General features: G+C 57.1%; 6 protein-coding genes across 8 annotated transcripts in view; 3 read left to right on the top strand and 3 right to left on the bottom strand.

The window, feature by feature from the left end:
* Positions 1-358: 358 nt before the first annotated feature.
* SEMA7A (semaphorin 7A (John Milton Hagen blood group)) lies at positions 359-28,369 on the top strand. Of its 2 annotated transcripts, none has more exons than XM_054214265.1 (15): positions 359-483; positions 590-798; positions 16,600-16,733; positions 17,643-17,693; positions 17,995-18,090; positions 19,004-19,088; positions 19,623-19,733; positions 21,109-21,248; positions 21,622-21,800; positions 21,991-22,099; positions 22,870-23,068; positions 24,696-24,811; positions 25,209-25,360; positions 25,880-25,947; positions 26,352-28,369. In XM_054214265.1, exons 2-15 carry the CDS (start codon positions 687-689, stop codon positions 26,696-26,698), a joined length of 1,899 nt encoding a protein of 632 aa, XP_054070240.1. In that variant the 5' UTR covers positions 359-483; positions 590-686; the 3' UTR covers positions 26,699-28,369. The 2 variants fall into 2 exon arrangements, with proteins under 2 accessions (XP_054070240.1, XP_054070239.1); XM_054214264.1 differs by having other exon boundaries at positions 26,349-28,369.
* A 6,048-nt stretch (positions 28,370-34,417) lies between these two features.
* On the top strand, positions 34,418-39,184 carry LOC128915228 (cholesterol side-chain cleavage enzyme, mitochondrial). Its single transcript, XM_054215317.1, has 10 exons — positions 34,418-34,552; positions 35,099-35,307; positions 35,783-35,938; positions 36,150-36,349; positions 36,801-37,004; positions 37,498-37,658; positions 37,751-37,917; positions 38,070-38,148; positions 38,333-38,524; positions 38,641-39,184. Exons 1-10 carry the CDS (start codon positions 34,478-34,480, stop codon positions 38,761-38,763), a joined length of 1,566 nt encoding a protein of 521 aa, XP_054071292.1. The 5' UTR covers positions 34,418-34,477; the 3' UTR covers positions 38,764-39,184.
* CCDC33 (coiled-coil domain containing 33) lies at positions 39,149-86,357 on the bottom strand. The gene is made up of 24 exons (XM_054215316.1): positions 86,048-86,357; positions 84,498-84,958; positions 83,131-83,313; positions 71,612-71,775; positions 66,704-66,834; positions 64,907-65,016; positions 64,038-64,139; positions 63,798-63,889; positions 63,526-63,646; positions 59,162-59,291; positions 58,938-59,059; positions 58,590-58,661; positions 53,263-53,388; positions 43,328-43,434; positions 42,913-43,005; positions 42,847-42,874; positions 41,429-41,624; positions 41,224-41,312; positions 40,868-40,999; positions 40,597-40,669; positions 40,229-40,350; positions 39,912-39,995; positions 39,692-39,787; positions 39,149-39,290 (listed from the first exon to the last, which is right to left on the bottom strand). Exons 1-24 carry the CDS (start codon positions 86,355-86,357, stop codon positions 39,228-39,230), a joined length of 3,207 nt encoding a protein of 1,068 aa, XP_054071291.1. The 3' UTR covers positions 39,149-39,227.
* A 10,475-nt stretch (positions 86,358-96,832) lies between these two features.
* Positions 96,833-108,104, top strand: STRA6 (signaling receptor and transporter of retinol STRA6). Its single transcript, XM_054214696.1, has 17 exons — positions 96,833-96,963; positions 99,390-99,468; positions 99,902-99,987; positions 100,137-100,276; positions 100,447-100,613; positions 100,764-100,889; positions 101,737-101,804; positions 101,927-102,003; positions 102,710-102,771; positions 103,048-103,228; positions 104,036-104,111; positions 104,188-104,321; positions 105,543-105,660; positions 105,857-105,958; positions 106,762-106,925; positions 107,457-107,594; positions 107,926-108,104. Exons 1-17 carry the CDS (start codon positions 96,833-96,835, stop codon positions 108,102-108,104), a joined length of 2,028 nt encoding a protein of 675 aa, XP_054070671.1.
* Positions 108,105-112,170: 4,066 nt separating this feature from the next.
* On the bottom strand, positions 112,171-116,415 carry ISLR (immunoglobulin superfamily containing leucine rich repeat). Of its 2 annotated transcripts, none has more exons than XM_054214523.1 (2): positions 116,273-116,415; positions 112,171-114,743 (listed from the first exon to the last, which is right to left on the bottom strand). In XM_054214523.1, exons 1-2 carry the CDS (start codon positions 116,403-116,405, stop codon positions 113,485-113,487), a joined length of 1,392 nt encoding a protein of 463 aa, XP_054070498.1. In that variant the 5' UTR covers positions 116,406-116,415; the 3' UTR covers positions 112,171-113,484. The 2 variants fall into 2 exon arrangements, with proteins under 2 accessions (XP_054070498.1, XP_054070499.1); XM_054214524.1 differs by lacking the exon at positions 116,273-116,415 and adding an exon at positions 116,048-116,138.
* A 5,166-nt stretch (positions 116,416-121,581) lies between these two features.
* Positions 121,582-121,896, bottom strand: part of ISLR2 (immunoglobulin superfamily containing leucine rich repeat 2) — a 2,097-nt gene continuing 1,782 nt past the window's right edge. Inside the window, exon 1 of the mRNA XM_054215009.1 lies at positions 121,582-121,896. This exon is cut by the window's right edge and continues 1,782 nt beyond it. Within this exon, the coding sequence (XP_054070984.1) occupies positions 121,582-121,896 (315 nt within the window).

The raw sequence follows: 121,896 nt of genomic DNA, 5'->3' as shown, positions 1-121,896 counted from the left end.
GAATTTTTGGGCAGCCTTCTATTTTTTTTTATTTTTTTTATTTTTTTTAGAAGCGGCCCTTTTATTATGCAATTGTAGCACTGGTAGGAAGAGGGCTGGCACATGAGAGATGCTGCAGCCTTGCTGCATCCTCCTGATGGTAGAGCCGGGGTCTTCTGCCCTGCTGCCGCGATATCCCAGCATGGCTTTCTGGCCTCCACGCATCCCTCTATTTACACAACTGGGAGCAGCATCCTTTGTTACCGGTCTCTGCGCCCTTGGTCTGCTGTTGCTTCATGTGTGTCCTTACACAGACGTAGTTTCATTCTTATTTTATTCCTGTCAACCTTAATATTCCTCGTACGAGCCTCTGTGATAAGTTGATTGCCAGGCTCGGGTCGGCTGCAGCATTGAAGGTGAACAAAGCCGTCAGACTCCCACCTTCCAGAAAGAGGAGGGGTGAAAAAAGAAAGAAGGACCAAAAACGCCCGGCAAAGCCTGCAGGTACCAAATGAAGCGCTAAATAGAGTCGATTTTGACTTTTTTTTTTTTTTTTTAAATAAGGTTTGCTTCGCAGGGAGTTAAAACATTGTCCCACCCTCCGTTTCAGTCATTGGCTGCCCTGGGTGCGCCCTCTTTTGTATAAGGCAAGCGATGCAGCTGTCGCCCGCACAGGCTCCCGATCCCCGCTCCATAAAGAAGTCGAAATGGGCAGGAGGTCACCCGTTGCCCTCTTCATGGCCCTGTGGGCCAGCCAGCTGGGCGTGTGGGCAGCGGGGCGCTCCAAGGTGAACCCCAGGATCATCACGGCTCCGCAAGGTAAGTCCCGGGGCTGTGGGGGGGCTGCAGCCTTGCGATGCAGCAGTGCCTGCAGCTGACAGCTGCTCCCCGCACCGGGTATTTTCTACTTATGTCTTGTCTTTTGAGAAGAGTTGCTTTTTTTTTAGTTTTTTTTCTTTCTTTCTTTTGTCTCTTTGGGCAGACTTTTGGCTCTCATTAAAACGAGCTAAAATGCCTGTGATCTCAGGAAAGGGCTCCTGGCTTCCTTGATTGCTTTTAATTGAATTTTTAGATCCGTGTTCTTGCCAAGTCCTTTCTGCTATGTATTCTAAAAACATTTTCCTCCAAGCTGGGTATATTAAAGCCTGTCAAAAAGCCCTGAAACAGACACAGTAACCATTTCTGTAACTTGCAGGGGGAAATGGAGAAGTGTGTTTGCATAATACAGTTAATTTTCTTATTCAGCTGATGTACTTGCCCTGTTAGCTGCAAATGAGGTCTGTGAGTAAATATTTGCGGAGGATCTCTGAGAAAATAGATACATCTGAAATGACACACAAGGACTTATAATCAGACCCAATCTTAGCAGAAACTGAACAAAGAAATGTTTTCAAGGAGCAAGCTTAGAGCACAGCCCAAGCTTCATGTGGTGAAAAGAGCAGACTAACGTTTACTGGTTTTTATCATGTGTCTTCCAAGCTTTTTTGATTAATACCCTCCAGGGAGGCTTTAACAAAAGACCCCGTCTTGTCCCCGGTGGTTCTGGTGTTTGGCTGAGCCGGCGGGTTCAGCCGAGCTGCGGATCTCATGCTGCTCTGCAGTACAACAGCTCCTCTGTCTTCCCTGTTCGCTGACAACTTCAGAGGACATGAATTTCCCCTGGTTTATTCTGCGCCATCTGTTATTCTTCTGCCGTTAATTTATGATGCCCTTCTCCTGCCTGTGGATGAAGGGCCCAGGAACGGAGGGAAGGGGGCGGTGGGTGGGTGGCTCGGGGGTGGCCTCTGCCTGCTGCCTCCATCGCACAAAGGGGAGAGACACCGGCAGGGAGGGCAGCCAAAGGTTGTTCCTAGCATTGCGTCATTTATTTTATTCCCTGAGAAATGAAGTGGCTGGGAAAAACGGGATGCAAGAGGGGTGGGCGGAAGAGCCTGAGAATGAGCAGAGGACGGGAGTCACGTATTCTTCATCGATGTTTCCCCTGTGCCGCTTGAGGGGGCTGGAAGTTGAGTTACAGGGGTCTGGTGTGTTTGGAAATGCCTGTTCTGGAGTAAAACTGTGCTGAGAGGGAGAAAGAACAAGCCTGGGTGGTTGGTTTCCACCTGTCTCCGTGGGCTGTGCTTGGTGTGCACACGCGGTACGGTCACCTGGCCTTTGCCTGCATCTGTGTCAGACGGTGGCTTTCCTGGCATTGAGCACAGCAAGGATCTGTCACCGAGAAACACCAAAGCCAATTAGTGTTGGGACACTTCCCTGTAAGGGGATCAGCTTATACTTACCTGTTTCTCTCTTTCTCTCTTTTTTTTTTTTTTTTTTTTTGTTGAGCGAGAGCTTAGCTGGGACGCAGGCCGAGAGGGATTTTAATCAGGGAGGTACCAGAGGTGTGGAACGCTCATTAAGAGTCACTCGTGTGTCCTATTTAACAAATTGCATTCTGTCACCTCTCCCCTTTAGGAAGTGGGTCTGTGGGCGAGGAGGAAGGTGGAGAGGAGGCTCTGGAGGCGGATGAAGAAATGGGACAGGGGCAAAAGGGACGTGCGGTGGGGTGGCAGGGAGCTCGTGAACTTCCCCAACGCCCCGGGCGCAGTGAAAGGCGAGCGCAGCATCTTCAGTAAAACCTGCAGCTCAGCACGCTGCTGCTGTTCTGCATCCACACGCAGAGACATCTCCCTCGCCAGGGGGGGTGACGGTGCCGCAGGGCTCAGTTCTGTGGCTCGAGCCCTGGTCCTGGAGGCTGGGAGCGGGATGAGGAGCAGCGAAGTGGGACATTTTCATGGGTATTTGTGCCGGGGCCGGGCCTGGTGTGCTGCCTTTGCCACGGCGCAGCGCTGGCCTCAGCCCTGGGCTCTGCGGGAGCTGGCAGCTCTTCACATAATTAAATTTCTTACACGCCACAGCCCATCACTAGCACCAGGTACGGCAGCCTCAGCAAAAATACGTAGAGACATTGCAGCCCTGCGGGTGAAGGGAGATATTCCTGGCAGTGGCCAGAGCCCAGGTGTCTCCAGGAGGTAAGGGTATGTGTGTGGGATCCCTCCATGGGCTGCGGCGCTGGGGGAGAGGAAGAAACTGGTGTTGGGCAAAGCTGCAGCTGCCCTTCCAGCTCTCAGTCTTGCTCCCCTCACCAGCACCATGCCGGACCCATGGAGAGAGAGCCCTGGCCTCGTGGAACTACGCTGCTGTTGCGCCCCATGGTCCCTCGCGGTCCGGTTTCATATCAAGAAATAGGCGAGGGGACATTGTGAGCTGGGGAAAAAAAAAAAAAACCACGTAGCTGGGCTTGGGTGGCACGATCCCGAGCTCAGACCTGAAGACAAAGAAACCAAGTTGGCCTGTCTTGGTGTTTGGAGCTGCTTGGGTTGAAGTCATTTCGCAGTCCTGGGGACTTGCGGTGGTGGGTGGCTGGAGCACCAGGCTCTGCAGATCTGCCTTTTTCTGTGCGCCGTGTGTATAAAGCCAGCCCCGGGGCATCGGCCACGGATCCTTGTTCTGCCTGTTATTTTGCCTCCCTGATGCCACAGCGCAGGAGCGGGTAAGGAAAGGGGATGGTTTTTCCCAACATCAACGCGGGCTTGGGAACGTTTGCCCCCGGAGGCATGGTGAGGGACCCCTTGGAGCTCTCCCAGCGGCTGGCACAGGTGGCCGGTCTCGGGTCCGGCTGGGTAAGCAGTTATTTGAAAGCATGTCTGACTCTGCAGGATTTCTTCCTCTTAGGGGAGAGACAGACGGAGCAAAGGGCTGAGGTCAGCTCCGGACCACTGGTCATAGCTAAAGTGCTTAAGATCCTTTTTACTGATGAGGACTTTGCCCCCCTTCCCTTTTGCAGCTGACCCAGCACACAGATGAATCAGGGTCTCTTTTGACCGTTACCCTTCCTGGTGTTCTAACGAAGGAAGATTTGTATAAATGGCAAGTTCCCTATCTGTTGAGATTTGCAGAGTGGGAGTGAGTTCAGCCTTAGCAGCCTGGGCTGGCGCAGAAGCAAGCGCTTCAACCTTGCACGCTGCGTTCTCGCTTATCTTCCCTTTTATTTCCATCCTCCCCCTGCCTCCATGTATTTTTCTAACTAAACGCTGACCAGCTGGGCTTTCCTTTGAAAAAGGTGAGTTCCCATCCCACGCTGAGCTTTTTGCTTGTCAGCACAGATATTGTGTTTACTCTTCTGACCCGTCTGCGGAGACAGAACCCGCTGCGTCCCGGGGCTGGGCAGAGCTGTCCGGGTGACAGAGCGGGCAGATACAGCCCCTCTCCATGGAGCGGGAAGGGTGGCATCCCAGGCTGACTGTCTCATGACCGGAAAGTCACCGAGCATCGGGAGAGCAGAGTGCAGCGAGGACAACAAGGAGCCCCAAGGGCTGGCTCCGGCTCCTATAGCCTGGGGCCTTTGGTGCAGGATTGGAATAATTTTTAGCTGCTGCCATGCTTAAAATGGTCTTATCCCTGCATAGGTCTGAGACAAACGTGCATTCACACCTTGGGGTGGAATATGAGGTCTGACGGTTTAATTATTCCCCTCTTTCTCATTAACAGAGGAGGCTGGAAGCTGGAGGGGGCTGGTTCTGAGTTGGCGTGTAGTTTTCTGCAGGGGAAAGGAAAGACGATACGCTTGACCCTTGTCTGCCTGGACTGGATGATCTGGCTGTCGCCTGCCCTGGATCATGGGGGGAAAATTGAAATGGCAGTTCCTGGAAATTGCCCGTGCTGCCCGTAGCAGCTCCGGGGCTTTTCCAAGCTTAGCTGCCTCTCCTTGCCATGGGAAAACTGTACCAGCAAGCACAGACAGCGCTGTAAGAGCCCTTCTAGGAGCTCTTCATGCAACAGGGCTGCATTCAGCTATAGCGAAGGAAGAGGAGAGCTGACCAGAGGCGAGGCCAAACTTGTACTGGTGGGGAGCGGTGGCAAAACGAGAGATTGTGCTGCTGATACCAGTTTTTACTCCTCAGTGACAGTGGCACTGTTTTCTTAGGAGCCACGGCCCCCTGAGCGTGAAACATCTTTGTAGGACGGTTTCAGATGAAGCTCTGGGAGCATCAACGTTTCCAGGAGAAAGCTTCTCGCTTTCCCAGCAAGTCTATTTTCTGCAGACGGCTCACTTTCACAGGGTGGGTGATGCTGGTATCATAAAACGTTGGTTGAAAATATTTTTTTGCTTGGCACAGATTGAAAAAGAAAAACAAACCAAACAAACCAAAGGAGTGAATCACAACCACCTCCTGTAGCAAGAGCGTGACACAAAAACAACAGGCATGGGCGAACTAATAAAAGTTGTGGCTGCTTCATTGAAATGCTCGGGGCTGGGAAAGGGAGCCAGATGCAAATTGCTGACCCGCTGCCCAGCTCTGTGCCAGCCCTCGGGCTGAATCGGGGTCAGAATTGCAGAAAATTGGCCTGAGAAGGTTTTCTGTAGTTGCTGTAGTCCGGCTCAGTGCCTTAAAGCAGAATAAACTACATCTAAGCCTGAGTACTTGAGTACAAACTAAATCTGAGTGCAAGATGCTTTTTAAAGACGCTCGTATCCAGAAAAAGAGCTGGAAGGTGAGTTGGAGGGAGGAAATTGCTTGTTTTGAAGCCAGCTCTCTCCTGTTGAGCTACATCCTATGGTGTATGGCTATTCCTGGTTGCTCCAAGAATAGGACTTGTTCCTCCTGTTGGGCGCTGTTTTCGTTTCAATCCCAGCTCCACCCGGTGTTAGTAGGCTGTGTCTCGCTGCGTCCGGTGCCTGGTATGACAGAGAAATGCTGTAAGAGTGCCACAGGATCTGGATGCGGAAGCATTTCCTACTATCTCTACTAATTTCAGAGCAGCTTAAGTCTGGAGCAACAGGCTTTGCGTAATAAACCCAATCTTGCCCTTAATGACAGCTCTGGTTCTGGAGTGCTATAAATATCCAGTCCCCAGTTTGAACCCTGTTTATTGGTGTCAGCACCCTCCTGCAGCAGTGACTCCACATCCAAACATGCACGTGGGTTCAATCATTCTCCTTTGTTGGGCACGTGTGCACTGGGAGGGACAGGGCAGCGCATGTTTGAGGAGCTGTTGGAGTTGCCTTGGGGAACGCATGGGCAGTCCTGGCCAGACGCTCGGGCCGCTCACAACAACCGTGGCCATGGGTTCGCTTGTATCTTGGATAACGGGAGTTTTGGAAAGTCTTGGTCGGAGTGTCTGGTTTCAAATGACTGACTGGAATGTGGCGGTTTGGCTTTCCAAGTCTGAGTAATGCGGCACTGCAGCCAAAGATGGACATGAGAAGGATGGATATTGCATGTTCCTTGCTGGTGGGGGCCAAGCAGGCAGAAAGGGGACGCTCTGCACAGCCTTCCCCGGCACAAACCCAGGAGGCTGCAGGGCTGAGACCTAGCTGATACTCATTACAGGGGTGGGAAGCCTATAGGAACAGGTAGGAGGGCTGCAAAGGGCATGATGGGGCCCTTCCCAATTTAGCGAGAAAGTCCCTTTGCTACGTGCATTATCTCATCTGTTTGCTGTAGGGAACTGAAACTTCATCCTCGCTCCAGAACCACGCATCTTTCTTCCCACCTTTAAACTTCTGCAAAGGCCGGCGGCTCCACAGGGGACTGTGCAGGTCCCCTTACCCCTTGTCCTAGCTCTTCCCCCCTGGCCTGGGAGAAGAGGACATGTGCCCGGGAAGGGTTTCTCGGCTGCCCTGCCCTCACCAGCAGCAGGGAGGTAGGAGATGGTTGCCAATTAAAGCTAAAAGGTAAAGCGGCTGTTTTGCCGGTGGATGCTTATAGAGGATGCTGGGGGCAATTTTTATTCTGGAAGGCTTTTTAAGATAAGTCAGTCTCTGGAAAGCGATCTTCCATAGTGGGAGGGGTAGCCATGCTCTCCAGATAGCAGCTCTCCTGCTAAAAGCATCCTTTTGTTGTTCTGCCGTTGTTCCAGTGACCGTACAATAAAATACCATAATCACAGGCCAAAGTTCCCCAGCTTCTAGCAGGAACACGGCACAGCTCGGGACTGTCATTAAAGAGAACTTTTTTCCTTCTTTTTTTTTTTTTTTTTTTTTTGGAAAGTAACAAAACCTGGCTCTAAATTTAGCACCTGCAAATCCGTAGGGTGCAGCCAGCAGCTCGGCTTCGGGGCTGGTGGGGGGAAAATGTAGCTGCTGGATGACAAGCTTTGCTGCTAGCTGCACGTGAAATCAAAGCTCCGGACTCATCTTGCAGCGGTACAGGCTTCAGTGCTGCATAATTTTGGGCGGGGGGCGGGGGGGAGCATGCAGAGGTGGGCAGGGGATAGCAGCAATGCAGCAGCATGCGTAGAAAACACTGCCGTGCCTATCTAATAGTCATTCCGCGTTTAAAAAGGACAAACCCGTCTTTCCTGGAGCGCGAAGCACTTCGGGTTCAAGCCTTCAGAGGGTGAAGCGGAGCCCTGCAGCGCTGCCCGTATTCGTGAAGCCCTGCTTGATGGCAGAGGCTTTGAATTCAAGGCTTGTTCCTTCCCGGCTGCAGGTTAGGGGGGCTCTTTTGTTGCTTGCTGAGTGGGTGTTTGGGATGGCTGCCGGTTCTGGCTCCGGCTTGGAGGCCCCTTGCGAAGGGGCACGGGCCGCATAGCTCTCAGAAGAGCTTTTGAGCAGGCGTGCCCGTGCCCAGCAGCCAGGTTACTAAGCCCAGAGGGTTGGTTTTCCCCCCACCTCCCCTCTTTCTTCCTGCTCTTGCTCACCCCTGCACTGAATACTGCTGCCAAGACACTCCAGAGCCTACCAGAAATAGAGTGGAAATCATTAACGCGCCAGAATATTTGCCTTCTGTAGTGTAAGTCTAAAAAAACCATATTTATCTAGTTAGAGTGTACTCTGCAAGCTCGAGCCTTTCCTCTGCACTAGCGCAGCCCTTCCAGGCATTTGGATTGCATGCAGGCTGAGAGCTTTTGTAGGATACATCCCTGATAACGCAGGCTGAATTGTTTCCTCTGCTCTGGAGCATTTTGCTGTTGATGGCAGGGATGTCTCGAGGGCAGGGTCTTTGGAAGCAATTGGGGAAGAAGCCAAAGAAAAGGCAAGCAGCATCGTATGGTGTCAGCAGGGAATGAAGCTTGGCCAAGGGTGGAAAAGTCCGGCTGCGGGGAAGATGTAGGTGTTACTAATACATCCCTGGCCTTGCTCTTTCCTTTGGAGGGGTGCTCCGAGGGAGTGGAAAGCAGTCAGGGAGGGGTGTGAGAAGAGATAGCGGGAGGTTTCTTGGCAGATGATCAAACACTGCTCGTCTCCCAACTGTCTTGGGGGAGAGGCAGGATGAGAAATACCAAGCAAATTAAAGCCGTCGCTCTGACTTGCTGCAAACTTAAAATAAGAAAGAGGAGTGAAATGCGTGAGGTGATCAGGTCTGGGTTTGAGTAACGTGGGCTTCCCAGTCGCATGTCACCCCTCTGTGCTTTCACACCTCTTTCTTCTGGGTTTCCCGCAAGTGCACAGCCACCTTTGCAAGAGTTCAGGGTTGCACGTCCCCCTGATGCTCTCCAGCCTCCTGTGGGTGGCCTGTGCTGCTCAGTACTGGGCTTACTGGTTCTCTTCATGAAGGATGATGGTCACAGATAGAAAAGGAAAATGAAAGCAGCGCGCAGCCCAAGCCCTCGCTCTCAGCTGCGTTGCTTTCGGGAGTTGAACTGCAATGTTTAGGGCATGGAAAGATTGCGGTCAGGGCTTTCACCTGCCCTGGGCTGATGGAAAAGCACTTTGCCTTCTCTTGGGAAACCATTTTACTTGCTCTCTCCTTTCTGGGCACGCACCTGCTCTTGGGATCCCATGGGTGGGATTGCCTGGCTAAAGCAAAGGCGGCTGCTCTGACCTCAGTGTTGCTGCGCTACCTGGCCGGTGCCCTTCCCTGCCCCGGCAGGAGAGGCCTGTGTGTCGGTTATGAAATACGTTGGAAGTGACTGATGCCTGCAATAGGGCTTGTTTGGTCTGTTTTACGGACCCTGCCTTTCCGGAGCTGCTGCTCACAGCCGGTGACTGCTCTTGGATTCTGGCAGTCGATACTGGAAATGAGCGTACCTGTGTTTCGTGGGTGGTTTTCCTGCTCAGGACAGGGAGAGGACACATTTAAACAACGTGGCTGCGGTGTAAGGCTCTCGGGGTGGGCACGGGCATGAGCTGGGGGTCTCTGCGTGGGCCCTAGGAGAGCACGGAGGGCTTTAAAGAGCAGGAAACGCGTGTGTCTGTGTCTGGTCCCGCTTCAGCCAGAGACATTTTTAGCACTCTTTCTTGTTGTCTGGTTTCCGCTGCCACTCCCTGGTGGCTTTTTGGCCCGTGGCAGACTAAATACTGCAGAGGGGTTTTGGGGGGGTCCCTGCAAGCACCCTGAAAAGAAGGCAGGGTAGCAGGGAGACCAGGAGGGGGAAGGCACAGACCCCTTCTGAGATGTGCCGGGCACTGGGCTCATGGTCACGCTCTGCTACATCGTGCCAAACTGGATATGTAGGGGATGGGGAGGAAGCGAAAGGGGGACAAGGATGATATTTGGCCCTGGGAGGGCTCTGGAGGGAGCTCTTAGGGATCCGGGATAGAAATCTATAGGGGATGGGGCTGTATTGGTTCTGCTCTCTTTCATTTTGCTTTCTTTGAGAAATGACTGATGTTGGAGCGTAGATTGAACCGAAACGGTGCAGAGCTGCCCCACGCACGGAGTGATGTTCCCTGAGGGCCTGTGCCTCTTGCTTCCCCAGTGCCCAGAGAATCCCAGCTCCCAGGATCCTCCCGGAGGATCCCAGCTAAATCCCTGGGCAGTGTGCTGGTGGCATAAGCTGGGGAGAGGGGGGCATGACGGGCCAGGTTTTTTCGTGAGCCATGAGAAGGAAGTGGTTTCCCACATTGTATTGCCTCTTCACCCTTCTCAGAAACCCTCCCGCCAAAGCGTATCATTTTCGCCGAGGCATGTTGGAGACCTTGCAACTCCCAGCCCTTCGATTACTCCGAGGCAGGTCAGAGCAAACCTTCTCAGAGTGTCCCTCTTGGGTCCTCTCATTTAGAGGGCAAATTGTTCCTTAAAAAAAACCAACTCTGTTTCTGCAGGATCTGCTGGGTCCCAGGAGCCCATCAGACTGCTCGAGGCGTCCATCCCCTGGGAAGGGGGTGGCTGGTGGGTGAACGGGGCTCTGGCAAACGCCTCCCCGGCCTGACTGTGGTTTCCTTGTGTCACATTGCTGCCTTGGGGCAAAGTCACGGGGGAAGGAAAACCTAGCCGCTCGGTGAGCGCAGCAGCTCCCCGGAGGCATACTTCCTCCTTCTGAAATGTCTCAGCTTGGGAATTTATAGATCATCTAAAATAAAACGCAACTTGGCTTCTTGCCGGCACCCGTGGTGGAGCCGGGGAGACAGACGGCATGTGGCTCTTGGGTGGGAGCAGTGTGGTTTGGTCCACTCCTTCTCCCAGGGATGGAGGGGATGTGGCGCAGCCCCGTGGGGTGTCTCCATCCCTCTGGAGTGGGTGCTGTGACTTCCCATGGTCCCCTTAGAGGGGACCATCTGCTGGTGGGGCTCCCAAGGCTGGTATGTGGGCAAGCAGGTAGGAAACCCAAGGGCTGTTCTCCTTGTCTCACTGGGGAGGGGAATAGTGAAACTGGAACCGCACTGCGAAGTGATGACTAAGCTGGGACCGGGAGTTCTGACCCGAAAGTTGTCCCTTAAGGCAGTGGACCTGAATCACGTTCCCAGCCCTAATAGGAAAGCAGTCCCTCTGCCCGTGCTGGGCTGCTCGTGATGCATCCCGCGTGTGCTGGGGAAGCAGGAGTGGAAGAGGGATTGACGTAATGGAGCCTTCACGTTCCCAAAAGCGGGGTGTTGATGTGCAGGAGCCTGGAGCACATTAATCAGCCCTGACTCATGACCGGGCCCGCATTGCTGCGAGGTGAGGGTACATCACTAGCACAGGTGTAGAGGACAAGACCGGGGGGGGACCACCCTGCGTGTCTGTGAGTCAGCATTGGGTAAGGCAGCTTTTCCTTTTGCTGTCGGAGCCAATCCCAGTCGGATTGCAGCAGAGATGCGCCGCTATCAAGGTCGTAATCTGTTCAGTCTGTTAAAAAAGGAAGGAAGAAATAATAAACCTGGGAAATGACAAATTGTTTGGAAAAGGAGGGAACCAGGAAAGGATCCGAAAAGTGCTGTGATTCAGGCAGGAGTGTGCTCACTGTCAGACCTACAGGCAGCAGAGCAGGTGGCAGTGTCATCGGCGTCATGCTGGGGAGGGTAGGGACGTGTTGACGGTGCCGACTGCCAACGTTATAATGTGTTACAGCGAGAAGAGTTCCCAGGGCTGCCGGGTGGATTTGCCTGGGTGTCGGGGAGCGTGGCGGTTCCGGAGACTTGGCTGCGTTCGTGGTGAGCTTCGGCACCGTACCAGCCTAAATCCCGTTTTGTCACTTTGCGATCCTGGCAGGTGGCCCAGCCCCATGTCCCTGTCCCACGGCAGCAGCAGGAGAGGTTGTGAGGATGTAGGCAGCTTAGCAAAAGCTGAGCTTCCCCAGCTCAGGGCAGCACAGCGTGAAAGGGGGTAACGCCAGGGAGCAGGTAAACCCCATACCCTGCCTGGTTTCCCTTCGTATTCCAAGGGGTGTCTCACTTCACACGGGTTATATGAGCAGCGAGTAAAGGACTTGCATCAGCACCGCTCCCAAGACCCAGCAGGTTCTTATCTCATCCTCCTTCCCTTATTTTTTTCCAAGCTTTATTTCAGTTCCTTACTTTAAAATCCTGGCACCAGAGCGGATTCGAACCATCACCCTCCATTTTTTGGGAGACGCAGTCCTCCCCCAGCGCCAGTAAATTGTAGACCTGCAAAGACTCGCCCGCTGCCGGTGCTGGGAGTCGTGCAAGCCAGTGACTAAGCCGAGCGTCTGGGATGGCGGCGCTGGCTGCCAGATCGGGGGAGCGATGGAGTGCGGAGGGGAGAAGGACTGCCGTAGCTGAGACGGCCTTCCAGACAGGATGAGAAACCGGGTGGCTGAGTTTGCCTGCAAGGCGGCGGCATGCCCACGCCACTTCTCTATAGTTGGGCATCTGTTCTGGAGGTGGGGGGGAACGCTTCCCCTCTGCGCAAAGCTCTGGGATGTTCTGGGAATCCGACCTTGCCGTGACGCTGGGGAGGGCCAGGCTCTGCCCAGGCTCTTGTTGCCTTTCTGAAGGGAGTTCCTGGACCCAAAGGGAGCCAGAAAGCCCTTCGGCATGTCGTTAAAGCCAGATTTGCCTAGGGATGTGGCCCATTTCATCCTCTGCCCAGATCAGATGGGGAGCAGGATTGCTGCTTCTGTTGTCCGTGTTGCTCTGGTGTTTAGGATGGGCCTCCCTGCCCTCATCTCATCCGGAGCATCTCCCTCTTCCTTTCCCTTCTCCTCCTCCTCCTCCATTACCTCACCCTACAGGCATCCTTCCGAGATGCACCGGACTCCCTCCTTCTCCCGCATTTAATATGGTTCTTCTTCAATCTGGTGTGCATCTCGCCCACAAAGCACAAAGCCGCTCTTTCTCCCATTCATTCCTCCGAACCCAGGGTTAGCATTTCAATTGACAATTGCGCCATTGATTTGCACGCTGTCGGTGGGGTTTGCAGTAAATGCCAGGCAAAGGGACTCGGCGGGGTTAGCCAGGCGCTGGAAGTGAGCCCAGTGTTTTCTGAAGCTCCGGACTCGATTTCAGAGGTAGGGTCGTGGCAGAGTCATGCCTTCCCCCTTCCAAGGGGGTGAGCCTTTCTTTGCAGTGTCAAAAGCAGCCTCGGGCTTGCTAGGGGAGGCATGTCCCCTCCTTCGAGGACATCGTGTGGGCCGTTAGGTGCCCTCTGCCCCATCATCCCTGGCTCTTTATAAGCCGGTTATAAGCGATTTATAAGCCAGGCTCCCAGTCTGGGGGTGCAGGGCTGCTCCCCCCTGTTCCTGCCAGGTGAGAAGCAGAAGCGAAGGGGATCAAACAGCTTGCCTAAGCCGAGCTGTTTGAGGGAGAGCTTCAGGGGCTGAAGGCCAGCTTTGCGGGTCAGCCAGAGGGTCCCCAGCACCTGCTCACAGAAACACCTTTAAAAGGCTCCCTTCCGGATCGAGTTAAATCAGTGCTGGAGCCATAAACACGCTTCTGGGCCCTGGCTAGCAGAGCTGTTTACTCTCAGCTTAGTGATTCAGTGCGGTCCCCGGGGAGCAGTAGGATAAATAATACGTTGGCGCCAACCAAATTATTGTTTTGGGCTTGTTTGTTTGTGGCTGTTGGGAGAGAAGTGCGTCCTTGCAGGTTGGCACAGCTCTCGCAGCTGAGCTGAAGAAAGAGGTGGCGTTGGGTGAAAGCCTCAAAATGAAACCAAAGGTAACGGGAGCTCCAGGGCTGAGGTGTGCAAAAGGGTGAGGGCGGAGGAAGAGGAATGGGGGAATCATAGAATCATCATAGAATGGTTTTGGTATGAAGGGACCTTAAAGCCCACCCAGTGCCACCTCCTGCCCTGGGCAGGGACACCTCCCACCAGACCAGGTTGCTCCAAGCCCCGTCCAACCTGGCCTTGAACCCCTCCAGGGATGGGGCAGACACAGCTTCTCTGGGCAACCTGGGCCAGGGGCTCACCACCCTCACCGCAAAGGATTTCTTCCTCAGATCTCATCTCAATCTTCCTTCTTCCAGTTTACAACTGTTCCCCCTTGTCCCATGGCTCCCCTCCCTGCTCCAGAGTCCCTCCCCAGCTTTCTGGGAGCCCCTTTAGGGACTGGAAGGGGCTGGAAGGTCTCCCCGGAGCCTTCCCTTCTCCAGGCTGAACCCCCCCAGCTCTCTCCTCGCAGCAGAGGGGCTCCAGCCCTCCCAACATCTCCGGGGTCTCCTCTGGCCCCACTCCAACAGCTCCATGTCCTTCTGCTGTTGGTGCCCCAGGGCTGGAGGCAGCACTGCAGGGGCGTCTCACAGAGCAGAGTAGAGGGGCAGAATCCCCCCTCCTCACCCTGCTGCCCACGCTGCTGGGGATGCAGCCCCAGGTGCTTTCCAGGCTGCCAGCGCACGTTGCTGGCTCCTGTTGAGCTTCTCATCCACCGACACCCCCAAGTTCTCACACCGACACTCCTCAGGGCTGCTCTCCGGCCGTTCTCTCCGAATGGCTGCAAGGTGTATGTTTTCCTGGACCAGCAGCAGATTTAGAGGCTGGGCTGGCGGTTTGAAAACAAGAGGCAAAGTTTGCTGAAGTCTGGCCAGACCTGCTTGCGGGGGGTTGGCGATGATGGGTGTGCTGGCAGTGGTAGCCGGAGCCGGGAGAAGGGCTTTCAGGGCTCCAGTGTGCATGGGCTGTTGCCTGCCGGCTCTGCAGGTTGGGACGAGAGGGGGATTTTGGGGACCGCTGGGAAGAGGGGTGGCGAAAAGGGGGTTAGTCCTCTCCTCCTCGGCAAGCATAGACTGAGTCTGTGGCATCTGAGATTCCTCGGGCTAGTTGGCATGACCGGCTGGCTTCCCGCTTGTCGGGCTACTTAGGCAAATGAATTGCACAGTCACTTCGAAAAGACTCGATGCCAGATTCTCCAGCAGGCAAAGCACATGCTCGGGAGTTTCTCCAAGTCCTTGGACAGAGGAGAAAGACTGTAGGGCTGGGGAGAGGACAGGGAGTGAGCAGGGACCGTCATCCAGCTGGTCTTCCCTTAGCTGCAGGGTCCCAACTGAGCCCGGTGACCTCTGTCCCACGGTGCAGGGGAAGGGCAGCCCCGGAGCTGTTGGCGTTAGCGAGAAGCTGTGATGGTTTCTGCGCCGCGACACACCTCCACCCTCTCTCTTTGCGGCTGAAGTGCCCTTGTGAAACAGCAGCCTGCGGGTCTGGCAGGGTTTCCCATCATGAGGTGGTAGCTGGCGGCATCCCCGTTGGCCAAACTGGCGATGGGAAAGCCTTGCTGGCTGGGTGCCGCAGGGATTAGAGACCCCGAGAAGGTGCGACCAGCGGAGCGAAGTGGAGAAAAAAAAAAGCCACCAATCAAGCAGATCTCTATTAAGTCCTTTTTACTTTTGGCTCTGCGGAGCCTTGGCAAGACCCCTGCGCGGTGTGCTCCGGGCAGAGGGGGAGTGCTGGACTGTGCAAAGATTGTCCTTTGTCTGTCCTGCCAAGTGCCCCTATAAATAGAGAGGGCCACGTGCCACTGATTAATTGCCTGTCTGTGCAGGCAGCCAGCTCCTGAGGCAGACGCAGCCTTTGTCTGCTGGGAGCAGCAGCACTTGCCAGGAGAGAAGTCCCCTCTTCTTTGGAATAGGGAAAAATAGGGAGAGATGAAAATGGAATGCCCTGTCGTGCTAAGCCGAGGTCAGTCCTGATTGGAGATTTTTTTTTTTTTCCCCCCCTTGGAGGGGGGAGGAGCAATGTCTCTCGTGTTATTGCCGCAAGCTATGGTAGGGGACAGGGTGGTCTATGGTAGTGCACGTGGCACGTGCATTGCACCATGCCGTGGAGCTGGGACCTGGCACGGCTGCTCAAAGCTGCCCAGATGTGGCTGCACCGTCCCAGCGAGGGATGCAGGACCTGCGGACCCCATGGAGGGCCAGCAAAAGCCCCAGGGGAGGGCCAGCCTCCTACACCTGAGCTGGAAACACAGAGAGGAAGGGAGGATGCTTTTAGAAAAGAGGAGCTGGAAAAGCTAGAAGGTGAAAGAGGAAGGAAAGAGGGGAGGATGGGCGGTTCTTCCTCCCAGCTGGGCCTCGAAAACTTCCCGTCTGCAGCAACTGCTTCTGACGTGGGTCCTGGGTCTGGCAAGCTCACTTCTTGTTCACGTCTGGGGCGTGGAGCCCATGGGTTGCGGCCTTACCTGCACCCTTCCCCTGTCATGTGTGGGGAAGCCCCAGAGCTCCAGGCTCTGGCCTGGAAGTGGCGGGGGTCCAAACCCAGTCCATCCCTCCTGGCCCTTGGAGGGAGGATGCGGATGGTGCACCTGGAGGCTGGTGAGGAGAGGTGTGATGCTGGGCTGTGCCTGGTAGGAGATGATCCACCCCATGGGCACGGGGGCGGGGGGGAGGCTGACCCCCCAGCTGCAAGGCAGTGCAGCAGCTCCTCTCCCATTCAGCTGGATGAGAACTCCCAGCTCCGACTGAGCATGTAAGAGGTCCCGAGGCACAAAAAGCTGCAGGCACGTCAAGGGCAAGAGGGTGCAGGAGCCAAATCTACGAGGCAGTTGCCTGGAGTGGTTGTCGGAGGATGGTCAGAGGGGAAAAGGAGCCCTTCATCTGAAACCTGGGAGGCACTCGGCCATTACAGCAGGCGGGCAGCGCTCACCTGGCTGCTGCAGAGCCACTTCTAAGTCACTTTGAGCTCCTGCTCTCCTACAAAAGCTCCTGCGACAAAGTTTCCCTTCCTCCTCCTCCTCCTCCTCCTCCTCCTCCATCACCAGCCCTGCAGGGGCCAGGCGGGGGCTGCTCCATTGTGCGTCTCTCCCATCCCCTGGGGCCAAGGGGACAATAGCTCGGCTCTGAGCCTGGGAGCTGCCTTTCCCTGCCTGCCTGGCGCTGGGCCAGCCGTCCCGGGGGGGCCCCCAAGCCCCCCTGTCTTTGTTTTTCTCATCGCTGGAACCAAGGACATGTGAAAGGGAGTTGTTCGGCCTGAGCCGGCTGCAGGTGCTCTCCGCAGTCAGCTGCGGTTCCCCCGACGAGCGTCCCCTCTTTGCTGTTCCTAGGTGTGAAAGAGTATGTGTTTCCCAGGAGCGAGAAGTACCCGGTCTTCTATCATAAAGAGAACAGCTCGGCTATCTACGTCGGGGGAGAGGGAAAGCTTTATTACTACGACTTCGCAACCTATGAGAACTACACGGTAAGGATGCTCTGCTAACAAGTTCGGCCCCGGAGCCTTACAAGAAGGTGACCAGCATCTGTCTCACAGCCCAAACGCTAGGTACCTTGCTCAGTGTCTTTGCCAGCAGTGAAGTCAGGCCTGGAAGGGTTTGGTCTCTGCCCAGCCTGCCCCCATCCATCTGGGAAGCTGGAACATCAGTATGGAGAATGGCTGCAGCAAGGGGGGAAGTCTCCTACGCTAGTTGTGGGTGGGTTCTTCCCAGGCCGTGGTCCCCTGGGACCTCCTTGCTGCCCCAGAGGAAGGAATTTTCCAGTGGAGGACCCTTTTTTTAGCGTGAGAAGGGACACTCAGAAGATATGTTCCCATCCCTTTCCATTGTCGGAGCCCAGGCTGCTTTTCCTCAAAGTTCTGGATCAGCTGGGCACTGAGTTAATACAGCAGGAAAACCTCCAGGACACTTGACTTTCTTGTGACCCCTTCTTGTCCTTCTCAGACAAGTCGGTTGCTGAAATTTGGGCCCAGAAACTTCCCTTCTTGTTGCCAGGAATAGCATGGTTCACGCGTTCCAATCCTTGAACACCACCACCCACTATTGAACATCCATTCCCCACAATGACGGGTCCTTTCCCGAAATCCTTTGGAGAGCAGCCCAAGCTGGCTGCCAGTCATGCCTGCTGCTTTGGCCCTGCGTCCCTGCTTCCCCTCATCATCTCGAGGGCCTGAGAGATCCAGCCCAGCTTCCCCAAAGGTTTTCAAATGCTGAGGTGGGGAAAAGGGCTGCGTTGCAGCGTGGAATGACCTTCTCGACCACGTTCTTGCTTTGCTCCTTGTGAAGAGTGACTAGCATGTAGTGCATGGGGCCGAGCCCATATCAGTTGGATTTTAGAGGGAAGGAATTAAAGCATATCTCTCTCTCTTTTATCCTAGGAAGAATTCCCGGTGAAAAGTGAAGGACAGTGCATGACGCCTGGGAGTTTGGTAGGTCCTAGCTATGGTGGAAAAGCTGGATGGTTGAGGGTTGGAGGAGGAGTTGGGTTGGAGGGCTGCTGGGGATGGAACTGTGTATGCTCCTCACGTGCCCTCTCTGGGTGAAGACTTCCAGTGCCTATGGAGCAGGAGATTGTATGAGATATGATCCTGGTTTCCTCCTCTGGCTTTAAGACGCACAAAACAGTCTGGGAGCCGTATAGCAATGTGCTTGGTAGCCCTGTGGGCTTGGAAGTGCGGGGCTGTGCTCGGCCGGTCATGGCCGCTCACACTCCTCTTCTTTCTCTTGCAGGAGGACAACAAAAATTACCTCACGTTAGTGGAGAAGTATGGAGACGGGATGTTAGTGTGCGGGACCGGTGCCTGTGCTCCCACCTGCTGGAACTTGGTATGTTATGGCCACCGGAGCAAAGCACTTTGCTGTTTTGTTTTGTGCTATCTCCATCTGTAAAATGGTACCCTGATTTGTACCTCACTTTTTCTCAGAGTGCACTGAAATGCCCAAATTGGGCTGCTTATTGTGACAGCATGGGGCAGCCCTCATGAGCAGGGGTCCATACATGCCACCTAGAATCATAGAATCATAGGGTTGGAAGGGACCTCTGGAGATCATCTAGTCCAACCCCCCTGCCAGAGCAGGGTCACCCAGAGCAGGTGGCACAGCAACGCGTCCAGGTGGGTTTGGAATGTCTCCAGAGACGGAGACTCCACCACCTCTCTGGGCAGCCTGTGCCAGGGCTCTGCCACCCTCAAAGGAAAGAAGTTCCTCCTTCTCATGTTTAGGTGGAACTTCCAATGTTCAAGTTTGTGCCCGTTACCTCTTGTCCTGTCCCCGGGCACCACTGAAAAGAGCCTGGCCCCATCCTCCCAACACCCACCCTTTAAGTATTTATAAGTGTTGATAAGATCCTCCCTCAGCCGTCTTTTTTCCAGACTGAAGAGACCCAAATCCCTCAGCTTTTCTCATAAGAGAGGTGTTCCAGTCCCCTCAGCATCTTGGTAGCCCTTTGCTGCACCCTCTCCAGCATTTGCCTGTCCCTCTTGAACCGGGGAGCCCAGAACTGTTTCAAGAGGGACAGGGAACTGCTGGAGAACCTCTGTGCTCAGTTCTCATAGCCCGGCTTTCCTCACCTTTTATCTCCAGGAGTGGCTCTGGAGGTAGAAGGTGGGCTGTGTCCTTCCCTCCTTTGGGCTATGCCAGCCAAGGAGAGCTGCTTCCCTCCTACCCCGGGGGTGGATGTGGGCACCTGGCTCCCCTGCACTTACTGCATTTCTACGGGGCCCCTTCTGTCCTTCCCCAGACGCAGAGGAAGGAGAGCACTTCGTGGGACGGGAGAGGCATTGCTCCTTTCACCCCTGACTCGAATGCCCTCGTCGTCGTTGACGGTAAGTCCGACTGCCTTGCGTATTTTCAGTCGTAGTGCCATGCGAGAAGGCTGGGCTCTCTCTCTCACAAAAAGAGTCACCTTGAGGCAGCTCCAAGGGCTTCGTCTGCTCTAGCTGGCGATTTGCCTTAGCGCTTCTTGCTTTTGCCTCATTGAAATGCTCATTGTTCTGGGACAGAGCATGGCACAAGTTTGTTTATTCCTGTCCAGGGCATGGGGCTTGAGTCTTTGTGTGGGAGGATGGAGTGCAGTGGAAACAGAGGGGGAAGGTGGGTCCTGCAGTAACTCCGCTGCTCTGGGCCTGGCAGAGGGACAGATGAGGATCCTTCCCAGAGGCAGAGCAAGAATCTGCCCCTGCCACTCTTTAAGGAAAAGGACTGGGGGAGTCCTGCCAGGCCTGCTCGGTCCTAGGCAGTGAGGACTGGATTTCTTGACCTACAGCCACCATCTCTGTGAGTTCATGCGCCCAGAGGTTCTTTGTTTTCTTCTCCCCTCCGGAAGCAGCCTTTTGCAAATGAGCCTTCCTGTCCCACAGGTCATGACATCTACTCCACCATCAAGAAGAGCCAGCAGAATGGCAAGATACCCCGTTTCCGACGAGTGAGAGGTGGTGGAGAGCTCTACACAAGCGACACAGTGATGCAGAGTGAGTACGGGGCTGATCCTGAAGGCGTGGAACGCATCAGGTAGATAAAATGGACTCTTTGTCAGTCCACAACCGTGAGCCATAAGTACACAGGACAGTGTGGACGGCTACATCCTCTCTGCCCAGCTGGGGTGCAGCTCCAGAGCTTCTTGCTTGGATTTGGTCACCCCTAGAGCTTTAGAGAGGACTGATCCGGTCCCCATCTGCAATCACAGAATCAGAGAATGGTTTGGATTGGAAGGGGCCTTAAAGATCATGTAGTTCCAACCCACCTTCCACTAGACCTCACCAATGCTGGTGAGGAGGGACTCAGCAGCTCCCTGCAGCTCTCTTGCCGCCAGCTGGGGGAATTTCACCTCTTTGCTTCTGGGACAAACCAACTGAAGAAGTGAGTTCCTCTTGCTTGGGAGGAGGAGATGGGGAAACGGAGAGAAATGGGTGGCAAGTCCTCTGTCAGATGCTGGAAGGAAATATGGTTGTGTAAAGGTGCCCATTAGCTGCCATGTGGTAGAAACAGGAAGAACAACTTCCACTCCAGGCAGTGACTCTTTCCAAATCCCCAGCTAGGGTGAGACCCTGGGGCAGGAAAACGTTGGGCTGGGCGTGGGACTGGGTGGGGAATAGAAAGGACCCTCCTCAATTTCCGTGAGCTTATTATGTTGCCTTCCCCCGAGCCTCCCCAGTGACACTGGGGAACGGGAGGTTATTGAAACCCTGGCCAACGAAAAAATCAAATCAAAATGACACCCGGAAAAACCAGGACTTGTTCATGCAGGGCAATGGATGGGGGCAGCCAGGGCACCGGCAAAGAAACCTGATAGAGCTAGAGCCACGAGGCCAATCCCCCACTTAGACAGAACTCCCTGCTTCGGGGACACCAACTAGCGATGCTCAGAGGAACCCTGCTGCTGCTGGGGATGCCCTTTGTGGCAGCGGTGTATTAATAGGAAGAGCATCATTGGGTTTTCCACAGCAAACACAAACAACAGTGCAGCTTGTTTCCACGGAGGGAGCCTTCCAGTATGATTATAGCTCCGCCGCATGAGAAGGGAGAATGGGTTTCCTTTGCTGCTAAGCAACCGAGGCTTCACCGGGCTCTGGGGACTTGGCCTTCAAGGGGACGGGCGCGTGGAATTGGGCAGGAGGGAGAGGAAGGGGAACCCCCTGGGAAGGTGGCACGTGAAGAGCGGTTGTTAGTGCGATGCACCGGTCAGGTGTGGAGGATGGGCTCAGACCTGTCCTTTGCGTGGAGCACAGACGGTGTTTGCATTCCCTCTTGTCGGAGAATGAGTGGTTTTGTCCCCACCGGTGGCTTTTCAGATGAAATGTGTGTGTTCAGGCCAAGGTTTTCTGATGGCTCACTTCCCCTTTTCAGACCCTCAGTTTGTCAAAGCCACCGCATTAAGGCATGAAGAGCCTCACCAGGACAAGATTTACTACTTCTTTCGTGAAGACAACCCAGACAAGAGTCCCGAGGCCCCCAGAAACATCTCCCGAGTGGCCCAGCTGTGTAAGGTAACATGGGAACAGTGTATGGTGGGGAGGCAAGAGTGTTACAGGGGTGGCAAATGGACGCGCTAGCTGACCTGGTGTAATCAGCATGTGATTTGCCCCCTCTGGGTCAGTTGTTTCCTCTGCCACAGAGTTCGTGTGGACTAAGGCCCTGTCCTTTGGCCTTCCCAACCTCTGGCTCCCAACTTACCTGCAGGGCAGAGAAAGCCCTGTTCTGTCTTGCTGGGATGTTAGAGAGGGTACATCATTGTTGCAGTGACCAGCATCAAATATATCTCCAAAGCATCCCCCAGTTATCCATCCAAGATGCTGAACAGGGTGGGACTGTGTGTTCTTCTCTGCCAAACCCTGACTCCCTGCTTTCCCTCTCCCCCAGGAAGATAAAGGGGGAACCGGTTCACTCTCTGCTTCCAAGTGGACCACCTTCCTGAAGGCCAGCTTGATTTGTGTCGACCCGGTCACCAAGGGCAACTTCAACTGGTTGCAAGATGTCTTCTTTGTCCCTGCGAGTAACTGGCGGCACTCCAAAGTCTACGGGCTCTTCACAAACACCTGGTGAGGATCTTCGCAAAACAGGGGGTTGTCCTGTCCCATGGGCCAAATCCTTTCTTTCAGCCCTTTAGTCTCTCTGCCAGGCCCGTGGGTGGAAAACAGCCAGAGTGGAGATGGTCAGCAAAGGCACGATGCACACAGGTCTAGAGGTGGTGGCTGATGTCTCCCTGACCCTCTCTTTTCTTGTCTGCAGGGGAAGCTCTGCCGTTTGCGTCTATTCCTTTGGAGACATTGACAATGTGTTTCGGACATCCAAACTCAAAGGCTATAATGGTCCCAACCCAGAGATCAAGCCTGGGCAGGTGAGTGAGTGATAAAAGACGCCCACATGAAGTAGAGAGGCCTCCTGAGGCCAGGAGAGCTGGTCCCTGCTCTGCCACTGCCGTTCTCAGAGTAGCTGGGTGAGGTGAGGGGACAGTCCCACCACTGAGCAGCCAGGTGAGGGCTTGGGGCAGTGAGGAAGGTTGTAGGCACTGCAGGAAGGATCTGAGCTTTGTCGCTGGAAGCAAAAGGAGGCTGGATAAGGTCCAACACCTTCATAGAAAGCAAGGGGAGACAGGCTTTTACGTGCCTGGGCAAATGGATCTGTGAGCTCTCGTATGTGAAGCTGGAGGAACAATGTCTTGCCTTGTGTTTGCTCATCCCGCGGGTTTCACCGAGCCAACCTGCAGCCCAGCCCTGCGGTTAGGGGTGCACCGCTGACCTGGCAGCAAACAGTGGGGTGGGGAGAGAGCATCCCCTAAGCCTCTGTGGGGGTGACAGGGCGGGAGTCTCCTTGACTGCGGCTTCTGCAGGGGACATTGCTGGTAGGAGCTGGCTTCAGCGCAATCACAGCAGCCCCAGGGCTTGTGTGTTTACCCCCAAGGGCTTGTGTGTTTACCCCTAAGGGCTTGTGTTCTTACCTCCAGGGCTTGTGTTTACCCCCAGGGCAGGCTTGTGCACCATGCCTGGTGGGCATCCTCCTCCGGGATAGGGTATCTGAGCTGAGGCCTGTCTTGTTCTCCCGCCCTCGAGCCTCATCCTTGGGGACCTGTCTGACTCTGACGGTGGCTTTTGTCCCTTCTTGCTGCAGTGCGTTTCCTCCGGACAGCACACCCCGAGTGAGACCTTCAAGATAGCCGACAGCCACCCGGAGGTGGAGGACCGGGTGGAGCCCCTCTCCCCCACCAAGAGCCCCTTATTCCACAACAAGCACCGCTACCAGAAGATCGGGGTGCATGAGGTCTCTGTGGGTGACGGGCGCCACTACAACGTGCTTTATCTGGCAACAGGTACTGGGAACCATTCCCTTGGGAGCTCCCCAGAGTTTGCTGTTCCCCTCAAGGGCAGGGAACCCGGGGGAAGCAGACGAGACACCCCCAGTGCAGAGTGAAGTGTTCCCAGTTTGGCGTATGTCTGTCAAGCAGAAAAGAGCTGCCAAGTCCCAGTACAGCTAAATACACCCAGTTTGGCTGCATAGGCAAAGACAGGCTGAAAGCAGAATCCCAGCACCTGGAATTTGCCCGGTTGGGCAGCTTCAGCCTGTGGTAGGTCTCAGGTTTTTAGGGCAGGGGAGGGGGTAGTATGGCTCTCCCCAGGTGCAGCTTCACCGCTGTCAAGCAGAAATCCTTTGCAAAGGGACCCGCTCTGTCATCTCCTGTCCCTGCTTGCTCTAGTGCAAGCAGCGCAGGCTTCCTGCGAGGCCGGCGCCTCTGGCTGGAGATGCAACCGCCTGATCGCATCCCGGAGATGTTGCAGCGCTGGGCCAGCGCTGGTGGAGAAGACGGCAGAGCAAAAAGTTGGCGTGCTCAGTCAGGCAGCCGCCCAGAAGGTGCAAAGGTCCCTAGCCCCAGCGCTTCCCTCCCTTGCCTGCCTACCTCCCCGCACTTGCTCCCTACAGCCGGGCTCAACCCTTTTCCTGCGCTGCGATGGGATTTATTCACTGGCTTTTCATTCTGGAGGGACTTCCTGGGGCTTTTGTCTCCTCATCCGTGATTAAAAAGATGCACACGGCTCTCGGTAGGTGGCCTGGGTTGGATTAAGGCCCACGCACGCCGAAAATCTTAGCTTAAATGCAGCTGACGCCTTGCAGAGTCCCGCCAGGGAGCTTGCTCCAAGATGCAGGGCTTGGCAAGGCAGCTGCCCACCCTCGCTGAGGCGGGCACGGAGGCAAGAGCCAGCACCTGGTGGGTCCTAATCCCTGCCTGACCCGGCGTCACATCTTTCACCTCCCCCTGGGTGATAGTGGAGAAGGGTGCGACTATTTGGGAAGGGGAAACCGTGCGAGTACTAAAAAAAAAGGTTAACGATGAGCATTCCTGAGCCCTGTTCCCTCGGGATCTGTCTTTCCACCCCTCCACCGAACTGACTCATTTTCTTAAATCACCAGTTTGGAGTCATTTAAGTGGGAGGGAGTCGGTTTAATTAGAAAAACGGAAAGGCAAAAACCCCCAAGTTTCAGCCTCGGGCGAGCGGTGAGATGAGGCTCGCGCAAGGTCGGGCCAGTGATCAAAGCAGAGCGGAGCTCGAGAGACGTTGGTTTTTCTTGCTGGGGCCGCTACGGTGCAGCTGATCAAAGCGGGCACAGCCAGGTCCCAAAGGGTGATGGGGAAACGGGTTCCTCGGGGCTCTTGGCCGGGAGGATGATGAGGCTCTGCTGTGGGAAACGCTGCTGTCTGGGGGACGATTTCCTAACAGAGCAAGCAGGCTGCTTCTGGGAAAGATCCTGTCTGCTCCGGATGGCTGGTTTCAGGAATCCAGTCCAGCCTGGCTCTGCAGAGCGGGTACTGTCTGCCGCAGCAAGGGCTGGAGGCAGAGCTGGCTCTCTGCCTGGCTTTCCCACCCCTGCCCACAGCCCCTCTGCCCGGCCTTGCCGCTCTCAGTGTTGCTTCATCGGGACTCTCCCCTCTTTCTTTCCAGACAAGGGATCCATCCACAAGATCGTGGAGCTGCCGGATGGGGTGCAGAACATCATGGAGCTCCAGGTCTTCCCAAAGAAGGACCCCATCCAGTCCATGATCGTGGACCACAAGAGGGTGAGTCTCTGCCTCCTTCGTCAGGCAGCAGCATTAAAACCAGACAGCAGGGGAGGCAGGGGCCGATGAGTTAACGACAGCCCCTGGATATGGAAGTAGCCTCTTGGGTGGGCTTGTGGGTGGTCCTGCGGCGTCCTTTGCTTAAATCCTAACAGCTGGGCTGATGTCCCCGGTCCTGGGTAGCTCTGTGGCTGTTCAGGCCAGTGGACAAAGCAGCTTTTCCGACACCACCGCTCCTGGCGGCGGGGGAAGAACGTGGCTGGCTGCTCCCTGGGTGAAATCTACCCCAGGATCACAGTGACGCTGCAGAAGTGGCAGACAGTGAAGCTGCAGGAGAAGTGCTGGATGCTCCTAAGGTGGCGCTGGGACGATCAACGCCTCTGCTTTCCTCCTGCAGGCCGTGCTGTACGTTGGCTCAACAGACAAGGTCATGGAGATACCCATGGACATGTGCAGGCTGTATCGCAACAACTGTGACAGCTGCTTGCTGGCAAGGGACCCATACTGTGGGTGGTTCAACGGGAGTTGTCAGTCAGTTTATCTAAACCGGTACGTGGCACTGACAACTTGCTGTTTCTCCATCACCTTCAGCTGGTTGCTTTGTTGTCAGAAATACCCAGAGCCTTGGTATTCCCCTTCCGGCCAGGGCCTCATGTGGTTTTGAGGCCATCTGCCCATCACAGATGAGATGAGCCCGTTGTGTCCAGGCGGTAACGGCGTAGATGTCTGCGCTATCCTCAAAAATTGTGCCCCTGCAGGGAATTATCCCTCCCACAGCACCCCTGCTCCGGGGAGGGTGAGATCAGTGGGTTTTGAGCACCCAGCCCCTCTTTTGCTGTTAGAAACGGGTGTAACTCCGCTGTTTGGATGCTGTTTAAAGCAGTTGATTGTGGAGAGCTGCGGCGTGAGACAGATGTTTGTCATCCACCGGCCTCCTAAGTGGGGGGGCGTGCGGTGTGCTTTTTCCCTACCCACATAATAGCAGGTGTTTAAACTTTCTTCCTTACCCGATCCGCTGAAGCGCTGCTTCCCTCCCTAACTTTGTTAATGCTTGTTCCCACCTGCTAGGGAGGTACATCAGAACCTGAACCTGGACCCGTGGCGAGGAAGGTGCCAGAAGGGGGACATTAAAGAAGGTATGTAAAGGTTTTGAGCTGTAGGCTGTTCATCCCGGGGGTGTTTTGGGGCAGGGTGATGGATTCTCAGGTCTTTGTACGGGCCGTGCCAGGTGTTGCAACTCATTGCTGGGGAACTGGGAATGATCGCGCCGAAGCCAAGACACCACGCAAGTCTCAGCTTGGAGTTAATCGCTAGATAAATGTATTTGGGCTGGGTGAGAGGGCATTAACTCGGTATTTGCAGACGTCCTGGGAGAAGAGTCCCATGGACTTCGCCAGGCGTGGGTCAGGCCCTGCCATTAAATGGCGGCGTAACATGTCCCCATCGACCTGACTGTTCTTCCCTCCAGACTTGGCGGGGGGAAATCCGTAGTTCCTGGGCAGTCCTGTCTCATCCCTGCCTTCTCAATCTCTTCCAGTAGATGACTATCAGAACATCACAGTTGTCCCTTTCTCCCGCTACTACCTCAACTGTCCCATCGAGTCCCACTACGCCACCTACAACTGGTACCACAACAACAGCCTCATCAAGACCTGCAACACCACCCACCCGCAGCAGGACTGCTTGCACTTCATCCAGAACGTGAGCCACATTCACTACGGCCACTACGTTTGCATCTCAGAGGAGGACGGCTTCAAGCAAGCTCTGGTGAAGGAGCGCCTGGTCAATCAGCTCAGGTTCATGTCCCAGAAGGGCCAGGCCACCATGACGTTTGGCTCTTGGCTGCAGCTGCTCCTGATGGTGGTGTTGGTGGAGCTCTTCCACTGAACACGACAAGACTGTGTTCCCACCATCCTGGCTGCTGCAACTCTTCCTGCACTTGCTCCTGAGGCGAGATCCCCGTTCTCTTAATCGCTCCTTGGACATTAATCTTTGACTGTCCCAAAAGGGATCCTGGGCGGTGGCCCCTTTGTCTTTGGCCTTGGTGGAAGAGTCATGGCGAGGAAGATGCCACAGCAGGGCCAGATGGAGCAGGGTCTGGGGACAGGGAGGAAGGAGGTGGTTTGCTGTACCCAGCAGCGTGTCACCTTCTCTCCGAGCCTGCGCTGGTAGCTCTGTACTGGTTGTCATCCTCAGCCTCCCCTGGGTGGGGACATTCAGGGGACTTCTGCTGACGTGCATGCACTGATCCTCAGGGCACGGTGGCTCCTCTCTTTGGGAACGTGCATGTGATGAAGAGGAGCAGCCAGCCCTTGGCCTTTCTAACTGGTTGATCTGTGCTTCGCTCCAAGCGGGGACCGATGCCTCCCAAGTATTTTAGTGGCTAGTGTCTGTCTGGGTTGGCAAGCAGCTGGAACACTCCCGGTGTCACATGTGAGTCCCCTTCAGGTCAGGAGAACTGGGCTCTGGAAGGGTTTTAGCGTTTGGTTTATTTATTATTTTATTTTTACAGCTGGCTTTGACATGGGAGGGAGATTGGGAACGAGCGCTGGAAAACCTGCAAGGCAAGGGCAGGTAAAAAGGTAGCGTTTTGCATGGAAAAGCCTCGGAAGGTGACTAGATTTGGGGTGTGGGGAAGGACAGACCGAAGGGGACAAGGAGAGAAAGTGGAAGCAGAGCTCAAACCCAACCCAGGAGGCCCCCTAGAAGGAAGTTTTTAAACGCACAAATCCTCTGCAGGCAGCTAAGGGCATTTATTTGTGGGGAGCAGGCAGCTCCTGCTTCCCAGCACCTCTCCTCCGGGAGAGGGACCGGGCTTCCTCAGGGAAAGAGGCTGCCAATCTCAGGGCGATGCCCGTGGGCTCGGGGGGGGGGTGCTGTGGCTGTCACCCCACCGCGCGGAGCAGATCTGCCCCTCTCCCTCGCAGTGAGGGGACAGGGGAGGACCAGGGTTTGCTTCCCTTGGGCTTTGAGGTCCCTGCGCAAGACTAAACTGTGAAAAAAACCGGGATGCTCTCCCTGCGCTTGTGTGCCAGGAGCGATCCCGCACCTTCTCCAAGCCTTCCCCAGCCCTCTTGACAGCCGGAACGCTTCAGCCTCGGGCTGTGGAACGCAGCGGGCGTTGTTATTTCATGCTTCCAATACCCTGGCGCAGCTCCCGCTTGGTGCCCGCTCGGAGATGCTCGGGAGTGCCTGAGGGGTCCTTTTCGGCAAGGGGGAGAGGTGCCACGTGCCTCTTGTGACCACAGACTAGGGACAACAGGCCAGAGCTTCCTACTGCACTACATTTCCAAGAACATCCCCCCCCTCCAAATCTAGGATAGAGCTTCTTACATCCCTTCTTCGAAGCACTTTAACTTTGTGAACTAACAAATACCTATTTATTATTGACTGGCGATTACTGTACTTGTATAATTTTATAATATTATAGAAAGTGGGTTCAAATTAGAAAAGAGAGAAAACAACAGCTACCAAAAAAAAAAAAAACCAACCCCCAAACCTTTCAGAGGTTGTGACCAAAGTGAGAATGTGGAATAAAGAATGGAAAAAGAGCAGGCGAGTGCTGTGTTTCTCACCAGGAGCTGAGGGATGCCGCTGCCACACTGGCTGGGGTCTCGTCTGTCCCTTGTCACCCGTGACCGTGGGCTCCCCTCACCCTCTTCCACGTCCTCCCTGCCTCCGGCAGCAGCCCCAGCCCAATGCCGGGGGTGGGGAGAGGGGGAAGGGAAGGGCTGGGCTTGGGATGGAGGGAAGCAGGGAATAGGAAAAGCTTTTAAAACGTGCCAACAAAAGCGGGAGAGAACAATATCTTCTCCCCCTTCTCTCCCTCTCTCAAACCCTCCATCAAAGCACCTTGGCACAAAGGCAGAGCCCAGTGGACCCAGAGCAGCGCTCGGCCCCCTTTTTGCAGGGTTTTCAAAGGGTGGCAGCTTCATCTAAACCCCTGCCCAGCTGCCTTTTTTCTGCGTTATTTTTAGTCGTCGCTGCTGGGCCCGTTGCCTGCAGGTGTAACGCTGGAAAATAATTCATTATTGGCCGTTGGGTAGGAGCCCCCCTGAGCTCCAGCCCCGATTTGCAGCAGCCACGCGCTGGCGAGCTCCTTTTATTTTAAAGCGTCAGAGGTGATGGGGGACCGGGGCTGGTGACGATGGGCATCTTTGTCCCCTGGGACCCTGTGCTAGAGGTCCCGACCCAGGATTTGCAGGTCCCAGATCTGCAAGGGGGAATTGGCAGGGGAAAGCGAAAGCCGTCCCCTGCCTCATTCCTTTCTTAGCACCGGCTTTGGCAGAAAACTTCCCGCCGGCAGCATATGCGGTAGCGGCATCTTGACGTAAAGAGGGAGAAACGAGCCTGAAAGGCAGGCGGGTTTCAGCAGAGCTAAAACAAGAAGTGTGATTTCTGGCAGTCGTCCTTCCACCCCCCCAACCCCAAACTCAGCCGTGGGAGGAGGCGAGGAGCTCGCCCAAGGACGGGAAGGGAGAGAAACCCGGCACCCAGGCGTTATCGCCCGCCTGCCGCGCGCGGAGGCCGAGATCTTCGCATTTCCCACCTCCGTCGCTGCCAAGCTTTACCCCAAAGCTCTTAAAAACCCCAAACCCTAAGTTTTTGGCGGTGCCCCAGGGCAGAGGTGAGTGAGAGGGCTGGGAAAGGCGATGCTGAACCCCCGCCCCCCCCACCCCAGAGGGGGTTGGATGCCGTGAGCTGGGGCACAGGGCTGCGATCACACCGTTTCGGCCGCCTGGGTTGGTTTTCTTGCCTCAGCACCAGGCTGAGAGCATCAGAGCGAGCACCACGGGGACAGCCCTGGGTAGCACAGAGACCCCCCACCCCGAGCAGCGTCCCCCCTCTCCCTGGGGACATCCAGGACGAAAAACCACGGAGCTTCTTGCTAAATTTCCTGAGAAAAGCAGCAAGGACTGAATGTTTCGGGCTGTGTTTTATTCTGAGCCGTGTTCCCCCCCCACCCCCACCCACCACTGGCCACTGGCCGTTTCCGATGGATACAATGAACCGAAAACCACGGGGTCGCTGAGCAAATAACACGGCGCTGAGGGTTTTTATCGCGGTCTTTGCAGGAAAAGCCGACACCTCGCCGCCCTCGCCCGCGCTACGGCCACATTGTTCGAGCGAGTTATTTTGGGGACCCTTCATTCGATGGGAGCGGGCACACACAGGAAGGCCAAGTACCGGCTTCTCCAGGCTTTCTCCAGCCCAGGCGGAGCGGGGAGACGGCCACATGTCTGAAACAAAAGCCTTGAGAGCATTTGAGCTTTTTCCCAGCACTGTTTTTGGGGGCTATTTCTGCCTCCGACCTCACCGGCAGCCTTGGAGGCTGCTGTGGGAGGAGGGTTTGCTGGGCAGGACAATAGACCCAGGAAATCCTGTATCCGCCTGCATCAGAGGCAAGAGCTGGTGAGAAACCCCGCAGTGGCTGCCTGCTTAGAATCATAGAACGGTTTGAGTTCGGAGGGACCTTGAAGACCATCCAGTGCCACCCCCCTGCCCTGGGCAGGGACACCTCCCACCAGACCAGGCTGCTCCAAGCCCCGTCCAACCTGGCCTTGAACCCCTCCAGGGATGGGGCAGCCATAGCTTCTCTGGGCAACCTGGGCTACAGTCTCACCACCCTCACTGCAAAGAATTTCTTCCTAATATCCAATCTAAATCTCCCCTCTTTCAGTTTAAAATTGTTTCCCCTTGTTCTATCACTCCCTTCCCTGCTCCAGAGTCCCTCCCCAGCTTTCCTGGAGCCCCTTTAGGGACTGGAAGGGGCTGGAAGGTCTCCCCAGAGCCTCCTCCAGGCTGAACCCCCCCAGCTCTCTCCTCGCAGCAGAGGGGCTCCAGCCCTCCCAGCATCTTTGTGGGCTCCTCTGGCCCCGCTCCAACAGCTCCGTGTCCTTCTGCTGTTGGTGGCCCCAGGGCTGGAGGCAGCACTGCAGGGGGGTCTCACAGAGCGGAGCAGAGGGGCAGAATCCCCCCCTCGCCCTGCTGCCCACGCTGCTGGGGATGCAGCCCCGGGTGTGGGGGGGCTTTCTGGGCTGCTCCTTGCTCCACACAAGCGTCTGGGGCACGCACCACCTGTAGGCTCATCCGAGATGCTGTCTCTAAGCCACAGCATCCCCCTGGGCAGCCTTTCCTGGCAGGGTGGGGGTACAGAGCAGCTCCCAAAGGAGCCGGCTGGAGCCTGGAATCGCCACCCGATGGCGACCCCTGGTTTCACAGGAGCTGGGATCCCAGATGGAGAGATGCTGCCACACCAAGGTAACGTCTTCCATCCTCCCTGTCGACCAGCCTTAGTCCTCTCTTGGCATTTTTCTTAGCTTGGGCTCAGCCCGTCTGGCACACGCTGCCCTTCCTGGTCACATCCGAACCGCTGTTAGAGCTGGAGCTGGCCCAGTGGCATTCTCATGTGCTGTCACACGTGTGCCACCCCCCTGTGTCCTGCCCATCCTGCCTGATGCAGCTGGTGTCACCGCCTGCTTCCCCTGGGACACGAGCTCATGCGTCTGCCGCCCGTCCCTCTCTCTCCCGGCTGCCTTCACCCCCCCTTTCCTCTTTGTCCAACCTGTTTTTCCCGTCCCTGATGCTGCAGCTGAGTTTGCAGGGGTTGTTTGCTGCCCTGCAGCTTTTTTCCCTCTCCTCTTCCCTGAGGATCTGGGGATTTAACCAGACCTGGGCAGGTGTCTGTCTATCCGCGCATGGCGCTGGCCTCCTCTTCCCCGTGGGCCATGCTGGGGCACAGGGAACGTGACGTGGGGGATGCTACACCACGAGGCAGGCGGGGGCCAGCCAGGGTGAGAGATGGGAGTGGGAAATCCATCCACTTACTGGAAACCAGATGACCCAGGAGACGCCGGAGGAAGTTAAACCCGGGATAAACCAGCGTGCCTTCCTCCCACGTGGCCACGCTCCTCCTCCTCCTCGCAGCTACACCCGCGAATGCTCTTCCCCTCCAGCCCTCAGCTTCCACCCTGAGATCCCCGAGGGGATGTTGTGGCCAAAGGATATGTCCCATCAGGGTGAGACACCCCATACCAGCTCCATAGAGACCCCGAAATCCGGGCATCAGACCGGCAATTTTTAAGTTGAGGCGATTCAGTTTAACAGCGCAGGATAATAAAAATGAGCTGGAATCGCCCCGATTTCAGACTAAAGCTTGTCCTGGTTGTGTCCATCCTCTCCTTGAGCTGCTCCAGGTGTCCCCAGCATCCTCAGGGATGCTGCCTAACACACACCGGCTCGTCCCCTTCTCTCTGCTCCCAGGGGGAAAACCCTCCAGCAAAAGCTGTCTGATCACGGCTAGGGTCTGTTTCCAACTGCAAGTTTTCTCCTTTTCAACATAATATTATGAAAATGAGTTTTTCCCCCCTCCCCTCCGGCCCTGAACTGAATCACAGGGGGTTTCTGGGCAGGAGTTTTACTACTGAAATTTTTCCTACTGAAATTTCCCCAACCACCTGCTCGTGGGCAGGAGCTGAAAGCTCGCAATGAATGGATTCACTTGCGGGGAGAGCGGGAAAGACCCCAGGATGAAATCACTGCCAAAAAGAGGAGGGCTTGGCAAAAAAATACCTGAAAACCACTGTTTTCCCCAAAGGACGAGTGCGATGGGCGGGGGAAGCCAAGCAGCGTGTGCCTGCACATGGATGTGGGCTGTATTTTTAAGGCATGAAAGTGATGCCGTCAGCTCCCTGCCCTTTATTCCAGCCACGGATTTCGTGCGAGAGCATCCCAGCGATGTGATGCCGTCCCTTTATTCTCCCCTTGCCCCCAAACCAGATCTGCTTCCAGCATCACCCTGGCTGAAGTCAGCCCCGTCCCGGACGGTTCCCAGCTCCGCCAAAACACTTTTCCTCTGCTAAATCACTGTGGTCTTGGCATTCCCAGCCCCAGGTGCCCAAGGGATGCCGTGGAAGAGGGGGATTTTACAGGGATGTTGGTGTTTCGCTGGGGCTGGGGGTGTCCCCAGAGTAGAAAGCCGGGGGGTATCTCAGCAGCTTCTGGAAGATGTGATTTACTGGGGCGGGGTGGGGGCGGGAAGGTGTGAAGGGGCCGCACCATTAGTCACCCCGCTCGCTCGGGAGGTGACAGGCGCCAGGAAAGTCCTGCAGGTAGGAAAGTGAGAGTGTGACACCCGCGGATGCCACCTCTCAGTCGGAGGAAACCCCGCTGGAGGGACTCCTCGTCCCCAGCGCAGGTGACGTGGGGGAAAAGGCCCCCAGGGAGGGGAGAAACTCTCCGTTTCGGCTCTCAAAATAGGAGGGGATCTGCCCGAGTCAGGCGGGCTCCGTGGGTGAGCTGCTGCCTGCAGAGGCAGTGGGGTAAAACGCCTCCTCCCATCCCCCTGCCACCACGGGTGGGCCCATCAGCATCAGAACCCCCGTCTCCGCCGCGATTTCGGCTGGCTGGGGAAAGAGTGACGCTGAGAGTTTCTGAGCAACCCTCCCCCCCCGAGCTATTTCCTGCCCCCCCAGTTTCCATGGGAGCCCCCCAACCGCCCCGGTTCCTCCTCCGCAGCAGCCGGCGGCTTCCTCCGCGAGCATCGTCCTTGGGGGCTGTCGGAGTGGGGACAAACCGTCGTGTTTCCTTCACGGTGGCAATGCCGTTGGGGAGGTGCCCCCGAAAATGTGGAGACCTGCTGGGGTGGTGGGGGGTGTGGAGGGGGGGCGTGGAGGGAGGAGACACAGAGCCCCCACGGAGGGTGTGCGTGGGTCCCCTTGGAGGTGCGGGGAAGAGGCCTGGGGTGATGGAGCCCATGAGCTGGCTCCCTGCACTTTGGGGAGAGGGTGGGAAGAGGTGGTGCAGGGGTGACACGGCGTGTGACGGGTGGCTGTCCCCTCTTGGGAACAGAGATCAGCCACAGGGCCATGTGTCCCTCTGTGTCCCCTGGGCTGCCACCTTTGGTTTTATGAGCACCGAAGTGGCCAAACTGCTCCCAACTGCCCCCATTCCCACGGTCAGAGGGGAGGCAGCAGGTCCCACCCGGGACAGTGACAGTGCAGGGGTGAGGGACAGTGGGGTGGCACTGTGCCACCATGTCCCCAGGGTGTGGGGCTGCACCTGGGTGGGCATCTTCGTGATGATGATGATGGCAGCTGGGACAAACGACGAGTGGCTGGGGCAGGAGAGGACAGAGCCCCTGCCCCGGGAGGGGACAGGGACTTCAGGACGGGAGGAGACAGACCAGGTGCCCCGGGAGGGGACAGACCCTGTGCCCTGGGAGGGGACAGTGACCGTGGGGCAGGAGGGGACAGACAAGGTGCCCTGGGAGGGGACGGAGACCCTGGCTCAAGAGGGGACAAGGACCATGGGACAGGAGGGGACAGACTCCTTGCCTGGGAGGGAACAGTGACCACGGGGGCAGGAGGGGACAGACAAGGTGCCCTGGGGGGGGGGGGGGGGGGGGGAGACCCTGGCTCAGGAGGGGACAGTGCCCACGGGGACAGGAGGGGACAGCGCGGGTGCCAGGAGGGGACCGGCTGCGCGTGGCGGGCCGGGAGGGGGCCGGGCGGGTGGCAGCAGGCGGGGCAAGGTCGCCCCCCAGTGGCCATTGTGGCAACCGCCGCGGAGCCCGGCTCGGCAGCCGGCCACGACACCCCAAAAAGCCTCTCCCTCCTGGCCGGGGGCGGGGGGGGTGTTTGGGGATCCCGTACTACAGGGCAGCGGATGCTCTGGGGCAGAAGACCCCAGGAAGGGGGGAACGCGCGACCCCCAGCACCCCCTGCTCTGGGGAGGGTGGAGGTGAGACACCCCCGGCGATGGCCAGGCAAGTCCCCAAGGCTGTCCCCTCCTGCGGCGACCCATCAGGCCTGAGCTTTATTAAACCTAAGCCACGCTATTTTGTCCCCTAGGTCATTTTTACCATTTATTCTGCGGACCGAGCAGCCAGGTTTTCGTTTTCCGCGCTCGCAAGAGCACCCGCTTCTACTGGGGCAGCACGGGCAACCCGCCAGTGTCACCCCTTGTCACCCCACGCCACTTGAGACCCCGTGCGTCATCCGTAACCCCCTCTTCGGTGAGGCTGGGAGAGGGGGATGCTCCTCAAACCCCTTTTGCCTGCCCCATGCCCCGATGTCTGCCGCCTTTACCAGGGTGAAAGCGCCTTGTCCCTGTCCCTGGGGTGGCCGTGACTCATCGGGAGGCGGGTGAGACAATCTCGCCTTGAGCAAGGCCGACGGCAGGCGGGGGGGGGGGGGGGGGGAAATAAGAGCGAGGCCACCCTCACCTCCGTCCCCGCCACCCGCTCCCATGCTCGCCCGGGCTGCGTCCAAGCCGGGTGCTTTGCAGGGATGTCCCCTTGCCCGAGCCGGGGGCTGCCGTCGGGCTGGGGGGGTCATCACCTCCATCCCTCTGGCAACTCCTCAACCCTTCAACCAGTTGCCCGGTGACTGGCGAGCCGGCTGGCTCAACCTCTACCGATTCTGGCAAGAGGGCGGCTTCCATAACGTCCATCACATCATGGCTCGCAAGTTCCAGAAATTTGGGCCCATTTACAGGTGAGGCGGCGTCTGACCCCGGTTCCCCCCCTCTCCCCCGCTGCTCCCCAGCTCCAGCAGCCTTTCCATTCTGGGATGCTGCTATTCCCAACCCTGATCCAGGTGCGGAGAGAGGGGTTGGAAATAAGGGGGGTTGAGCTGCCGGAGCACCTCATCTCGCCGTGATGCCACTGTGAGGGGCGAGAGGGGAGACCTGCTTGTACCTTGCAGATGTTGGGAGGAGGGGGTGGCAGGGGGCTGGAGAGGGGCTATTCTCCCCCCCACCCCCTCGCCAGCACCCCCCTGTTGTACCTGCCTGAGCCCTGGGGGACTGATCCTGCCTGGTGCTGAGCCGCTGCATCCCCTGGGATGGGACGAGATTTTGGGGTGGTTGAATTTAAGGGTTGTGGTTGATCTGGGGAGGTGGAGGGGTCCGGGGTGGGGGAGGGTGGGAGGGTCAGGGTGCTGGTCTGAGCCCCCCTCCGCACCATGGCAGGGAGAAGCTGGGTGTCTACGAGAGCGTGAACATCATCAGCCCCCGGGATGCTGCCACCCTCTTCCAGGCGGAAGGGACACTGCCGGAGCGCTTCAGCGTGCCCCCCTGGGTGGCTTACCGCGACTACCGCAACAAGCCCTACGGCGTGCTCCTCAAGTGAGTCAGGGGGGCGGGGGGGTCCCCTAAAACCGGGGCCCCCCAGGTCCTATCACAGTAGCCTTCAGCACATTGGGAAGTTGGGGCATCAAGAGGTTGACGGGGACTTGTGCTCTGGGGGGTGGCATCCCCCGGGGTGTGTGTGTGTGTGTGCGGTGGATGGGGAGGGACACCGCTGACACCTCCCTCCACCGACTTTGGTGCCCCACAGGACAGGGGAGGCCTGGCGCTCGGACCGCCTGATGCTGAACAAGGAGGTGCTGTCGCCGGAGGTGGTGGAGGGTTTTGTGCCCCTGCTGAGCGAGGTGGGTGAGGACTTCATCCGGCGGGCACGAGCCCAGGTGTGGAAGAGCGGCCGGGAGCGCTGGACGGCCGACTTCACCCACGAGCTCTTCCGCTTTGCCCTGGAGTGTGAGTGTCAGGGGACTGGGCAACCCCCCCCACCCCACCGAAACCTGGGCTGAGTCCCTCTGAGACGTGTCCCTCCCGCAAAAAAAACACCTCTTTGCAGGATGCCCGAGATGGGCCACACGCTGCGTTTCCCCCAGCTTCATCCTCAGAGATGGGCAAAGCAGCTTCTCCCCCAAAGGCGTAGGGTCTAGAGGGATGTCCTCTCTCCAGACAAGTAGAAAGCAACTCAATGCTTCTGATAAAACAGCTTTTTATCATCAACTGGTCATCAAATGGTAGACAACTCTACCCAACAAGGGGTGCCTCCATGGCCCCATGATGCTCAGAGCCAGCAGGAGGCCAATCCAGGTCCCCACAGCCATGGAAAGGCTGGAGTTGGCCACGGGAGGGTGGAGGGGATGGGGACACGGAACGTCCTGGCCCAGTACCCTAATGAGTGCTGTGCTTGCAGCCGTGTGCCATGTGCTGTACGGGGAGCGGTTAGGGCTCCTCCAGGACTTTGTGGACCCCGAGGCGCAGCGCTTCATCGACGCTGTCACCCTGATGTTTCACACCACCTCACCCATGCTCTACCTGCCGCCCGCCCTCCTCCGCCACCTCAATGCCAAGACGTGGCGGGACCACGTTTGGGCCTGGGATGCCATCTTCACCCAGGGTGAGTGCTCCTCCTGCCCACACCTCCCTGTGTCACCCAAGGTCCCTTCGAGGACTTGGCTTCATGGTGCAGCCTCATCTCACCGGTGTGGAGACCTTCTCCTGGGTCCAGTCACCCAGTGCAGGGCCACCAAGGCCAGGAAGGCTTTCCACATCTGGATCTTGTGAGATGGAGCGGTGGGGAGCCATCCAGGAGCAATGAAGGGCAACTGGTGGGCATCACGTTGAGGGGAGTGGCTCTCCCAGAGGGGCTGTGGGCTTGGAGAGCTTTTGGCACCTGGGACAACCCTCCTGCAGGCACCCTGACCCCCCCACCCTCTGTGCCCGCCCAACCATTCCTGGGTCCCGCAGCAGGGACCGCAGTCCCAGGCTGCTGCAGGGACAACTGTGATGGAAAAGCCACCGACGTGGGGCAGCGACGTCCTAAGGTGCCACCTCTGGTGCCTCCCTCCTCCACCTGGGGGAGGAAGGCCATGCCCACCGTGTCTCCTTAGCGGACAAATGCATACAAAACGTCTACCGGGACCTGCGGCTGCAACGCAAGAGCACCAAGGAATACATGGGCATCCTCTGCAGCCTCATCATGCAGGACAAGCTGCCCTTGGATGACATCAAGGCCAGTGTCACCGAGATGATGGCGGGGGGGGTGGACACGGTAAGGAGCAGACAGGGTTGTTGGGCAGGGAGAAGGTCCTGGAGAAGGTCCTGGCTGGTGTTGAGCCTTTGCTCCTGCGCCCCCTGCTCCAGACGTCCATGACACTGCAGTGGGCCATGTTTGAGCTGGCGCGGTCCCCGGGCGTCCAGGAGCAGCTGCGGGCAGAGGTCCTGGCCGCCAAGCGAGAAGCAGCGGGGGACAGGGTGAAGATGCTGAAAACCGTCCGGCTGCTCAAAGCTGCCATCAAGGAGACGCTCAGGTGAGGAGGAGCCCCCCTGTGCCCTGAAAAACACCCCCAGCCCCTTCCCTCCCCAAATCGCCGGAGCTGCTGGGATGTCGTGCATCGAGGTGGGACGTGGGTGGGCCATGCTGTCCCCAAAATCAGGTGCGAGGGACCTGTCCTCCCCCCAGGCTGCACCCGGTGGCAGTGACCCTGCAGAGGTACACCACACAAGAGGTCATCCTCCAGGACTACTGCATCCCCCCCAAGGTGAGCACGGCCCCCGGGTCCGTCCTCACCCTGACCCGCTACACACGGGGCTCTGGGTAGAGGTGGGACCTGGAGGTGGGGGGTGACAAGGAGGGAGCATCCGGGGGGCTCATCCGGGGCTGGACCTGCACCGTGAGCCGCTGGCAGGGAGCCCAGCCCCATGGGACTGATCCTTCCCCCGCAGACGCTGGTGCAGGTCGGTCTGTACGCCATGGGCCGGGATGCTGAGGTCTTCCCCAAGCCGGAGCAGTTCAGCCCCCAGCGCTGGCTGGCAGCTGGCCCCAAGCACTTCAAGGGGTTGGGGTTCGGTTTTGGCCCCCGCCAGTGCCTGGGACGCCGGATCGCTGAGCTGGAGATGCAGCTCTTCCTCATGCACGTGAGCATCCCGCTGCTGGGGACACTGGGGACTGGAAGGGACCAGGGAGGTCGTGGCAAGTGGGTGTTGGTACCTCCGGCGTTTTCCAGACGCTTTTTTTTCCTCCTCCATCCCAGATCCTGGAGAACTTCAAGATCGAAACCATGAGAGTGGTGGAAGTCGGGACCAAGTTCGATCTCATCCTTATCCCGGACAAACCCATCTACCTGACCTTACGGCCGCTTGAGTCCCAGGCGTGAAAAGCCCCCTCTTGGGTGACACCCAGCCAGTCCCAGTTTTGGGGGGACATTCCCGACAGCCCGGCAGGCCGCTTGCTGCTCCTCACAGCCAGATTCCGTCCCGGAGGATGGGATGTGGGGGACGGCTGGGAAGTTTTCATGGCCACAGCCTTGCCTTGGCACATCTCTGCCTTCGCTCCAGCCCGCTCAAGGCTGCGCTTACGCCACGGGGGAGATAAACCAGAGCAACCCCATATCTCTGACCCCCCCCGTGGGGCGGGTGGGTGCTGCTGCACCCCTCCGGCTTCTCGGGGGTCCCCAGGTCACCCCCAAAAGGGGAATGCCGGGGACGGCGGCCGCACTCCCCCGACACCCTCCAACGTTTTGCTTCGCCTCCAATTTACTCCTGTCGTTTCGTCACGCGAAAAAGCACCAGCTCCTTTTTGGCAGCGTTCGGTTTCTTCGTCTCTCTCGCTGGGGAGGGGTTAGGGCAGGGGGGCCAGGGGCTGGGGTCTTCTCGAGGGAGCCATGGAGATGGCCGGCGGGCGCTGGTGGGGAATGGGAAAAGGTCTCGGGGAGCTACAAATCCACCTCCCGCCCCCCCGCCCCTTCCCCTTGGGGACATCCCCTGTGGATGAGAGCACTGCGATAAGGGGGTCTGGTGTCAGTGGGGGGGGGGGGGTATTGTGTCATCCTGGGGATGCTTGGGGAGGGGGGGTCCTGCCCACCTAGGTACCACCCTCCCGCCTTGCCCGTTGTCCTGTGGGGAAACTGAGGCAAATCCCCCTTGATGGGGCATGGAGATCCCACCACCACCCTCTCCACCAGCTGCCTGGCTGCAGTGGGACGGCCCTGAGCACCCCCTCCATCCCCCTGGCAGCGAACACCGGCTACTAACCCCCGTGTGGGGTGGCCCTGGTCCCTGCCCCCCCCTCCCCTGGGTGCTTACCGAGGTGGGGGCATGGGGGAATCCGTGCTCCCGCTCCAGCAGACGAGTGCCGAGATCCTGCTTCTCCCGTCCCCACCTCCTTGCCGCCTCCTCCAGCTGGGACAGACCCAAACCAGGCTGGTTTCTCTCCACGACATGGGGGCCGGAGGTGTCCCCCACTCTGGCCTGAAACCCCAGGCCCCCCCCCCACCAAGCGGGGTGCTGGAAGGTTGATGCCCACCTGCCTCTCCAGCACCCTCCCACGGGCTTGTGCCTCCTCCAGCTTGGCCAGCAGAGACAGTTTCTCCGCGTCCCCCAAAACACCCTGTGGGCCACGAGACGAGCAGGAGAGGGGAAAAGCACCACCAAATAACCCCCCCCTTCCCACCCCCAGCTCATGGGGGGAACAAGCCACGGGACTGGCTGTCACCCCACAGTGCTGGAGATGCCACCTAGGTGATGCCCCCAGCATGCCTGTTCACCCCCAAAGCATTGCTTTCTGGGGGTTCCACGGCTCTGCCCCCCATCCCGGCCCCATGTTCCCTTCCCCAGTCTCACCGGCAAAGCTGGGGGCTGTGGGGTGATGGGGGGCAAGGGGTGGTGGGGCCTCGCCAGCTCGTCCCGCAGCCTGTGGTTCTCCTCCAGCAGTGCAGCATACACCTTCCCAGAGAGGGCTTTGCCTGTGGGATGGGGTGGGGTGGCCACTGGGATGTGTCCTACACCCACTCCGCGCAGAGATGGGGGCTAGGAGCAAGCTCCCACCTCCCTCATGTCCAGGGATGGGTAATGGGGGGCTCTGGACCTCCTCTGATCCCCCAGCGCAAACCATCCAATGGTGCAAACCATCAGAAGGGGATGGCCACCAGCAGAGCCCAGCAGCTGTGTATGGCTCCACCCTGAGGGTCCCTGTCACCACTTGCACCCACCTGCCGGCTTCTCAGGGCTCCTGCCTGTCCCGGAGAGCTTCTCCTGCAGCACCCGCTCCATTGCCTCGATCACCTGTGGGAGAGAGCAAAACCATCCCCACGTCACCAGCTCAATGCAAGGCTGCGGTGACCATCACATCTCGCCAGTCACTGTGGTCCTGGGACCTGGTGATGCTCATGGAGGGGTGAGATGGGCCAGAGGGTCCCATCTGCTCCACAGATATGCCCCCAACCTGCCTTTCTTACCCCAGCCGCATGCCCCCCAAGTCACCTTCTCTTGCTGCCGCACTGTCTCCTCCAAGCCCTTCGTCTTGGCCACCTTCTCCTGGCACCTCCTCAGCGTGGCTTGCTGCTGCTGGTGGGCTCGCTGGAGCAGCACCAGGTCCTTCTCCTGGTCATTTTTCTGGGGGGGTGGAAGGGGAAAAACCCCCAGGGACCTCTGTGCTGACCCTCAAGCCTTGGGGCATTGTTTGTAGGGCTGGGACAGCCTCATGGTGGAGGTTTTGGGGCTCTCAGGCACTTTCTTGGCTATGGGGATGTCGTGATGCTCTCCCTGCTCCCCCACTGCTCCTCCACTCCCACCCCATCCCTTGGGCAGCCCCTGCCCGCTTCTGCCGGTATCCGCACCCGGATCAGCTCGTTCTGCAGCTGTTGGACGCGGTCCTTCAGCCTCCTCATCTCCGCCGTGCTGGCTGCAAGCTTGCGCTTGAGGGTGTCTGCAACAGCCGGTGCCACATGCTCGTCACCTGGCCAGGGGATGGCGCGGTCGCCCCCGCTGCACCAGGGAGAGGGGTGTCCCCCAATTTCCACCTCCCCCTTCCCCATCACGCACTGAGCCTATCCAGCAGCTCCTCCCGTGTCATGACATCCAGGTCCACGTCGGCGAGCAGAGTGTGGCCCAGCTCCTCCTGCAAGGCCAGGCTGTGCCGCAGGTGCCCGTTCTCCACCTCTAGGCTGGTGACACGCTGGCGCAGGGACAGGAGGTCCCCCGCCATCCGCTTCAGTGCCAGGTGGTAGCTGCCTATCTCCTGCCAGCCCAAAGCAGAGCTGCTGGCACCCCGCTGCCGGCACCCCGCTGCCAGCCAGGGCTCCCTCCAGCACCAAGAGCTCAGCTGAGGATATTTGTCTTAAGAGTCAGAACCACCATGGAGGAGCCAAGAAGCACCCAGGTTTTCCCCTCCTCTTGCAACCTCCATCCTTCTCTTCCCCATCCATCCATCCATCCATCCATCCATCCATCCATCCATCCATCCATCCTTCTCTTCCCCATCCATCCTTCTCCAACTATTCTTCTCCAGCCATCTATCCTTCTCTTCTCTAGCCATCCATCCTTCCATTCTCCAACCATCCATCCATCCATCCATCCATCCATCCATCCATCCATCCAATCCATCCATTTATCCTTCTCTTCTCCAACCATCCATCCATCCATCCATCCATCCATCCATCCATCCATCCATCCTTCTCTTCTCCATCCATCCATCCATCCATCCATCCATTTATCCTTCTCTTCTCCAACCATCCATCCTTCTGCTCTCCAAGCATCCATCCATCCATCCATCCATCCATCCATCCATCCATCCTTCTCCAATCATCCATCCTTCTCTCCTGTCCCTCCAAACCTTCTTTCCACCTGCCCACCTCTCCCTCCAACCGGCATTTCTCCCTCTCTCCCTATCGCCCCCTTGATGGAAAAACAACTCTCCCAAGGACGTGGTGTGGAGCAGGGTCGGAGTGGGCGGTCACCCTCAAGCTCTGAGCCTTACGGGGCTTTGCAGGTCTTTAGAAGAAGGGAGGTGGTGAAGAATAATGGAGGGATGAATGTTTTATACAGATGAGCCGGGGGTTATTTTAGCACCCGTGTGGCTGGGGTGACGCTGGGGGGAAATAATTCCCCAAGGATTTGCATCTTCTCAGGCTGAGCCTCCTGAATCCTTCCCTGCCATGCTGAGCTGCAGAAAGGATCCTGGCAGCGGGGACCTTGGATGGGGAAAGCCACGTGCCTCGAGCTCCCCCGGCCCCCCGCTCCCAGCCTTGGGGATGGCCTTGGCGGCGGGCAGGGGGGAGGGCAGGGCACGGGGAGGGGGTGCAGCAGCATCACGCAGCCTTGGGGAAGGGGGGGAAGGGGAGGGGGCAGGTGCAGCTAGAGGCTCAGCTCCTTCCTCCCCATGTGCTGTTTCGGTTTCTGCCCAAGATAAAGCCCCCTCCAACCAAAGTCGAGGGCTGACCCTGCCCAAGACCTTCACTCACTGGCAGCGTAGAGCTGACGGCAGCCTGGCTTCCATCCCCAAGGGAGCCAGGACCCGCCTCAGGGACACTGCTGTCCCCCCGGTGTCCCCAGTGTCCCCCGCGCCTCCTGTCTCCCCAGAACTCACTGGCTCCTGCTGGCGCCCGATGAACTCCTGGGACCTGCGGAGCAGAGAGTGGGGGACACCCTTGGCCAGCTGCTCCTGACAGAGTGAAACACCGGCAAAGCCTTGGCCAGGCGACCCTCCGTAGGAGACGGGAGCCTGCTTGGGGTGCTGGGGGGCAAGGCACGTGCTGGCGGAGATGGGGGTGCAGGGAGGGCGGGAGCCTGGTGGAGATGAGAAGGAAAATTGGCAGCGATGGGGGCAGGAGGAGAAGCTGCTGGGGAAAACGTGGGGAGAATGGAGAAAGGAGGAAACCACCCCGAGGGGGATGAGAAGAAGGAGCAAAGAGGAGGGCTGCAAAACTGGCATGGCCCCTGTACCTCCGCTCCTCTGACAGTGTTCCCGTCCCACGTGGGAATGGCTGTTTTCCGGGCAGGATGCGGGCCACAGCGTCAGCTGCTGGGAGGGACACATCCTCTCGATGAAGCTAGCAGGAGACATCAGAGCAGAGGGTGAGGATGAGGACCAGGCTGGGGAAAGCCCTCAGAGAGGAGCAGCAAGCTCCTTCAGCCCCTTCCTCATGGCCAGGAGCAGCTCTCCTGGCTTTCACCTGGGGCAAAACACCGTGCTTTGGGGTCAGGATCCAGCCTTGCCCCCAAAACCTCTGGCATTGCTGGCTGTGATGCTTCAGGCAACACCCTTTGGGGATCAGATGCAACATCATGTGGCCACAGGGATTGGGAGACCTTCTGTTGAGGATGGGGACACTTGGAAACACCTGGCTTTGGTTGCCCAGGGAAGTTGTGGGTGTCCCTTCCCTGAAGGTGTCAAGGCCAGGTTGGACAGGGCTTTGAGTGACCTGGTCCGGTGGGAGGTGTCCCTGCCCAGGGCAGGGGGGTTGGAACGAGATGATCTTTAAGGTCCCTTCCAACGCAAACCATTCCATGAGTCTATAATTCTTTGATCATCTCATGACTGGACTATGAGAGGGATGGGGGGAAATCTAGCTACGATCAAAAGCAACCCCAATCACGCGCTGTCCCTGTAACGGGGACCACTGGGTCCTCAGCTCCCGTTGGTGACACCAGCAAGGCGGTGACGTCCCCCTCCCCCCCTGCCGCCCCCCCAGCACTCACAGTGGAGGAGAAGGGTCTGTAGTACAGCATCATCCCCACGCCTGGTGCCCCCGGCACCCCCTCCCGGCAGCCAGCCCTGCCCGCCGGCAGGTTGCCAGGCTCTGGTGCCCCAAACAAACTCGGTCACCCCCGGGCAAACATCCTGTCCCCACGTCTCCGCCCGGCCAGTGGACTTACAGCGATGCTGGGGGGTTGTAGCATGAGGAAAAGCTGTTTTTTTTCCCAGGCCTTTTCTGCTGGCAAAGGGATTTAGGTGGCGTGGGGGCTCCCGGCAGCCTGGCCCGCCGGCGGTTGTTGCTACAACACAACCTCCTCTTAGCAACTCCTCCCCGCAGCGGCTCAGCACCTAAAATCACCCGGCTGCACCCAAAACAGCTGCATTCCTGGGGCAGGTGGCTGGCTCTGCTGCTCCCCACCCCGGGGCGTCCGCATCTCTTCCCCTTCGGCATCCCCCTGACCACGGCGCATCCCATTGCCGCTTCCAAAGCCCATCGGGGACAACAGCAGTGCCGCCTGCCCGCGCTCCCCTTGGAGACACCAGCCCCTCGCTGTCCCCAGCCCTCCCTCCCCAGCCCCACTTTCAGCCACCGTGGCTTTATCTCCTGCTCTCCACAACGCAGACACCAAGGAGGGGACTCGGTGGCAGCCGCCGCCGGGTCCCAGCGGGGCTAGGTTGCTCTGGCGGTGACAGCACCTCATTTCCATGCCTTGGATGAGGGCACGGAAACGCTCTCCCTTCCCAGCACGCTCCTCTGAATGTCTCAAATGCTCAATTAACTTCTGAGGACCCAACACCTTGGAGAAGCCGGGCGGCATCGGGCTTCAGCTCTGCCTTGGGGTTTGGCCTGATCCTGAGTGGAGAACAATCCACCGATCAAACCCTGCTTTCATCCCAAGATTGAATTTGTAGTTTTAAGGGCAAAGGGTGCTCAGCTCCAACCGGTCCTGTCCCCTTTTTGGGGTACCCACACCCAAGACACCCAAGAGGCTCCTGTGCCTCCCACCCGCTGCGGCATCCCGCGTCCGCCTCTCCATCGACATTTGTTAAGAAACAAAGGGGCCGGTGTCGGTCGATGGAGCCCCTCGATTCCTCGTCCTGTGCCATCAATTTTTCATCAAAGAGCCGGTGGGAAGCACGCAATTATCTACTCCATCAATAATGCACGGGACCGCACTCGGCTCGCCCAGGCTGGGCAGCTGCTTTCCCTGCCTGCCCTGGAAGACACTGGGTTCAACCGGGGCTTTTCTAAGCTCAGACACCACCTGCAGAGGCTGGAAAAGCATTCCCAGCCTTTAGTCCCAACCCAAGGCTGCTCGGATTGTCCCATGTTTCTGCCTGCACGTGTCCCAGCTCCCGCTCCCTGTGGGCAGCATCACCCCGGTGCTGCCTCTGGGGACGGGGGCAGAGTTAAGGGTATTTGAAAACATTTTCCCCTGCACCTCCTTTCTCAAATCCACTGGGAGATAGCTGCGGCTCTCCTTCCTGCAGGGGTCCGGGATGAAAGGCTGGGAATCCATGTCTGAAACAATGGAAGCTTTGAAACTCCTGGCACTCGCTATTTATTTTTTAATTTATTTTTTTTTCCCTCCCCATCATTTCCAAGCCTCTGAAGCTTTCCCTGCCTTTAGAGCTTTTCATCCGCCCCGACAAGTCGCCCCTCTCCTTCCCGTATTTGCTTAGGCCAAGATTTGTTTTGTTTTGTTTTTTTTATTTACTTAACAAATTGCTCGAGATGCTTTGATGTCTCCGATTAGCTTGAATCGATTCATCTCCAGATGGGCGACGGAGCAATGCGAGGAGGGGGAAGCTGGCAATAAACCTCTGCGGGAGGCAGGTGGGCAGCCCATGGGGCCAAAAATGGCTCAAATAGGGTACGCCAGAGGATGCTGCACCCACACGGCACGGCCTGACCCCGGTCCTGGCCAGGGAGGGGACGGCAACGCAGCCCGGAGAGAAGCTGAGGACGGGACTACTCGTTTCACTTGTGAGCACGGAAGCATTGGAGTCCCTGGCAGCGCAACCGCCTCTTCTGCAGCACAGTCTCCCTCCAGCCCGACAAATGACACGGCCCTGGTTGAGTATTAAGCCCGATTCCTTAATTGTTACGAAGATGGGATAAGCTCAGATTTACATATCTGAGAAAAAAAAAATAAATTGCTGCAGCAGTTTAGGAAGATCAGAGGGAAAAAAAAAAAATCCCATTTCCCCCTCTTTTCTGTAACAAAAGCTCATGAAACCATCAGGAGATAATGACGCCTTCATTTGCTTTGCCCAATTCCCCTCATCGATCTTACCCGCCCCCTTGGGACATGGGTAGCGGGATTCGGGGGGGCGGGGGGATGTCAGGTCATGTACGCGGGACCCAAACCCACCCTCAGCCCAGCACCTGGGTGGGCAGATCAGAGGGTCAACTGTTTGGTTTGTTTTTTTTTTCCCCTCACCTTCCAAAATCAAAGCGTTTCCCTGGAGAAACCCAACCCCCGGGGGATTTACAGGTTTCCCCCCGCCCCCACCAAGGGAAATATGGAGATTTTCAGCCCGGCCCCTCTCCACGCACACCTTGGCCGGCGCAAGGCAGCAAATAAACGGGGTTTTATCTGATTAAACCCAGGCTGAACTCCCTTCCCGTGCAGTGGGGCTTGGGGAAGGGGTAGGGGGGAAGCCGTGCTGGGGAGGGGGTGTATATTAGCCAAAGCATTACAATTCAATTTAAGAGTTAATTGGATTGCATTGAAAAGCGCTTCATCTGAGCCGAGTTCGATTTAATAGACACACCGCATCTTCCGCTCCCTTCCCAGCTGGGATGATGATTTTTAGGGCGGGCGATTACCATCGCTATCCGGCTCCAGGCCCAGCTGCCAGCTGCTGATATCGTGTCGGACAAGGAAATAAAAGCCTCTGGATTACACTGGATAACTCGGGGAGGCAAGAGGCTGGGTGGAGAGACGGCTGCTCCTCGGGCTCCCACCCGCCTGCCTGCTTCTTCAAGATAAGGCTCAAGAAAGCAGGCGTGCCACCAGCAGCAGGGACTGCGAGTCCTCTGTGAGTCGCTGCTGGTTTATTTTGCTCAAAGGAAAAGGAAAAAAAAAAAAAAAGAAGAAAAAAAATAGGGGAAAAAAGAGAAGGAAAAAAGAAAAAGAAACAAAAGAAAGAAAAAAGAAAAAGAAAATAAAAATAAAAAAGAAACAAAAGAAAGAAAAAAGAAACAAAAGAAAGAAAAAAGAAGAAAGAAGAGAAAAGAGGAAAAAGAAAAGAAAGGAAGAAAAAGGAAAAACAAAAAAGAAACGAAAGAAAAAAGAGAAAAGAAAAAGGAAAAAGAAGTAAGAAGAAAAAAGACAAACCAGAAAAAAGAAAGAAAAAGGCAAAGAGAAAAAAGGAAAAAGAAAGAAAAAAGAAAAAAGGAAAAAGAAAAATAAAAGAAAGGAAAAAAAAAAGAAAATCAGCATCTAGGAAGAGGTGGGATGACTTTTGAGAGCAAACTCCTGCTGAGTCAGCACCTGGCTCCTGCGAAAACAATTTTTCTCCCATCTCACGGCACGGGGCTGCTTTTGGGAGGGATGGGGACAGCTGGAGAGATGTCCCCAAGTGATGTCCTGCTACTCGTAGTGAGCAGGGGGAAGGGGGGCTCAGCAGAGCCTCCCAGGATGGGTCTCTCCTCCCAGCATGGGGCAGAGCACCCCCCAGAGCCGCTGCCCTCCCCTGACCACAAACTGGGGCCAGATCTAAAAAAAAAACCCCTCCTGAGATCAAAAAATGAGGGAAACAGGTTACGATCGTTACCCCCCGGGTTCCCCGCTGGGTCTTTGCAGGTTTGTTTGTTTTTTTTTTCCCTCCTAGGAAAACATCCTCATCTGTGTTTTAAGATAAACACATTTCCAGCAGCTGGAGATGTGAAGAAGTGGAGAAATACCACCAAAAAAACCCCAGTACCAGCAGGAGACATGGCAGCGCTTGGCAGCTCCCCAAAGGGTCTGTTTTCCAAGCGTATCTTTTGAAAAAGTTAAATACCAAGTTAAATACCTTAGCCCTACACTCTCGAAGAGTTTTCATCCCCTGGCTTGGAAAAATCATCGGCTGCAGAGGGATAAAACCCCAGTGTTCCCATCACCTCTGGTGACCGGCGCTGCCGTGACTTGCCCTTGGCCTGGCAGGCGGTTTATTGCCGGCGCTGGGGCCGTCCATTTTAGTGTTTGCTTATGTATTGACTCGCTTTGCTTATAAAAAAGCCCCTCGCGTTTCAGCAGCGAGCATAAATCCATCGACACCCCCAAGCCCAGCGCCGCGCGGCACCCACCGCCCTCAGCATCTTCCTCCCCCCGGCCATCAGGCCCCATCCTTCATTAATTAGCGCCGGGAAAGGCTGTGAAGTCACCAAACGAGGACGGATGAGCTACGTTCACTGAGGGTTTAGTAACGCTGCCGGGGCTGGGTTGGAGTAAGACACACAAGGGCACACACATGCCGGAGCACACACCCCCAAATACACAAAAAACGGTATTTTGGAGTTTTCTCTTTTTTTTTTTTTCCTGACCTGGCTCACTGCCCCAGTCCATACTCCCCGCAGCCACCCAATCCTGAGCAGGAGAACCACGTGTGAAACCCACCAAACCCAAACCCTTTCCCACCCCTGCCTGGAGCCTGGACTCCCAAAAAAAAACCAAAAAAACCCCTCATGCAAAGTAACCGTGACCCTCAGGCCATTTGCAACCCCCCCAAATCCAGCCTCCCCCAACCCTCCGCCATCGGGTCCCTGCCCCTCCAGCACCCTCCGCTGCCCTGCAAAAACCATGCCCCTCTGTCCCCCCTCCTCGCCATCCCACCTCACCCCATCTTGCCCCTAAGAAAACAGCGTTTTCAGCTGGTTTTACTCTTCCAGTCAGGATGGAAACAGGGACCGGGGGATTGCAAGCAGATTTGGGGTGGCTGGGAGGCTTCTGCTATGCCATAAATAAATCTCATCAAGAACCTCTCCCCGCCTTGTGCCTGCAGGTGCCCCCAGCTGTGCCCCGGTGTCACGCAGAAGGGGGACGGGGACCCACCCTCGGCATCTTTGCGCCCCAGGGTCATCATCACGGAGGGGGAAAAGCTAATTAAATAACGGGGGAAGCAAATTGCTGGATCCTTAATCTCCTTGGGAAGTAAGACAGGCGTAAATATCGTCTGGGATCACATTAGCTGATTTATGGGCCACTTCTATTAATTGGCTTAATCCTGTGTAACGAGCATGCTGGGGACACCCACCCAGCCCTGAGCCTGGTGCCTGTGGGTGCTCGGGCACCCATGGGTGTCCGGCCTACCGGCAAACCTAACCGAGCCTCACCCGGGGCCAGGGCATCGAGCATCCCCATCCCAGCCTTGCCACCGCTCCTGCCTTCATCCCTCCCGGCCCTGGGGAAGAGGAGCAGCCACCCTGGGTACCAAACTGAAGCCCGGCTGGACCCGCTGCTGGATTTCGGCTGGCGTTTAAGCTTCCAGTTTAAAAATAAACTCTAGAATAAATCCCTTCCCGTGGGAAGGGTGTTTCGGGAGCCGTGTGGAGCTGCTCCTGCGGAGGCCGGGCGCCGGCAGGGCGGTGGGGCCGGCGCTAGATGGGGCTGCAGCCGCGTTCGGGGCCGGCCGGCAGCCGCGGGGAGCCGGGGAGCGGGGCCGCAGCCTCCCCGGCCCTTGCGGCAGCCTTCTGCCCTGCAGCACCCTCGGTCCCTGCAGCTTCTTCACCCCGTGCTGCAGCACCTTCATCCTCTTGCAGCGCCTTCACCCCCTGCAGCATCCTTTTCCCTCGCAGCATCCTCACCCTTCGTATCCCCCTCTCCCCTCGCAGCACCCTCAGCCCTTGTAGCACCTTCACCTTTCTCAGCACCTTCTCCTTTTGCCCCACACTTGTTCCTTGCAGCACCTTTACCCCTTGCAGCACCTTCACCCCTTGCAGCATCGTCACCTCTTGCAGCAGCCTCTCCCCTTGCTGCACCCTTGTTCCTTGCAGCACCCTCTCCCTTTGCAGCACCATTGTTCCTTGCAGCATCGTCACCTCTTGCAGCACCCTTGACCCTTGTAGCACCTTCTCCCCATGCACCATCCTTTTTCCTTGCAGCATCCTCATCCTTCGCATCCCCCTTTCCCCTCGCAGCACCCTCTCCCCTCGCAGCACCCTCGGCCCTTGTCGCATCTTCACCCCTTGCAGCACCCTCTCCCCTTGCAACACCTTTGTTCCTTGCAGCACCCTTGTTCCTTGCAGCGTCACCTCTTGCAGCACCCTCTCCCTTTGCAGCACCCTTGTTCCTTGCAGCACCTTCACCCTTTGCAACATCGTCACCTCTTGCAGCACCTTCGGCCCTTGTAGCACCTTCTCCCCATGCACCATCCTTTTTCCTTGCAGCATCCTCATCTTTGCATCCTGCTCTCCCCTCACAGCACCCTTTTCCCTTGCAGCACCCTCAGCCCTTGTGGCATCTTCACCCCTTGCAGCACCTTCACCTCTTGCAGCACCTTTTCCCCATGCACCATCCTTTTCCCTTGCAGCACCCTCATACTCCACATTCCCGTCTCCCCTCCCAGCACCCTCTCCCCTTGCAGAATCTTCTCCCTTCACAGCACCCTCTCTCCTTACAGCACCCTCATCCTTTGCATCCCCCTCACATTCCCCTCGCCCCTTGCCAGGCACAAGTCCAGAGGAGCTGCGAGGGGGCCGTGCTGTGCTGGGGGTCCCCTCCCAGCTAGCCGAGGCAGAAGGCCTCACTCAGAGGGTGCAGAACCCCCCATCTTCCTCAGAGCTCACCCAGCAGCTGGAAATGGGTCCAGCAAGGGGGTCCCAATGCTGCTGGCAAGCAAAACTTCCTGTCTCCCCCCCCCCCCACCAACTGCTCTACCACCCCACAGTGCATTTTGGGGGGACAATCTGCACATCTGGGCTCTCATCTTACATGGTGGAGCTGATGGCGCCCGTGCAGCATGGGAACAAAATGCCAGCAAGGGAACCAAAAACGACATTTACTTCTCCCAGCCCCACGAGAGGCCCTTTGGCTTGTAACCACCCCCCCACCCCCGGCGCCGACAAGGTCAGGGAAATATGGGTGATGGGAGAGGGCAGAGAAAGGCTTGAAGAAGAAGCAAATGTTTGAAGAGGTTGGAGAAAATGCCCCCCCCCCCAATCGTTAAGTGCTGCTTGTAAATTATTCATCGACTGGTAAGAGAGGCGCAAATCTATTCAGCGAGAGGGCAGAAGGGTAGGAAAACACGGTTGGGCTCAGCCCGGCGTAAACCCCAGCCTAAGGACAGAGCAAAAACCAGCCCCAAACCTCTGTAAACACAAGGTGGGGGTCTAACATCCCAGCACCAACCTTCACGGAGGCTTTTCTGCCTCCGTGGGGCCGGGGCAGGGAAGGGTTACCCCGTCTCTGGTAATATTCCTCATTGCTTTGTTTTCCTCGCTACCCCCCCCCCCCAACTTTTTAATGAAGTCGTTAACGAGCAGATCCTGAGTGGGACCTCCAAAGCCGCAGGGTGAGGATGGGGATCCGGGTTTGATCAGCCAGAGCGGAGTGGGAAGAAGTGACAGGGCTGTGATCAGCCCAGTGTTTCCGCCCCCATCCCTGTAAGAACCTCCCCCCCCTAGCCCCAGACCCCGCTGTCATGTCCCGGCTCCCTCCCGCACACACGCTCCATTAGTAGGGTGTCAGCCCTGATTCCCAGGGTTGTCAGGAGATGGGCTTTCCAGGACTTTCCGAGCAAATCCCCCCCTCTGCGTTGCAATGCAAGCAGAGTGAAAATAATTTGTGCTTTAGGGGGAAGGAGAAAAAAAAAAAAAAAAAAAAAAAAGCAAAAGAAAGAAAACGGCTGTCAAAGGTTGGGGAGTAAAAAAAAATAAAATAATCCTACCAGCAATGCTTTCTAGCGTTTTTAGCCAGAAAAAGATAAGCTGCCTGAGCAGGGCAGAGGTGCCCAAGGCTTGTGCAAACCCTTTCTGGCCTCCCGTTGCTTCGCTCAGGCTTTAAAATTGGATGCTGGAAGCATCTTTGGGACCACTTCCTACCCTGTCTGGCTTTATCGACATAGGGATGCTCTTGTGAGGATACTGCAAGCTGGATTCGAGGCTGCTGGGGGCACCGGAACAAGCGAAAGGCAAAGCCGGGGGTGAAAAAGCATTGCACGGACCACGCGGAGACGGCAGGGCCAGATCCTGCGCAGCTCTGAAGGGTGTTGGGGCTTCTCTAGAGCCCCCCAGGGCAATTCGGTCCATCAATTTTGAACCTTGCGTCCTCATCGCATTGAAGCTGTGCCGTGGTACCCGCCTCCACACGCCCCATTACAGGTTTCTATTAGGCTGGGCATAAAGCAGCCGCCGTGGCCGCGGAAAAGGAAGCAATAAAGCTCAGTGGATTGGAGGAATTAAAACAGCTGGAGGAAAAAAAAAATAAAATAGCTCTTCTGTATTTTTATGGTGTTTTTTTTTTCTTTTTATTGCTAATTTTCTTCCCTGCTTTTGCAGCCTGAACGACAGGGAAGAGGGATTGGGTGGAAGGTGGGGGTTTGGGCAGCTCAGGGCCCCTCCGCCTCCTCCCTCCCATCCATTTAATAAGCAGAATTTAGGTTTAACGACCTGTTATTTTTAAAGCCAGATGGCTTAAAGTACAGGAAGATATTAGGACCGCAAGGGCCAGGTTTGAATTCATCCAAGGGCTCCATTTATAAATACAAAGGGCTGGAGGAGGAGACCAGCTGCCGTATTTATTTTTTTTTCCTGGAGCCGAAAGGTATGAGCTGGAGGTGCCAGGGGTCTCCGGCGTAACGCAGCGGTAATAGGAGAGAATTTGCTAAATGGATTTGGGACGGAGCAGGCAAATGGAAGCTGGTGCACCCAGGCTGCTCCGGCGAGCGCCGCCCCCAGCCGGATGACGGGATGCCGTCCCCTCTCCAGCCCTGAAACAGCCGGGGACCAGGGATGCGACCACCCATGGAAAGTCTCCTCCGTGGGCACGACACGAGAAATTATTGGTACAACCAGGCTACAGAAAAAACCCACAGCTTCCAGCAAGGCGTACATTGGAAGAGAGGTTACAATTTGGGATTTATGCCAGTTTTTTGCCATTACCAAGCAGGGCGCACGCCTTCACGGCGGCTGGCAGGGTGATGCCGTGGGTAGGGTGTTGGTACGGCATCACCAGCTGCTCTCATGGGTTCTTACCTGGTGATAAAATGGGCGCAGGGGGGCTGCCCGCTGCTCTTCTTCCCTCTCGGTCATGCCGGTGGTGGTGACATCCAGGCTGGGAAGGGCATCGCTGCCTGACGGGGTCAGGAAGGCCGCCGGTCTCTGGGAAGGGAGATGCAACGGTCTGTGGGATGGATGGATGTAGGAACAGGGGCAAGGAGGGGCCTTGCCACTGAGCTGCCCACCCGCATGTCCCCTGGCCCACCATCCACGTCCCCAGTATGCCACCAGGACTGCAGCGAGCGTGGGTTGGCCACACTCATCTTTGCAAGGGGAGCTTTGGGCTGAGAGGGAATCCCCGGACCCACAAGGCGAGGAGGGAGAGGAGGAGGAGGAGGAGGCAGTCCTTCACCCTCAAGCCTGTGTCGGTGGAAATAGAAGGTCTGTGCCCAGCTCGGCCAATCTCTCCCTTCCCCAGGTGGGCAGGAGGTGGGTACCCAGGTCCTTCGGGGGCAAAGGGATGCTAAAAGCCACTTTGCCGCCTGGTGCCTGGGGGATGAGGCATCTCCGGCACCCCGGCACCCCCCGCCAGACCCCCTGCCAGACGCTGCCGGCAGCAGTAATGTGATTTCCCTGCCCCTCATTTCCCGCGCCCGGTTCTGCGCTCCCCGCTCTCCTCCCGCCAGCCTGGCTTTTATAGACTCCCCTCTAATCCGGTTAGAAGGGGAAGTCAGAGATAATGGAATAAACGATGGAGTCCGCGCGCTCCTCGCTGCCGCTTGCGATGGCGAGGTCGCGGACGGGGACCCTCGCCCTGGCCTGGCCATCCCGGCTCCCAGTATCCGGGTGGATTTGGGTGATGGGGACCTGCCGTGCCGCTGGGATCCTTGCATCCAGGCATGGCACTCTGACACCCACCTATTTCACCTCCTGAGGGCCGGGGACCGTGACCCAGTAAATATTTGGTTCCCCCCCTACCCTCCCCAACCTCGCAGATGCTCACTTCGCCTTGCCAGCCGAGCGATCAGGCCAGGGGCCCTCGCCAAATTAGCTGTGGGCATGGGCAGCGGCAAAATGGCCCTCGTCGGGTATTACTCCGTGCCTGAGCCCGGCCTCGCCTCGTTAGTGTGGCTAACGAGGGCGGTGATCATCCCCCCTCTCTCCTGCAGCAGGGAGGATGAGGAGGTGTCCGGAGGCGTCCCCGTGCCCTTCCCCGTCGCTGCCTCATTAACACCATCAGCATCACTGTCCCTTGTGCCGCCGCTTTTCATTACGCTGCCGGCCCCGACCTCAACCGAGCTCCTCCAGCATCAAAGCCGGGGTGAAGATGCCCCCCCCCGGCCCTTCCCTGGCCCCACCACTCTGTCCCCCCTCCACCTCCACCTCCCCGGGGACCGCCATCATGCAAAATGCAACAGTTTAGGATCTGCTTGCAATTACCGGGGGCCGGCGTACAGCTGCTGCCCGCCGCCCCACAGCCGTGGCCAGGCCGGCCCCGTCGCCATTGCCCACCGGAGAGCTGCTCGCCGGAGCGCACGTGCTCTTAATTCAATTAGCGCTGCCCTGAACACTCCCCTGGGACACCGGCGGGTGGAAACCAACAAATTCTCTTAACGAAGACATTCCCTGCCTTTTTTTTTTTTTTCGTTCCTCCCTGGTTTGACTCTTCCCGGCTAACGATGCTCCTGGCCAGCAGCGATGCCATAAAGCCTCTTGCAATGTTGCCATGCAAGAAGAGGGGTAAGAGGGTGATGTGGTTGATTGACGGGTGTCAATCAAGAGCTGGCAAGAAGGAGCTGTGCCTAAAGCCTCCGGAGGGTTTGCCGACTCACCAGGACAAGATGCTCAGCAGGGAAGGGCGATCCTCCCCCATAATAAGCCTTTCACCCCCCGCGATGTGTTTTGGGGATAAAAATCCCCCATTTTGATGCTCACGGAGGACAAACCTGGCCAGACAGGCTGAGATAACCGACGCGGCGATTGCCCCCTTCCCAACCAATTGTAAACCCTTTTTTTTTTTTTTTTATTTTTTTTTTTTCACCAGCCCAAAAAGGGTTTGATGGCCGGGCTGGCACGGTGACAATTTACACCCCGGCGCTGTGACAATTTCTGCCAGGCGCCGATCTGCTTCTGCTTTTAAATGGCAGCAATTACATAAATTAAGGCTGTTTAAGCAACGATATAGCCAGCCTGTTGATTTTTATTTTTATTTTTTTTTTCCCTTGCCTGGAAAAAACCAGCACTAGCTTTTCCCTTTTTTGTCAGAGGCTGTCACCGACGTGCCGGCACATCCCCAGCCCCCATCTCGGGTGACACGACCAAGGGCCCTCAGCAAAGCGGGTGACAGAGGCGTGAGGTGACTCCGAAGGTCCCAAGTGCCGAGTTAATGGGCCGAGCAAGCTGGGGTCATGCCAAAACGAAGCGTAAACCAGGGCTGGTTAATAAACAGGGCATGGTGAATAAATCCCTTAGGAATAAGGATGCCTCCAGTGCGTATTTCCCGGCCCCTGGATGGGGCTCAGCATCCCCTGGGCACATTGGGGACCGCATCCTGCTGACCCTGCACACAGCTGGCTGCTGCGTGATCAAACTGAGCTTTTCCAGGCCAGACACCGAATTTTGGGGTGGGAAAAGAAGAGGAAAGGGAAGACGGGAGCCTTGCTTTGAGCCGAAAGCCTGTACCGAGGAGGATGAAGCCGGCTGCAGGTTTTCCTCCTGCAACAGTTTTTTCAGCAACAGCCGCTAATTTGCTAAAACGCCAGCGTTTTGCTGAAGTCTTTGATTTCTTTGTCTCCCTGAGATGATCAAAGTCTTTTGTTCTCCTTTGGGCTCCAAAGAGGGAGCGAAGGGAGATGGAGGCAGGGGGGAAATCAGCTGGGTGGGGGCAAACCCAGGGGGTCTTGGTGCCTTTGCTGGGAGGAGGGGGGTGTGTGTGTGGGTGCTGCATCCCAGCGCTGCCCTTTCAGACCTTTCCCTGGGATAACACCGCTCCTGTTTGCTCATCCCTGGCATCAGGGCTCTTGGCTTTTAGTAAAGCAGCCCCTCCAAACCCTTTCCCTGCACCTATTACAAACGTCGCAGGGTTTTGAGACCCTGCAGAAATACTGGGGGATGAATCCCATTTAACGGGGAGCCCCTTCATCCCGAGAAAAACCCTGCTGTCGAGGACATTTTCCCAGCACGGGGGGTGGGTGTGAGCATCCGAAGCCAAACTGGGCAGCATCCAGACCCCAGGTAGGAACCGATGAAATCCCCGCAGAGGCCCTGGAGCAGCCGGAATTTACACCCGGCTCCAAGTGTGCCGGGGAGTACAGATGGCCCAGGGTTTATTTAGCTGTTGTTTGTTATAAAAAGCCCAGCCAATCTAGGTTATGCATTTTCAGCTCCCTACATTAAAAGAAATAAAAAAGAAGAAAAGAAACGAGACGAGCTCGGTGGTTCTGTTCTCCTTTGCCATCTGGCTGGGGAGAGCTGTGGGGTGAGGGAGCATGGGACAGGATGGGCAGGGATGGATGGGCAGGGATGCTGGGGCTCCTCGCAGCCCAGGGATGGGCAGGGATGCTGGGGCTCCTCGCACACTGAAGATGGGCTGGGATGCCGGGATTCCTTGCACCCCAGGGATGGGCAGGGATGCTAGGGCTCCTTGCACCCCAGGGACGGGCAGGGATGCTGGAGCTCCTCGCATTCCAGGGATGGGCAGGGGTGCTGGAGCTCCTAGCACACTGAGGATGGGCAGGGATGCTGGGGCTCCTCGCATTCCAGGGACGGGCAGGGATGCTGGGGCTCCTCACACCCCAGGGATGGGCAGGGATGCTGGGGCTCCTCGCACCCCAGGGACGGGCAGGGAAGCTGGGTCTCCTCGCACACTGAGTATGGGCAGGGATGCTGAGGTTCCTTGCCCCCCAAGGACAACCCTGGTACAAAGGCTGCCCCAATGTCTTGCCATTCAGGTCCCGTATTGACTGCCTTTGCCTTTTGACCCCCATTTGGCCACTTCTTGCTGTCTCAAAGCCGAGCTCAGGACTAATCCATGAGCTGAGGACTTGGAAATCCAGCCTTCAAGCATTCTTTGGAGCCTGTGGCTGCCCAGAGCAGGAGAGGCTCTGCCCCTGCAACAGGAGCAGCATCTCCCTTGCCCACCGGGCTGTGGTTTCGGGATGCTGGGGATCACAGCCACCTGGCTGGGGCATCTTCCTCAGAAAATCCTGACCTCCAGCAAAAAAAAAAAAAGAGCCTCAGCAAAAACCGGGAGGAGCCGAACCTGCCCTCACCATGCTCAGTAGCGGCTTGCTCCTTGATTTGCATCGCTCCGGGTCCGTCTGCCCGGGCTGCCGCCGGATGAATTAACCAGACGCAGAGCCCAAGGCCGGCTCTGGCTCTTCTGGTTTTTGTTTCCACTCCCAGCTCTTATATACATTAAGGAAGGCAGGGCTGGAGCAGGGGGGAAAGGGAGAGGTTGGGGAAGAGGAGAAAAAAAAATATTACAGCTCCCAGATCAAAACAATAATCAGCTAAATGAATTCCGCAGCATTTTCCCGCATGACTGCGAGTGATAATTTAGTGCAGCAGCCAGCTGGAAGCAAAAGGATTAATTCTGCACTTAGTGACACCCATGTGAATAATTCATCACATGCAGACCCCTTTTCGCTGACCCCCCTGGGCAATCACTCCAAAGCCCCCCGCCAGCCGGCCCCCGGCCCGCTGCAGCTCCTTGGGGAAGGGGGGGAACGCAGTCGCCAGCGCAGCATCCAGACCTGTCCCAAATTCGTTTTATGGATAGGGTTATTTTTTTACAGATGGGAGTGGAGGCTGGTGGCTGCAGTATTTAGACCGACCAGGCTCACGGCCGCATCCTGACCTGCCCAAGGGCCGGTCCTGGAGCCAAGGGCAAGTGGGCTTTCCCCTCCCCGGGATAAAAAGCAGCCAAATTCCCTCCCTGCTGTGATGTCCCCAGGGACCACGAAGGCTGAAGGATGAAGACAGCTGGACATTTGTCACTGTGGTTAACCAGCCTGGCCCTTCTCCATACGGAGATGGTGAACAACCTCTCCCGAATACCCTGTCCGTGCCCTGCCTGCCCCACTGCCTTCAGCTGGGATTTCCCGGGAATACGAGCACATGCCAAAAGCCCTGGGAAAACGATGGATGTGTGAGGGCATGAACAACGCTGTTCTTTCCAGCTGCTCGGTGGCGTGATTCAGAGCCCTGAGACAACAGGTACAAGGGATAAAACCTGGATCCAGCCCAGCTGATCCCCACCTGAGAAGTTTGGAGAGAGGATGGCAGCTCTAAGCAGCCATCTCCTGCCCTGTCCCCGTCCCTGTCCCTCTGTGCCTTGGGGTTCGCCATCCCCAGCATCTCACCTCCGATCGAAGGAGCTGCAGGCAGAGCCCCACGGTTGGGATGGCCCCAGACGTGGTTCTGAGGTCCGTGCCCTGGGGAGGCAGAGGAAGGGTCACAGCCCGCGCTGGCCTCGGGGTTTCTACCAGGGCTCTGGTGGCTTTGCCATCACCCAAGATGCCATCCAGGGATGCGGGGCTGCAGTTTGGAGCAGAGACCTTGGCTTCCTGCAGGATGCTCTGCACCGGGCTGCCCACCCAGACATGGACATCCCTCCCACCGTGGCAGCGGCTATGTCCATCACCTATAGGTACCATCACCTATAGGTACCACCACCTACAAGTAGCATCACTCTGCAGCCCCCAGCTCACCTGCACAGCGAGGCCATCCACACACATCCCATCGCTCCGTGCTGCCAGCTCCCGGAAAACACTGCTGGTGACGGGCAGCACCGAGTATCCCATGGGAATGAGGGTGCCTGGAGCATCCCACACTGGGAAAGGAGGGAAAGGCTGGGGGCATAGCAGCCCAGGATCTGCCCCCAGCCAAACCCGGGGGTGAGGGAGAGGATCCTTGGTGGGGTCCCCAGACTCACTGGCTTTGTATGGATAATATTCGATCACCAGGGCGGTGTCTTCGGAGAAGATGGTGGCCACGTCTTGGCCTTGGAATAGGAAGGAGGTGTCCCAGGTTGGCTGCTCTGGGGGCCCGGCTGGTCGGGACATCTGAGGAGACAACAGGAAAGCTATCATCCAGATATTTTCTCTCCATAGAGATAATTAAGCAGACAGATAGGAGGGAGAGGAGAGGTGGAGGTAAAGAAAAAGCACAACCTGTGCAGCTGCATGGCATCCCCGGCTCAAAAGCAACCCCAAATCCCAGTTGCTTGAACTGGTTTTCACTGGGCTTTCAAGCTTGGCCGCTTCTCTCCACCTAATCCCTGCCTGCCAGCATCTTTCCCCCTCGCAGAGCCAGAGGAGGAAAAGAGCACATGGAACGACTACTCCATGCTTAAAAACGTGATGGGAAGAGCCTGGAGGATAAGCTGTGCTCATCCAGGGTGAGCCTTTTGATAAATCTGTTGAGCAACCCAATGCTTGCTCTTGGGAAACGGGTTTTACGATGATATATGGATCGTCGCAAAACCCTTTCCCAAGCGCAAGCATTGGCTTTTGGGGCCCATATATCGTTGCAAAACCCTTTCCAAAGCACAAGTGTTGGCTTTCGGGATCCATACATTGTCGCAAAACCCTTTGCCAAGTGCAAGGTTGGCTTTCAGGGCCCATATATCGTCGCAAAACCCTTTCCCAAGCACAAGCGTTGGTTTTCGGGATCCATACATCGGCCCAAAACCCTTTCCCAAGCGCAAGTGTTGGGTTGCCCAACAGATATGGAACAGCAGGCAACATGTTTATCCCCAGATCCCTGAGCTGTCATTGGAAATGGCATCAGTCCATCCCCGCCAGCAGCTGCTCTCCTTCGCCTTTGGAGAGCCCCGTCGCCTCTCCAAAGGTCAGCCTTAACACTGGCTGCCCAGCGCAAAGAAATTATTGATGACGGCTCCTTTTTTTTTTTTTTTAATGCTGTTACTCCATCCCCCTTCGGCCGAGCATGGAGATGCCGATCGGCTTTTCTGCATCAGCACATTTCTGCTTTGTCGGGGAGGGGGAGAAAGGGAGGCAGGGTGTGTGTCTCCCTCTGCTCACGTTTGGGGATGCTAATGGGCATGACGCACCTCAGAGACCCGCAGCGGTGCATTACCCAGTCCTGGGGGCTGTTAGCAAGGGGAGAGCGGGGCTGGGATGCTTCAGAGCCCGAAAACACCTCCATGATGGGCTGAATCGGGCAGTGCTGTTAGTGCTGGCTCAGCACCGGGCTGGATCTCTCGCCTGGGAATTCGTCAGGGTCTCCCCAGCATCAGCTGGGATTTTTAGTTGGGAATGAAGCTTGTTTTGACTAGAGGGAGCCTGTAAATCCTTAGGGAAAACCTGCACAGATTGGGGCAGTCGGATCTGTCTCAGCGCCCTCCTTTCCCAGCCTGCACCCCAGCCCACGGGCTGTTTCATCAGGCTCAGAAAGCCCAATCTGGGGGGGGAAATCTCCTAAAAACCACCAAACGCCGCCTCCGGTTACTTTTCCTGGCATCCACCTGTACAAGGCGCTGAGAGATGGTGCCGTTTTAGACTCAGCGGGGAAGGGAAAAGTCAAACGCGGGAGCAGATTGTTAATTTGACCCCAATTGTCAGAGGTCCCGAGCCCACATGGCTCCTCTCACTAGGATAGGGATGGGAGATGACGTTCCCAAATTCCCCCCCCACCCCGATTTTGGGGGTTGGAGGGGGAGCAGAAGCGCTTGCCAGGGCTGGGCTGTCTCCCACTGGCTCGGCAGGACAGATGGATGCTCTGCGCCGGGGCGTCAGAGCCGATGCACTGATTTGGGCAGACATCTTGGCACAAACAACCGCCTCTGCCAAGGGCCACCTGGAGAACACAACAAAGGGGATGGGGAGGAGGAGGAGGAGGAAGGAGACGCCTTCATCCTCCTTGGCTACCCTAGCTCATCTCCCAAAGGCTGGTTCAAAGGCAGCATCATTGGCATGAGCAGAGGTAAAGGTGGCCAAGCCCACAACACCTCTCCTGCCTTCCCAAGGGATGGGGCCAACCCCTGGTCCTCACGGCTGCCTGTCTGGAGGTTGCAGACCCCCAAAAAAGAACGAGGAGCTCCAGATAAGTGGGTTAAACTGGAGGGTCCCCAAAGGAAAGAGTCCAAATGGAGATTTATCTCAGAGGGGACCAACATCACGAAGGCTTGAGATTTGTGCCAGGAGGGCAGACACGACATGGCTTTCTGTAGGAGGCACAGCCCGATGCCCATCCACCCCATGGGTTCGCCATTGCCACCAGCATGTCCAAACCCATCCCTTTAGGTGAGAAAGGGGCTGTTGGCCCAAGGAGAGCACCCAAGGAGAGTACCCAAGGAAAGCATGAAAGGAAAGCACGCAAGGAGAGCATGCAAGGAAAGCACCCAAGGAAAGCACCCAAAGAGAGGACCCAGCCCTCTCGCAGGTGGCTCTGTGCAGGTCTCAGCGAACTCCTGGCCAGGGAGACCTGGTCTCCAGGAGCCCTGGTGTGGCACGGAAGGGTTAACCGCCCAGCAACCCAAAAACCCCCCAAGTAAGGGGGTGCCCTGTTGAAGGTGAACCCAAGCGCCATTGTCTGCAGATGCTGATGGGAACTGACAGGCGAGAGGACACGCTGGGCTGGCAGAATTATCGAATCCGATTAGCCTGCCTTGGAGTTCGCTCGGGGAAAGCCATTAACCTCTGGAACTGGAGCAGCAACCCTCCCTCCTCCTCTTCTTCCCAGCCTTCCCCTAACCTTTCCTCCTGGGAGTTCATCCTCCCTGGGCATAAACCATGTCCTACAGGTGGGAAAACTGAGGCAGAAGATGGTGCGGGGGAGGGAGAGCGGATGGGGGTGATGCAGCTCCCCGGGGCACCCTGTCCGTGCATCCCCGGGGACAGCATCCTCTGTGATGTGCAAAGACAGGCAGAGCCATGAGGGCATGGAGAGGAGGAGGAGGAGGAGGAGGAGGAGGAGGCAGCGTGCACACAGGCCAGATGGCCGGGTTTAATCACTCGTCCTCCCGCGCTGGGCTCCCACGGCTCCGCTCTGGCACACCGCCGCCAGTGCCGGGGCTGTGGGGCTCGGCTTGGGCTAGTCCAGCGGCCGGGTCCCACGCGTTCACAAGGTTTTGCTTGTGCATTTACCCATATAAATCCCAAAGAAATGGATTTTGACTGCCTTTAGAGGAGCTAAAGGCTCCGGCTGGGAAACTGCAGCCTTGGGGTGCTGCATCCTGGAGCAAAGAGACGGAGCCGGGGGGACGATAATGTGGGGGGCAAGCGCACGGGGATTTCTTTCCTAATGTCTGCTCCGGAGCATGGAGCAGTCCAAACCCCTTGCCATGGTGGGGCTGGGGGTGCCGGGGGGTCCCAAAGCGCTCACAGACCTAAAGAAGAGGGTCCCCAGTGCTCCCCCCACCTCTCACCTGCAAAGAGCAACACAGGGAGGTGGGGGGGCCAATAAAACAGCAATTATTGTAATGAATGAAATGCGCTAGCGACTTTTATGATAATTCACCGCCTCGTGGGCGACTTGGCATTTGGCTGGCCTCCTCTAAGTAATATTTTATTTATGGGCTCCCAGAACGTGTTGATACAAGGCGTTTCGCTCCAAGGCGATCAAAATTCAATGCATGCCGGGGAAGGGGGGTGGGGGAAAGGACTGAGACGGAGAAACTTGTGCTCTTGCCGGCCTCTGGGACCAGCTGGATCCATCTTTTCGGGGAAGCCGGACATCTGCCCTCGCCACGCTTTCGGCTGGCACTTTTCAGAGGCGAAGGGATGGATCAGCTCTGGTTTTGAGGGGGTGGCAGCTTCCCTGCTGGCTTCTGGCTAGGATGCCCCATCGCACCTCCTCCCTGCCCCAGCATCCCTCCAGTCCCCTGCCTCTCCCTCCCTGCCAATTTTTGGCAGGGCTCGGGAACAAAAGCAGGGCTCTCCTCCCGCTCGCTGACGATGCCGCGTGCCGAAACCATATGTTTCCCTGGCAACAGCTATTTTGAAGACGTGCGTAGCTCTCCGGAGACGAGCACTTGAGGCCTGGGGAGGAGAAGGTCTCTGCCTTCGAGAGGCAGCACTCAAGGCACGAGCGGAGCAGGGGGAAAAATGAAGGACAAAAGCACAAACGAGGAGCTGCCAGGGGATTTCTTTAGGCAGGGCGAGGCAGATGTGGGGACTGTGTCTTTGATGCTCAAAGCATCGCTTTGCCCCTAAAGCTTTTCCCTGTGCGGGGTGTTCAGGTGCCCTGCCAGAGGAGGGATGCTCATTGGTACCCAAGCGGGATGGACGCTGCTGGACCCCCAGCTGGATGCTGTGGATGCGCTCGGCTTCCTACCTGCGGGCAGCCGTGGTTGGCAGCTCGGGCGATGCTGAAGGCTGCTGCCGGAGGGTCCGGGAATGTGATGGTGGTGGGGCTGATGCCAGGAGAGGAGGTGGGCTGCTTCTCCATGCGGTGCCTGAGAAGTTATTGATGGAAAGGGGGAGAGACAGCGTGTGTGGGGCTGCATCCGCTCCCGGCAAGCCAAGCACCATGGGAGGGGGTGATGGCACAAGGGATACTCAGGTTGTGTGTCCCCCTCTTCCATGTCACCGGCGGCTGCCACTCACTCGTACTCCCGAATGTTGGTCACAACTCTGGCCACGGCGACGAGGGCTCCAGGGGGGTTGGCCAGGGGGGCTGACAGCCCCTGCAGCAGCACCTGGGGAGGTGGGGAGCCCACAGTGAGGGGGAAACAACATCGCCAGCCGTCGGAGCAGGAGGCAAGGTGCAGCCGCATCCTCCCCGAGGCGAGAAGCTCTGGTCCGTCCCAGCCCTGGCCACCTCCTGTCCCCAGGGCCACCTCTCACCTCCAAGGCCACGTAGCTGAATCCATCGCGGCGAGGGATGGAGCTCCCTTTGCGGACGAAGGTGACGCACAGGATCATCCCCGCGGGGTCCCGCATCCTCGGCTGGTGGCGGAGGAGAGCGAACCATGGGAGGAGGAAGGGTCAAGGCCACCAAACGCAGGCGCTGGGCGCGCAGACAGCCCGTGGCTGACGGTAAAGCACCGACTCATAATTAAAGCTCACTGTCCCCCGGAGCCTTCCCGGAAAAGATCAATATAATAAATCCTTCTGCATTTAAATATTTAATCACTCCCAATTTCTGTGCAGGGAAGAGAAAACTCGTTTCTGCCAGCCAGAGCATAGGAAAGGCTGATTTGGGGGAAGTATTGTGTGAGTTTGCCAGGTCTCAGCTGTACGGGGAGCTGTCAGCCAAGTCCCTGAGACCGTTAACACGTTGGGATGGAGATATCTCCACCAAGGGGCTGAAGAAGCTTCTCTCTGGGGCTGGGTACATGCCTGCATTAATTAATGCACAGTGGCCCCTGTTTAACGAGCCCTCTGATTTATGGCCCAGGCCCGCAACTCCTTCCCCAGGATGCTGAGGGCAAAAGCGCTTCCCAGCTTGCAATCCCATCGCTTTTCCAACACGTTTTCCCACCAAGGAGAGGTGAAAAAAAGCCCAGCACAACGCCTGCCTTGTTCCCACCTCACGGGAAGCTCACGAGCCTCTTTGAGCACCTTCTCCGACTTGCCAAATTCAGGTTTCCCACTGGGATTACACCGTTACACAAGGCTCCCTTCGCCCACAACCCCCAGCTACAGCCGGGGTGAAAAATCAGAGTTATAAGCAGGAATAAGAAGTGTGATGGAGGGGAAGGAGCTGTACCTACCAGCACCAGCCTGCAGTGGTGGGGCTGGAAGGGCTGGAGGTGCCGCACTGGCAGCTGAAAGGTCCCCAGCGCCTCCTTGGTAGCTTTGTCTGCCACGGTGAGAGTCAGGGCTGGAAGGGAGAGGGTCAGCCATCAGGATTTGAGGAAGGGGAAGGCAGGGGAAGCGATGGGGAGAGGTCTGGGTGAAGAAGGGATGGAGGCGATGGGGTTATTGATTCATTTCCAGCGGCCCCCTTCCCCTCGCAGGTCATGGTGGGGTGGGCAAGGGCAGGATTTAACCAGTCCTGGGTTTATATCCCCCCGGCACACACCAATGCATCCCAATTAGCCATTGAGAACGTGTCCCAGGCATCCTCAAGAAAGCAAAGCCCGTGAGCAACCGGCACCAACGCAGCTCAGATTCCCATGTAAGAAGCCAGGATTTCCCCTTGATCCATCCAATCCGCCTCCCTGTCTCCAGCCCACCCCGGCTCAGCTGCCGGGCTGCCATCCTGCCCTGAGCCCTCCCTGACCGGTGGGGTTTTGCAGACACTTGCCACCACAGGCCTCTGCCCTCTCAGGGGTGCCAGGTCCCCATCTGTCCCCCACCACAGTAGCATCACCTCCACGGGTGATGGCACCCCCAGCTCTTCCCTTCATTTAAAGCAAAGCTGCAATTTAGTTGACAAGCACCGAGCAGGAGCCTTTTATCACAAAAAAAAAAAAAAAGAGCTGATGGAAGGGAAAACCGCCCTCTCTTTATGCTGCCATCAAGACTTGGGCTTCCCTTCCCCCAGCTTAATGACTGTGCCGAGGCACCTGCCTTAACTCCTGCTTGGCCAACCCGGTGATGTCACAGATAGTGTGTGTCCCCAAAAGGAAGATGATGGACCAAGCAAGCGCATGGACCACGCTTTCCCGAGCGCCTGTTTTTCAGCAAGTGCTCGATTTACATGGAGATTTTTCCTTTTCTTTCAGCCCCTTGTGGAAAGAGCACCAGGGGAAATGTTCGAGCGAGAGACGAGTGGCTTTTCTGCTAGTCGTCACCAATGATAGATCACGCTTGGCAGCCCCACCGATGAAAATCCTGTTCCCGGACAAGCAAAGGCTGGAAACCATATTTCTAGGCAAGAAAAGGTGTGAGCTGCACCTGTCACTGACAGCTTCGGTTTGAACATCTGGGGGATGAACATCTCTGAACATCTGGGGGATGCTGGATGGTGGACAAGCGGGGCCGGAGGTCCCATCAGGTCTCCCCATATCTCTCCTGGTACCGCACAGGGCAGGTCCAAAGTACATCAAAAACTACTCGATTTCATCGAGGTCAGGGCCTCATGGGATTAGGCACGATGTGAAGATTGGCTCCCACAGTTTGTTTTGCAAAGGTATGATTAGAATCAAATCCCAGCCCCTAATGCCAGGAGTTTTATTACAATTACAGAATTAGCAGCAGGGAGTAACAGCTTTGTGATGTGGGTCCAACCCATACAAGGGGTCAGGGTCGGGATGGCAGCTGGGAAAGATTTGGGGTGCTCCCTCCTTGTTGGTGATTCCCATGGGATGCTTTGGAAGACACCCAGAGCTTGGCACTGTCACTTGCCCCATCCTGCAGCACTGTATCTGGGGGCTGGTCCTACCCTGAAGCCATCACAGCCACGCGGGGCTCTGGGCATGGCTTGTCCCCATCGCGGCCACCCTCTGCCTCGGGGTCCTTCAGAGCACAGGCTCCCAAATATCCCAGAGTTCTTCCTTTTAGGAAACGAGAGCCATGTCCCGGTCCCCAGTGTCCCTGTCCCCATGGTCCTCTGATGCTCTCACCTGCCCAGCCTGCGTCTTCAGCATCCATTTCCACCGTCACCTCCTCCTCCCAGGTGGGCGCGTGGGTGGGCGCCGAGGATGTGTGGGTGGTCTGTGCCTCTGGCTTCTGCTCGTCCCCTCTGCTGGTCTCGCTGGGAGGATAATGGAGGTAAAACGGGCTGGTTACTGGCTGAGGAAGGGGAATGCATCAGCGGGGAACTTTGCGTGGGAGAGGGATGAGCACCGACCCCGCTCGGTACATCTAACAGCGGCCACTCTCCCAGCACCCTTAGCCAAGCTCTGCCCCTGCGCCGGTGGGGGGGCTGTGCTGGGGGACCAGGGCTGGTTTCGCTCCTGGCTGCTGGCTCCTGCCGAGTCCCCAGTGCTGGGGTTTGCAGCCCCTTTTGTCCAAAAAGGCTATTTCAGACCCCGGAGGCTAATTATCCAGCTGTATTGATGAAGGGACAGGGAGGAGGCTGCTGGGAAAGGAGAGAGAAGATTGAATGTTAATGACTGCTGTCATTAAACGCAACACATAATGAGGCTGAGCAATAATGACGGAGGCGTTAGTGTCTACGGGCTCCAGGTATTTCTTCATCCGTGTTGGTGCAGGGCCATCACCATCAAGGCTGTTTTGGGGTTGTTCCTCCCACTTTTATCAACTGATCATCAATTACTTGTGAGCTTGGCTAATGATAATAACATCCCCGTCATTAAGGGGGGGCTGGCAGATCTTTTAGGGGGTCTCCGCTGCCCAGTGAGACACTTGGTGTTATCCTGGGAGTCCCAAGGCCACGGCAGAGTCCCACCACCTGGTGACACAGTCACCTGGTGACATCCCCAACCACGGGGTGAAGGGGGACGGGGATGTGGCAGCTGGCCAACGTGACACAGATGCCCCAGCCCTGTCAATGGGTTGCTTTGGATATTAAGGTGATAAAGTGTCCGATGCTGGCTCCTCCAGGAAAGCTCTTGCTGGAGCAAAGCCAATGTGGGCTCTTAGGGAGAGGTTACCAGAGCGCTGTGGTGACTGAGAGCAGATGGTGGCACTTTGCCACCTCCTGGGAGCTGGAGACCCCGGCTCTGTGGGAAAGGAGATGATAAAGGTCCTTCCAGCTGTAGGGTGAGCTCCAGGTAGTGGTGGGACCAAGCAGGTTCATCCCAGCCAGATGGCAGGGTGCTCTGTTCTTGCAAGACCCCCATCCCCTCTCGTTGATGAAAAGACTGGTCTAATGGACCCTCAGCCACGCTGCATCCATGTCCCGTGCTCCTCACCCGTCTCCCACATGTCCTCTTCCCCACCGGAGAAGCCCACCTTCATCCCACAGGGATGGAGCCAAGCTGGCCAGCTCTGGCAGGTGGGAATTAAGATTGGGCTGGCACAGTTGTGGAGGGGCTGGAAGAAAATCGGCTCTCCAGTAATGAGCTCTGTGGGGGATTGCTCTACCAGCAACGTGCTCGGAGTCCGAATGAAGCCAGACCTGGGCTGGGGGGCGGGGGGGGAGGGGGGAGAAGGAGGAGGAGGAGGGTGAGAACCGCCTGCTCTGGGCCCCCATCATTATAGACTTGCCTAAGGACGGGAGAGCATTCAAAAAGGGCTGTGAAGTGGGAAGGGGAGGTGGGGGAAACAACTCACGACAGCACAACACATGGGGATGCGCTTCAAAATCAAATGAATAGGCCGGGGGCAGCAGGAATGGTGGAGAGCGAAGACGGTTTGATGTCTCCTCCTCATCCCAGCCAGCCCAGACCCACCGGTGGGGCAGGAGACGGGGTCTCCAGCGGGCAGGAGCCCATGGGATGCCATGCCTTGGGGCAGGACACGGCTGGGATGGACCAAGTGATGCTCCTCTGCATCCCTCCCCGCCTGCTCCAGGGCAGGCACATCGCTCTGCTGTGCAGGGATGCACCAGCCACCCACCGCTGAGATAAAAGATAAAGATAAAAGATAAAAACACCCCCCGGGGAGTTATTATACGTCAACATCTCGGCTACTGCACTTGGCGACAGCATTGCTCAGCCGCCCCACTGTGTGTGACACCCGGACGGCCAGCAAAGGGCTTGGCAGGGCTGTGCCCAGCCCTCGTAAATATTTGTCCACTGTAAGGAGTTATTATCTCTACAGGGCGAGTTATTTCTTGGGGCCGCCGTCCCTGCAGAGGCAATGTGGTGGTGCAGGTGCATCGATCGTTCTCGGGGAAGAAAAAACCCCATGTTGCACGGCCATGGTTCGCAGGACCGGAAGGCGGGGTGTTATCCATGCAGTGGTTGCAGGATCTGGCCCTGGGGAAGGCAATGGTGCCCCCCACCACGCAGCCCCACTGTGCTGGGCGCTGAGCCTGGGGGGCTTAGATGTGGTCTGGGTAAATAAATACGGATAAAAATAAACCACAGAGGTGTAAGGGCAATTTCGGAAAAGATTCAGAATGAGGAAGGGAGAATTATCATTTCCCCTCTCCTTTGAGAAACCCAATCTTTACATTGCTCCTGACCCTCTGACCCGGGCCTGGGCCGTCTTCATCCCACCATGACCTAAGCCGGCTGCTAGGGCCAGGAGGGGACCCCCAAAAACCCTGCCTGGTCCCGCTTCCCACCCCCACCTTGCTCTGGGGTTATCAGCTGAGCCCCTGCTTTATTTGGGGGAATATTGCAGAGCCAAAAGGCTTTGCTTGCAGGAACACCCTTCCCAAGTGGAGCATCCCATCCCCACCACAACCAGGAGCCCAAGGCAGGGGGACATAGGAGCCCCCATCCCCCAGGCTGGGAGCAGACGGCGCATTCAGTGGCGACCTTGAGTTTCTTCTCTCAGCGCCGAAGAGCAGAAAGGAAGAAGCGAGGAGGTGTTTTCACCCGCCGGCGGTACTCAATGGAGAGGAGAAGGCGGCCGGAGCCAGGCGCTTTGTGCCGTTAATTGCAAAACACACCTGGCTCCGGCATGCCAAGGTCATCCCTGCATCATGCCGGTCCGGGAGCGATTTATCCATGCGGACGAGGGAGTGAAAGGAAGATGCAGAGCAAACCCACGGGTGCCCCTGAAATCAGGGAGGGGGGATTTGCTCAGCATTCAGAGGAATGAGGAGCAGAGCCGAGCCCCTGCCAGGTCCCCAGCACATCTCCAGAGCCCCATCCTCCCCCAGGGCAGGCATCCCAAGCCCATCGGGATGCCTGTGCGGGCTCTCCTGCTGTTTGAGGTCTTTCAGATTGACTCTGCTAAGCCTTTCCCTCCCCAGACCTCTGCACCAAGAGCTGGAAGCGATGCACGCAGCTACGGAGCGCTGTGGGATGCTGAGTCCGGGCAGGAGTGGCTGGGCACAGCCACAAAGGGCTGGCGGGGAGTGATATTCCTCCCTTCCTCCCCTCCCGCTCCTGATTTTGGGGGGTGATGCTCTGGGTGCCGGGAGTTTGAGCTCGGGCTGGCTCCGCTGGTGGTACCCAGCCTCTTCGGCAGGGGGGGGATTGGCTGCCACCAGGTCCCCACCGGCACATCCACCGACCGCTTCTCCTTCCCGTCCGTAAAAACCCACCTTTTAACTGCAACATGCTACTCTCCTTCAATAGCAAGTGCCCTGAAAAACAATAACTGATTCTCTTCTGCCTTGGCTCCCTCACTATGGTTACTAAAAGGCCCCTCATGTGTCCTGCATCCCTAATACCACCCTCCCCTCCCCTCCATCACTCCCCCGTTACCATGGCAATGCGGTGATGGAGCAGCACCAGAATGTAAAGAGAGACGCAACGATCACACGCCACCCTCGTGCTATCATTTAGGATATTGATGTTTAAATCTCCTGAGATTATCTGGGTATAATTGGTTTATGGAAATAGAGACAACTCCTGCGGTGGAGTTACTCAGGCTGTCGGGGCGGAGAGCAGGTCCTTGGCATGGGGAGGCTGGGAAAGATGGGAAGGGGTGATGGAGGGGCAGCAGTGGGGGCCGCCAGCCTGTGTGCCAGCCAGTTCCCACTGGGCTGCAGGTGCCAGCCAGCCCCGAAAACCCAACAGACACTGACCCACGATGGAGAGTCGCATTCCTCCTGCCTAGGGAGCCTCCGGGATGTCTGATGAGGCTGGCGCCAGGCACCGTGGAGAAAAGGCACATTGTGCCACACCGGCAGACCTTGGGACCCTCTTCCCCACAGAGCTCAGGGTTTCTACATTGGAAAACACCCAGCGAGCAACAGTTTGCTCTACACGCTTGCGGCGATGTTTCCAGGCTTTCACAGCCCCGGCTGCTGATAGTGCCTCAACGGATGAGTCCCGTCCCCCAGCATTGATGCACCCACTTGGGTACCAGCCTGCCGGGCTCCGCTCTGGGGAGATGCCTCGGAGGAACCAAACTCGGCAGCCAAGCGATTCTCCGAAGCCACCGACAGCTGCTTTCTCCCCCCTTTTCCAGATGCTGAAGCCTCTCTGCCTGCTGGAAGGGCTCTTTGGGATCGCCGGCTCACCCCGCAGCAGCGCCGAGCGGAGCGGCCTCCCTCTTAACACAGACCAAAGCATGACCGGCTAATTGAGTCCCCTGGCACATGCATAATGCACGAGGAGCCAAGTTCTCCTTACCCAAGCATGCTGTTTTATTTATTAAAACACTCTTTTATTTATCGTGATATCATCTTGAAAGCCAGGCAGCATTACCCTGTGGATTCTTTGACATCATTTTATACTTTCAATATTAGGAATGCTTTCTTCCCGATGCCCCTGTGAGCCAAAGCACCCCGTCCCCTGCCTTCTCCTGTCTCAGTGAGGAGTCCTGGCTCCTCTCCCCACGCTGAGCATCCCATGGAGGCGATGCTTGTGCGTGTTGCTGCTAAAGAGGTTCCCCCCTTCCTGGGGCTTGCAAAGAGTTAACAACAGAGTGGCAACTGCTAAACCCTTTCGCTGTGTCCCCACGATCTCTGTTGTCCCCCTTCGTGGCTGCTGGGTACTCACACAACAACGTATGGCCAAGGCACCTGGCCCTCACGCGTGGCTGGCAGGTTGCTGGCGCTATGGATGGTGACGGTGATGGCTTCCTTCCCCACACGGGCCACGTGTCCCTCACCAGCCACTGGTTCATGCCTGAGCTCCTCCATCTCGGCGGGGGACTTGGATACCTGCCATGAGCAAATGGGAGAGACATCAAGGTGGGGAGCGGCTGGCTGCTCCTGCAAAGCTGCAAGCACATCCCCATCACCCAACCTCATCCCCACGGCCCCAGCTCAATGCTGAGAGCCCAGGTAGGGGAGATGACATCCCCAGCACATCCCCATGTCCCAAACCTGTCCCCCACAACTCCTGTTTAATGCTGAAAGCCTGGATGGAGGAGAACAAGCTGGGGAGATGGTGTCCCCAGCACATCTCCATGACCCAGGCTGGCCCCCAAGACCTTTGCTCCATGCTGAGAGCCTGGATGGGGGAGAAGAAGCTGGGGAGATGATGTCCCCAGCACATCTCCATGAGCCAGGCTGGCCCCCAAGACCTTTGCTCCATGCTGAGAGTCCATATGAGGGAGAAGAAGCTGGGGAGATGATGTCCCCAGCACATCTCCATCGCCCAAGCCGGTCCCTGAGACCTTTGCTCCATGCTGAGAGCCTGGATGGGGGAGAACAAGCTGGGGAGATGATGTCCCTGGCACGTGCCTATCACAGTTGCCTCTTCCCTGTCCCCAGTGCCCAGCTGCAGCTCCTCACCATGAATGTCACCACGCCATGGCAAGGCCACAACGGGTGCCAGGGTCTCCGGGAGGACGCCCAGCAGCATGAGAGCATCCTGCACAGGGTGTAAACCTGCCTAGCATCCCTGCTCAGCGTGGTCCCATGATGGCCAGCTACACCATGGTCCAACCACAGACCCCCAAGCCAGGTCACCAAAACAGGGATTAACCATCTAAAACACCTCCATTTCCCCTGTAGCCCTCTGATCTGCCAACAACCCCCCCTCCCTGTCCCCACCACCCTCTTGCTTCCCCTTCTCGCCAGCCCAGGCATCTCTGCAATTTAAAGGGACTCCGCAGGAATCGGGATCTCAGCCCGATCCATGAGGGGGAAAGGGGAGAACACAGCAGCTCCCCCCTCCCCAACTCATTAATTCCCACCAGCTGATGTGATAAGGAGCAGCAGAGCCACAAGCTGCTGCTCCTCACCCACGGTGGCGGGGGGGGCCGTCCCCAAGCCCATCACACCCCGTCCAAGTGAGAGACAGCGCCATCCCCCACCGGCTGCGCCCTCGCCGTGCCACCATCCCGGGCAGCATTAATACAACTCATATTGCATCGTGCTGTGGCTACAAGGGGTTAAAACCCACTCTGTACCACTTCAGACCCTGAAAAAGCAAACCCTTCCGTGCCCTCCTTCTGCCCTCCTGGGGTGAAAGCATGAGCTCCAGCCCAGCATCCACCCCGCGGGCTTCTCAAAGCCACTGCCTGCAAATCCCCTCCAACGCGTGGCTTTGCCTCCAAACTCTCTAACGAGGGGCTGGTTCGTCCTAAACCCTCACCCTTGTCTCTTCCGAGGCCGCCCGGCCGCAGCGGTGATGGGCTTGGCAGCGGGGAGGTGACCCACCACCTTCGGGGATAACCCCAAACCTAAGGAGTGCTTCTGGGATGGAAACCTGGGTGCTCTGACCACCAACAGCCCAGAAAAAAAATATTTAAATCAGCTTTCCACCCCTTATTTTTTTTGTTGTCAGCTCAGAAACCAGGTGGAGCCCAGGGCTGAGTGCTGGGGACAGGCTCAGCATCCCTGACAGCCAGAAAGCTTCACCGAAGGAGCAGAAATAAGGAAAGAGGGTGAGGAAGGATCCCTCAGCCTACAGAGCGGAGGGTGGGGGATGGATCCCCATCCCGCCCCCCCAGCTCCAGCTCCGTGGCAATTATCCCCCCTTCTTGGTGACGTTGATGGAGAGGGGAAATTACAGGGTTTCTTGACCTGATGGGAGATGATACCCATCAAGTCACCCCCACAAGGCTCTCCCCACTGGCAGCCAGAGCTGCTCTGCGCCCTGCTGAGCACCCCAGCTCTCCCTACACCCCAAAAAAACACAGCACGGCAAGCCCTGACACCTTCCCGAGCCTTTTCCAGAGAAAAAGGGAAAACGGGAGGGATGTGGAAGAGCATGAACACTACCCTATAAAAAAAAAGGCATGATTTTGCCCCATCCCAGCATCAGCGAAGGCAGGGACGCTCTCCCTGGAGACCCCTCTCCTTACAAGAAAGCATCTGTCCAGGCTTCAGTTCTGGGGTTTTAGTGAGTATTTGCACCCCAAAATGCTCCCTTAAAACACAATCCAGAGGAATTCCAGCTGGTGGAGGTGGGAAACAACCTTGCTTTGAATTGCACCGAGGCCTCTGAGCTCGCTGACGGAGCCCTGCTCTGGGGGACTCCAGGCTCTACGCTGAGATGCTGGATCGGTGTCCCACACCCCACCCTTATTTACAGCTCCAGATTACTATTTTGGGAACATTTTCCTACCTTTTCCTTGTTTTCTTTCGCATTTCAGATAACAGAAGCAGGTTTCTTAGCGCATGTCTTCATACCCACCCTTTGTATTTACATAGCTCTGAAAAAACACGTAGTTTTTACTCTAAGCAATGGTTCCCGCACGATAATTAGCGAGGGGTTTTAATAGAAAATTCACAAGGGGTTAAGCTAAGTAAAACTCAGCAGGAGAACAAAACGTTTTAAAAATAGCAGGCGTGAACGATGCCAGGCTTTGCAGGCAACCAGTACCTGAAGCCCTCAGCAAGGCTGTGATTAACTACAGGAAAAGAAAAACAAAAAAAACCCCAAACCAAAAAAACCCAACAGTCGCTATTCAAAGCCAGGAGGAAATTTAGTATTTCTTCCAGAAAGGAGGGTGCCTGCGGTTCCAGGTAGAGCCCATGCTTGTTTTGCAGCTCAGTGGGAAGCAAAACTTCCCCGTCCCTGCCAAGCCAAGTGCTCTCCCCCAGGAGTTTGCAACCTGTCGCTGGCGGAGGCAGAGGAACAATAAAGTCCCCATGTCCCCAAGCTGGGGACACCACACGTTAAAACCCTTTTGAGGTCCCTGGGAGCATCTCCGACTCCTGCGGAACATCTTGAGCACCTCACGCAATCCGCTGCCCCGATCCCACGCAGCACCTTAACCCCAAGCCGCCCTTAAAGCACGCCTGACGATGATCATTAATTATTCACGCTGCGATGTGGCAGGGATGTTGATTAACGGTGCCTGAGCTGCCATCGTCGTAATTTGTTTTTCTATCAACTCTTTATCATCTCGAAAGAAGCATGGGGGCCCAGACAAGCTCCTCAACAGCAGCGTTCCGGCCAAGATTAAATTGCTTCTGGCTGCGGGCTGACAAGACATAAATACCCTCAAGAGCCCAGCGTTTAGCTGGGGGAGGACAGCCCGGGCTGGGAGCCAGCGGGGACCTCCAGGCATGGCACTGCGACGGGATGGGGGCCTCCTCCATCCCCTGCCCCGCAGCCGGCGACTGCGTTTTCCACCCCTCGCAGAAGGTCGGTGCTCGCAGGGATTGGCTCCTTGAATTTCGATTTCCCCAGTGGGGTGGAGAGCAGAAGACCAGACGGGGAGCGCTGGGGGTTGTACCCCTGCAGTGTTCTTCACCTCCTCTGCAACAAACACAGCCCTCCTCGGGATGATGCGCCGCTGCTCTGCAGGAGAAGACACCTCTGCCCTACTATGGAAGGACTTGGACCCTCCTGGTCCTCAGTAGAGAGCCCCCCAAGCCCCCGCTAAAGCCAGGAGTGATGCTGCCACGGGAGCGGGGATCCGCTCCTCTACGGCAGGAGCATCCGCAGCCCCAAGCTCTTCCCAGCCCCTCGCAATTTATGACCTGCTGTTGGGAATGTGTCAGCTTTATTCTCCTCCTGAGACTCCATAAAATAATAGTAGGCTCCGTGAGCGAAGATGGACTGGGGCTGGTGTGAGTTTTCCGATGTGATGTCTCCCCAGGCTCCTTTCAAGCTTCCTTATGACAGCTAAACACCGGCAAGCCGCTTCCCCTCCCCTGGCAGCCGAGAGGACGGGAAATAAAATGCCACTTGGCTTTAAACAAGCAGCAGGATGGGGCCACAGGTTATACCCCCAGCGTCGTGCCACGGAGGGGCTGAACATGAGGTAGGGCTGAAGCATGGCCAGGACATCCCGGGGCCAGGCCAGCCTGAGGATGCTGGTCCCCAGATGTCCCCTGGGGTAGCCTAACAGATCCAGCCACCTCTCAGGGCTGGACCTCTGGGATGTAGGAGCACACCAAGCCCAGAGCGTCTCCCAGTAATGGGGATGAGCGTCCAGCTAACAGCCCATCGGCTTCATCACAGGCAGCGAGCAAGCACACACCTCCGGGCGCAGAGGAACTGGGATGGAGAAGGGGATTTTACACATCATCAGGCAGCAAAATGGGGTGAAATATAAGTTTACAGACCACGAAGAGCCCACAAGGGGCTGATGGGTGAGCGGATGCAGCTGCTTCACCCAGACCAGCCTTCTCCCAACACGCTGTGCAAGGGACAGCTTAGCATCCTGAATTCGGGGTTTTCCGGGGATGGGAGATGCATTGCATCCCAGCTGCACTGTGCCCTGCTGTGTCCCCGTGTCCCCATGCTCCGTGTCGGTCCCTGCAAACCCGGGCTGTTAGGGTACAGCGTGACATCCCACATCCGGATGGATTTGCACCCGCCCTCCCCCCCTACCCCAAGCATCGCGGCTCCTCGTCTGCCTGCCCCCACTCTCCTAAGCAACCGGAGCCTCGGCGCTAATCAGATTTGAGGCTGTGAAATCTCATTTGAGGCTCTATTAATGCATAGCTGGCATGACACAGGCCCCAGCCTGTCTCCAATGAGCAAAACAAGGAAAGCAATCTAGCCAGGGAAAAAAAAAAATAAAAAAAAAAATAAAATGCATCGCCCGGAACAAGCTCATGGGAGCCGGCCAAACGCAATTACAGTTAAAAGGAAGGTTAAAACAGTATCAGCACTCTTCTTCCTCCGACCCTGGCTCCCACCCGTGGGCATCCCCGGCACCGTGGTCCTTCAAGCAGGGATGCGGCGGCAGCAGGATGCTGCCCCTTCAAAGCAAAGGGCTTTCGCACGATGCCACAATCTCCCTGCATCCGTGGAAGACACGTGGGCCCATCCATGGGTTGCTGATGCAGCACCGGGGGGCGGGGGGGGTGGGTGTTATCCTGCTGAGTCCAGCCCTGGATGCTTTTTCTTTGCTCAGACAGCGCTGAGGTTTTGCTCCCTGATGCCTTGGAGCTGCTTGGCATGGGATGGGAGGAGAAAACCAGCCCCTTCTTAACGACACTTACAATTAGCATCCAACAGAGAAGCCCTTGCCCTTGAAAAAATAGCCTTTGGGGTGACACAGAGAGCACAAAGGAAGGAAGAGCCACCAGCTTCCCAAAATGAAAGGGGTCGGCGCACACGTGGTTTCCATTTCGAGGAGCTTGCAAGCCGATCCTCCCCTCCCTCCCCGCCCCGGCAAAGGCTCTAGACTCTGGCAACCGCAGCTCCAAAGGCAGCCCGAAGATAAACAGCCATATGGTTCGGAGAACTTCAGCACCACCGGCGGCCCGAGGCAGCCCGAGCTCGTTTTCGAAGCAAAACCCAACCGTATTCCGTAGGGTATTTCCCAACACCTTCACCCAGCCGGTTTACAACACCCTCCGAGGGAAAAAAAGACGCCCAGCAAAACAAAAGCGAGAGGAAGAAAAGCGATGCGGGAAAGCCAACGCTGTTTTATTCATGGTTTCATCCCGCCAGCCCCCCGCCCCGGCTGCTCCAGTAACCCCCATTGCTGCGGGCGGACACCGCTGCTCCGCTCCCATTTCCCAGTCTGCAGCAGGGACGGCGGCGGGAGGGTGGAGGCTGGATTTTTACCTTGGATTCGGGCCGAGCTTGATCTATTCTTCCTATGATTATTATTATTATTATTTTTAAGCAAGTCGTTTCCTCGAGGGGACCCTGCGGGAGCTCATTAGAGATCAGAGGGCGGTTTCGGGGTGCCGGGAGGGAGGATGCTCTCCCCGCCATCGGCATGCAGGGATGCCGACTCCAAGCCGATTTCCCCGGGGAGCCCCGTTGCCGCCGGCCGGGAATCCCTTTGGGCTAAAAAATGCCAAAGTCATTTTCCTTCCATTTATGTAGGAAACTCCCAATTCACCTGTCAAATAATTAAATGGGCCGGCAGCCCAGCGCAGCCTCGTCTGCTCCATTAGGAGAGTTTTACACTTTCTATATTTGTCAGTGGCACCAGTGCAATTTCCTCCCCCCCCCAACCTCTTAAAATGGAGCAATTTTCTCTTTTTAACCCCATTTGCTTTTCTCATCAAGGCAGTTATCTGACACTTAAAGGGACATGCTGACTTAAATTGCAGGAATTAGAGCTAGCAGCCGCTCCTCCTGCCTGCGTCTCCTCCAAGCATCCGAAGAGTTGGTGCTTTACAGACAAGCAAATCAAGAAGCAGCTCGGAAAACCTCTTGAGGATCTGTCTTCTCCACCCGAGAAGATTTTTCTCCATTTTAGCTAAGAAAAGGCGAATTGCCACTCTGCACTGGCCTGTTTCCATGCCAGATCTGCACCAGGGCAGGGAAAAGCATTAACCGAAGACCTTTGGATCAAGCCGGGCGGCCTCAGCTCCCTGATATTATGATAGGGAATATCATTTCCTTGCAACACGCATTTTCACACCCCAAAAAATCACCTTTCAGTAAACCTGAGCTGTGCAAACAACACCCCAAAGCTATTTGCCTCAGGTTTCCGTTCGCTGGCGGTTCCCTCCGGCGCGGAGCGGGGATGATCAAGGGATGCTGAGAGAAAGGCGAAGTCCCCGATGAACCCGTCAAGGCTCGCTCCTCCCCGGGCTGACAGCTTTTCAAAGCCCTACAAATTGCTCGCCGGAGCGACATGATTCATCTCGCCCGCGTCCCGGAGCGAGCCCTGCCGGCAAAGTTTGTTTTTCAGCCTCATTGGGCTTTCAAGCGAGTGGAGGCGGCTTCAGCCCCTCACCCCGGTGTCGGGGTGGCAGGCTGGGGAGAAAGGCTGGACCCCTGCCACCCTCCCTGTGACGCTGTCATCGGGATGAGTGATGGATAAGCCGGCGGGGGGTGGGACAGACAGGAGACACGCGCCATCCGTCACCCGCTAACAGAGACCTCTGCCCCAGCCCTGCCGCTCCGATGATGGGAAGACAGAAAGCTTTTATCCACCATCATCGCTCGGTGAGATGGGGCACATGGCGAGGGCATCTGCATCCCGGCGCGAGCATCCGCATCCCGGCACAAGCGTCCTACCGCTGCAGCCGGACAAAAATGCCACGTCTCAGCCCAAAACCAGCCCAGCTGAACGGTTGAGCCAGGCTCACAATAGGATCTGGGCTTGGATGGGAAGTGTTTAGGAGAGACCAGGCTTGGACTCTGCAAGCCAAAGCAGTTCACGGCCCATCATCCACATCTGACCAGTGAGGAATGGACTCCTGAGACCTCCTCTGCGTGCATTAAGGAAGCCCCAGCCTGAGACACCACCCCCCCTCCCCCCCAAAAAAGGGGCCAAAATTAGCCCAGCCGTGCTCAGACTCCCCCAGGTCCCTGTGCCTGGAATACACTCCGTGCTTGAGGAGTTATTGCTTTACTTTCAGTATCCTTCCTTATAAAATAAAGGTGAGCCTTATTCCCTGGGGAGCTGCTTTGCTCGTCCCTGTGATTTATCTTACACCAAGTCACTTTGCACTCCCTGCGCGCTGTGCTAGGGAAGCCGTTTCGCTCCGCGGGGAATCCAAAGGGATAAAGCACAGCGGAAGCGGAGCGGGGAGAGGGTTTGCTCCCGTTTTTTTCAGCCCTGTTGAAGCTCCGCAAGCCGTGGCCGGCCTTGCATGGCGCGGATGGGGGGGTGCTTAGCACGGGAAGCGCCGGCTGCGTCTCACCCAGCTGCCTGATCCCCCTGCGCTCGTGCAGCCTGGTAAACAAGCGAGACCAAGCGGGAACACAAGCTGTGCGCCAACCCATTTGTTTGCTGCCGAAAGGGCTGCGATTCCTTGTACCCCGACAGCAACAGATTGCTGTTTTGGGCCGGGCGCCTCGCTGCCAGCTGGTCCAAGGAAACTGGAAACAAACCATCTCCCTGCGGGCTTGCAACCAAGTCCCACTGCCAAGGAGATCTCCAAAAGCTGGCTCCTGCTCCCCCAGCACCACGTAGACCTGCTGGAAGTGAAATGGGAATGGTTCCCGGGGGAAGGGACTGTCTTCTGCTGACCTGAGGGCTGATTCCCCTTAACCAAGCCCTGTGCTCTGCTGCAAAGTCACCTGGGGAGGAATAACCCCATGCGCCAGGACAGATTGGGGGTGACCTGCTGGAGAGCAGCTCCATGGAAAGAGACCTGGGAGTCCTGGTGGACAACAGGATGACCATGAGCCAGCAATGTGCCCTCGCGGCCAAGAAGGCCAGTGGCATCCTGGGGGGCATCAAGAAGAGTGTGGCCAGCAGGTGGAGGGAGGTCATCCTCCCCCTCTGCTCTGCCCTGGTGAGGCCACACCTGGAGCACTGTGTCCAGTTCTGGGCTCCCCAGTTCAAGAGGGACAGGGAACTGCTGGAGAGGGGACAGCAAAGGGCTACCATGATGCTGAGGGGACTGGAACACCTCTCATATGAAGAAAGGCTGAGGGATTGGGATTTGGGTCTCTTCAGTCTGGAAAAAAGACGGCTGAGGGGGGACCTTGTCAACGCTTATAAATACATAAAGGGTGGGTGTTGGGAGGATGGGGCCAGGCTCTTTTCAGTGGTGCCCGGGGACAGGACAAGAGGTAACGGGCACAAGCTTGGACATTGGAAGTTCCACCTAAACATGAGAAGGAGGAACTTCTTTCCTTTGAGGGTGGCAGAGCCCTGGCACAGGCTGCCCAGAGAGGTGGTGGAGTCTCCGTCTCTGGAGACATTCCAAACCCACCTGGACGCGTTGCTGTGCCACCTGCTCTGGGTGACCCTGCTCTGGCAGGGGGGTTGGACTAGATGATCTCCAGAGGTCCCTTCCAACCCTATGATTCTATGAAAGTCCCCAGGGGTCCTGATGAACCCAGCCCCCTCTCCTCCATCCCTGCCAGGAGGTGTCCTCGGAGGTTGGTGTCCCTCCCTGACAGCTCCAAGGCTCAGCCTCAGCCATCCCGGTGACTGAGATTTCATCCATGGCATGTCATCGACCTGCGCAGTGCCGTGCCCAGTCCTGGGACAATTAGGGAACCGTCTGGCCCTGCAACACGTGTGAGGCATTTGAACAGCCATCAGAGCCTCCCGCTTCGTGCCTAGGAATACATTATCCGCAGGTTGCGGTGAGATGAGAAAAATCATTATCCCCCATGCCTTGGCCTTTCGGGCAGCCCTCAGCGCCCATCCATCACCCCCCACTCTCCCGCAGATGAGATGCGCGGCACGGAGGCAGCGTCAAGGAGCTGGTCCCCCACCGGGATGCGCCAGCATGTCTTTACCATTTGGGAAAGCAAAACAGATGGATGCGATATTCCAGCGTCCGGAATTCCCAGGACACCGTTCCAAGCAGCAACCCTGCGATGGGACCCCTCACCCCTCTGAAGTTGCCCCCTCCGTGCCCCGGCGTTACTGACTCCCCAAACTAACAATCACCCAGGTCCTGCCTGAATTTAGGAAGGTATTTAGTCTCTCAAACTTCAGTTTAGGTTTCACCTTCACCGTGCACTGCCGGATCAACATGTGATGCTTTGAGACGCTCAGGTTTGGACCGCCAAGAACCAAAACTGCTCCAGACTGGCACGCAACTCCCGCAGCTTCAGCTTGCTCCAGAGTGCAGCGCCCCAGGAGAGCTTTTGGAGATCAAAACTTCCTCCCAGCTCCACCTGGTCCGTCCCCCTTCCCCATAACCCAGCCAAGCTCAGCCACCCTCCACCAACACTTTCCATCACTCCAGCCCTCTCCCAGGAGGGCAGGGAGTCAACATCCCCCCCCAACCTCCCCGCCTCTCAGCTTTTAATTTTTAAATAAAAACCATCCTGGCAAATACTTGCCGGGTGACATCAGCAGCAGGTGATTTATGGCATTCCCTCTGGGGGCCCAGCAGCAAAATTGCATTTGCTAATGCCTCGCCTTACGCCCCCGGCCCAGCTCCGCATCCCGCGCTGCATCCCAGCTGATTGCTATCGATTTCCGCAGCTCAGAAGAGTTTACGTCTAGACATTTGCTGAGCAAACTCAATCAGGCCTCGCTAATAAGTGTTTCTGGCCAGTAAATTTTCAGCGGATCGGGGCCGGGATAGCACATCCACTTGAAAAAACCAAGAGAGGCCAAGCGCTGCCAAGGGCAAGGAGTCGCCGCGGGGTGCTGAGGGTTTGCAGTGCTCAGCATCCTGCCTGCAGTGGGGCTGAGCAGCCCAGCAGGGCTCGGACACCCCATAATTCCTGTGAAACACGTAGACCGAGTGCCCCAGAGCCACCACCAACACGTTTATCCTGCCCGAGGGAAAGAGCCGAGGCACAAAAGTGTCCCCCCATGCAGGGACAACCCAAGTTTTACCCTACAGCCAAGCCAACGGAGTCACCAGGACCAAGAAGCATGTGGCCAGCATTTAGGACACGCTGGTGACAGCACTGCAGGCGCAAGCCACCACCTGCAAAGTCCCTTGTCACCTCCCCACCGCAGCAAGGTGGCTAAGGGCTGCCAGCTCCATCCCTGAGCCCAGAGGCCACGGAAGACTTTGCCGTCAAGCCCACCATGCCCAGTTCTCCCAGCTGAAGGGCACGGGGGACTGCCTGGAAGGAGAATAGAGCCCAGAGGATCCCTGGGGAGGGTTTGCGAGTTCAACCCGGTCTCCGGGGCTGTAATCCAGCTTTCTCCGGCAATGTTTTCACAGGTGTATGAGACACCTCCGAGAGCAGCATAGACAACATCTTCACCCACAGATGTGTTATTCTTACAGCGAGATGCAGGAAACGGAGCCCCTGGGGTAAGGGCTGGCTTTTTTTTTTTTTTTTCCCCTTTATTTAGACAGCTTTTAACTTAACTAAGGAAAGAGAAACGCAGCCTCTCTGTCTGCGTGAGCCCTGCCCTCGGGTTTCTGCAGTTTTTAGAAGTCCAGATTCGAGCTACAAGATGAACTATTTAAGAGGTGTCAGCCTCAGATGCCTGCAGTCCGCATTTTAAGGAGCTTTGAGGTGACACCACCCACCGCCCGGGGACGGCCCGCGTGCAGGGCTGCCTTTTGGTCCTAGAAATGCAAAGTTTGATGGCTCATTCCCCCATCCCCGCCACCAGGCTGGGGACGTGGTGGCCTAGGGGAGCAGGAGCAGCACTGGTACCCAAGCTGAGCTGGGGACAGGCTGGAGGTGGCCTTGTCCCCTTGCACCCCCTCCGGCTCCTCTCCAGCACCGCAAAGCTCTAACAGGAAGCTCCTACCAATAATAACATTTTGTTATTAATTTAGGATGGTGTCTTCTCCACCGGCTGCACTCACCTGCGCTGGCGAGGAGGCCAGATCCGGGCTGTAGCCTGGCAAGGAGAGGTGGAAGCTGCTGCAGCTCAGCGGTCGCCTTGGGGCAGGCACCGAGGAAGAGGAGGAGGAGGAAGAAGGATGCCCATCTGCTGAGTCACCCGGGAGCTCCGGGGAGGAGCTGAGAGCAGGGTCAGCCTGCAGTCTCTGGGCGTAAGAGAAGGGGTTTGAAAGCCCAGCTTTGGGTTCCAACATCCCTTTCCCTGTCCCCCCAGCATCCCCCATACCATCTCCTCCCCACATCCCCAGGACACCCCCCCTGCATCCCGGCTCCATCCTCTAACACTTGGGCTCAGGACCTTACCCCTCCAGGGCAGAACTTTTGCAAGAAATTAATTAAAAAAATAATAAACAAAAACCTCACCCTAAACCAGCCATAACCACACCAACCGCATTGATTTTAGACTCAGAGACTCCCCCACCCACCCCTAAGGATTGCGCTTCCACAGCCCCAACTGCCTCAGGAAAAAAAAAGAAGAAGGAAAAAAAAGGAAAGCACAAGCCTATTCTAATTTTTAAAATTATCTTATTAATAAGCTTTTTAGCAGCCCAGCCCTCCCTCCATCCTTCATAGGGAGCACTTGCCCAGCTCCCAGCTGCCTCTGATGGGGACTGGCTGGTCCCAGCCCTTAAAAGAGTGGGGAAGAGAAGGGCAGGGTGATGCTGGGGAACTTCATCCTTCTTGGGGGTGTCTCTGTTGGAGGGGCTGCCCTACACCAGCCAGGAAGGTGAGGGGTGTTTGGGTGGGTTAGACAGGCAGGTTGGAGGTCCTGGTCCTGTTGCAAGTGCTATGGGTGAGGTCTGGGGCAGGGTGCAGGTCTTGTGCTCGGTAAGGGGTGGTTAATGTTGCGTTGGACCACTCTGGGGTGGGCAGAGCCAGGTGAATACCCCATAAAGGACATTTTCCTACAGCTCTAAGTGTGGTTTGACTGTGGGACCATCTTTACTGGCTTTGTTTGTGTGGTTGCTGTCTCACCAAGACTCTCCTGCATCCTGAGCTTGCCCCAGCTTGCTTCTGTCCTGGACAAAGAGGGTTCCTTACTTTGGTGGCAGGCAGGGGGTGGGTATCAGGCTTCTACCCAGCAAAGCTGGCGAATGAGGGAGGGGAAACTGAGGCAGGGCTGTGCTGTTTACCAAAGACACCCCTAAAAGCCATAGAGGCCTCTCTCTTTCGGCTTTTACTCCAACTGGTGGCTATGTGGGGCCATCAAGCTACCCTTGGGCCAAAGCCTCTCCTAAGCAGATTGGTCTGCTCTTGTTTTGCTGCAGCACAGGGACCCCTGATGCCCAAATATGGGCTCTCTGCCCTCCAAATTCGGAGGGTCTCCTACCTCAGGGGAGCGGGCATGGCCCTCGGTGGGCAGCGAGTGGTACGCAGACTCGGGTGTACGGAGCAAACGGCTGGGGACAGGGATGTCCAGGGCTGGGGATGCTGGGGCTGTGCCTGCTGCTTGCTGGTTCTCTTCCCGGGTGCTGGGGGAGGGTGGTGGGGGTGAAGCCGGCGTGGTGGATGGCCGGTGCTCATGTAGGGATGCGGTGAAGGCCAGACGGCCGCAGTGCATCGCTGGCTGCTCACTGCCCACCCGCAGCAAAGCCATCATGGCACTGTAGCGGTACCAGTCCTCGTCCCTCCTGGCGGAGAGTTTCATCCGGGGCTGGTTGGTGCGAGGGTAGATGGCGAAGAAGGCTTCGCCCACCTGCCTGCTCCTCCTCATCCTCTCTGCCCTCCCAGGGAAGTACAAGGCCTCAATATGAAGCCGTACGTCGTGGTTCTTGTCATTCTTGCAGAAACCTGCCAGGAGTGAATCACAGAATGGTTGAGGTTAGAAGGGACCTCTGGAGATCATTTGGTCCAACACCCCCACCAAAGCAGGGTCACCCAGAGCAGGATGCACAGGAACGTGTCCAGGTGGGTTTGGAATATCTCCAGAGAAGGAGACTCCTCTGGCCAGCCTGTGCCTGGACTCTCAAAGTAAAGAAGTTTTTTCTCCTGTTGAGATGGAACTTCCCATGTTCCAGTTTGTGCCTGTTGCCCCTTGTCCTGTTGCTGGGCACCACTGAGAAGAGTCTGGCCCCATCCTTTTGACACTTGCCCTTTAGATGTTGATAACCATTGATGAGATCCCCTCTCAGTCTGCTCTTCTCCAGGCTAAACAGCCCCAGGGCTCTCAGCCTTTCCTCATCAGAGAAGCGCTCCAGTCCCCTGATCATCTTCATAGCCCTCTGCTGGAGTCTCTCTAGTAGTTCCTTGTCTGTCTTAAACTGGGGAGCCCAGAACTGGACACAGTATTCCAGATGTGGCCTCACCAGGGCAGAGCAGTGGGGAAGGATGACCTCCCTCCACCTGCTGGCCACGATCTTTTTAATGCCCCCCAGGAGACCATTGGCCTTCTTGGCCACAAGGGCACATTGCTGCCTCCTGGTCAACTTGTTGTCCAAGTCTTGCTTAAGAAGGCCAGTGGTGACAGGAGCTCATCCATCAGCAGCCCTGGTTAGCTCTGCTCTGTGAACACTAGCAAATGGGTTATACATATAGATCCTGGGGGGGTTGTATCATTGGCGGTGTTGGCCCTGCTCCAAGCTAGACCTGCCCCATCCATCCCACTAAGCATAAACAGCTTAAGACTCCAGACTGGGGGGGGTCGCATCGTTGGTGGTGTTGGCTCCTACTCCAAGCTAGACCTGCCCCATCCATCCCACTAAGCTCAAACAGCTTAAGACTCCAGCTTGGGGGGGTTGCATCGTTGGTGGTGTTGGCTCCTACTCCAAGCTAGACCTGCCCCATCCATCCCACTAAGCTCAAACAGCTTAGACGCCAGCTCAGGGGGTTGCTGTAGGGGCCTCTGCCATCAGCCCATCCCTGTGGCATCCAGCCTCTTACCTCTGGGCAGGGTAAAGGTGAATTTCTTCCGCTGGAAGGAGTAGATCTGGTTGAGGTCGCTCTGCTCGATGGTGTCGGTGGTGCCAGCGCTGCTCTGGGTGACCTCCCCGTTGTTGATGCGGAGCCGGATGCCAGCGTTGGAGCCCTGCAGCAGTGGGTTCTCTACAGTGAGCCGCAGGGCGTAGCGACCCTGCCGGTTAAACTGGGCACTGACCACCTCAAACTCAAAATCCAGGGTCTTCTCCTCAGCCTTCAGCCGGGAACGCTGCAGGGCCAGCGGGATACGAGGTTCCCCTGCCTTGTCCGCCATGGGGAGAGAGGTGGGGGTTCATCTGGAGACGAACCCTCCTTGACAGCAGGGACCTTGAGGATCTCTGCCCTGGAGCAAGCCCTCCTGGCAGCCTGGGGCAGGTTTCTGAGCCAAGAAACCTGCTGCCACTCTTCTCTTCCCCTCTCCAGCGGGGAAAGTGCCTGGGGGTGCCCCTGGGTATGTGTCGGCTTCACATCTCTGCAGGCAGCTTTCAAAAGTGGCAAAAAAAAAAAAGGAAAAGAAATCCCCGTCCCTGAAAAAACACGCGGGGAGATGCTGAGAGAGCTTTTCTGCCCCAGTGCACTGGCAAGGACAGGGGCTTTGAACTCCAGTTTGTTTGCTGGGAAACCAGGTAACTAGATGCGAAGCGGTGGCTGCCTTCCAGCAAACAGCCCGGGATATCCAGGGTGATGCCGAGCGATGCAACACAGACGCATTGTGTGTGTGCAGGGTGTGCTGGGGGGTGCGTGCATTCCTGCACCTGGGAGTCGGTGGCTCCTCGAGCCCTTTTCCTTGGGAGATTCGCCACCAAGGGGTTTGCGGCATGTTGCAGAGCCTCCAGGAGATGTTGGTGTTGAGGATGGGGCAATCAATGCCAGTTGCTCCCACGTGTTGCTGACCCCTGTGGGGACAATCCTGCTCCTCCTGCACCCATGGGACATTTGCTGGATCTCCTGCTGATGGGACCAGGCAGCCAAGCCTGCGGGCACCTTTTAGTTTGTCTCTAAGGCAAGTTTTGAGCTGGGTTTGCTGGTGGAAGTGGCACCCCATGGGGTTCAGGAAAGGGATGAGCCTGAGGGGCAGTGCTTGGCTGTTGGATCAGCTCCCAAAAGGGATAGGGAACACTTGCCCACCTAATCCTAATGCCTGGTGACTTCGCAGGCAAGTCCAGGGCAGAAACAGTTCCAGTAGTGTCTCTACAAAACAAGCAGTTGAAATGGTTCTTTGCGTTGCCCGGCTTGGGGATGTGCATCTGCTGCTGGGGAGCTTGCTGGGCTTTGGGAACCAAGGGGTTGACCCCCAGCTGGGATTTCACCACAGCAGTGAGGGCTGGAGATGCCCTGAGAGTCGTGGCCAGGCTGCAGAAGGGAAATCGGAACTGGTGGGATTCCTGTGCGTGGGTTGGGAGACTTTCAAGGGTGATGTCTTGAGTCAAAGCTGGCTGCAAAGGGCTTTTGGTCCAGGTCTGCTCTCCTCCAGCTCAGTGTTACGTGGGCTGCTCTTTCCCCGCGCAGGACTGCGTGTTTTCTGACTGGTGCAACTGGAGCTGAGCTCCCTGCCTGCTAAACCTTCTGCTGAGCCAGCTGAGCATCCGGAGGTTACTCCCACCGCGGATATTTTGGGACTGACCTCAAGGGGTTTGGTGGTCCGGGGTGGGCAGGGAACTGGAATGGCACCGTCCCATCCTCGCCTGGAGCCCCCCTGTCATATCTCATTCCCCCATGGCCGCTGAGAACGGCACGTTCCCACAGCTTTCGGGATGTTTCCAGTGAAACGTGAGCTGGAGCTGGGCTAGCAGATGGCCCTTCTCTAAGACAGCTCCCCACTCCGTGTAAAACGTCGCATACCAGTTTCTTCACGCTGGTGCAAGCTTGAAACAACACGGTTATCCTCGGGGGGGAGGGAACGGGTTGGGGGGATAAAACAGCATCTGAGACTCTGGGGCGTAAGATTTTTTTACTCTATTTGTTTCTAGTCTGGGTGCAGCCCAGGGATCTGCCAGGCGGCCAGCCCAGACCTGTATCGAAATCCCTGTCTCCAAAAATCCCCTTTGGAAGGGTGCATGAGCCATGGGTGGGTTCACTAAAAATATATCCTGGTCTCCCACACCTCCCTGATTCTTCCAGGGAGGCTGGTTGTATGTCCTGTTCCTTCCTCAGATTTTATTTGGGGAGGGGAAAAAAAAAAAGGCAGGTTGGAGTCCCGGACACAACCTTGGCTGATGCATCCAACCTCCTGCCGTGGTGAGGACGCTGCAGAGGTCAGGATGAGGACAGGAGGCAAATGGGCCACAATTCAGAGGTTTTGGGGCACCGAGTTGGGTTTAAAGTGGAAAAGGGTGGTCTGTGTGGCGCTAAGCTTGAGCTGGTGAAATGGAGGTGGTGGCGGGGGGTCAGTCCCCTGCCAGTCAAGCCTGTCGGGAAAAGTGCTAATGTCTCCAGGGTGCTCAGATATGCTGATGGCTGGATCGTTTCCTTGAGAGGGCTGAGAGCATAAATGCTTTTAATGCTCATGAGGGGCTTGGTGGTTCCTTCCCCTGATGGCTGGAGACTGCTCAGTGCTCCCAAAGCAGACGCCTGTGAACAAGGTGGTTTCTCCCAGCTGAGAAGCCAGGGATGGCTGGAACTGAGTGTGTGGTGCTGCTCTGAGCTGTTTCACCTACCAAATTGTGGCAATCTGAGCTGCTAGTGCCCCATGGAGATCACTGAATGGTAGGGTTGGAAGGGACCTCTGGAGATCATCTAGTCCAACCCCCCTGCCAGAGCAGGGTCACCCAGAGCAGGTGGCACAGCAACGCGTCCAGGTGGGTTTGGAATGTCTCCAGAGACGGAGACTCCACCACCTCTCTGGGCAGCCTGTGCCAGGGCTCTGCCACCCTCAAAGGAAAGAAGTTCCTCCTTCTCATGTTTAGGTGGAACTTCCAATGTCCAAGCTTGTGCCCGTTACCTCTTGTCCTGTCCCCGGGCACCACTGAAAAGAGCCTGGCCCCATCCTCCCAACACCCACCCTTTATGTATTTATAAGCGTTGACAAGGTCCCCCCTCAGCCGTCTTTTTTCCAGACTGAAGAGACCCAAATCCCTCAGCCTTTCTTCATATGAGAGGTGTTCCAGTCCCCTCAGCATCATGGTAGCCCTTTGCTGTCCCCTCTCCAGCAGTTCCCTGTCCCTCTTGAACTGGGGAGCCCAGAACTGGACACAGTGCTCCAGATGCAGCCTCACCAGGGCAGAGCAGAGGGGGAGGATGACCTCCCTCCACCTGCTGGCCACACTCTTCTTGATGCCCCCCAGGATGCCATTGGCCTTCTTGGCCGCGAGGGCACATTGCTGGCTCATGGTCATCCTGTTGTCCACCAGGACTCCCAGGTCTCTTTCCATGGAGCTGCTCTCCAGCAGGTCACCCCCAATCTGTCCTGGCGCATGGGGTTATTCCTCCCCAGGCGCAACACCCTACACTTGTCCTGTCACCATCATGCTTATCTGTGGAGCCAGGACTTGCTCTTGCGCCCCCGTACCATGGTGGGGACCCTGTGCCGCTGGGTTGGGCTCTGCTTTCCTGGGGCAAGGCAGCAGGAGGAATCGCAGTGATCAAATTGGCGTCTGTGTGAAGGTTCACTCCCTGGTCTTCACCTCCCAAACGCATCTGAAAGTTTTTTCTGCCTCAATTAAAACCCTGCCAGGCTCTAATGCGGAGAAATGGGACCTATTTCATCCTTAACTAGCCTGCTTAATTTCCTTCCCACCCTTGTGCAAACACATTACCGAGCCACCACTAATGACAGCATCATCAAAGGCTAATTTTCGTATAATCTGATCTAAGGAGCAGTTCATTCATGCAGCCTTTTCCCAGCCATGGCAGAGGCGCACGCGCAGCAGGTCCGGAGGTGCCACATCCATCGTGTTACCATGGCACGAAAACTGGGGCCCTCCGAATTAAATACTAATTTCCCCCCCACCACCATTAAATACTAATCTCCATGTCTCTCTCTCGGGAACGAGCCTGATTCATAGGACAGTGTGAGGTCTATTCATTTTGGCAGCCGGTGGGTTTTTTGTTCTGCAAAAATGAAAGGTGGCCTTTGATGGCTGGAGCTCTGCCCGTGTAATGAGCTCAGGGTCTGGGCCTGGAAAGCTGTGTAAAAGTGATGAGAGAGGGGTGTTTTGGGCCAAAGGTGGGTTCCTGTTGTCCTGAGCTCTGTTCTTCCATGTGAAAGTCCTTTCCTTTAGTGAAATGTGCCCATGGGTGCAGTGAAAGGCAGTGATTTGCTTGTGGCTGCTGGGTTGCCGAATCTCCTCCCCAGCCTCTTATCCAATGGCTCAAGATAAAACAGGCTCCGAGCATGCAAGGAGAGGACGTTTCATCTCCAGGAGCAGAAAAAAGATTTGGGAGAGACTTTATAGTGCGGGGCAGAGGCCAAGGATGCACATAGCAAGGTGTCGGAGGGTCTCTGCGCCCTGCAGCTGCCACTCAGGATTGGGAGAGGTGTAAGGAGCAGGGAAAGCAGCCCCTTTCCATGCTTATCCAGCAGGAGCGGCAGCATCTGGGGCTGCCACCGAGCTCCTGGCTCACCCACACCTTGCAGGGCTCTTTCCAGCCTGGTCCCCGCTGCCTGGGGAGGGGGCAGCAGACCTTGGCAGGCAAGGTGGGTCGTCACAGCCTGAGTGGCAACCACACATATGAGGCCTGCGGCTGGTTTCCCAACGGCCGTTTTTGGGTTGAAAATCCCGAACGGCTGGAATACCAATTTTTTGCAGGGAATTAAAGGGTCTTGAGAAGTTTTGGTGGAGACAAAGCCCTTCTGTGCATCTGTAGGGTGATCACTTCGCTAAGATCAGGATGGACGTCACTAGAATATTTTTGTCTGGGGCCAGAAACCCCGTGACTCTGAATTTCAGCCCCATCCCTCTCCGCTGGCCCTTTCCCCAGTCCCTCAGCTTTCCCAGGAAGCACCTTTGGGATCCAAGAGCAGCATTTCTCTTTAAAAACAAGCCCAGGGAAGGGGAGAGGGGGGTGTGTGTGAAAAAAAAAAAACCTGTGGGTCACTTTGTTCAGCATTGCCACAAAGTTTTTGGCTAAAAATTAAGCTAAATCTTCAACCTTGATTAATTTTCCTTTGCTTCACTTGCTGTCACGTGTGGAGTGTGTGTATTTTTCTGGCTTATATTCTTTTTTTTTTGTTTTTTTTGGGGTTTTTTTGTAAGCTGCTGTCTCCTGAGCGAAGTGTAGCTGGTGGGTCGAAGGACGTGTTGGCCAAGGGGATGGGTTACTCCTGGGGTAAAGCATCCCCCAGTTCACGCCCCAAGATGTTTTGCACCCCGAGGTGTTTTGCATCCCTTTCCTGCTCCCGTGGGACCGTCACTCTGCGCCCATGGCATTTGCTGTGTGAGCCCTGGGCAGGATCCGGCCATCTCCCATGGGCTGCGGGGAAGATGCTCTGGCGGTGGTGTCCCCGGACCAAGGACACGCGTCCCCAAGCTTGCACCAACCCCAAACTTTCCTTCCCTGTTCCCACCCCTCTCGAGTCGCACTGGGGAGGGGTGGGGGGACGGGACGTGGAAAGCAAATAAATCTGCGAGATTTGAGCGAAGGATTGGGCTCAACTGATTTACACCAGTAAGGAGCTGGTGGTTTAATTTACCCCAGGAGGAAGCAGAGATGTTTGCGTCCCGTGGAGGGGGACACAGCAGCATCTCGCTCCCTGAAAACCTCAGCGCGGGGTGGAGGGAGCAGCTAAAACCCAGCTGAGCTGGGGAAGAAGGGGGCTGGGACGAGCTGCCTCCTCTCCCGAAAAGCTCTGCCTAATCAAAGGGAGAGCAGAGCACGGGGTTGGTTGTTTTTAATTTTCTAAACCCCCGGGGTGGCCCCCAGCCAAGGCCTTCCTGGCGATGGAGGGGATAAAGTTCCCCGAGCCGCCGCGAGCCTCTGCTCTCTTGCCGGTGCTCTGAACTTTGCCTCGAAGCTCGCATGGCCGCATCCTGCGCTGGGCTCCCGCAAACAGATGCTCTAGACCCAGCTTAGCGAGGCCACACGTCTCTCCCGAGACCCCCATCGAGCCAAGGCTCCGGGTGCCCTTTCAAGGAGGTCGCTGGTTGGAAGAAGAAGGTAACTTTTTTTCTTTTTTTTTTTCTGGTCGTCTGTCTTCTTATTTTTTTCCCCCCACCCCCTTTTGGTCGTTGCTTCTTGCAAACTTGGCGTGGCGGGGGGGACGCTGGGCTTAAGGGACCCTTTCAAGCTTCAATCTGCAGCTTCTTTGCTTACGGTGGGGTAAATCCTGCTCTGGGAGTGCAGGAGCAGCCTCCCCCCCCCTCCCCCCAAAAAAAAAAAAGAGTCCCAGCTCTGCCTTTAAGTAGGGATTTCAGCTCCCTCTTGGGAAGGAATCCTGGGGTGGGGGGGGAATGTTCCTGGGGGATGCTCACTCCCCTCCAGTGTCGCAGGAGCTGAGGTTATGGGGTGCTCTGCCCTGACCCGCCCTGCAGCGCTGCTTTCCATGCTGATCTACAACTTTATCAGCAGGTTTTGGTGCAATCCTGCAAACTCCTGACTTTTCCCCTTCACTGGCTTGTCGGGGGGGCGGCTTCATTGTGCAGCAGGTGCTGCCGTCTTTGCTTTGAAACGAGGGAGCTGGGGTGGTGGGGGCCGGGGGGGCCAGGAGCCTAAAAATAACCTCAAAACAGTTTCCTTGGCTTAAATGTTTAAACTGCCTTTGCTTTTAAAATGCAAAAGGAGCTTCTTCCTCTGGCTTGCTGGTGTGTTTGTGATCTCCGCGGTGGATTTATTATCTACAGGCTCCAGCTTTGCAGAGGGAAGGGGGGTTTGTGAAGAGCCGGAGCGGCTCCGCTGCTCTCCCCTTTGGGGGAGAAGGTGGTGGTGGTGGTGGTGAGGATTTGGATCGGATGAGAACTGGCCTCGCCATGGCTGAGCTGGGAGGAAAAGACTGTCGGAGCAGGATGGCTGGGTGGGATGAAAAACTTCCTCCGGATCTTTCCCTGCCCCGGGCAGGGGCTTTCCCGAGGGGATGGGGAAAGCCGTGGGCTAGGGGTGCAGTGAGTTCACCAGCCCCCACCGGGCTTCCCGCATGGACTCATCAGTGCAATGAGTTCAGCGTCCTCAGTCCCCTGGGGCTGAGCCTGTCTCGGGGAAAGGGTGGGCAGTGACTTCCCGGCCACCTCTGGCTAGACGGTCCTGGGTGTGTGTGGGCTCCTCGGCACTTGCGTTCGGGGAACTTGAGGGACAGCATGATCTTCATGCTGGGAAAAACTCTGCTTTTCCAGAAAGGTGATCAAAGTCTTCAAAAAGCTCTAGGCAACAGCTGACCGTGGAGGCTTTGGTGCTTGGAGGGCTCCAGAGTCACTGGCGGAGGGAAGGGATGGGACCGACTGTCCTCTTGCCCCTCCCAGCTGAGCACGAGGGGCTTCAAGCCAACTTTTCTCATCTCGTTTTGGGGCTGGGACACTGCGTTTGGTGGATTTGGGGGCTGAAGTTGGCTGGCTTGGCTTGTCCTGATGCGAGACCAGGCTTTGCATCTCCAAGCGTCAGATGAAGCTGCTAAACCCACCTTTGGGGATGAGCATCTCGTGAGCTGGGTCACCAGCTCCTGTACTTTGATGTGTCCTCCAAAGCCATTGCCGTGCCACCTGGCTTTGCAGGGACCAGCCCGGCAACCACCCGTGCATCTCCCGAATGGCAATTGAATTAGAGGAGATCTCACTTAAACAACTCTTCCCACCCACCTCCTCCCCCCCCGTCCCCCAGTCTCGGCCCAAGGGCTCCCTGAACAACTGTGAAATGAGATCTTTATCATTTTTATTAAAAGCTGTACATGAGGCATCACCATTAGGCTAGATGGGAGGAGGGGCGGGGGGGGGGTTGGGGGGCGGGTAATTCCCTTATGGCTCCCCTCTTTCCCCCCTCCGGTTTAATTCATAGTGGTGGGATGCAAAAGCTCCCCGGAGAGTGATGGATAGTGGGAAATGAAGAATATGAAGGAGCTTTATTGAACCCATCAATCTCGGGCGAGGCTGCCGCGATCAAAGGCCCAGCCTGTTTTGGCGGAGGTTATGCAGAGGAGCAAAGAGATCAGGTTTCGGGGAAAAGCAGGGCATGGAGGGACTGTGAGGCTCCTGGCTTGGCTCCGGCCAAAAGAGCCAGCACCCGTGGAGCAGGGTGGAGAGCGGTGGCTTTGTCCTGGCCAGGGATGCTGATCCCGCTGTGGTTTTTGGCATACCTCTCCCTCTTCTTCCTCCAGCACCCCAGGATTTGCAGCCTGGGCAGTAATAGGAAGGGTTAACTGCCACGGTGAGGCTGAAGAGCCTCATCACATCCTTCTCCCCAGCTGAAATGCCCATCCCCAGTGAGGTGTCTGCTCCAGCACAGCACCAGGGCATTCACTGGGCTCCAGGCTTGGTTGTTGCTGTGTCAACACCATCACTCATGCAGCCTTGGGCTGCCATGGCTTGCCTAATAGTGTCCAACAGATGGGTTGGAGACTCTGAAGCACCTCCTGATTTCTCCAGACACCTGGTTTTTGTGGATGATGACCAAGATGTTGCCACCCTGATTGGTGGACCACGAGAGGGGACCTTCCCCTGGAGTGGGCCAGCATCCATCTCCTGAAGATGAGCAGGCTGGGCTGGAGGATTTGAAGATCACCTGGTGCTGGGACAGTGTTGACCCACCTTGGTCCCATACCCAGCCAGAGTCAGGCACAGGCAATATTCCGAGCAAGGACATGCTGGAAGGGGAGCAGGCACACCACCCAGGGAGCTTGTCAGCTTGGTCTCGCGATGTTGCTGCCCGGCTCAGATTCAGGCTGCAGCTTGCCCCGTGGGGCTCCCAGAGGGTGGTGAGCACCGTGCCTCTCACTGAGCCTTTCTCTCCTTTCCTTCCTGCTTTTCCGTCGCCGCCGTGTTCCCGAGCGGCTGCTAATCAGGGCATCGGCAAGGTGGCATCTGCTGGCTCGTTCAGAGTTGGGTCATACGGGGCAATGCTGCCCGGGTAGGTAGATCTTGCTTTCTGCTGGTTGTCCTCCTTTGGGTGACCCTCACGGGGGAGGTGAGAGGGGCACAGGCAATCCCACAGTAGCTTTTGGAGACCGTCCTTCATCCAAATGCTGCTTGGCAGGGGAAACAGCATCCCAGGAGAGATGCTGCCCTATGCCGTTGCCTTGCTTTACCTGCATAAACCACAGCCCCAATTTCCAAGCTCTGCCACCCTTTGGTGACCCCACAGGAGGGGAAAGAGGCTTGCAGACGTGTGTACTGCCATGAACTCTGCAGGCTCCTTCTACCTTTTTACGTTTACAGAGTGCTACATTCCTGGGAGGTGAGGTCAGAGCCGCTTCCCTGTGCAGGCAAAATCAAGGGATGGCTGGAGAGTCGATGCCTTGGGGCCGGGACACGGTGCTGGGTGGGTTGAGGACAAGGTCTGGGGTCCATCAGAGCGTGGTGCTCACCCAGGGGTGGTGGGGTCTGTCCTTCCTCTGTTGGAGCCTGCGCTGGTGGGGAGCAGGATGGTGGTGGCACCCTGACGTGGACCGAATGCTGGGGGGGACCTGCTTTCTTGATGAGTTTTGGCCCTCTGGGAAGGGAGGCGGAGGTCCCAGGTCTTACGTCCTGACCTAGAGGGAGTCCCTGGAGAGGACCCAAAAATCTGGATGGGCTTGTGACATCCAGCAGAGCATCAGGCCATGGAGCAGTGTGGCCATGGTGGTGAGTGCCACTTGTCTGTCCAGATACAGGGCTGCCTGTGGGGCCGCAGCCCTGATGTGGGGAATTTCTTTGAAGCTGGTGAGCTATATCCATCACGGTCCCCGGTGAACACCAGCTGTACAAACAGCAGCCCAGAGCAAAGCTGCCGGCTCAGTCATCCATCTCCTGCCTGTCTGGTTGGAGCCACCGAGCAGCCCTGGGTGGTTTGGGATGTCCCCAGGCTGTGGGATGAGGTGTCCCCAGGTCGTGGACTGGGGCTTGGGGGCTGCACTGAGCATCACTGTCCGGCATTCGGGGACATCTTTGGGCACTGCCTTTCTGATAGCGGTGGTAGCTGAGGCACGTTGTGACTTGTGTGACGTGGCTCTGGGACAGCAGCGGAGGGTGTGGGGCCGTCTGGACCAAAGTCATCCAAAAATAACAGGGAGAAGGAGAAACGAGAGCGTGTTGGGTCTGGCACCGCGACAAATCCTTCTTCCTTTTTATTGCTACAAAAGGAGAGGGGCTGAGGTCCCCTCCCCGGGGCTGGGGGAGGCTGGATGCTGTGTAGGGCATCCGGTGGCACAGAGGGACACTGGGGACACGGGTCATGAGCTCCCCAACTGTGGTGAGATCTCATCCCTGCTTTCCCAGCCAGCCCGTGCCGCCGAGCCCCAAACTTGACCCTTGTGCTGGTTTTTGAGCCATTGGCGTAAAAGCTGTTAAACAACCCAAACAAAAAGACTCCGAGTCTATCAGCATCCCGTGGCGGGCAGGGAGCGGCTGGGGGATGATTAGGTGTGCCCCAAGCACTCAAGTTGTGTGTGGGTGGGATTCATCCCTTCTCCCTCCCTTTGAGTCCAGATAAAAGCCGGATCCTTGGAGGCCCAGCTGGATTTTGAAAGCTCCTGGTCCCCTCCAGCTGCCGGAGTGACCGGAGAAGATAAAGCCTCTTGGCTCAGCACCTCCATCCCTGCATTTCCAAGAACCCAGGAGGACGCACCTTGGGAAAACCAAGTTGCTTTCTACCTCTTGCCATCTCTCTCCAGCCCACAGAGGGAAGGAGGAGATGGCCGTGGCAGCCAACGGCTCCGGTGGGACGCACGATGTTCCTCTGGACATCGGCTTTGCTGGCACCGAAGACCTTGTTTCTGACTGGTACATCTATGAAACCGTGGAGCCAGCCGTGCCACAGGATGAGTAAGTGTCCAGCCTCGCCGGCGGGTGCCACGTGTCCCCCTGTCCCTGCTGGGGTCACCCTGGGCATCTACCAGCCTCCTGCCAGGCTGCTCTATCCCCTTTCTGTAGAGTGAGGTCTCCTGAGCAGCAGAGCCAGGATTTATTTGCCTAGTGAGTGGGAGGTGATTAAAAAGGCTTGTTTTGCCCCTCTAAAAATGTTTCATTTCTCTAGGGTGCTTCTGACAAGAGCCAGAGTAAATCCTGCAGCAGGCATCTCTGCTACTTACTCTGCCTTTCCCTTAGCCTTCCCCAAAATGCAAAGTCAAGTTGACGGCGTTAACTTGCTGCCCTGACCCCTCTGGAACCCCCGGGAGGGCTGCTCTGGCTCCGTGCTTCTGGGTTTGAAGACATACTCACAACACAGCCCTGTCCCCTGCCTTGATCCCAGCCCAGCTCCCCGCGAGCAGCCGCGCAGGCTTTTGGTGAGGGGCGAAGCGATTTGGCAGCACAGCCCGATCTACCGGTGGGGAGGCAGGGCTGAAGGGGGGCTCGGCCCGGTCCCTGCACGGTGATGCTAAGGCAGGTTTCCTACCTGCAAAATAGGGCTGAGCACCCCCGGGATTACATGGATGCCCAGCCGTGGCATCACCTATTCAGCCTTTTCCCGCAGCTGGTGTATCAATGGGCCTTGTAAAGCCTATTCCCTCTCCATCTGTAATGATCTGCTCTTTACCGGGGTGTGCTCCCAAAAGCAGCGCTGCATGGGCTGTGTTTGCCCCGGGGATGGGACCCCAGAGCCCAACCTCACAGCAAGGACCCAGCATTTCATGCCCTTCTGGCTGAGTGCCCTTCCCAAGGACAAGAGAAGCGCTATAGAGAAGGGAAACTGAGGCACGGAGCGGTAGGGCAATTATCCGAGGTGCCCTACAAGGCTCAAAGCTGAGCATCCCAAGGCCCATCTATCAGCACCTATTGTCCCTCTGTTGACTTAACCCTCTGCGGGTGGGTTTTACACCGCTCAGTTGACTGATACCTGATCCTGAGGACAAGCAGGAGGAGATCCCAGCGGTGACCAGCCCAAAGGGTTCTTCCTCATCCTTAATCTTCCGCCTTGCGAAATGGCCTTTGAAATCTCCTTGCCCAGCCCTGGTTTCCCCAGACAAACCCCCACCTGCATGACCCACACTTCTTCGAGAAGCCTTTTTGGGGTATTTCTGGGTGTCCTTTGCAGCAAGCCGTGGTTGGTGAAGGGATGGAGGCAGCATTGGCGGGTGGTTTGCTTGTCTGATGGCTCCTGGCTGCTCTGGATTTAGATGTTGACGCCCTGGTGACACCAGAAAGAGTTTTGGTTTCCCTGTGCTCTTAATCGTGTGGGCGGGTGCCCTGGATTTCCAGAGCCTGGATATTTTGGGACAGCGGGAACTTTCTGGTCTATCCAAGGCCAGCCATTGGCAGTGGAAAAAAAGGCAGAAATCAGAGCTTTGCCGATGGCAGCTGGTCCTATAAAGCCTTTTCTGGGCAGGTTGGTGACAGCCTTGGACATACGATGCCTGAGAAATCCGAATTTCGCTATCAGACCCTTCGGAGAATGATGGTTCCCTGCAGCCTTGCTCCTGGGCTCTGCTCTGGGGCTGGTCTCCCATCTCTGCCCACCCGACGGGTTTCCCCCCCACTGCGAGTTAGGGGGCTCAGGGGGTTCCACTCCCCCGGCACGGGGATTTGCTGCCCGGCGTTGGGAGAGGGTGGCTGGGCACGATGGTGCCTGGCCTTGGGGAGAGGAGGAGGGCTGCGGCAAGGCGGAGATTAAGGGATATAATGGAGGCCAGAGCGTGAATAAATAAAGCGAAGCCTGGCACGCCTGCTCGGCTGGCCTTGGCTGGCCAGGGGATGTGGCAGCCAACCCCTCCACCATCCTCCCGGCCCTGGGGCTGGTCCCTCTTCCATGGGAAAAGGCATCAAAACACCCTGCAAGTGGTCTTCAGCTGGTCTTCAGCCTGCCGGCTGGCGTTTAATAAACGTGCCTTAGGCAGCGAGGAGAAGTGATGCTTTGCAGGCTGAGTCCCTCGAAAAGGCAGAGTGAGAATAGATTTGGGTGTAAAAGAGGTAAACGGGTGGCTTCATCCCTCGTTGCTGATCTCTTCTTCATCCCTGTACGTGCAGGGAGGTGGCCCAGGCGCTGCGGGGGATCCGTTCAGGGTCCCTCCTGGGTGTTATCTCTCTCGCTTGATCATAAAATCATCTCATGAGAGTGACTTCATCCCTGGTTATTGGCAGTTGTGCAACCCAGCTCTTCAGAGGTTTACCCCTTCTCAGCATCAGACTGAAATCTCTGCTGCCGACGCGCGCGTGGGCAATATCCTGGGATCTTTGCTTTGCCCTTTTGGGACTAAATACAACCCAACACATCATTTTATTTTTTTATTCCCCCCACTCCCCCCTCTTTCTAGCATGTTTCCCAGCGCAATCCCAGACTGCGACCCCACCGTTTCTCCCAGACTGTATCACATCTGTATGGCACCCATCTCTGTAAGTACCCGCCGAGTCCCGCGCGGTGGGTTGTCTGCCCCGACGTCGTGTTTTCTGTCCCCCAGCTCAGGTTATCTACCCCCAGTTAGCAGGTCTGGGCCCTTCAGCTTGAGCTGGAGCGAAGTTTGAGCTGGGATGCTCTAACAACTCGCACAGCTCCAGACTTTGTTTTGTGCCCATAGTTAATGGAAAGCTTTGGTTTATTTTTATTTTTTCCCAGCACGGTCCCTCTGAGGCGTTTAGAGCCTGTAACTCATCAGAGTAGGTTGAGAAGCGCTTGTCCCCGCTTCAGCTGTGGCTGGATTTAGGGTGTTGGATGGAGATGGAGTCTCTGCAGAGGCTCCCATCACAGAGCAGCATGTCCAAGACACCCACCCAGACCCCCCCGCCCCTCCTCATGTATTTATTGCTCCCTCAATTGGGTTTCTGGCAGCTGGCTGTGCTCGTGGGCTTGTCCTTGCTGGTGAAACGCAGGCGTCTCCACTGGAGCTGCTGGAATGGGGTCCCAGGACTGCTCAGGTACCCTGACCCGTCCCCAGGGTCCCTGTCACTCCGTGGGTGGAGGGATGCTATGGTGCAGCATGGGATAAACCAGCTGTGGAGCAGAGGATGGTGGGGACAGGGTGGCCACCATCTGGTGGCAGGCTCATCCCTTCCTTGGCTTGCAGCCCGGCCAACTTTCTGGAGGAGGAAGGCAACCGAGGGCTGGTGGCTGCAGTGTTTGGCATCCTGTTCTCCTCCCTGTGCGTGCTGGTCTTGGACAGGGACCCTCTGCCGCTCATCACCCACTCTTCCCAGAGCACCCGGGGTAAGGCGAGCACCCTCCTGGCCTGCAGACACCCAAATCCTCCCCACCCAGGAGGCATGCAGCTTTGGGTGGCATCCCCCGAGCAGCCTGTTCACTCTGGTCCATACTGAGGGCACTGCCTTCTCTTCCCTGTTTTGCTTGCCCTCCTCTCTTCCCACCATCCCATCTAGAGTACTGGAAGATCCTGGCTTTGCTCTACTACCCTGCCTTCTACTACCCCCTGATCGCCTGTGCCACCGTCCGGCACAGGGTCAGCTACCTCATGGGCTGCCTGCTCTCCTGGTGTCACTGCGTGGTCCACATCTGGCAGAAGGTGGATTGTCCCCAGTCACCCAAGGTACATGTCCCACCGCCTGGGGAAGGAGCGAGGAGGCTGGTGTGGCCCAGGGTTGGAGGTGGCTTTCTTACCACATCCCTGAAGTGACACGAAGGTGTCACCTGCCTGGGCTGGGGTGGTCCCACGTGTGACAGCTCTGCTTCTTCCCAGATATACAGGTACTACTCCACTCTCTCTTACGTCCCCATCATCCTCTGCCTTGTGCTCTTAAGCCTTTGGTATCCAGCCCTGCTCATCAGGAGCTTCACTGAGCAGGAGGAGACCTTGGATAAGGAGGTAATGAAGATCCATGGGGTGACTCGGGGAGTGGTAGCACAGGAGAAGCCCTTGATGGACCTGCGTGGTTTTGGGACCTCTCCTGCCCTTGCAGCCCCTCTGTCTGCCTTGGGGACTGGGAGAACTGGGGTGCTCCCCGGAGCACGCGTTCCCCACTTTGTTCTGGCACTGAGAGCCGCCTTCCCTCCACCCATCTCACGGCACGGATCACGGCTCTGTTTATCTCACTGGATTTGGAAAGGGAGTGAAAAATCCATCTTTGGAGTAAACTCCTTAGTACAAGAGGCTTAAGGCATCAATGCATCCCATTCAGGCCGGGACTGGGGTCGCCTTGTTTTCCCAGCAGGCTGGATAATCCCCAGCCCTTTGGGAAATGCCGGGCTTTGTTGGGAAGAGAGGAGGAAAAACCTACTTAAAAAAAAAAAAAAAAAAAGCCGTCAGCCCAAGCGTGGACTGAAGTGACCCCCAGGCTCTTGCTGGGAGCTGGCTGGTTGGAATGGGAGTTTTCGGCTGTCTTACCGGTGTGCCTGGTTTTGGGCCGCTTTGTTGATGAGAACAAGGCGGATTTATTTCCACCTTTGCCGTGCTGGCAGATTTGATGCCAGCATCGCTCCAGCGCTTTCGTTATCCGAATGAGGGCTGGGAGCCCATCACACGTGTCCCATACAGAGGGTGCTGTGGGTGGCAATGGGTGGGTGGCCGGGGGTAGCTGAGCAAGGAGATGCCTGCTGGGTGGGATGGAGATGCTCTGTTGAAAGCCTCCCCAAAAGAGTCACCTCCCCATGTCCCGAGTGCCTGAGCGTGTCCCTGTGTTCAAATCAGGCAATTTATTGCTGTTTTCTTTAAGGTTACAGAGAAGGGTTATTACAAGAAGTACCTAAAGGCTGTCCTGTCCAAACGCCCTCGGAAGGGGAGGTAAGGACGGCACCTTCCCGAGACCAGCGAGCGCCTGTGCCAGCCCTGCCTGGCTGCAACGGGGGCAGAGACGGTCCCTGCTACCAAAGAACGTGCATTTCACCCTCTTCTTTCCCCTCCAGCTCCACCAAGATAGAAGAAAACCTCCTGTCGAGGGTCCGGACGTATTTATGCTCCTACATCTACGCTCCCGAGGAAGGTGGGCTGCGGGCAGGCGCAGGTTGCGCTCTCGGCCGCGGCAGCGGCTGGGTGAAACGGGCTGCCTCCCCCTCCCCAGGGAGAGCAAATGCCTTTCTTGGCTCCTTCCCCAAAGCATCTGTGCCGCGGCAGCTGCTGCCCGCCGCACGTGCGACGCCTCGGCTTCCCACAAACTGTTGCAGTTTGGGGTGGGGAGCTGGACCCCCCTCCACCCCCACCCCCCCCACACCCCCCGTGGTGAGCTGTGGCTGTGAGGCTCTGGCACGGTTTGTGCTAATATTGTAGCCTGATTGCTTGATAAGGCTACAGTAAGGGAATAAAAATCTATGCAAAGGGGATAAAAATCCCTAACGGCGCAGGAATGGGGAGCCGCTCCTCACCCCCTCTGCCCATGGGAGAAGCAGGGGCTGTCCCGGGTGGTGGCCACCCCAAGGGACGTGGCTGCTGGGACTCGGTGCTGTGGGTGCACGAGGTTCCATGGGCTTGTGGGAAAGGCGGATCGAAGTACGGAGAAAACTCTCCTGGCTATACATCCCCTTTCCCTGGGGAAATCCCAATTAATATTTGGCCTCCCCGTTCCAGCGCTCTCCCCCAGGGCGTTTGCTTTGGCTGCTGGCTTGGGTGGACCACCATCCTCCTCTTCTCTTCCCCCACGATCCCACATCCCGACTCCTCTCTGATAAGATCCCTCCCCTTCTGTGTTCCAGGTTTCCGGATCCCCCTGAAGCTCGTCCTGTCCATAACCACGGCTGTGATTGCTGTCTACCAGGTGATGCTGATGGTTAAATGCCGAGCAGAATCCCCTCCCTGCCTTCTCGGCTTCATCCTCTGGAGGCAGAGGAGCCCAGAGGTCATTGCCATGCCACAATTTTGGCTATGGGGATGGTATTAACGTGCCTCGAGGTATTACCATCCCTCGGCTGAGCCGCAGTAACCGGCCATGTGCTTCCAGGGCTCAGCCAGCCTTAAGTCTTTAAGCCAAGGCGATGGCTCAGCGGAGGGATGCCGTGACCCCGGGGGCTCACATGGCACCGCTCCCTCGCAGGTTGCCCTGCTGCTCCTGGTGGCCGTTGTCCCCACCATCCAGATCGTGCGGGCGGGGATGACGAAGGACATCGTGGTGTTATTGGTCCAGTTTGGCTTGGTGCCCTCGGAGAGCCCAGCCGTCCCAGGTGACATGGAGAAAGAGCTCAACACTGTCAAATATTACCTGTGGTCACTGGAAGGTGGGTTTCCTAGCCAGCTCCTGCAACTGCAGGTGATTTTGGGAGGATTTCAGAACTTAATCAGAGAGATTTCTAACACAGAGAATGGTCCAGGAAACTGGTCGGGAATGGGAGCAGCTTCCAGGGAGGCTTAAAAACCAGCTGCCAAAGCCGTGCAAACATGAAAGGCGGCCGCGGGAGGCTGGTGCCGTGCCAGGCATCTCCGAGCAGCCGAGATGCTGCCCTTCGGCTGCGGGCTTTGATATGTGCTGGAATCAAGCAGATGGCCACCGCCTTCCCCCCCCGGATAATTAAAAGCCCAGGATTGTGGAGGGGGGTGTATGGGGATAGCAGGGGTGTCCCACTCCCTCCACAGCATTACCTTAGGGTACCACTAAACTTGGGGGGAGGAATTTTATGGCTTTTCTTGAGTCACCAAGCCTCTTTCATCCTCTTTGTTTCCCTGACATCTCCATCCTTCCTACCAGACCTGCTTCCCCTCCCTCCCCCTCCAGCATCCATTTTTCCGAGAGCATCTTCCCAGGCTCTCTCCATCGCACTGCCTGCTCATTGCGGCTTGCTCCATGATTTTTCCAGTGCTGAGCTAACCCAACCACTGGTATTTCCCCCGGTTGCTTGTCTTTCCCCTTCCCTTTCACCGTCTCACCAGCTCATGCCCACCTGGGAGATGGAGATCCCTGTATCACACAGGGGGATAGGGAGGGAAACTGAGGCACAGCACCCCATAACTCAGCCCATTGCAAGGCTCCTGAGGTATTTTACAATAAAATGCCTGACCCAGCCATTCTCCCCACTGCTCCTCCCCAGTCTGCTACATCTGCTCGCTGGTGCTGTGCTGCCTGCTGACCTGTGCCATGCTCCTGAGGACGCTGGTGATGCACAGGTATACAGGGTGGTCCCCGCTCCTCTGGCCCCCACCATGTCACCAAGCCAGGATGCAGCTGGTCTCTCTTCCCCAGGAACAACCTGAAGGCGCTTTACCAAGGGGCTGTGCTGGACGTTTTCTACAAAGCCCATATCCTCCGCCCATCCCGACGAGCCATCGTCTGCTGGATGAGCTTTGCCAGCTTCCAGACGGCTTTCGCCTGCCTGGGTAAAGGGTGTTGGGTGGGCGGGAGGGGGTGGGTGGGTGACGGACCCCCCTGCCTTGCACAGCCTACCCCAGGTTTAAGCATCTCTTCCCCTTTTCTTGCCCCATTTTGCAAAGGGATGGCTGCAGGGACTTTGTTCCTCTTTTCCCTCAAGGCAATCTGTCCTTCTGTGGGGAAGACCACGCTGAACACCAAATGGTCGGGAAGAAAAAAAAGGAGGGGGGGGGAACAATGACTCCTTTTGGCTCAAGCCCAAATATTTTGATTCGAGAAGCTGTCGCAGCATCTCGTGCAATCGACTGTCTGTCTCCTCCAGTCCCAGTCTTCACATCCCGGGTCCTCCTTGCTGCGCGTCTTCCCCAGCGCAGCCTGGGTCTCCCCGGTTGGGGGAAGGCTGTCCGTCCCACAGATGGGTGGAGGACATCAAGGGGGTTAGAAATCCTCACCCCACCATGGGTTGGAGATGTTTTAAGGCCTCTCCGCCCCACGGCAGGTGACTCTGGGCAGCGTCTGCGGTGGTGCACGTGTAACACTAACCATATCAGCACCTCAAGGCTGCACAGGAGAGTCGAGCTGAAGATCCAGGGGGGATGATGGAAGGGCCAGGGGGTATCACCAGGTCTGTTGGTGACCGCTCCTCAGGAAAGTGGACCTATTTTGCAGGCAGATTGCAGAGATCACTGTGGAGGTAGGAGCTGGGGAGCTCCTTGCACCCCTTTGGCAGCAAGGAGCAGCTTTCCTTTGGCCACCCAGTGCTTGGAGCATCTCTGGCAGAGCTGGCTGCATCTCACCATGCTGCCGTGAATCTACCTCCTGCTTTAATCTCTTGGTTTTCAAGTCATTAAAGCAAAGCAATGGAGGTGAAACACGAGCTCAAGCACAGGAAACCTCAGCCGCTGCTGATCTCGGTGTGATTTATGATTAGAAATCAGAGCTCAGGCTGATTTTTATGATGAGGCATCGCAGTTGCAGCCCCGAGTGATGGCTCTTCTCAGCGGGGATAATGTGGGGAGCGATAAGAAAGGCTGAACTTGTAATTAAATCCCGTGCAGAGCATTGTGTTCGGAGCGGGGGAGGCAGGTAAGGATCGCGCAGTCTTTTCGTGGGATTAAAATGAAAGACATGTTCAGCAACGAGTAGGAGTTTGGGGAGTAAGACTAAGAACAAAAACCGCTTCTCCATCCTCCCCTGACATGGCTTGTCTCCCCGTGTCTCCCTCCCAGGTCTCCTCATCCAGCAAGTGATTTTCTTCATCTGCTCGGTGGGGTTTACCTTCCTCTTCGTCATCCCGCTCCAGTCCGGCACAAATACGTACCTCTTCAAAATGATTCAGAACATGTGGTGAGTGCTCGCAGCCCTTGGGGAGGGACGGGAGACCCAAGTGGTTACCATGGCCATGCTGTGCTTCGGGCTATTGCATCAAGGGGAGGCTCTATCTTGGCCTCTTTCAACTTTGCTGGAGGCTGCTGCTGCCTGGGATGGTGTCTCATGCTTGGGACCCTCCTGGTGTCCAACCTGACTCTTCTCTCCCACCCAGGCCCTTCTGGTTGACCCTGGTCATTGCCGTCATCGTGCAAAATTTGGCAGCCCACTACCAATTCCTGGAGCAGCATCCCCTCCGGAAGGAGCTCACCAACAGGTATGGGGATGTGGGAAGCCTCTGGGGCAGAGCTGTACCTCCTGAGGTCCGAGACCCCAGACTGTGTTGCGTTTACACGTGCCCCTCCCCTGACGTCATGGTGTCCACTCTACTGTGAGCTCAAGGGGCAAATCCTGTGGGTTTGAGGGGTTTAAGTGGCTCCATGCACCAAGAGAGGTTTCTTTAGATGCTTTGGAGGGTTGTGGGTCATTTACAGCCTTGATTTCAGTGGGGTAAAGCTGGTGAGGTCTGTGCCCTGCTCCACCACCCCATTTGCAAGCCTCGTATTCCTCAGGATCCGGTGGACAGGTTCAGATGCTGCCAGCCAATGTGTCTCCTTGCTCATGCACGGAGACAGTCTAAGCTGTTTCCTTATGCTGAAAACCAGGGTGACAGATGGATCTGGGTGTCCTGCTCTGTCCAGCCAAGGCACTTCCATCACCTCCATCACTTGCCCAGCATTGCAGGGAGGCTGCTGTAGGCTCTTCTGGCCTCCATAGGAGCTGGTGTCCTCCGTCCCAAACCTCCATACTCAGGATTTATCTGATTTCTGAGCCTTCAAGGAGAAATGGAGGCCAAGCTTTGACGTCCTGATGGTGCACCAGGCTGTCTCCTCTCCAAGAGCCCTAAAGGGTGTTTGCTTCTCTCCATGGGATGGTGACACCTCAAACAGGGACCATGTCTGCCGAGGAGAGAGGGAAGGGTGGGAGGCTTTTTTTGGCAGGAGGTTTCTCTGGCAGGGAGGGGCTGCGCTTCCCGTCCTGTGGTGTTTGTGTTCCTTACTCCTCCTCCTCCACCCACAGGCGAGCTCTCTACATAGTCACCTACCTGCTCTTCCCCATCAACGTCTTGGTGGGTGTCCTGGCTGGGGTGTGGAGGATGGTCATTTCTGGCCTTTATAACTCCATCCACTTCGGCCAGCTGGACATCAGCCTGCTAAACCGCAGCGTGGAGACATTCGACCCAGGTAGGACATGGCGGGGTGTGTCCCTCTGCAATACTGTGAGCATGGGGGCCCTTCTCCCACCATCAGGCTCCCAAGGGACACAGCCAGGGGCTCCTGACTCACCTGGAGCTGCTGGGAGCGAGGGTGGCTTCAGGTCCTCATGCTCTATGTTCAGAAACGGGCAGATGGGACAACTGGAGCAAGTGGCTCCTCATGATGGTCCTGCTTTTTCATCCATCCCCAAGGGTGGGTGATGCCCTGCTGGGGTCCCCTGGGCTTCACCAGTGGCTAGACTGTGTCCCCACAGGCAGCAGACCCTCGTCTCTCCCACACTAAGAGCAGGAAGGCAGAAAGCTCAGCCCTTCTTTGGCTTTTCCTGCTGGGATTTTGGGAGCGGAGCTCATCTCCGGCTCCGGAGGCCAAGCAATTTTGTCAGGGCGGAGACGGAGCCTGGCAAACAACCTTCCCCTCTGCTCTAGGGCAGAAGAGAGGGGGGGGGACCATGAAGTCTGGCCCCTCCGCCCACCCCATATGTGGGCTGTGTTCCCCCAGGCTACCACACATATTGCCACTATCTGAAAATCGAAGTCAGCCAGTCCCACCCCGTGATGAAAGCTTTTTGCTTGCTGCTTCTCCAGCCAGCCCGGTCGGAGGGGCCGTCGGGGCTCCGGGCCACCAACGTGGAAGAAGGTAAGACCTTCCCACCATCAACCGGTGGGATGCACGGGCAATCACCATGGGGTGGTATTGCCATCTCCTCTGTGGGTTTGCTGCTCCTCTGGGGATGCTGTTGGGGCCTTGAGGTAAAGGCATGGTTGAGGGTTGTGATTCTGCTGCTCCCTCGGCTTTTACGCCACCTCCTGTTTGGCGTGTGACTCAGGAGCTGCCCCAGCTCCTCGGCCCATGCAAGGGCAGGATGGGGCTCTTCTGCTTTCAACCCAGGGTGTAGGTGGCCTCTGGGCACTCCCAGCGAGGGGCAGCTGGGGGGCTGAAATCATTCCCGCCTCCTGTCCCCTTTCAGGCATCCAGCTGATGCAGCCCAAGAAGTCACCACCGAGCAGAGACAGGTTCAAGCAGAGCCGAGCCCGGTGGTGGCTGGCCTACACTCTCCTCAACAACCCCTCGCTGACAGCTTGCCGGAAAACCGCCCTCTCCGACCCCACAGCCAACGGCACCCAGCTCAGCCACCCCAAGCCCTGACCTCCAGAGAAGCCTCCCCACCTCTCTCTGCCTCCCTCCTCCTGCACACTCCTGTCCCATCCCATCCCTGTCTCCCGTTGACTCTCCTCCTGCTCTGGCAGGAGTTTTGGGCACCTCTTGCCCCTCTCCAGCCTCCAGTCCCTCTCCAGTGGTGATGGGGGCTGGTTTTTAGCTCTACCAAGGTCCAGAGGCGAAGACAGAGCCAAGGCCAATGGGTGACCTCCAAGCCCGACCTAGATGGAGAGGCCTTGATGAGCCAAGCTAAACCCTTCAGGTATCTCAGAAACACCTTCTGAAGAGTCACTCCTGCAACGAGTCTGCCAGCTCTCAACGGTTGTCTTTCTGACGTGTGGCAAGGCAGGCACAAGTCCCCAGCACCAGGGCAGTTAAGGAAAGGGGGAGAAGGTGTGTGTTTGTGTGTGCGTGTGTGTAGGGATCCTCAGCCAGACTGAGCACGAGGAGTTACCTGCATCCTGGCGTGGTCTTCCTGCAGAGAAGGTCCCTGCTGCCAACCCCATCCCCAGCTTCTCCCTTTCAGGGCTGATCCTGGCTCTCCTCGAGTGCCATGCCTAACCCCGGGACTCTTATTCCCCCCCCCAGTATCATGAAGGCTGAAATCCCCATCTGCTCTGTCCTGGGCCATGAGGCTGCAGAGCCATTCATTTTCTGTTCCCTGTAACTCTTGTCCCCTCGGTGCCTCTTACTGCCACTCCGTTGTTTTTTTAAAGCCAGCGGTTGCCCAGGGTCAGTGACCCTCTGAGGGAGGTGGGCTTGAATCCGTAGAAAGCAGTTTTACACCTCGCTTGGACGTGCCGAGTTGGGGAAGGTTAATAAATCACATACCTCATTCCTACACTCGGGCTGTGCTTTATTGGCCATTGCCAAATGTCAACGCTGCCGACCCGGCAGAAGGGACAGGAGGATCATCGTAGACATGTCTCCGGGTGATGGCTGGGACCGACCTTGCTCAGCAGAGGCTTTGTGGTAGGTCTGCTTGACCTGGTGGTGGTGGAGGGGGGTGGTGATGGAACCAAATCTGTGATTCCCCATCCCCACCTTAGGGAAATTTGAACACAAAGCGGATCAATTTGCTTTCCCATCAAAAAGTTTGGCCTCTAAACCACAGCTCCCATAAAGAATGGGAACGGAAACAGGACATTTTGTGGCGAAAGCACCAAAGGTCGGCATCCAAGGTGTTGCTGGGTCACGTCTTCCCATGATGTGTCGCTGGAAAATCCTGCCTTTGGTGGCTGGAAGGATGCCTGGCGTCAGCCTGCTGTTGCAGGGAGGGCTCGTGGCAAGTCGTACTGGTGGCTCCTTATTCTTCCATCTCAACACCTTCTCAGCCTCCTCAGCCTCGCTAAAGCAGGCGCCTTTGGGACTTTGCAGTCCACCTTGCATGGAACAGGGCAGCCAGGCCATCCCCTCTGCTCAGTGTGGTGATCGATCGATGATGATCAGAGGGCTGGAGCCCCTCTGCTATGAGGGCAGGCTGAGAGATTTGGGGGTGTTCAACCTGGAGAAGAGAAGGCTCTGGGGAGACTTTATAATGACCTCCCAGTACCTGAAGGGGCTACAGGAGAGCTGGGGAGGGACTCTTGATCAGGGAGTGGAGCCATAGGATGAGGGGGAACAGTTTCAAACTGAAAGAGGGGAGATTTAGATCAGATCTGAGGAAGAAATTCTTGGCTGTGAGGCTGGTGAGCCCCTGGCCCAGGTTGCCCAGAGAAGCTGTGGCTGCCCCATCCCTGGAAAGGTTCAAGGCCAGGTTGGACGGGGCTTGGAACAACCTGGTCTGGTGGGAGGTGTCCCTGCCCAGGGCAGGGGGGTTGGAACTAGGTGAGCTTTAAGGTCTCTTCCAACCCGTACCATTCTACAAGCCCCTCACACTGGGGATCTCCTTGGAGGTGAGCAAACCCACTCTTCACAGGCTTTCAAGGACCCTGTGCCCTCTTGCAAGCACTGCTGGTGTGGTTTGGAGGTGAGGGAGGCTGAGCCCTGCGCTTCGGGGTTTGCCTGGAGGGTCCTTGCATCTCCCCACAACATTGAAGCTCCCTGGGTGGGAGCCATCCCTTTCTCAGGAGCCTGACACCCCCCTCCTCCTCCTGGCATTTCCATCCCAGCGAAGAGAAGGGGGGGGTCCCAACCTTCATCTGCTGCCCCAACAGCCACCCGCTGCGCTTGGATGCTCAAAGGCCTGTCGCATCCGCTGCCCTGACCAACACCGGTTTAATCTCATTTGATTACTGTCTGGCACATAGTACGATGTCACCAAGCTGGGTGACAGTGGTGGCACCTCCGGAGGCAGATTTGGGTCGTTTTCCTTTTAAGACAGCGGGAGCCTGAGGTGCGATTCCTGCTGTTTTCCCAGCTCGTGCTGGGCTTCGCGTGTCTGAGCGCAGGAGAGGTGCCTCACTGATGGGTGTCGGGTGCCCTGCCTGTGTCAGGTGAAGGGATGCCCTAAGGCGAAGACTTTGCCTTTCCCTTGCAGCCCATCCCAAACCATCTCCGGTCTCTGAGGCACTGGGGCTTTGAAGGCAGCTTCGGTAATCCCTGAAATCTTGTACAGCTCTGGGCCATGGGTGGAGCTGGATTTCGGCATCTGTTTACACAGCCCTGCCTGAGGCTTCCTGGAGATGTCTTGGCAGGCGGTGGGCTGGGACCGAGGTGAGAGATGACAGCCCTGGGAGGAAGACAGGAGGTTTGCTTGTTTTCGTTCCCTTCGCTGACATAAGCATGGTGTCCTGGGGCTGAACTGAGCTCTTTTCTTCATGGTGGCTTCCCACCTCCTCTCCAAACCCCCAATATTGGTACAGCCACAGGATAGCTCTGCCCCAACGCACCCCGAGTCCTCTCCACCCAACCTTGAGGTGGTTCAGAGAGCTGATCTGACTCACAACCACCATTAACAAAAAAACAGGGAATGGAAATTTGGGTCTGGGCCATGCCGTGGCTTCGCAAACGTGAGGGACAGAGAGGAGCTGATGGGGGGTTGCGGCATCCCTGACTTCGCGCCAGCTGGTGGCTGTGCTGAGCCGGGATTGTGACGCCAGGTGTGGCGTCACCTGCTGCATCCAACCCAGGAGCTGTGTGGCAGGGTGCCCTGTTTGTTATGAACGAGAGATGCTTAATATCGCTAATAATTTGCTGTAAAAGCTCTGAGTAAACTTGGCAAACACAGAGCAAGTCACCTTCCTGGTGACAGAACAGCAGAGCTGGGGGGAGCAGCTGCTCTGCAAGGCAGGCAGAGACTTTCAGGCATGGCTTATGGCTGCTGGGACCCTAAATCTTATTTTTTTTTAATCCTTATCCCAGGCTTCAAACCCTGTTCCCAGCCAAAGTTGCAAGAAAAAGCTCCCATACCTCGATATTCCCGGGCAGGCAGGGAGGGGAGGACCCTGACTGGGATAAAATTGACGTTAAAAGTGGTATCCTATAAAATGAAACCAAAACTCTCGTTAGGGCTATGATGTTTTTCATCCTTTCTGCCTGTAATGGGAAAAATATGCGCCTGCCTGTTAAATATCAAAGGCCCTTCGTGCGAGAAGCCGCTTTCTGTTTCTGGGCTGTTTCTGCCTTGGGACCCCCGCGGAGATCTCGGCGCCGTACCCGGACGGTGTTGGCATGTGGCAGCTCCTTCGCCTGCCCCTGTCCTTACCCTGTGAGCTGGCTGGACACCAGAATGCGGGGCTGGAGAGCTTGTGTGGAGGCTTAAGGCTCCAGGACGGCTGCTTTTCAGCTGGCTTTGGCGCCGCTGCCTTCCCCTGCCTGCTGCCAGCAGCGATGTGTGTGTGTGTGGGTGATTTTGGGGTACCCTATAAATACAACCTCCCTCCAGCGTCATCGTGGGGGGATGCTACGGAGCTGGGAGGGCTTTAGGGGAGCTGGCGGGGATGCTAAAAGCCAGGGAGGGATTTGGGGGAGCGGAGGGGGGAAAGGGAGTGGTGACGAGCCGCGGTACCCCAGATGGTTCTGGGTCTGGGGGATTCGGGGGTGCACAGAGGCAGCACACACCGGCTTGTTTAAAAAAAAACAAACAAAACCAAAAGATATTTATTGCTGTCCGTACAGCTTTGGTTATAAGGCGAGGGTGGCTGCAGGGGTCCACCCAGCTCCCCCAGGCGAGCACTGGCAGAAGGCACAAGAGCTGGAACCCCCCACCCCGTGCCTTGGGGTGGGGAGACGGAGATGCTCAGCCCACCCCACCATGAGACAAGGGGTTCCCCCCAGCACCCCAGGGCAGCCGGGTATGGCGTATATGTCCCGTGCGGGAATGCTAAAGCACTTAAGGAATGTGTTTATAGGTCAGCTCAGCTTCTCTCTGTCACCTGGGGTTTTTCCCAATCTTTCTTCCTACCACTCCATCATACATTCCCCGCTTGGTTTCCCGTCGGAGAGGAGCACTGGGAAATTATTTTGGTCTTTTATTGGGCTCAATCCCTCCCCTCCGGGGTCAGAGCCGGAGCAGTGTGGCTCGGTGGGTCCAGCCCAGCCCGAGTGTTTTGGACTGCAGGCTTCAGCGGTGAAAGGGAAGGGGAGGAAAAAAAAATAAAATCTGCATCGCATCTGGGAGAGGTACCAAGGGTGGCAGGGCCTGATACTGCAACGTGCAGGGAGGGTGCAGGCACCCTGGGTGCTCCCAGCACCCAGCCAGCAGGAGCCCTTTGTGCTCCTGCAGGGATGAAGCCTGTGGTAAAGCTTCTCCTGCTCCACAAAAGGGCCTGGTCCAAGCCCATGGCCCCATCCAATGTGTCCTACCATACCTATCCTGCTTAAAAAGCACCTTCATATCTCTGTCCCCCAGAGCCACGTGCCCTGGGACCCCTCTCTGACTGGTCCTTCTGCTCCTGGCACTCCATGCGAGTTTGGTGGTAGGAAGGATGCACCCGGCCAAGGGCCCGGGTGCTGGTCACAGCGGGGATGTCATCTTTGGTGCCACTGGACTGATGGGATCCTCTTTGCGAGAGATCCCCTGGCTGGTCACAGCTTGCTGCTGTGGGTGGAGGAGGGCTCATGGTGGTGGGCTCTGGGGATGGGTGACGGTCACCCTGTTGAGAGTGGCCTTTAATCCTGCAGCCGCACTTTGGTCTTAGGAGGGAGATAAGTCAGGAGGTGGTGGATTTGGATGCCTGGAAAGCGGCAGCACAGTGATGATCTGCTCTACATCCCCCGAGCTTGTTTAAAGCTCCCACCTAATGGAGCCCAGCCCTGACCCCCATGTAAGGAGGGGTTGAACAACCAGCCCTGGACCTGAGTCTTGGTACCCTTTGACTCCTGACCGCCCACAGTTCCCAGAAGCTCAGCAAAGGCATGGCACTACGTGAAGATAAATGCTACGGAAAGAGGGGGAACCCCGAGGCACTGTTTCCTTCTCCCCCCTTTAATACCAGAGCACGATGCCCAAAGCCAGCAGGAGGGTCCCCAGGTCGACCTGGGGCACCACTCCTCCAGACCTGCTCTTCGACTCCCTTGGCATGTGGTAAACGATCACCAGCTTTTCCCCAGCACCAGAGGGATCCATTTCGTCCCCCTTGTAGCAGCTCCGACCCCCGAGGTGGCTGGCTTGGGGGTCATCTTGGAGCAGGTCTTCAGCTGGATTCTCTGACCCAGCCAAGGCCACGTTGACCGAGACATCCCGCGTGCCCACGTCATTGACAGCGAGGCAGGTGTAGATGCCTTCATCCTCCTTGCGGAAGTTGGGGATGGCCATGGTGCCGTTCTTGAAGACCAAGAAGCGCTCTTGGCTCTGCTTGATGTTTCCATCCCGTGCCACGTTGGGCCCATTGATCTCAACACGGCGGCTGGAGGTCTGGATCTTCCACCTGATCTCCGGTGGAGGGCTACCTGCCACACTGCAGTGCAGGGTCAGGGTGAGGCCATCGTACATGACGGTGTTGTCCAAGTTGGAGAGGTAGGTGAGCTGCACAGAGGGGGCAATGCAGTGGTGGTCAGGGATGTCTGTCACCGCCCTGCCCTTCAGCCTACTGGGAGCCACACACAGGGTAGACCCCCCCTTTGTGATGGAGACAGAGGTCTTTTCAGTCCACTTCTTCAGCCAGAAGACTTTGCAGGAGCAGTTGAAGGGGTTGTTGAAGATCTGCAGCTGGGACAGGGAGGGCAGGTTGTCAAAGGTGCCCTCGGCCAGGGTGGTCAACTCGTTGTCATTAAGCCAGAGGGAGCGCAGGTCCTTCAAGAAGCGGAAAGCGTCCCAGGGCAGCCCCGCCAGGCGGTTGTTGTTCATCTTCAGGATCTGCAGCCCGCTGAGATTACGGAGGTCCTGCCAGGGGAAATCCGCTATCTTGTTGTGGCTCAGGTCCAGGTTCTTCAGGTGCACCAACAAGGCGAAAGCCCCTGGTTCCACCACCCCGATCTGGTTGTAGCCCAACCACAGCGACTGCACTTCAGGAACCTCGGCGAAGGAGCCCTGCCCCAACCAGCCGATCCTGTTGGCTGACAAGGTGAGGATGGTCACGTTGGAGGACAACCCCTCGGGTACTTCCTGCAGATCCTTGTAGGCGCATTCAGCCAACAGCCGCCCATTCTTCTTGGTGGAGCAGGAGCAGGCACTGGGACAGGCCAGGCAGGGCCCCAGGAGCGCAGCCAGCCCCAGGCAGCAGAGCAGGGGCCTCATCCTTCCTCCTGGGAACAGAGACAGAAGGGGATGAACCGGATGGGTCCAGCCGAGATGGGGATCTGCATTTTCTTGCCAAGTAATAAGAGGAAGCAGCAGAAGAGCGAAGCATCCCCGTGATTATGCCTAGCACTTCATCTGGAAAAGGCTATTTGAAATAGCCCCTAATCTGAAGAAGGCATTTCCTTGCCAAAAGCAGAGCCTTTGACTACCTACGTGAGCGGGGGAACTTCCCCCTAAACCCTTTCCTTCCCCTACTGGAAAAATGCCTCTTTTTGATCTCTGACGAAATACCGACCCCTCGGGATGCCGTTTCCCCAGCTTTTGGGATGAGAAGCGGGAGCTGGGTGTTCTGGGTTCACTCCGTTTCTCCGACCGCAGCTCTTTCACAACCAGCCTCAGCTGCAGTTCCCCTGAACCATTGAGTTGTTGGGATTTTCAGCACGCTTTCAGACCTCAAACCAACCCCCATCTCCATATTTTTTCCATGTCGTGGAAAAAACCCAGCCTCTCAAGTGCTTTTTCTCAGCAAGAGAGTGTGGGGTCCCTGGCTGCTGGAAGTCTTTAAAGTGAAATATTTCTGAGCTAACTCCTTCTTGCCTTGCAAAGGGGACTGTGCCTGCGTGGTTCCCAGCGTCTGGAAGCTGCGACCCACCGGGGAAGAGGTTAACTGCGGCTCTGCGAGGAGCTGGCACCGAGACCCCTTTGTCTCTGCCTTGTAGGCAAGTTTTACTGCTCCTTCCAGTCCCCAAACCCTGTCATTTAAAGCAGGAGGGGGGGGACGGTTTATTGGCAACGGGAGACTCTGAATAAGCCCTGCACGACAACTCGTGGGCTGGGAGCAGGGCGGGGGGGGGGGCGAAAGGGGACACAAAGGCTCCTGTCCTGCAGGGATAGACCACCCTAGAGCTGGGCTTCAAGGGATGGGGAGGGAGTTCTGAGGGTTGTGGGGGTGATGGAGGGGTGGAGCGGGGGGCAGTGTGTGTGGGGGGGGAATACTCCTCGGCTGATGCATTTAAAGCCCCCGACTGCTGTATTTTTGGGGTATCCCCTATTTGTCCCAGCCCAACCTGCTCAGCCAGGCGGGGCAGATCCCCATCATCCCGACCGAGCTCCGGGATGCCGGGGGGTTGGGGAGGGGGGAGCTGGACTTCGGGGGCGCAGCAACGGGGTTGGGGTTGTCCCGCCGGGACAGGGGGATCTTGAGCCGCTTGAGCTCCCCGGGCACCCCTCCACCGCCGCTCCCTCCCCTCCCAGACCCACCCCCCATCCCCAGCATCCCCCCTCCCCGCCCCCCGGGGGGCACCGTTACCTCTCCCCGCCGCCTCTCTCGCTGCCCCCCGGCCGGGGCGGGCGGAGGCAGCCCGGGGGCGGCGTGAGCAGGGCCCGCACGCCGCATACCAGAGCCGTGAATAACCCTCCAGCTCTCCCTCCCTCCCTCCCCGGCCCTGCCAGCCCGCTCCCCACCCCCGGACCCGGCTCTCCCCGCCGCTCCCCGGCCCCCCGTTCCCCTCCCCGGCCCCTCCTGCCCCTTCACCGGCAGCTTCAGGGGAATGGAGCCCGCTCGCCCTGGTTCCTCTGGAAGGGTGGAAAACGGGACCGCCGGTTCCCTCGGCCCTTGTCGGGTTTCTCCTTCCCCTCCCCGTCCCCCGGGCCTTTTTGTTTTCCATGGCACCGACCCACTCCCGCTGTCGGAAAACGGCTGCGGGGGCCCTTCCTCCGCCCGTTCGCCCGCCTCCCCCCGGAGCTGCTGCCGGAGCCCAGCTGCGCCCGGACCCCCGCCTCTGCCCCCCCGGAGCTGGGGGAGCAGCCAAACCTCTGCCCCACACCCCCGCCGTTCATCCGTACCCATCCAAACCTCTGCCCCTCAGCCCCCCATCTCATCCGTACCCATCCAAACCTCTGCCCCCCATCTCATGTGTACTCATCCAACCTCTGCCCCCTCAGCCCCCCATCTCATCCGTACCCATCCAAACCTCTGCCCCCCATCTCATCTGTACCCATCCAAACCTCTGCCCCCTCAGCCCCCCATCTCATCCGTACCCATCCAAACCTCTGCCCCCCATCTCATCTGTACCCATCCAAACCTCTGCCCCCCCAGCCCCCCATCTCATCTGTACCCATCCAAACCTCTGCCCCCCATCTCATCCATACCCATCCAAACCTCTGCCTCCTGGCCCCGCATCTCAATCATACTCATCCGCCCCCGCCCAACCAGCCCCCCCATCTCATCCATACTTCAAACTGGGGCAACTCTGGGCAGGGTCCATCCCGTCACGCCCATTGCAGGGGACATCTGGGGGACAGGGCAGAGGGTGATCGTCTTCTGGAGGACGTGGGGAGGCTGCTGGCCCATGAGTTGCCTCTAGGAGGGGGCGAAAGGCTTCGGGGTGTCGGGGCCAGCAGGACACCCCACTGCAGGGCTGGCTGGGGCTGGGGCAAGGTGGGAAGGAAGGTGGGTGGGTGCTCAGAGGCCGGTGAGGGTCACAGGAGGAAAGAGGACAAACTGTCAAGGTACAGGGTTGTCACCCAGAGCCATCTCCTCTGCCCTGCAATAAACTGCTGATAAAAGCTTTTAAAAATAGATCATGGGGCACTCATCCTGCAGCCACTGTCCTGCAGCCTGGCAGGACCACTCAGGCAGAGGTGGGCATCCAAGCGGGTTCCTTGCTCTTTTCCCTCCCATACTCATCCACTGGCCAAACTGGGGGGGCAACTCTGGTAGGAAACTCGTTTGCTGCGGGGGGCCTGGCGTTGGAGCAAATCACTGTGTGAATCGCCCCCAGCATCTGCAGCGGTGCAAGGACCTCCAGCCCAGAGGAAGCCAGACCCTGCTTGGAAAAGACCCTGAGCAAGACGAAGGTGGAGCAGGGGGGGGAGCTAGAGCACTCCCGCCGGGAGAGCTTCAACTCGGTGTATCCCAGCCCCAGCTCCCTGTCTTCACGCTCGTGCTGACGCCGCCATCGCTGAGGCCAGGCTGTGAACAGGATTGGGGTTAAAAATAGCGCCGTGTAAGGGAGAAAAGGGGGATTATTTTGAATCTAGAGCAGTGCGTCGGGCGGACTCGCAGCCTGGCTGCTGGTGTGCCAGGTGAGCTAGGGCTTTTTGCCATGGGGGTCAGGACCCACTTTGCAAGGCATTGGTGGGGGCTGTCACTGCCCTTCTTGGGTGTGATGCTGTCACTGGCAGGGGCGTTGCTTCCTGACCCCCTTGCCATAGGTTGATATTGCTGGTGCCCATCGTCCTGGAGCAGGGCAGGCTGACGTCTGGCTGGAGGCGGATGGTCCATCAGTGCCCTGTGCTAAGAAGCATGTCCTGAACATCTTCAGAGCCCATCTGGGGGGGGGTTGGGGGCTCTGAACCAGTGGAGGGCACGGAGCAGGGGTGAGTGCAGAGGACCAAGCCTGATTCTGCCCGCTTGCATCCGTGGAGCAAATGAAAGATGCTGCTCCGACCACTTCTGTGGGGACCCCAGACCCCATCTGTGACCCCACTGGGCACAACCCCTCCAGTGGGTGACAGCTATAGCGCTGCCGGTGACCATTCCGCAGGGGGCACGGCGATGCTCTTTCCCCTTCATTTTTTGATCTGCCATAAGAGCTAATTTGGGGATGGAAGGAAAAAAGCTTCTTTATTCTGGGGCTGTCCCGGGCAGAGGGTGCCAGACGCCTTCCCACAGATCAGGTGATGCCATCAGCATGTGACAGCCTAGGCTGCGTGGGTGCGAGCATGTCACCATCATGCGTGGGCACATCCCACTCAACTGCTGGTGACAGGCTCCGCAGAAGGGTTAATGAGCCATCCTGCCAGGATGCTTTAACCCTTTCCAGGAGAAACCCTTTCCAGTCCCTCCTGGGCATGGCGGGGGGTGGGAGGATGCAGAGCTCCATCCCTGACCCCTTCTCCTGCCTTTAGGCACAGGGTGCTAATTAGTGCCCTCCTGAAAAGGAGCAAATCTCTGAGTAATCCAGCGTCAGTAGGTAGCTCATCACAGCAAGATTCCCTGTAGATACGTTAGGCGGGGAAATCTATTACTCTCTAATTAAACAAAGGCAGAAATGATTGTTCTTTTTCTATGCCTTACGTGTTTCTAAGTGTGAAACTCAATTATAAGTGTATCCGCAGAAGGGGATTTGTCTACAAGGGGGAGTCTTTGCTTAGCATGGGGTTTTAAATGCTGGAGCAAACACCTGGGCTGCTGTGGAACAGCCTCAAATTCCCAGGATTTGGGGGATTTGGGTGGGCACCCCCAGGCCCGCTGCTTCTTTGCTTGTTGACCTGCTTTGTTTGTCTCCCTCACATTCCCTGCAGCAGGAGAAAGATGCAAAGGCAGGATTTAAAATACAAAGCCGTCTTCTGGAGGATGGAGAAATGAGTGTTTGCTCGGGGAGGGGGGGCTCTGCTGAGATGCAGAGGCTGTGTTTGGGGAGGTGAGGGGCTTCAGTGGGGCCTCAGGGACTGCCCGTGGGTGCTGGTGAGTGGGTGACCCTCACCCAGACGACGGCGGGACGCCGCCTCGCAAGCAGGGACACTAGGAGGGCATGTGGCTTCGTGGCTCCAGATAAGAAAAGCAATCAAAGACAGCCTTAAATCTTCACCCTGTAATTGTGGGCTTAAATCATCGGTGGGACGAGCGGGGAGTGCTCCCGGCTGGGCAGGGGAGGGGGCATAAATCCACCGAGCACCTTCTTAGCACCCCCGACCTTGGGATTGGGAGCACTTGGGGAGCGGGGTGACGCTAACCCCATGCCCAGGCAGCCCCGTCCTGTCCCCAGCACGGCTCCGCAGGGTGGCACAGTGCAGGGAATGTCGTCGTGTACGTACGTGCATACAGGGTGTGTATTTGTATGTGCGCACGGAAAAAGGACATGTGTACACGTGGGTAGCGTGGGCCGTCAGCATGTATTGGGACTTACATGGAGCATACATAATGTGTACGCCTAGATATATAGAAAGATCTATATAGAAATATAAAAATTGTATGGATATATTGTATGTATTCTTGCTGCATACGTGTATCTACAGTGTATGGGTATTGGTACGTGTGCAGCGAGTGTGTGCGCGCATGCGCCGGGGGAATAGGTTGTTCGTGGTTTTCTATATGGTGAGTTCACAGAAGAGTGTCTCTACGGAGCGTATATTTGTTTTGTTACATTTCCAGACATATGCTGCATTTACGTATATTTATATTGTGTCGATAGACTGAGTACCTACGAAGTGTGTGTGCACATGACAATTATTTGTGCGTATACGTGGTGACTATATACATATATGAAAAATCATATACAGCATAGATGTGTATATATAGTGTGTTTCTATCTATATATATAGTATGAGTGTGAATTATATATAATATTCATATACATAAATACAGAAATATAACATCTATATGGTATGTGCGTGTGGCGTAAGGGTAGAAATAAATATATATGTATTTATAGTGTGTGCATGCATGCTTTGCCTGTAGCTGGGGCGATGTGTCTCCGCGCCGTCTCCCACCTCCTCAGGGTCCCCTCGGCCGTGCCGGGCTGTACCAGGGGCTGGACCGGGGGCTGGACCGGGCAGAGCCAGGGGGGAGCGGAACGTGGGGACCGGGTGCAACCTCCCCCTCACCCCCACCAAGCACGGACCCGGTTCCAACTTTCAATCCCTTTTATTGACTCTTTCACAGACAGAAGCTCGCAGAAAGGCGCCCGCGGCTCTCACCGATCTCGGGGCTCGCGGGGACCGGAGCGGGGAGGGGGAGGCGGCGGTGGCGACCTCTCGCCTCCCGGTTCCCCCCCCCCACCGCCCGTCCGCCAGCAGCACGGGCGCGTCTACGGCACAGACACTTGGCTACAAGGCTACTCTACCCAACACACATCGAGGGGCCCCGCCGGGCCGGGGGGGTCGGGCCGGGACCAGGAGCTGGGGGTGGGGGGGGGATGGGATCGGGCCGCCCCCGCCATCCCGGGGAGCAGGCGGGGGGCGCGGAGCTGTCCAGCCCCGCCGGGTGCTGAACGGAGCGGCGGGGAACGCACCGGGGGACCCCCGGCACCCACCGGGCAGCGGGGGGAGGGTGGCATCGGGGAGCCGCCGCACCCACCGGTGAACGGAGAGCACCGCCGGGGAGCGGGGAGCCCCCGTAGCCACCGGGGAAAATTACGATGCGCGGAAGAGCGATGGGCACCCATCGGGGAGTGGCGGAGACCCACCGGGGAGCCGGGAGGCGGAGGATAACGCCGAGGAACGGTGGGGACCTCACCGGGCTGCGGCGGGGTTCTCAGCGGGGCTCGGCGGGGCCGCACCGGGGAGCGGCAGAACCGGAGACCGGGGAGCGGAGAGAGGACTCACCGGGGACCGGGGGAGCGGCGAGACCGGACCGAGGAGCGTCAGGGACCCGCCGGGGGCTGAACCGTTTCCAGGAAAAAAAAAAAATGGTTTTGGGATATCGGAGTAAAAAAAAAAATAAATTACCCAATTTTTTATCTTTTTTTCGTTTTTTTCCTTTTAGGGGAAATAAAATACGGGGAGAGCGGAGGGCAGAGGCGGGCAGGGCACCAGGAATCGTTGCAGTGTTGTCGCCGAGACGGGAGCGAGGACCGCCGGTAACCCAAAATGGAAACGAAATCGTGGGAGAAACGTCCCGCCCGCATCGAGCATCCCCGCGGACGAAGTACCTTCCCCGGGGACCTGCCGCCTGAGGGAGGAGGAAGAGGAGGACGAGGAGGACGAGGAGGACGAAGGTCCGGCGGGCGTCGCTGAGGGTGCTGCGGTCTTTCCTCGGAGGAAAAGCAGCGGCGGTGCCCCGGGAGGCGGGGAGGGGGGCCGGGGGGAGGTGGGGACCGGGGTGGGGTGTGGGGGGGCTCAGCGGGGACGCTGCCGGTAGTTGCCGTTGATCTCCTGGGAGATGGTGACGGCCTCGGCGCCCAGTGGCAGCTTGTCACTGTACTCGGAGTGGACCTCAAACTCCTCACCATTGGCTTTGGACTGTGACTCTGCCATGGAGCTGGCTGCCACGCTCTCTTCTCGTTCCATCTCTGGAGCCCCTTCGGCTTCTCTCCTCCTCCTCCGCCTGCCTCCTTCATCATCCTCCTCCTCCTCGTCATCTTCTTCCTCCACTTCCACTTCCCCCACCTCACTAGGATTGTAGTTCTTCTCAGACTCCAGGTAGGACGCGCG

This window comes from Rissa tridactyla, chromosome 9 (genome assembly GCF_028500815.1).
Source record: "Rissa tridactyla isolate bRisTri1 chromosome 9, bRisTri1.patW.cur.20221130, whole genome shotgun sequence".
NCBI classification, from domain to species: Eukaryota; Metazoa; Chordata; class Aves; order Charadriiformes; family Laridae; genus Rissa; species Rissa tridactyla.
This window is presented reverse-complemented; position numbering and strand designations above follow the sequence as displayed.

Excerpts from the sequence above, each read along its gene's own strand:
- LOC128915228 (XM_054215317.1), top strand. The coding sequence starts at position 34,478 with ATGCTCTGGGGCAGAAGACCCCAGGAAGGGGGGAACGCGCGACCCCCA. Across the intron at positions 35,939-36,149 it reads CCCTACGGCGTGCTCCTCAA|GACAGGGGAGGCCTGGCGCT; the intron begins GTGAGTCAGGGG and ends GGTGCCCCACAG. Across the intron at positions 36,350-36,800 it reads CTTCCGCTTTGCCCTGGAGT|CCGTGTGCCATGTGCTGTAC; the intron begins GTGAGTGTCAGG and ends CTGTGCTTGCAG.
- SEMA7A (XM_054214264.1), top strand. The coding sequence starts at position 687 with ATGGGCAGGAGGTCACCCGTTGCCCTCTTCATGGCCCTGTGGGCCAGC. Across the intron at positions 799-16,599 it reads GATCATCACGGCTCCGCAAG|GTGTGAAAGAGTATGTGTTT; the intron begins GTAAGTCCCGGG and ends TGCTGTTCCTAG. Across the intron at positions 17,694-17,994 it reads GCATGACGCCTGGGAGTTTG|GAGGACAACAAAAATTACCT; the intron begins GTAGGTCCTAGC and ends TTTCTCTTGCAG.
- ISLR (XM_054214523.1), bottom strand. The coding sequence starts at position 116,405 with ATGGAAAACAAAAAGGCCCGGGGGACGGGGAGGGGAAGGAGAAACCCG. Across the intron at positions 114,744-116,272 it reads CCATTCCCCTGAAGCTGCCG|GAGGAAGGATGAGGCCCCTG; the intron begins GTGAAGGGGCAG and ends CTCTGTTCCCAG.
- CCDC33 (XM_054215316.1), bottom strand. The coding sequence starts at position 86,357 with ATGGCGGACAAGGCAGGGGAACCTCGTATCCCGCTGGCCCTGCAGCGT. Across the intron at positions 63,647-63,797 it reads ACCAACATTCGGGAGTACGA|GCACCGCATGGAGAAGCAGC; the intron begins GTGAGTGGCAGC and ends ATAACTTCTCAG. Across the intron at positions 41,625-42,846 it reads CCGTCAGCTCTACGCTGCCA|GAGATAGGCAGCTACCACCT; the intron begins GTGAGTGAAGGT and ends TTGGGCTGGCAG.
- STRA6 (XM_054214696.1), top strand. The coding sequence starts at position 96,833 with ATGGCCGTGGCAGCCAACGGCTCCGGTGGGACGCACGATGTTCCTCTG. Across the intron at positions 102,004-102,709 it reads CATCTACGCTCCCGAGGAAG|GTTTCCGGATCCCCCTGAAG; the intron begins GTGGGCTGCGGG and ends TCTGTGTTCCAG. Across the intron at positions 107,595-107,925 it reads GGCCACCAACGTGGAAGAAG|GCATCCAGCTGATGCAGCCC; the intron begins GTAAGACCTTCC and ends GTCCCCTTTCAG.